Here is a 142,572-nt window from a genome sequence, read left to right as displayed (position 1 = left end):
AGCACAAACTGCGATGTACACATGTGCCCTGTTGTCCATTGTAACCTTGCCCACTTGAGCAAACACATACACTCGGGCAAATGCACACACTGAGTCAGCAGAAACAGCAGCTCAGTGACACCGTTAATGAACCTGTGTGTTATTCTTCAATTTACCTGTGGACCAGACTGAGGAACTCCTCTCAGCCCTGCTCTGGTTACACAAATCCCTCTCCTCCTATAAAAGCCGTCTTTCTCCTTATCTATCACTCACTCTGTGTCTCTGCTTTCTTGCTTCATCATGCCTCACTTCTCTGCACTGTAACGCCCCATTGTTTGGCCTGTCTTTTTTTTCTCTCTCTCTCTCACTTGTACCACTAAACGCACGACAAGGTATGAATTGCAGAAGGCAAGCCCTATATGGCAGACACATAGCTGCCACCGTATTTAATCACTTATCAGCTCTGTATTGTCTATCAATCTGTCAGTGAGCACAGGAGGTAGACTAAACTCTGTCCTGCAGTAGGCTGTTGGTCCATTAGAGGGCATCACCACTATACTATATACTGTATGTCCAATACAGATATGAGATTATGTAGAAACAGCAATTAAAGGAGAATTTGGACAGCTGCTTTTTAAAAGAATTGCTTGAAAATGCTAATCAGGAGCTATTTGAGGCTATGTAAGTTCTAAAAGCTATTCAATTGCCTTTTACTTATTCTTACTATTACAGCCAAATATTAACAATATTATTTTAGGCTCCTATTAAACAGCAAAAATGGGAAAACCCTTTCAATTCTGCCAGCAGTAGAAATTGTAGGTACATTTTTCGTACTTTTCAGCTAACTATAAACCAATACCAAAATGTATGTAATCGAATACTTTAGGGTTTGGTTTAACTTTTACCTCAGTCAGCGATGTGAGTACTCTGTCCATCACTGACATCAGCCACCCAAAGATGGTTAGAGGAGGTTGTGTGTTAATTTGTTACTCATCTTTTCATTGTTGTCATTATGGACAGAATCAGAGTGGTGATGAAGGAGCTGAGCAGTGGGACTTCTTTCTCATCCCAGACAGACACCCTTCTCCCCCTGCGTCCAATTTCTTCTCCTTCCTTGCTTTCTTTCGCCCTGTCCGTGATGTCTCAGCTGGTCCTCGGGAGGACAAAGAGCCCGCGGTCAGCGCCGACCGACCAGGTGGCCTCTCTTGACGTCACACAGAAAATCCATTCTGCGAGGAACTGACACAGGCAGGAAGTCACGACGCGCTTTCCACGAATGTGTGCGTGAGATGCGCCAACAGGGAAAAAAAAAGAGAAAAGGAAAAAAAAAACTCCTGACTTAACAGGCGCGTGGCGGATCACTCGTAGACAGCAACGTTGCATGGCGCACGCACGCCGTCGCCGAAGCTACGTGTCCGGGCACACAAGCTCCCCGACTTCTGCAAGTTGGGAATCCTCTCGGACACGGGGGGCGCAACACGGGATATAGCCACAAGACTGGAAAATATTTGCCTCGCATCGGGTGGAAGAGGAAATGAGAAGGTGTGGCGCTCATTAACCCGGCCTGAGCATTTGACCTTTTCTTTGAAAGATAGCCTATTTGCAACACTCGCGAAGACATCGAATTTATTTGGGGGGGCGACTCATCAGTAATTGATCCCCCACAGCCAAAAAAGATAGGTTATTTGTTGCGGAAATTAAATCCACAGCACTAATAAACCCAACCACTTTTCTCGCATATTAATAAATTGTGCCGTTTCCTTCATATGGCTTTTAAAGCAGCATCCTGCACATGATGTAACTGATGGGAGTGATTGAAAATGCAGGGAAGCAGTAGGTGAGATCTCAGCCTGGGAGAACAGCATAAAACATCCCAATCACGACATCAGAATGCCTTAATCTCACAAACGTAATAACAAAATCCAAATAAACCTGCACGTCTGAACTCAGCTGCTCTTTTCTTTCCTGAATTAGCCAGCGAAATGGTCACGAGTGAACGTTTAATGAGTAAAACTTTGTCTGGAAAAAAAAAAAAAGGACTTTTAGATGAGTGTGCCGTGCTGTGTGTCATCCCCCGAAGGACACACCTACCCTCTGATCCTCCAATCATCACTGTCCGGGACCTCTCTCGGTAGAGTCAGCACCACATAGTCGCAGTATGGTGAGACCGAGACAGAGGACAAGTTCTGTCTCCGCGAAGAGAACCGCTTTATGTTCAATGACAGAGGGATAAAACACTTAGAGCAATCAGAAAAAACTTTAGCAGGACGATTATCTGTCAGCGCGCCTTTCTCTCCCCTCCCTCTCCCTCTCCCTCTCAACGCCATCCTGGGGTTAAAGTTACACGTTATAGTTTGAAATGGACAGACACTTGGAGACGGCTGGCTCAACAAGCATGGGATTATTCTTGTAATGTGGATTGCTACTCCTTTTCAAGAAAATAAGGATCTGCTACGGAACTATGTGAGACGTTGTGCGTCTTGGATTCTCGTGTTTTTGGATATCTTGAAAAGCATTGGCAACAGTTGAGAAGGAAGAATTAACCAAAAGGGGAAGAAAAAAAAAAAAGAAAAAAAAGGATTGTACGTTTCAACCTTGGGACCAGCATGGACCTGACATGAAACCCCCTTATTTAAAGAAGTTTTAGCCGGTCCACTTGTTCTGTCGTTGTGCACGTTGTTGTAAACTTCATGTTAAAGAACAAATCGCCTCATCGGCCAGCTTGAGTTTTGAAACGTCGCTTACCTTTTGGACTGGATTTCCAACACCATGAACTTTATTGACAGTTTGACACTATTATTTTTGACGCTGTCAGCTGTCAAGGTGAGTGTGTTCCTGAGTGCGAACGGGACCTAAAAAGGAGAAAAAGATCAATCAATCTCCATTTGGCTAAATGTAGTCACTAGTCATTAATGTGTAGCTTGTCCTTGTCTTTCGTCTGTCTAGGTCACCGCTAGTGTTTAAACAAGCTGAAGTGTGCAGTGGCTTTTGGGAGATTTAAACAGCCATTACGCAAAGCTGACACCGTATGAACCGAACCCACATACTCGTGGGTGGTGCGTGTGTTTTTTTGTGCCACAAATTTGGCATGAGCGATGATTTTAAAACAAACAAACAAAAAAAAACCACAGAGAATAATGTTGTGAAGTTTGACGCTGGGTGATCGCAGGCCTGCTCTAAAACCACCTTGGAGATATTATTACGCTTTAAAGGCGCAGTGGCTCCATTCTGAATCAGGACATGTGAGCAGGTTCACTCCCGGCTCTTTAGACTTCTCACGATTTGACTAAGAAGAGGCTAGTTTTTTGTTTTGTTTTTTAGAACTGAAATTTAACGACAATTTTCAGAACAAACCAGTTACGACTTGATAGACGAATCAATTGGACTAGAGCATTTTAATGGGCTTCCGAGAGCGTGTAGTAATCGTTTTCTATATAATCATTAATCAAGTGCTGTATGGCGTTGAGCAAAGGTTTCAAGGTGAAGGGGGGGGGGGGGGGAAATACAGCAGCACACCACTCAGGAGGAGGCTGCGTATTTTCCTGCGACATGATTGGACTTCAATAAATAATTTCCAACAGTTTGTCACTTTAAATGAAGCCTTTGCCACCTCCGATGTTTTAGGCTACTACTTCCTCATCCGAGCATCCCCCCTCCTCCCACCTAAGAAAGTATGGATCCTCTCCAGAGTCTAGTAACCAGTCCGTTCAAATAATCGGCTGATTTAAAGACAGCCGAGGCCCCTTATCAACGCTAAACGGTATCAGGATGACGCCTCAGCTGTCCATTTATCAGTCGACATATCATCACTGGATTAAAAGGCAGCGTGACACCCACCCATTAATAATACAGTATATAGCTTAGTGTTTTGGGGGGCTGGGGTCTCTCAGACCACAAGGTTGGACCCTCTCACGCCACCAGAAGGGGGTGGAGCTTGTACAAAACCTCTTTTTAAGCCCCCCCCCCCCCCCCCCCCTTCTAACTTTTCATTAAGGAATATAATCGAGTTTCTTCCCTCAGAACATCGACTCGCTGAGCACATGCCGGTGCCACAGGAGCGGGTCTCATGCAATATTGGCGAAGTATTGCGCGAGTTGCGCGCGCTTCTGCGTGAATAGTGGAGAGGGAGACAGAGTGTATGTAAGAGGGAGGTGGGGGAACGAGAGAACCTTGTGCGTAACGAACAAATGGAAAGTTGCCCAAAATGCCGTGGCCCCACTGGTGCGGTGACAGCTACTCCCTGTGAGGAGTGGGCTGACATTCTTAGGGGTTTTAATGGCAACGGTTATTAATCCGGGTTGCCTAGAGGCTGCAGAGCCACACATGAAAGGTTTGGAAACTAAAACAAAACCAACAAAGCAATTACCAAGTTTGTGAAGTTTTGCCACGTCGCTGATGAGGCAGAACTTGAGTCGGCGCGTTTGGCACATTGTACCTTTGCTCAAACACTTGGCCTTATAAGGCCTTCTACACTGTATATAGTATGCTATTATCATACTAGCAAGTTAAGTCCAGAACTGGACTTTACTCGTTTAAAATTTTGGCTGAATTTTTGTTTGATTTGAAAATGCCAGTTCACAGATGGGCTACACTTGAAAAAATATTGCATTATTTCCCAAGTACTTATGTTGGTAGGACTTGGGGCGACATGTGACTGTCGTGGACTCTTATGGAGTGTGCAGGGCAGACTTAGATAAGATACATAGTGTGGTTTTCATATTTTGGCAATGGTCAACAGAAATGTCCAAATGCAAACATAAACTTTTGCTCAACTGGATAAGTAAAGGCATGGGCAGGGTTTTACTGACTTCTTGCACAATCTACTTTAACTAACGGCATACTTTTTTCCCCCCCTCTTGCAGAGTGCCCACATACCGAAGGAAACAGAAAGAGGTCCACATGACGGTAGGTGCCCCACAGGGTACCGTGGGTACCGTGGGAATAGAGTCTGCACTGGGTTCAGTACTTGGCACACAGCCAAACAGAGGGCTGGTTTGAATTTCACCTTGACATTAAAGGGAAATTATCGCCCTCTAGTGGAACGTCTTTGTAGCTTGACCCTGCCGAGATTTATCTGCCCCCCACACCCCCAAACATTTTTTTTTCACTGTAAATAGGAGCAGTTTCACCCTTAAATGTCATCCACTAGATGTGTTCACCCTGAGCAGCATTCTGCTTTATTTGAGGTTAAGCTTGGGAAATGTTATGGTCACCAGACTCCTTTATAGAATGGAATGTCACTGTCTTGGCCCACAATTTCATTTTTTGCACAATCCCAGCATTGCCCAATCTAATTTGGACAATCATAAGCTGAGGTTTTTGATATTGCTCAGGCACAGTCATGTTTGGTTTGGCTTCCCAGAGGCCTGTCAGGCTGGGGTTGTTCCAGGCTCACCCGTGGCCTCAGTGATGTTTCAGAGGTGTTGTCAAGTCTGTGTGCTAATATCTTTCTCAAGAGCAGAACTCCTGCAAAGATGGAGATGTTTGGGGGGGGGGGAGTAGACTTAAGGTGAAAAAGCAGACTACAGGCTGTTTTCTTTGTAACTGCAAACAAAGTGAATGACAAGGCAGAGCTATAAAAATGGGGTGACAGTCAAGTTTTTGTCCAGCAGATGGGGTCAAGATAGATATATAGGTAAATAACTTGCTAATGTCAAAGATAAATGATGTAAGTGTTTGTTAAAGTAGGCCAGTCTTTGTTTTCTTATGTAAACCAAGTGCTTTTGAATGGAACAATAGGAATAAAACTTGTGTATGTATGTGTATGTTTACCCTCTTTTAAGTCTTTTGCATGCCTACCAATATTTGATTCAAATCTCTGTTTAGGTGTGTGTCGAGGTCACAGGATTGCTGTGTTCAAGAGTCATTCATACAAAATGGAGCTCCACTGCCATTTTATAACTCGGTTCTCTGTGACTCTGTCTCCCAGTGATCCCTTTAATGGAGGTGTACAACAAGAGTTTGTGTCAGCCTCGAGAGCTGCTGGTGGAGATTCTGCAGGAGTACCCGGACGAGGTGGAGCACATCTTCATCCCATCCTGTGTGGTGTTGAAGCGCTGTGCCGGCTGTTGCAGCGACGAGATGCTGCAGTGCACACCAACAGCCAGCTATAACATTACAATGGAGGTCAGCAGTGTTATTTACAACAGTAATATTTAATGTTAGACTGATATTTTCTTTCTTGTTTTTTTCTCATTTTAAAAATGACCTACGGGATATGTGTGTTCCTTAACTGAACACATAAATACTTTATTTTTCTTTTCCTAAATGTCACACTAGAAGGGCCAAAGTGTCCCTTATCAGAAGAACTTGGTCTTTCCAAGTGTATGTGGCTAAAGGGTGCTTAGGTGGGAGATTTGGATTTCCAGCAAAGAACCCCCATTTCAAGTTTCAATATTGGCCCTTTTGAAAGTCTGTTTGAATGATTCCTATTACTAATCGGGAAATAATTTGGAATATCTGCCTTTAATGTGATTAAACATGTCAAATGAGGAACAAAGATCCCTTGAAAATTCCAAATTACTTTTCTGTGACATAACAGCATGTTAAACATTTTAAGTTTACTCCATTAAAGCTGAAACATGTCATTCTCACTCAAAACATTTCACTTTTTCCATTTTGATAGAGTTGGTTATTTTCAACCCCCTCTCCCTCCTCCTCTGCTCACACATGATTAGCTAAAGTAGAGGTTCTCGGCTGATCAGGAGTTGGCACCTTCCAGCTCCTGATTGGCCAAATGGCCTTGAACCATCTAATCATCCGAGGATCAGGGCACAAAAAACTTTACAGGAACTCCTACCTCACCTGAAGCCAGCACATACGAAACTGAAACTAAGGCTGCGGCTACACGGAAACGTTTTTCACTGTAAACGATACTTTTTCTTATCGTTTCGCTGTCGCGGCCACACGGAGCCGGCGTTCCCACTACCCCAAAACGATAGTTTTTGAAAACGGGTTCCAGAGTGGGAAAGTTTGAAAACGGCCTCGTTTCGTTTCCATTGTTACAGCGAAAACGTTTTTGCGTCAGTCACACGTTGACGCTGTGAGCCAATTTTAACACCTCTCTATTGTCTCACAGCGTGGCGTGACACAGTGGCGTGTGTACTGCATCGTTTCATCGTTCTCGTCTGGACAGCAGCGCGTTTCCGTGTGGTCGCAAGAATTTTCGTACCCGTTTTCAAAAAAAACCTCGTTTCGTTTTCGTGTAGCCGTAGCCTAAGTCCTTAAATCGTAAATTTGCAAAAAGCTGGATTTGAAATGCATATAAATATGATACTACTTGAAAGTTGTGACTTTTCTTCCTTGTGAAAATGTCTCTCTTTTTTTTTCTTTTTTTTTTTACAGATTAAAAGACTAAAACCCACAAGGCAACAAAATGATATTTTCATGAGTTTTACAGAACACAGCGCATGTGAGTGTAGGTAAGAAACCTCTAACACACATTCTTGTACGCACACACACACAAACACACCACTGAAAAGCAAATCACTGCACCATTGTGTAGCAGAGCAGAGATTGGACAAACATGCCATGTAAAGTTATTGTTTTCAGCTTGTCCCTGACACATTCAACAGATGCAATCACATAGATTCATATCTTATCTTGGTTTCTTTCACTGGGTTGATTTTTTTCTTTCTTTGTTTTTAAAAAAGTCCGAAGCAGGTTTAAACATATCGCGGTAGACGTTCTCCGTGTTTTGAATTCATCCTCATTCCATAGCATAGCACAGGCATTACGGTATGCACAGGTCCTTCCTGTAACTGCATACCACAGGTGTGATTGCCCTTGTTATCAATTTCCCAGAAGTCATTTGACTTCTATTTATTGCCCTCTGTCAGTCAGGTGACTTCCTGCATTAAAAGATATGTTCAGAGGAAACAGACTTGTCCACATTCAGAATCAAGTGCTGTCAAGTAAAAGTGGCTCAATTTAGTGCACTATTGTTAAAAAAAAAAAAATTCATATTCTTTAGTGAAGTGAAAAACTCTTTGCATGTCTTATTCGAGTTGCTAATCAGGGAAAGTTTACGCTCTCTGGGAGTTAAATCCTCTGAGTTTTGTCTGAAAGGCGATACCATCATCTCTCCACCACCCAGTACGTATGGATGGTGTAGGGTATCAGGAGTTTGATTCCCTGTCAGGGCAAGCTGTCCCTCTTTAACTGCTGCAATTGGATTCAAAGGGGCTGATAGTATTTCATTTGATATCATGAGCATTGTTAACTTAAGCACATAAGTAAGCTTTAACTGCTTCGTCTGAAGTCGATAAACCTACTGTAAGGTGACCTTTTAACTAAAGTTCATGTAGTTAACTAAATGTAGTTTCAAAACAAAAATATTTGCTCAAATGTTTTAATCATTTTATTGGCTCAGTAAAACTTGAATGTGTCCCAAAGTGAAGGAAGCAGCATCATCTTGAAATAATCATGACCCTACCCAAGCTAATCATTAACAGACCTGTCACCTGCTCTTGAGCTTGAGTAGTATTCCCTATTGGGCTGCTGCTGAAATCTGTAGTTTTTTGTCATATTGAGATCATTATGGTGGTGAAGATCTCTGCTGTAACGCAGCAGTTCAGAGGTTACGCGCGTCATTCTCCCTCGTTACTGGAAGATGAAAAAAGAAAACAAACATTTCCGGGACGACAGTGCTGACAGGGGGCCAAGTTTAGGTTGCTCAGTTGTCCCCCCCCCCCTCCTTTTTGCGCAGTTTGTTAAAATTTCAAACTTCCTTTGCAGTGAGACCTCTGACTTTAAAAGGAATGTTCCTCTAATTTAATGCTGTTACTGCCCTCAGCAACACAACTATACCTAATAATACAGTATAATAATAGTTGATACAACAGCAGCAGAGTGAACAATATCAAGTGAGACTGTTATCCATGATATTCTTTTGTACTAATGCATTTCATGGATTGACAATGGCGACTCCAAATAAAAGCATGGCTTATATTTAGAAAAAACGTACCAAATGATTCATTTTTAAAGCTGCTAAAGGGCATTAACAGTTGCGTTTCCATTGCCGTTTTTTGATAAGCGTTTAGAAAATCTAAGAAAAAGTGAATGGAAGAGGCACAAATTTGAAAAAATTTCGTGAATATGCAAAAAAAAAAAATAAATGAACTATTTGCTTGAAGTGATTTTAGCCTATAAATAAACCAGCCAAGGTTAAAATGGCATTTCTGGTCAAGCCAGCAAACAAAAAAACTGACATGACTGAACAGCAATGTCCAGATAGGATATAATATTTCGGACATTTCCAGAGATGAAAGTCATTCCTGAAGAAGAGCTCTCATTGCTTTCCACATGTGGATGTCCACCACAGCTGTTGTTTTTCTTTTTTCTCCCCAAGGTTTGTTTCTTCTTAGAACATCTTCTTACTCTACTGAATTACAACCACTATCAGCACAGTCTGTACCACCACCCTCAGTCTACACGACGGCCTAGTTTAATCACTTCAAACTAGTTATTAATGTCTTGCATTTCAGATTTGCTTTGCTAGAGAACTCAAACCCGGCTCGTAGCAATTATCCAGTGAAACTTTAAAGCAGCCACTTTGCCTGTATAGTAAATATTTTAGTACATTCTGTATTTACAAGTACTTCATTTTAACTATTATATAATGCGGCTTTTTAGCCTGCAACTGAGAATTTATTACCTGAACATGCTATATATGATAATGGCCTATGAGAAGTCTTCAGATGCAAAAGTGTGTTTGGAACAGGAGATATCAGTCACTTTTAGCTTTATGCTTTATTCAACATGCTGACGGTCAGAAGGAATGTTTCACCAGCCAGTCAAATAGAAACTTGGCCATGAGTCCAAGTTCATCATGAGAGAAATATTGTTTCCCAACACTATTGGCAATCTGTCGCCTGCAGAGTGTGCCAGCAGATTTATTGCTCCACACTCACTTATTGGCAAGAGTTGTCACATTGACAAGAAGTGAAACGAATCTGACAGCTTCCTATTGTAGACGTGTTTGTATGCCTGCATCCATCAATGAACACACCCCTCTGTGTCCCTGTGTATTGAGTGTGTTCACTGCATTATTTCCCAACCACTCCGTTTTCATTTACTAAGCCAGGCATTTAGAAGTGAGAGAGAGTTTCTGGTAAAGGACAATGACATAACATGATTTGAGAATATTAATGTCAGCCTGTAGTCTCTGATGGTCTTGATACATAATCTGTTTACCAAGAAACAGCTGGAATGCTGTGATCTAATGTCATGTTGTTTTGTTCCTGCCTTTCAGATTAAGGACAGAGATGAAAGAACAGAAAGAAAAGTGAGTACAGCAGCTCTTTCTGCATGGAGATTTGGGATATTATGGGGGGACAATGGGGACTTGAGATTTGATATTGCTGTGCAAATAAACTCACTCTCAGTCGTCTACATCTCTCAGCCTTCTGGTCCACACTCTAATTGATCCACCTGTTATTTTCTCACTCATTGTTCTTCAGTCTCAGATCATCCTTTCACATGGTCGCTCACAAATTCACTCCCAACACTGCGTAATATTTCATTAAAACCTCAGTGGACAAGCTATATTTGATCATCTCATATATATAGCATGGATTAGCATGCTGTGTTCAATTGATAGACATGGGGAATACCAACCAAATCATCAGGTGAAAGAGTGACATTTGATGAGTTCATTGCCCTCTCTTTTCTATCTCTTCTTTACATTCCTCTCCTTTTGTCTCACCTGTTGACGTCCCACTGAACTTTGGTTACTCCTGTTTCTTATTGCTCAGATATAGATAAGTGTTTTTAAAGTGCTGTTAAACTTTGCTGTTCGTGTTCCTTGCTTGAGTGATCCTCCCTTCCCACACAACAAGATCCAGTGTTATAAGGGTTGTTAAAGGTCTTTAATCCCCCAAATGTGAGTAGTCGTTAATATTTTTCCATGGTGGGGTTGTTGTTGTCGGTTGTATTTTGGTTTTATGTCAGGTCGTCTGTCATATAGATAAGGCTCAGCTTTGAGACCTTCTCTTTAACCTTGTCTCAACTGTTTATGAGTCTGGCTTTGGTGGCGTGCTTCTACAAAGTGATGGTCCTGAGGTCATTCAACTTCTGTTTCTGAAGCTTTCGTATGTCCATGTTAGTGTTATCACCGACTGCTAACCTCTCAAGAGGTCTCCGAGGCTGTCAGTGTGAGTCATCCTGCTGCGGTTGTGAAACTTGTTAACTGTCAATGTCCTCAGAGAAACTGGCCTGATCTCTGAACATTAAGAGGAAGTCTTTACATTTACACACATCCTGCTCCGTGGATCAGTTGGTGTTTGGTGTCTGACTTAAATCCATTTGGGACTTCCACATTCTGTATGTTTTTCTGTGATACGGATACAGAGCTTTCTCCTTGAAATGTCAAAACATACCACTTTTTAGCCGTGCTAGCACACTGACTGTTGGGGCAGCAGTGCAGTTCTGTCATTAGTTTGTCAGTCAGTCCACCACTTTGTCCAGACTGAAAAGCTACTGGATTTAATTCCCTTCGACACTCGTGGTACTCAGAGGACTTCTCCTCTAATGTTGGAGTGAGGTTCACATTTGTGGCTCATGGTGAAAAATCTGAACAAATGGTTGGGGTTTACACTCGCCAAGACATTTGGATACACAATCACATCCTGCAGAGGATGAATTATAGTAACTTGATCTCCTGACCTCTCATTAAAAAAGCCATCATCAGCTAAAAAATGCTTTGATTTGTGATTAAATAACAATATTCCCACCAGCCTTAGTATTACCAGTTAGCAATTTTCTAGCATGCTAACACACTAAACCAAAATGCTGAACATTAAATATGATTGCTGCTGGACATCATCATGCTAATAGAAGCGCATAATTCAAAGCGCTGCTGTACTTAAGCATCAACTTAACTGAGCCACCGGCATGGCTGCAGAAAAACCATGACACTGTTTTGATACTGAAATCTGCCTTGCCCATCTGTGTGGTAATTTAATGGACAGGTGGAAGGAGCAATTAAATGAGGTTCATTCAAATGAGGCGCCGATTTGCAAACTTCCGAAAGACTGCACCATCGAGTTCTGCAGCCTGTGCAGCAAAACTTGAATAGGAATTTATTTTTCTTGAGGAAATCTCTCAGAGAGCAGACTTTCAAAAGAGCAAGGACATTCATACTTTTGTTTTTGAAATCGAACCTGCTGCCGCGTAATACATTTTGGAAAAAAAGCTGAATTTCATAATGGAGTAACGTAAGATCACACGGACTGTGGACAGCTCTGAGTTCATGGGACTTGGTCTGACCCTTTGATGTGCTGCCCAAATGTTGATCACACTATTTCCATTTCTGCTCCAAAGCTTGGACCAGAAACTGGCTTATTATGGTGGTAAATTGTAATATTTAAAGGTAGAAAAACTATCTTCTTCTTGTAAAAGTCTAAATTAATGTATTGTACATGCACTAGACATACAAAATATAGACTCATGAATGTTTTTGCTATTGTGTTTGATTGAAACGTTAGTAATACCTTAAGGGGCCAAAGTTTTGTGGTAACTCCACCCTGCAAATGTGAAACACCAGGGGCCAGATGCATAACACTGTGTATAGATTCTTAACTTAAACTGCACAATGGCAGAATTGTGCAAAATATTTGTAATATTTGTAACCATGTGTGCTCTTTTATATATGTAAATCGAAATCACTGTAAAACTTGACGCACCAGCAAGTGAATATAGCATGCACTCCTTGAATTAATCATTTGCACTTAAAAAATTATGTTAGTACCAAAAATCTTTAATTTTTTTGAGGACTCAAACGTGTAAAGTGTGCACATTGCCACTGGACATTCTTCTTTTCCAAATAATTGCTTACGTGCAGGAAAAGGAGTACGCATGCTTGTTGCGCGCACACATCGTTTATGCATCGAACCCCTTGTGTACGCTTCATGAGCACACTTCTGTTTGTTCTCATTGTACTCCTCTCCGAAACAAATTCAATCAGCTCTAAAGAGTTGACCCAGATATGTTGAAAGATGCAGTTTTGGTGAAGTCCAAGTCTTTTGTCCTTGATTCATCTGGGAAATTTCCACCCATGACGAGCCTCACACTTCTAATTGGTTTCACTCTCTGCAGAGTCATTGTACTGACTCATGAAACAATCTTTTTGAAAAAAGTCCTTTGAACCCAACTCGGGCAATGAAGTGATTTTTGATCATGCGATTTTCATCATATTCAAAAAAAAGTAGGATAACTCTGGGTGTTGTCTCTTGCTTGTTTCATTGTTTCTTTTTTTTTTTGTTAATTTAAACTATTGTTATTTATATTTTCCGCTGTATTCTTTAAATACATATCACTGAAAGCCTGTGGATATCAGCCACACGTGCATATATTTGACATGAAGTTATGATACCACAGGAGTCAGTTACAAAAAAGTTTAAAAATCTAATAAATAAACCTTTTTTGAATGACTAAGTGCTTTGATTGATGGAAAAAAAAAAGATACCCAATGTTGGCTAAAGCTGTCACCAGTTTACGATGTTAACGTATCAGTCCATTTCTCTCGTCAGTCTCTGAGGCATCTCTCTGCGTTGTTGTCCTCTTTCTCTTGCAGAAAATCCCGGAAAGGCAAGGGTAAAGGCCTAAAGAGAAAGCGAAAGAAAAACCGTGACAAAACAATTCATGATGCGTATGTCAGCTCCGCCTTCTCCACCTACCTGCACCTGAGTGTTGCACTTCTCATAATTAAGCTAATTTGGGAGGAGCTCTTTTGCCCCTTTTAATTTGTACCATTTAATTTACTCGTCAACCATATCAATTAGCATGTCGCTTCCGTGTATTGTCCTAACTTTGTGTCGTCAGCCATGCTCTACACATTGAGAAGAATTAGTGTCTAAGCTGGCCCATCTGACGGGGACTGTTGCATATGTATCCTCTGCAAAATTTTATATAACAATAACCTAGAAAGGTTTGCAAAGTTTGCCATATTCCACCTTGCAAGAAATGAACCATAACCCATCTCAGCCTCTCAAATTCACCAACTAATCTCAGCACAATGTTTGTAAGAATGTAACCCCCTTATGGATGAGACTGGACCAATGATTGGGATGAGATACAACAGCAGAAACTTGGGGTTCAAATTGTATCTTGCCTGATAGCTAGCTGTATGATTTGATAATGGACATGTTTAAAGTAGCTGGGATAAACAGATCTCAGATCAGCTGTTAGCTGTAACCCGAACCTTCTACGGAAACAGATCACAGATTCACAAGCATGGCTTTGCAGGCCAGCTCATACTGTTTGGTATCTGTGCTGGGATCACCAGGATTGTAATCATGGTCCTGTCTTCAGTGTTGAGTCTGTGCTGCTTTGCTGTGTCTTGTACCCGTCTCCTTGCCTCCCTTTGTTCTTTTCATCTTTAAAAACTGGTTTTCGCTCTCCTGTGCCTAATGCTGGTACTTTTTATGTAATGTGAAGATATGAGTGATGGCTATCTATTCCCCTTTTTCTTTTTTTTCTTTTCTTTCTTTGGCAAGTACTGATTTTGTTTCCTTGTTTGCCTACTTTTGTGTCTGAAACCATAAGAATAAGGCGTATTTTATTCTAAACTAATATGAAGATGACCTCATGTTTCTTCAGTGCTCATTCTGTGAACATATACTTGTCTGTATGGTCATTTGTAATTTGTACTTTGAGATGTCAGTGGAATATGTGAGCTTTTATCCTTGTTAAGAAATGTAATATAGATCACTTTGAGCCTCTGTTTTGAATCTCATGTTCTCTCTGTGGGAAACAGTCTTCAGTTTTCATTCAATAAAAATGAAAATATTCTTAACGGTGCATCAAACAGACCCTTGAGTCTTCTTTATCAGGAGTTGAGCCTTTGTAAGAGTGCCATAAGCCGTCATTAACCTGCAGCTCAAAGCTACTTTTTTCATTTTGTGTTGCATGAACTGGTGCAGAACTTTGCTCACTGCATGTCTAACCCAAGTTGTTTGTAAGTGGTCCAATCAATGTGGAAGGGATAGGGGTGGGTTGTCATTTTAATGGTTGAATTTTTTTGCCTGCTCTGTGGGAACCTGTGTGCAATGCTGCCCAAGTGTCACGTGCAGAGCAACATTGCAGTGACTTGGAGAAGCAAACTGCAGCATATGAAAGGGTTGACCTAAGAGCGACCTATCTTCGGTGGTAATAGTACACTGTTATAATCTGCCTCTCCCTCTTCCTCCCCATCTCTGTCTGTCTCTCTGTCTGTCCAGTGTCTGTGAGCCATGTTGTGATCACTGCAAAGAGAAGAGAAAGAGTTTGTTTGTGCAGGATCCTGCAACCTGCCGGTGTACCTGCAAACACACAGACGAATACTGTAAAAAACGCCAGCTAGAGCTCAACGAGAGGACCTGCAAGTAAGCATTACTGCTAGAGCTAAACTCAAACTAGACCTTCCAAGTTTCACTGGGAAATCTAGATTACATTAACACAACTAACTTAAGAATTCCGCTGTGTTGCAACTATTGTAGCAGCTACCATAGTTCGCTTGTTGCCCCTTGTTTCCACTGGACGTTGTCACGCCACGTCCCGGCTGCCAAAGCGGTTTTCTTTGGTCTTTCACGCGGCTTCATTTTACATTTGGAGCATTTTCCAAAGCTGGGCATAACCTTCAACTCCCAAAACTCCTGCAGTTAATTTTCACACCTTGGCCTCTCTGCTGTTGTCACCCCCCACCCAAAAAAAAAGCAATTCAGTAATCTGTGGTTGTCATATAACATCTTTTGTTTCTCAGCTGCTGAACCTCTCATTCATGGTTTAAAATCCTCTGGCTTGTTGATCTTTGGCCTTATTTTGCCAGTAACATCCATGTAGTGATGGCTGATTCTGCTCTGGGCGTTTTATATAAAAAAAATATCAGATTATCTTTGGTGTCCCCAAGTCTAACTTCTTGTACAGCTCATTTAGCCTGTGCTGGTTGACATGGCTTCTTTCAGAAAAAGATGGGTCGTGCATTTTTGATGTCCCAGGACCTGTGAACACACCATGGTGTGTCTGGTGGAAATGCAAGCATCACCTAGCTGGGTGTCAGTCTTGCTTCTTATTCAGTTTAAATGTGCTGACATTTTGCTTTGCCGAATTGAATTCTTGGTCCGTTGCTTCACTTTGCTCGCCGAGCAAACACATTACCACATAGCATTCATGTGAATTCTGCCTTAGAGTGGCAGCCACCAACACCGGTGATGAAGCTTGAATGTGTCGTGACCTGATCCGGTGGAAACAAGGGGTTAGATTTAAGCAGTGCACCTGTGTTGCATGTCATCTCCCTCTCTATGCTTATTTCCTGTAATATCTTTACATGTCCACTGTCATAAAGTGACAAAAACTGTTAAAAGTACTACCACTGCTTCAAGCTATTGTATCTAAGTCCTGTCTTCTGGCAAGATCTGAAAATGGAAAAGTATAGACACATTTTGGGACAGCCCAGTTTACAACTAAAGAAGTTAAAAGATGACATTAATAAGAGGGGATGATTTCACAGGAGCAGCAATTATGATGATGTACAATATTCAGAATACTATGCTGGAAAAACACCTGCAGTGTTTTTTTTGCACTTTGATGCTTCAGTTGCTTACAAATGTAGCTAAATCCAGGAAGAGTTCATATTGTGATTAATGCATTTGTAAATTTACCACATTCGTGTATTCAAAAACAGATCAAATGACAGTAAGCTCAAAACGAGAATCCACAAAAGCCATCTTTTAAATGTCCTACTATGTCTCCGTGTCAACTCTGGGTACAACAGGCTCCATTTCCAAAAGAATCAACTTCTCTCGTGAAATACTAAAAAAATACATTTTTCTCTCGAGTCATTTTGGTGTCATTAGCTAAGGTTTTATCTGTTGATTAAAAGGTTGCTGGTGGGTTGTTGTTTTTTCTCAAATTATTCCATTATATGCTGTGGTATGTCTGACTAATTAGTTTGAATCTTTGGACAAGAGGGCTCTTGTCCAAATATGGTCATATTTTGCTTATGAAAAAAAACAAAGGCCACAGCCAGTGTCAGAATCCAGGCTTCCAAACAGAAATCCAAAAACCAGTGGGTGTCATCATGGTAGCTGTATCCAATATACTATCAATGGTTGCTCCAAATAGCTTACTGCAGGTGTGAGACACGCTAAATAGCAGCGAGTCCTGAAAGCTGGTTCATTTGTGTACACGTGCAAGACACAAGAACTAGAAAACATGACTGCGGACATCTTGCTTTGCCTTTTTCCTGCCGATGTTTCTTTTTTCTCACGATTCTTTTTGTTTCTTCTGTCTTTTCCTCTCGTTTAGATGTGACAAGCCGAGAAGATGAGAGAGGTGGCAGCACCAGATGTACAAGATGAAGGAATATTCTAGAGATATTTCACAGCACAGCACTTTGACCTTTGAACCGTGAGCTCTTCTTTTTTGGAAAGCATTCCCCTTGGACTGAGAGAGAACAAAGAGAAAGACTGAACTGAAGTTTCCTCCCTCTGTATATCTGTGTGTATATAGTCCATGATAAAAGAAAAAAAAAGAGTACAGAATTATTATGCTGCTACAGAAACAACTAACTAAACCCATCATTTGACTAAAAGCGCAGTAGTCGCCATGTGGTTTTGCATTTCTAACAGGCTTGCAACGCAGGTGTAGTCTTATTGTCAAAATTCATTGTATGCAATTACTTCACTGGATATGAGTCTACTGTGGTTGTGTATCTCATAACATGCAAAACCTCCAGATATATTTAACTTCTAAAACAGCATGTGAGACTGAAGAGGACATGGGTTTGCTCTGCTTTCTGAACTGATGGATGGACTTTGGTTGGCCGACGTCTGCTTAAGCTTTTGGAGTAAAACAGCAGGAATAAACGGGACAATAGATGGAGGACTGCCTCTGCTTGATATCGCTTCCTTCCCTCTGAGGACTTTACGGGACTGACGTGGACTTACAAACCGTCACGGACGCCTTTAAAGGGGACTCTTGAATGGTGGTGCCATATATTTTTTAAAGGGATACTGATCATCGGTATAGCATTAAGTGTTTCGCTATGTCCTACAAGAAAACCACTGAAATATCCTATACTGTAGTTTGATTCCATTTGAAAACTGTGCCTCAAATAATGTACTGAGAAATCTTTGGAGTGCTTTATAAATTATTTTTTTTGTTTCCTTTTTCAGGAGAGGGGATTGTCAGAGTAGTTTTCTTTGCTGTTTAACTCAATACAAAATCCATTGATCATACATCTTCTCTAAACTTGTAAATACTTAATATCCCTTTATGCCATAGCTCATTCTAGATAATTTATAATGTTATAGAGTATTTTACAGTATTCACGTTTCACCACATATTTAATTTGTCCTATTTATGTATGCTGTGTTATGTACCTGTAGCTGTCTTTTCTCCCTCATGTATAAGGTCACTGATGGCTGCTTTCAGCATGGAGGCTTCCTGTGCTTTTCTACAAAACAAAAAAAAGAGAAAAAAAACATTTGTTAACATTCCCTAAATGGTTCATTTTTACCGATGACAACTCCTTCTCAACCCCTGTCATCTGAGGGTGTGGGTGCCATGTAGAGTTTTAACGTTTGAGCTCTCTCTCGCGCGCGCGTGTGTGTGTGTGTGTGCGTGCGTGCGTGTGTGAGAATGAATGTGTGTTCACCGGCATTTGCTATATGCACATCTGTATGTAGGTGTTAGTAAATTGTATTTAAGTATTTAAGTAAGTAACAGACCTGTGTTTTGTCTGTTGTGCAAAATGCAAATAGAAATAAACTACTGCTAGCAGCTCAGCATACACTACCACACCACCACCACCATTTTCAATTTGGATAACAATCTCCATCCTGTCTGCCATCAGTCTTAGAGCCTTCATTATTAGTTCTCTTTGTCTTTTCTCCACTATTATGTTTTCTCTGTCTATGTAAAACCATAAAGCATATTTATTTTCAAATCATATTGTTTTTATATAAAATAAGGAAAAGGTTGCCGTGTTGTGAATGCTGTGTTTCCATGAGATTTTAAGCAGGCAAGCAGCTTCATGTTTTTTTGCAGCAAGCTATTTTTCACACATTTAACTGGAATTTCTGTGCAATGTAATGTGGAAAAAAAAAAGAAAAATTAGAGCAAAGAAATAAGAAAAGTTCCTGCACGCTTTTCATAACCAACAGACATTCAGCCAAATGAATAAACAGGCACTTTGACGAAGTGAGCTGTAAGTTCATCTGTTTAATCTAATTATAGACCCGATTCAGGACTGCAGGGAAAACAAGAGTGTTCTGAAAACTATTCTTGTCACTAATAAGGAAAAAATAACATTTAGTGTTCTCAAAGAATTTTGCAACAGTAGAAAAATAACTAAAAGAGATGGAAGAAGGGGGTGCAACTAGCATAATGAAAACAAAGCTTGTGATTCAAACCAAATGTTTCTTCTGAAAACTGTGGACTGAAAACCTCTGGCTTTTAAAAAGCTTGTTTTGGGAAAAGAAAGAGTGACAATTATATGATTAATATTCAGAGAAATAGCTGGGCTCAAATAATTACTCGGTATGGTTAAATTATGGCAAGAGGCTGAGTTGGACCATATCTGCACATAATTACACTAGAACACATAATTTCATCTATATCGCATGCTCATTAACCTTTGGTTAGCATTTTCAGCGCATTATATAATGTACAATACGCTCTTTTGACATTTGCGCTTTCGGAAAAAGTACAGCCAACTCATTAATTTCAGCAAAATCGCCCTCTTGTTTCAGGGGCGGTGCTGATGCAATAGGTTACAATCGTTGTATAATGATCATAGCCATGGGAACCTCTCCTGACACCGGTGTGAAACACTTCCTCATAGTTCTTTATTGTACTCTGTAGTATTCTGCCCTCTGATAAGCCTTCAGAATCGTGAATCTAGGATGTAAACCAGCCTTCCAGGATCGCATTTCATTGACTCAGTGGCATCTGCAGCAATGCCACATCCCCTCTGCTCTGCTCACTGAGTTTGTTCAGCATCAAACAGGCTCTGAATGACAAAAATCCCTCTAAAAAAACCTTTCTGATCATCATCCAGCATGTCTCATAACTGGTGGATTATTTTGCAGTTGATCCTTCCCCCTCAGGCTACAAACACCTGTTTAATTCTACTGAAGGAGATGAAAATTCTGGTTTGACTGCCCATTTGAATCACAAGGGGTTTTCCAGGAAGGAACTTTAGTAGGAATTAAAAACTATTAGCTGGAACTGAGATCCCACGAAATGTTTCCAATTTTGGTTCCGCACTTCCTGTAACCTTACAAAACCTTTTCTTCCCCTCGGTCTCTTTTAGCTTGGCACTTTAGGCATACTGCTTTCATTGGGCACTTTTTACACAGCAAACTTGATCACTGAAACCTTATGAAACCGGGCTACCTCACTGCTCTGCTTTACCAGATTACCATGTCACCTGGCAGCCTTCAATCCAAAAATTAGAGGACAAAGAGCAGTTTTACAGAGTGACTTGTTGTAGTGACAGGCAGTAGCTGATCTCTAGGGGCCTGAACCAAATCTAACCCCAATGAATGTAGATTAAGTGGAGGTTTTGAGATCTTTGGCCATGTTTGTTTTGAAACTTGCCCCCTCTTAGCCCCATTACTTGCTGCCAGATTAGCTCCTACATGGTGCTAATACGGCTATGTGAAAGCTCTGCTCTCCCTTACTCATGCTCTTAATGTGCATACCTTAATATAAAGCACACCATATAATCCCTGTAAATAATTGCGGGGGCCCCTTCACTGGGTAAAACACCCCAAAGAATTTCATAAACCGTCTAATCTGTGATTTACGAGGAGACCAGTATGTAGCATGGCCTGTCCAATTTGCTCACTAAACTGTGTCAATTTAACATCGGTTTATTTTATAAAAGTTAGATGTCAGTTGCTGTCAAAAATGGAGCCGATGCAGAAGTCCCAAGCAGTGCAAAAAGACAAAAATGATACATTGAAAGCTGTATTAATGATATGATGAAGATCTTTGGTCTCTTGAAGTCTTCTTTGCTAAAATGTTTTTAACCTGGTTAACCTGGTTTTAACCTGGAAGATGTTTTTTTATGTCTTGCAAGACTACTTTTATCTACGATAAAGCTGGGGATTTCTCCTTTGGACATGATGAGCATCGCCTTCAGTCTCAAGCCAGCTTTACACAGGGAACATGGCGTGTGCGCTGCATATACTTTGGTGAACTGTTGCATCGTTGCATGTGTGTATCCACACCACAGACCACTCAGCTGCGGCAGCGCTGCAACACAGTAGCTACCTACAGCTGTTTTAAAGCACAATATGCCTCTAGTAATGACCATAAATACACAGTTTGTGTAATCTATGGTCGATATGACTAGGAATGTGAAGATAGTATACTATCATCATCACTCATCATCATAAGAGGAACGCTATATTTCTGCTTTCTGTGACATGTTGCCTGCACATTGAAATTACGATTAAATTTGTATTTTTGTGGCTATTAGGTGGACTTGATGACCAACAAATATTTTTGCTGTTTATTTTGATGAGAAACGCTTCCATGAAACTTATCACGCTCATGAAAACACAGGCAACACACCAAACCTCTAGATGCTAGGCCGGTCAAGCCCTAGTTAAAACACAAGTCTCACACAGTCAGTGTGGATGCTCTCATCTGTTAACATGGGAGCCAAAATTAAACTTATTACACAAGCCAAGCACACATAACACTCCCCGTGTGTAAAGCTGGCATCAGAATGACAAGATAAGACAGTGTTCTGCATAAAATCTTGGAAGAACCAATCCTGACAACTCGTCTGATGAGGCTTTACAACTAATTTGCACACACTGTGAGAAACTGATAGTGAGAAGCCTGCATGAGCAACAGGACAAGTTTGTGCAAGTTAGGCAAAGAAAGCAGAAGCAAAGAGGTGACACTGCTTCGTTTGTTATGATAATGACAGACCTGACATGCTCCGTTTATGGCTGCGATAGCACAAGTCAGATTCTACAGTATAAGCTTTCATCTCTTGCCCAAATATGTTAAACTACATAAAACTGAAGAGGATTCAGTTTATTCAAAGACACTGTAGTGTCCCCATTAAAAATACCAGAGAGTACAGGATTTTCGGACCATTCATTCTAATCATTTAAGCAGGTGACACCTTTAGGTCAAGCTCCCATGTTAACTGATATTTTCAACGTGTTTTAGGCCTGCCCCACTCTCATTCACAATTACTGCACTCACATGGTGAGTCTCTCAAAAGGCCTGCGGCTGGCCAAGCAGCTGCTTTTTCATATACACAATAAAAAGAGAAGAGAATACATGAACATTCTGATACTTTCACTGGATATGGCTTTGTATAATCAATCTTAATCTTTTTGAAAATTGATTCGAACATTTATGAATAAATTAACCAAATGTTAAATTGGCCGTTGTATAACGTAGACAAGGCAGGTAATGTATTTTGCTGCAGGACAGAGATTTGGGTGTGGCTAGAATAGCATATTAATAGATTCACAGAATGATGAAAAAGGTGTACAGTAATACCAAAATATTTTTGATGACAAAAACTTCAAAATTTACAGTGGGAGTGGAACTTAAATCAGGTGTGATCACTGTATTGTGAACCTTGTGTGGTCGATTGAGAATATATTGGGATGTGCACCGTATGATTTTATTGGTAGAAGCAAGTTGGCTTAAAAGTGAATGTCAAAACATTTATTTATTCAGCTAGTTTGTAGGTTAAATTTGCATCATATTTGTGTATTTTCCTTGATTTTCCGGGATATCTGTGTTGCCAGATCGGACATCTTGGGTAACATAGACAGGTTTTGAACAAAGTTATCTTTTTCCTTATTTGTATGTCAACAAAATGTCCAATTAGTGTCATGTTTAGAATGTGGCATTGAATAGAATAGGAATTTCGGTGAATGTGCAGTGAGAAAATCAGGCAGAATTTGTGCTTGTTATCTTCTCCCCTTAAAGTGAATAGACGCAGAAACTCCCACTGGTATCGCAAAGGGGCAGATCAGTGCCAAAACATATGACGTATAGTGAAAGAAATTACTCTTGATAGGACTGCCGTGTCTCTGAACATTTTCTGGCAATTCCACTCAAGGCCACTCAGGGTTTTTCTAAATATCTCTCCAGCTACACCTTTACTTCGAGCTCAGAATAGCCCAAAACTTCAACAGGTCCCCTGCAATTAAAAAGTGTAACTGAAACAGAGGCTGATGTAACACAGTGGTGAACATACTAACATCAAGATTAAGTTCATTTCAGTTGTTGGTCAGTGTGCACACTGAAAATCATTTCCTATGTACTTATTTTTGTTAAAAAAAAAAGGTTCAAACTATGTTTCTGACAGTTTACTTGGCAATATAAGGCCATGTTACTGTTGAATTCTTTTTAACATAATTGTGTATTGGACCACATTTGAAGACCATCTACACCACTGGCATGTGTTACATAAGTGGAAAAGCTTTTTCTGGATATTTTTGGTGTGTTAAAAAATGTAATTCTGTGTAAAACAGAGACCAAACATCCTGATTTATCATTCAAAAGTAATTGTCCTTGGGCCTTTTCCAGAGTGAAACTGTGACACAGCGGCAACATTAACTGCAGCGCCAAAGCTTTTTTGTCAGTCCTGTGGTTTCTGGGCGCTGCCCCTTATTCAGGGCCCTTTAAGTGTAGAGCTCAGACAAGCAAATTGTTGGTCTTTATGACTAGTGTTTTAAAGCGTTTCTTTTTTCTTTTTTTAAGGTTTTTTCTTCGCATCTTTGCTCCAGAATGCAAACTTCAGAGAGTTTAAAATTCTCAGTTTGTGTGCTTTTAGCAGACAGAAGTGTGCTCACATGGAAATCGTCAACATCAAAAACCAATCTCAGTACATTTTTCTGCGGTTGCTTCTCTCTGAAAGAAGAAAAACTGTGACTCAGGCAGATCTGAAACATGTTATATAACGCCTAAATCTTTATAATATCATTTATAGCTCTGGATGTAACTGGATTTTACAGAATCAATTAGTACACAGAGACATCCTGTTTGTAGCCCACAGTTGGCTATCAGAGATTACCTTTACATGTTTATTTGCTTATAAGAAGAGTTAGTGAGATTCTATCACGAGCTGTCACTGAAGATGCTTTAAGAGACACATTTTAATGCCACATATCTTGTTACATAATGGGTACAACAAAGAGAATAGGGTGGGAAACTGTGATAGAGAAGATATCAGATCCTTCATTCTTATCTGGAAGAAGTTTAACTGTAAAGATTTTATCATATGTGCAGTTAAATGATGATGCAATATTTGAAAGGATATTGCAGAAGTGACTAACACCACTTCTAAACCCCAAGACAGCTTTTCTACAAGCCTTATTGCATCACTGTTATTTTGCCATTTTCTGTAGAATTTTAACATACCAGCATAATACTTTGCAACATAATCAACCGTGTGCGAGTATAACATGATACAAAACACTCTCACCAAAGAATGCTGAAGGGTGTGTTGAACCAACGGTGCACCCAAATAAATGACAGATTTTTCTTTTATTAGGTTTAAATGCTCAAAAAAAAATGGAAATAATAATAATTTACCAAAACTTCATCAAGTCCTTAATCATTAAATGTATCAATAGATGTAAAACTTTGACCTCTGAGGATGCTACTAACCTTTTCAGCAGAAATGTAATGTTGTAGGCGGATTGACTATTGGTCTGTCCATCTTCTACTTGCAGTTTTGTTAGATGCACTGCCCCCTTCAGCCCTCACACAACATTTTTTGTGGAATTAAAATTGGGTCTTTGACCACTTCTTAAACCCTCCTCTTCCTCCTTTTAGCCGTTCCAAGCTGAACTTGTTAATGTTAATCCTTACTCTGTTGAAAGGTCCACAGATGGCCTCACATTACCTTCATGCACTCTTTGACTTCAGAAAGTGAAACAATCACTAACCGTTATATTAATGATATTGATATTCTCCACTGCGAACACAGTTCAACGCCTTTATACAATAAAATGTCTGCTTTGGATATCTAATTGGGTTTTACCAATTAAATGACCAGTGTGCATCTAGTGGCAGCAATTTCAAATTACAAACAAATGAATACCTCTACTTAACCCTAATGGAAGATGACAAACTCAAAAGGTCAGTGTTTGGCAATGTGTCTTCCTGTGGTGTTTTTGGATGAAAAGTGTTTCCTATAAGTTACTGAAAACAGCTATTCTTATTTGTGTATTCATAATTATCAACATCATAATGGGTTTCTGGAAATAGATCACCCCTAAGTGTTACACATCGGAGCTTTAACAACATTATTGTGATGCACGCTGCTCAAACCTAGAATCAAATAAAATGGCAAAAATCTTTAAACCTATATTTACTGAATTATTGGCAACTCAGCAAAAGTCCAGATGGATAATCTCTTTCTCATATCAGACTATTTACACACACAGCAAATGTAGATCATTAATTTGCAGTTGTGTTTGTGTCCATCCAGCAAATATTTGTTTAATATGAACTCTTAACCTTATTTTTCTCTCCCCAACACTTACTCTCAGATATCTGTTATGGTCCTCTTTAACTTAGCAGGCCTGGCTTCAGGACATTTGCTCCTATTAAATGCAATAAACTGCCAGCTGTCCTCTTTTATATCCCTTGTAGACTTTTAAGATTCATTATCAGAGTAATTTTATGACTCTTGTCATTGCTCCTGAGAATGTGTCTTTTTCCTCACAACTCTTCTCGGTGTTTTTGTTCATTCATGTGGCCTTGGTTGTGTTGTGTCTCTATGCTAACTTTTGTGAATATGTGACACAAGTCACAATGCACGATTCAAGGGTATTATTCCTTGCGCAGTATTCGAATCCAGACACACACTAAACTGATGCTCTATCTCTCTATTTAAGCGATGTAATTAAAAACTTGAGGTCAAAATTGGCACTGGGTGAAACCAGGTGTAGCAGAGTGGAAATAATGGACACAGGTGGGATTAAAGTCCTGCCAGCTAAGGCGACGTGCTCCCAGGCAGGTAAACCACCAAGACTGCTGATCTAAACCAAGACAAATCACGACTTGGCTAAAACCCCTCCCTGAGGTGTGTCCGTGGTGTATTATGTGCTCGCTCACACGTACTACGTCTTTAAGGCTTCCGATCTATATTTAACCACGTTGTATGACGGATTGTGACGCTGAAAAATACCCTCCATGAGTCATGAGGCAGGGAACGGGAGAGGGAGGGAAAGGGAATAAGACCAAAATCAGTTTAAAGAGGGATCAGTGGAACAGAGTGCAAAAGAGACACATTGAGGTGAAGGGGGAGAAGAAAAGAGGATAAATACGGCATGAAGGGAAGCATGACTGAAAGGGAAAGGACTGATTGTGTTACTCCTTATTAATCTGCATGTGTGTTTGCATGTAAAAGACAGATGTGAGGACACGTGACATGCTTTCTTTCCAAAACTCCCCATACAGAAACAAGGATTGAACTGTCGCTATCTTTTAAACATCTCACATTTTGCATCATTGTTGTACATTTTGTGATGAATAGACTCGACAGGCCAGATTGGTCACTTGTGGTTTCGCCAGTCTGGCTTTACTGCACCCACTCAACCTTCACAGGGGTGTAGTCCAGCTTAACCTCATTACCTCAGCATTGCCATTCACCAGGCATGACTGTGCTTGTGTTTGTCTACATGTGCTCGCATTTACTTAAGTGTGTGTAGATGCAAATGGTTTATTGATTAGTTGGAGGTCAGCTCGTCTTTTCGATTCCATTATGTCTCTTCTCTTTCTTTGTCTCTCTTTGTGTCTTATATGCAAGTGCTCCTCTAAACTCATCTCCACAATATATACTGAAATCATTTGTTGAAATCATCGTATGCATACATGATTATTCACATATACATTTATTTATATACATTTTTGTATCAAGTCTTTTGTTTTCAATAAGATTACAAGTGTTTCTTTAGAGGTGTATCTTTTAACAAACTGTTACATTTTGTGAAACATTTTGTGAAAAACACCTAAAAGTCTTGATTTCTTATCAAGTGGTAGTGGAGAAAACAATAATACCACCCATATCTCTTAAAGTATAAAGCTAGAAAGGCTCATTTAGTTGAGCATTAACACTGGAATTCAGCAGAAACAGCTCTTTCCAAAGACTTAGATGCTAACTTTAAAGGATCACTTATTTCTCCTACAAAGTAAAAATATCTATCTATAAAATTCTCTTTGAAAAACAGAGCAGATTCCAATTGATTTGTCCAATCTCCTTATAAAAGTGTTCTTTTCACTTTAACCCTTCTCATAGCAGATTGAGTGCAGGATCAGGAACAACGAAGAGAGATTCTGTGTCTTCCTTAAAAGTGCCTCAATAAGGCAGAGGGCTTCTGTGCATCATTTATGCAATACCAGTTTCATCTGAGCTATTTAGTATCGCTCTACAAATTGTGTTTGCAGCATACGTGCTGGATCTCCAAGAGAGGAAGTGATGTGAGCTGGGGGAATTACTGCAGATCAGGCGGAAAAGAGCTGGATTTGCGTTGTGTTCTCATATTAGACAGGCATGGCCTTGTTAGAGAATCCACAAGGGCTCAGTGTTAAAAACTGGCAGAACTATCCAACTCTTGATCAACCACAAATCACTCAGAAAACAGGCAAGGAAGCTGACTTGAAAAACCATGAAATTTTGGGATTAAGATAAAGAATAACACTAATTTACTCTTTCATTCACGCAAAAGAAAATCAGTGATTAAAGGGTCAGTGATGCTGGCAAATGAGGGGTTTTTGTTGAAGGTGGATAAAAGAATGTTCTCACAGTGAAACTTGATTCTTGTAATCCCAAAGTCCAAAGGGAGTTTTGAATGGATCCCTGTGCCTGCAAGTTATTGTTTGACTTCTTATCTGTCTTCCTCTGTGTTTGTTTGTTATATTGTAAGGGGCCTTTAAAGACCATTTGTCAGAACCCAATTATATGAAATCCCACATCCATCCTCTGGTCATGTGACTCCAGTCAATCAAAATGTGTCATCACTGAGCTTTTTTATTGCACAAATTAAAAATATGACATTGTGTCTTTAATATTTTAATTAATTGTAAAAAAGTACTTTTTCTTTTTTTTTCTTTAGTTAAAGCTTTCCATTAAATGGGATATCTTGGTCAATCCACTACAAAGGACAGTTTATTAGATCTTGTTTGGGTAAGAAAATGCATGTAACAGCACTGTATAAATACTCCCCCAGTTCTATACTGTAGACTCCTGCACAATATAAACATTTTCATCTTTCTCCCACACATCCTGTAAATCTCACATCCTCTCCCTCCACATAACATTTGACCTGTATGTCAACTCCCTTACAAGGTGCCTTAAGGAGACATGGAGGTTCGCTGTGTTTTTCTATGCATCTTCCAGGTACCTTTAAAGCATGTTAAATTTTCCAGATATATTCTTCTGTGTTTGACAGCACTGTCTTAATACTGCCACGTCAAAAGATCAGCAGTCGCTTAGTCAAAGTTGAGCATTCATCTTTGTCAACCTTACCCTATTTTTATGCTTTTTTCTCCTCTGTGACTCATTCATCTCACTCCCTCGGGGCAGACACTGGACAACTTTCCTCCTCTGACTGACCACAACAAACTTTGACCAGAACATTTCACTGGCATCAGCTGCCCAACACTGTAAACAGGCCGGGCAGAGGCTCCCTGACTTTTCCCATAATAAACAACTATCCTATGCTCTCATACTACTCAATGGATGACATTTCACCATGATTTAAAACCAAGTATCAATTTACAAGAGGGCTTCTGGAAAGATTATGGAGATGGGGAAACTCAGCCAATCGGATTAAAATGTGCTGTACACATGAGAAAAGAAGTGTTGGTGGTTGAATTGACCAAAAGTACATAATGAACAATATAAAAATATAGCTGACAATGTGCACTTTCATATAAGTTATAGTCAAATAACAACCCTGTCTAACATGGAAATGTGTAATTGCTATACTGGCTTGCAGAGTGCCGCATCATTGTTTTACTATAAAGGCTGCAGAATTGTGAGATGTCTATGATTTCTTTTGGGGTGTATTCTTGAAGTGTCATCTGGCAACCTAACAATGTGAAAATTGGTCTCTCTACTATGTATTTAACATTGTTAAAGGCTGTATTTGAACCCAAACCATAATCTTTCTGCAAACCGAACTAAGCAGTTTTGTTGCCTAATCATACATCAACTGAAACAGAAAGTGCACAGTAATGGTAAGGTCTAGAAATGTTACAGCATAATACTGTCACCACACAGCAACCAAAAACAAAGCAAATGAAGGTACAAAAAAAAAAAAGATAATACAAACAACATCATGTTGCCAGATGGTACGCAAACCTAGGTTTCTAGGTTTGCATAAAGGACACTCAATGATTCAGTATGCAACTGTGAGATGATACAAGGGCATTTTTTCTCACTCTATCCCAACTTGGGTATCAGAAACATTTTTCTCAAAAATACCATCTGGTTTTGCCAATTTCATGTTTCATATTATCTTTTATCCATATCATAAATTGTTATTGTAATTAAAGTCATATAATAACACAAAATCCTGAACTGATAGCGAAGCATGTATCAAGTTACAATGACGATGCTCTCGAATATTTCCCATCCATCCCTTCACCTATTGATATATATTGTGCCGCAAACCTATGAAGTTGTTAGACTGGACTCCAGCAAATAATATCCACTTTAAACAATGCACATAATGAATAGAGATGGGTTATTGGGGCCATCTGATGAATTTAAAACATTAACTCAGCAGCCAACAATAAAATTAACACACATTTACAGAGAAAAAGGCATTTGCAACGTGAGATGCAATGCATTTGCAATAAAAAAAGTTATTGGCTTCTGAGAAGTAATCTGCCTGTACAGTAGTTATCCATGATTAATGGCTGCTTTTAAAAATGTGAGACACCACACTGTGTCTAACATTTAGAAGCCCCGCAACTGAGCTATGCCTCATTGCTTTATTGTACACACTGGCTGGTGGAGCGGTTAATTAGCCATGGCTAACTGTTGATAAGATGTAGCCCAGGAACACAGCATCCTGGAGCAGCAGATATTTCAGCAAGATTAGCAGTTTGAGGGGCCACTAAAAGGTGAGCTTAAGACATTCCCAGCATGTTCCGTTGAAATCGGCCTATTTCTGACCACTTAAATCATTAACATGTGATTATATTCGCTTCGCTGAGGCCTACCGGTCTATCAAATTGCTTGTGAAGAAGAAAGGAAATGGTGACGTGTCTAGTAGATAGATATAACATTGTCTGAGACTAAACAGTATTCGCATTAATGTTCAAGTATATCTGGTCCAGGTCTCTATTTTTAACGTGACCCCAATAGTCAGTAATCTGAAGCCTGTGTGTGATGTGTGTGTGTGCGTGTGTGTGTGAGTGTGTGAGTGTATAAGAAACTTTCCTGGTGGCTGTTTGCTGTTAACTTGTAGTGCATGCACAAATGTTGAAATGGAAGTGTGAAGTTTTGGCAAATTATTTTTTGCAACTATAAAATGCATCTGTCCTTAGTTACAACATCCTCACCTATATTGCGCATTTCCATTGCCTCAATTAAACCTACAACCCCACAGCTCTTACCTCATATTTTTGTTTGGCGCATGAGTACACGTTACAAACACTATAGAAAATCTTTGAAAGTGTCACATTTTCAAGAACAATCTGAGACAAAATCTCCTAATGTTTAGTTTAACTCACATAATGTGTGACCGTATCGCATTATCTTTCCTGTTGTGATCATATAGTAAATTCCCTATACATTACTCAAGCTTAATATCTAAAACCCCTAAGTGGATTAGGTGTAATCTGCTTACTGTACCATATTGAAGGATTTTCACGTATGCGAATTGACATCTGCAGCCAAATCTGATGAGGAAATCTATCACACCAGTACAGTGCTAGCATGTGAAGTTCAATGTTCCCACCGAAGGCCCTCTACTGCAGCACAATGTTAACTGCTGCTTCACAAAACACACACCTACAGCACGTCTTAGGAATGGTAGTATGACAGACAGGACCCAATGAGGAAACCGTGTATCACAAGGCAGCTGTATCGCATGTCCAACTGTTGGCAGTACTATCACAGAGCAAATTGTTGCATCACACTAACGGACTCAAGTTCATGAGTTCATCTGTTTAAGCTATTCACTTCAAAGGCTGTGTTCAAAACCACAACCCTACTTCATACATTTGCTATAGTGGTAAACTGACATTTCTGACACTGTTGCCTCCCCTTGAAAGTTGTGCTGAACAATTCTCAGAGAGCAACATGCAACTCATAGAGGTTGCCGTTTCCATGCAAATCTAGAATTTCTGAAGACCTTGTACAGCGGATATACTCAGACATTTTGTTGAACATCTTGGTCACTTTTTCTTTGACATTTGAGCATTCATTCAAACATGGGGAAAAGTTTAAACATAATTACCCTGTTTGGATTTTTTTTCTTAACTTACAGTCCTTAAAGGATAACTGCGGTATTTTCAACATTAAGCCTCTTTTCTGAGTTATCTGCAATGTTTTAGAACCCCCCTCACCGCTTTTTTGATGTTTACTGCTGTCTCCGGTATTTGCCTAATTTTGATTCATCTCAACCTGCTTCAGTATGGCAAGTCATGTGCATGTCCAAAAAGGTCCGTAAAAGCACCATAAACGTCCGTTTTCAAAATCATCAACTCACCAGAGTGGTTACTGGTGTGCACTGGTAATCCGTATCAAATTTCGTTGCGAAAAGTTGCTTCTGTCGTGTTTTATTTGACATTCTGTAAATCCCATTGAGTTCTATTGAAGACTGGATGTTCGTTGATATTACTCCTTCACCGAAACGAAAAGTCAGATTCAACTGCTGAGCGGAAGTTTATCCACGGCTGTGAGGTGGCTAAGAAAATAGTTTGAGCATGAACAAGCTGCCAAATGAAACACGACAGAAGCAACTTTTCGCAACGAAATTTGATATGGATTACCAGTGCACACCAGTAACCACTCCGGTGAGTTGATGATTTTGAAAACGGACGTTTATGGTGCTTTTACGGACCTTTTTGGACATGCACATGACTTGCAATTCTGAAGCAGGTTGAGATGAATCAAAATTAGGCAAATACCGGAGACAGCAGTAAACATCAAAAAAGCAGTGAGGGGGGTTCTAAAACATTGCAGACGACTCAGAAAAGAGGCTTAATGTTGAAAATACCGCAGTTATCCTTTAAGTCCTTTAGACTTGTTTGTATAGACGCGTTCAGATTTTTAGACGTAATTTGCTTTGTGATCCAGAGGAGGGCAATCTAGTTTTAACTTTACCTAAGTCACGCCCTGGTTACCTTTTAATAAAATAAGCTAAATTTATGTTTGCCAAGTTGTCCCAAAAATGGAGGAAACTACCAAGCAAAGTCATACAAAGAGGTAAATCACAATGAAATATAGCCTGAAAAGTAGTGTACGGAAGTATTTTGGTTTCTACACCATAACTAATATGGTAACAACCAAATACTGGACCATTTCTCGGCTTTTTACAAAACAACTGCCTTATTCTAAGACAACAAATCTGCTGACTCACTAGCTATATATTCACTCAAGAGAAGCAGAAGAAGCACAACATACAGGCAAGTCAATGTTGGGTGTTTAACTTTATCTGACTACCTGCTATTCAACACAGTCAGCAACAGCAGGTCCCTCTCAAGGGGCTTAATGGCATCGCTAACAACAAAATCAAATCAAATCAAATCAAATTTATTTGTATAAACAATTCAATTCAAAACAGTTCAAAGTGATTTACATAAAATAAAAGCATTGCAGCAGGGAGTGGAAGAAGCATTAAAAATACATAAAAGAATAAAAAGAGATTTGTTTGCAAAGATATCTGGTCAGTCAGTATTGTTTCAGAAAATATGTGCTATAAAATTTCACGAACATTGCGCAAATTCATTTGAAATTATTAGAGTTTGATAAACTTGAATTAAACTGTTTATTAGAGCTATAGCAGCCCAAAATAAATCAGCATTTTCTACAACTTTTGTAAATTACACTTATACTGTATGTTTGGTTTTGTGATTCTAACATCAAATAATGATATGATCATATTAAGACTACGTAATTCAATTAAGTTTAGGGCTTGTCAAAAGCCCTTTGTTTTTGTTTGTTTGTGTACATGTACTTTTATCATGCGTGTGTGTGTGTTACCTGAAAGAAAGACAAGGCTCTTTCTCTGTCATACAACATCATATGTAAAACCAATACAGTCTCACAGCACTTCAAGATTCTGTCACGAAATGTTACCCATTGATCGGTGGCGATGACTTTCTCCTTTTTCCATTAACATGGACACAAAATAATTACCATTATCAAAGTACAGTCTTGAGGCATTTTGTGAAACTGTAACCAAATGGTTTATGTCCATAGTTAGATGCATTAGTGTTTTCAGTAAGACCCAAGTTTGTCCCGTCCAATCTGGTATTTTGCACTTGATTTTATATAAACTTTACTTTTCTTATCACTCACTTGTGGTCAGACATCTAAACCTCTTGGGTTCAAACATTAAATACTACATAATATGGTTAGGAAAAAATAATGGCTTGTCTTAATATGGACCTCCTTAATCGACCACGTTAGAAATCTCCTGTTTCTGACTTACCAGTTCACATACTCCACCCTATCTTCAAAAATCATAAATCTGGTGATCTGGAGTGAAAGTTACCTCCAACTGAAAATAAATGTATTTTGAAAGCTTCACTTGGTGTCACACAAAAAAATACAAAAAAAAACACACACATTCTCTCCATCTGCACAAATAAACTCTTTGTTGTTTTTTTTAAGCCACGTTCTCCTTTTAACATGGTAATGGTCTGGTAAGACACGTTCTATAAAAGGCTCTAACTATATGTATGACACAAATAAGCAACTATTGTCCTCCCCAGAAAAACGTTTAAGGAAAGCAGCCATAATAATTAAGACTGCTGTCTAGAACAATGGTGGAAGAAGGCCGGCATTGTTGTAGAGCCACAAAGTCCATGTTGGGGGGTGGTAGGCTATTTCTATTGGACTGATTGACAAAATGTCCTACTTTGAAACAGGGGACCTCTGTTCCTTCCCCATTTGTTAATGACAGTGAAGACCAGTTTTTTTAGTCCCAACCATGGTAATATGGTAATTCTTTACACTGTAAAGAATTTGACGATAAAGAGCTGTCAATTTACAGTGTATTTATGTTTGTGTCTGAGTGTTTTTTACAAAAGTGTTTTAACGTGTATTGGATCACAGTACATGACATAATGTAAATTGCAGGTTTACGAAATTTTGTAATAGATTGTGGCAAAACTTTTGGCAGATTTTCAAAGTTTAATAACTTTGATAACATTTAATAATTTCATGGACTATTATTATCAGTTAAGATAATTACCCTTAAATTAATTAAAGTAAACTAAAACTTTATGCTATCATACACCTTTTCATTGAAACTTGACACAAATCTTTTAATTGAAAATATGTGAGACAACTCCATGAATGTTGAAGATTCTCTAGGAGAGGAGAAGCAGTGATGGGGGTTTGTATATTTTTCCAATGTCATAGATAAATAAATGTATCTGGTATAATATTTGCCATTTTTCATACCACAGCAAAAATGTATCAGTACTACTTCATATCAAATAAGTGCAGTTTTGTTAACCAGGTCAATTCAAAATCATAATTTCTCCAGGAATAAAATGCCCATCAGAGTTAACATTAACACTGTGAGCTATACAATGCACCCATGGTGTCAGGCCTTCACTGATCAAACATGGTCACAGCTGGTATAACAGCTTAGTATAACATGCATTATATCCATAACCTTTGTTACTACAGCGTAACTTCCCAGGAAAAGCTCCAAATGCAAACTACGGCAGACAAACAGGTGCTGGCTAAGCCAGGTTCTCACCACGAGATTTTAAGCTTATCTTCCTCGATCCAAAATTCTGAACAAGTTCAGAGACAAATCTGTCATAAACTGCTAGGCGTCAATGCATTAAAATATAATGATTTGTGAGGCTCACTGACACATTGCAGACATAGAGACTCCAGGGTCTCGGAGATGGGGTCGCAGACTCTGTAGCACAAGAATTGGGGTGCATGACACAAGAGGCGGAACCCCACAGGAGTGGAGGAGGAATACAACAAACAAACATGAAACCCAGCTGAACGCAGGGTTAAGAAACAACAATCTTTTCAGACTCAGGAGGCTGAACAGAATTTGGCTGAAAATTGAATGTCACCCATGCCTCTTTGAACTCAGGACTCCTCACCGGCGCAGGCTCAGTCCTGCAGAACGCTCTGTCAGGATGTGCTCCAGCCTTGCGCATACCATCCATGGACTCTTTATCTGCGCCAAAACTTTGTCAGTAAATCACATCGTCTCATGTTCATGTGATGAAGAGTCTTCTGAATGACCTTAGTAAAACCTGTTAGAGCTGGGACAACCTTGTCTTCCCCAGTAACCCATTAAACCCTTGTCATACAGTCACTGTGGCCCCTAACAGATTTGGCTAGATTTTGTTAGATTTGGGTGGTTAGCACAGTGAAATATTTCCACCCAGCACTGTAATTTCATCTAGACCCAAGTGAGAGAAATATCCAAGAAATATCACAGATTTAAGCATGACTGTGTCTGTGCTGTCTGTTTACTGGCTAACTCAGGTTTGTCTGGCAGGCTCAAGCTCAAGGACAGACTGATAAGAGTATACACACAGATACACCCACACATTTTGAAGACAAAATTAAATATTTATCAAATTCAGGGAAAAGTTTAAAAGGAATTAAACATGGCCTCTGGCAGAAGAGTGCAAAAGTGTCAGAAGAGAATGTCCTTTCCATTTCAACCAAAGGCAACACATGCTGTATAGTATATGATACCTATAGGACCTTCAGAAGGCATTTTCAGTGCTAATAAGCCCCCCCATGTCAGGTGCTGTGTCTGTAACCAATCAATCAGCAGGAAGGTGAGCTCCTAAGGGATATCACCTCATGCAGTATATGGACACCCAAGATAAATAATGCTCAGTCTGGGGGGCATGAAGGTCAGTAGCCTAATTTGAACTCTTTGAAGATAGTAAAGCAATGAAATCCTGCAGGAGGAGGAAAAGAAGGAGGGATAAACCTGAGCTCATTGAGTTCATCTCTACACCACATTACATTTCCGTCTTTCTCCAACCTACTATCTGTCCTTTCCCTTCTCACTCTCAGACCTCCCGTTCCCCCCCTCCACCCACTAAGTGTATCTCATTTTAGCATTGACTTTCTGTAAGCCAAGAGCCACTGTCACCAGATCCTCTGGTCCTGTAGAGTTCTGAGGAATGGCATGTGTTCCCAACTGGCAGTTTAACACACACCCGACCACACAACTACAAACAAGGCGCTTTCTGGAGGGGTGTGGTGGGCTGGGCTATAGGTCGCAGCTCACCGGTTATAAATCGCATCACACTGAAATCTTGGATGTACGGCAAGGCACTTTATTGGGGTATGTAAGAGGTTGAATTTGCACACCGGTTCATCTGTGATGCTTAACATTTGTAACTTTTTTTTTTTCTTTTGCAACTACATATTACACAGTTCCAATGCTTCTACACAAAGATACTGTGAATGTCACATCTCATGTTTCAGAAGAAAATGGCACTCAGTGAGGCAGACGTTTCTTGGCAGTGATGTTAGCTTCAACCCACACCAACCACCAACAGCTTCTGTGGGATCTACATACATGGTTGTGACTTTGTGCATGTCTATAATATAAGTCTTTCATGAGCCTGTCTACAGTATACCCAGAGTGCAGAGGGCCCCTATGAGTGAGGGGCAAAGTATGTGAGTGAGAGTGGCAGCAGTATCAGGAAATACACATCAAAAGGTTAAGGTAAACATGGATACAAGAGCAGGAACTTTAAAAATGATTTGACACCATAACTCTGGTTTTTCATATCCTTTTTCCTCCTTTTTTGTCTTTGTGATTCACTAAAAATATTTTTTGGCTGAGTCACCTCCTCTTTTATCATCTGAAACACTTCCTGCCAGTTAGGTGTTCTCTTTTTAGCAGTTTCCTTTTGTTCTGTCATTGATTTTTTTTTTGTTCCGTTTAGCCGTAACTTAATTTATCCATCCATCCCTCCCTCCCCTGCTTTCGTTCTAAACTCTCTTTTCCTCTGTGTCCACTGCTCTTCTGTCTACCACTTTCCATTTAGTCAGCACCTTATTTATGAAGTCGAAATTGTCAGTTATCGTTATCACAAAATTTACTTGATGGACTGGTACAAAGTTGTCTACAGACTTTAATCGTTCCCAGAAAACCCAGTTTCACACCATAATGTGAAACTGAATAGTTTTCAAATTAAAATTTCAATGAAAACAAAAATAGTAAAACTGTAAAATCCCACTTTTAGCATTCGATTTGTTTTCTGTGTTGTTTTGTGGTTAAATAATGGCTGCTGAGATTTGCAAATCATTGCATTCTATTTTTACTGACATTTTACAAACATTCCAAAAAACTATGCCATGTTTTTAAATACCCACTTTGCATCATCATGTTAGCATAGTCAGCCTTTGCATATAGTCTTGCTGACAGTTGTACATTTATCTCACATCTGGGTTTAAATGCTTCGCGCAGAGCTCCCTGCATGATTGTAAGACTCATATCTTTCATCATCTTCCCTTGGTGAGGCAGAGGGAAAGGGGCAGTTAAAAAAGAAAGGCAGAGCAGAGCAACACAGGCCAAATATAACTCTTGAATTGTGGCAGTGAAAATGGAGTGAGAACAAGGGAAACAGTTCTTAGAAAGACAGTGAATACACAAAAACAAAACTAGATGTTTCTCATCTCTCTTGCATAATTCCCTCACCTTATACTCATGCATAATTTCCTCACCTTATACTGACTTTATGTCGCACTCAAAAATCACTATATATATACATAGTGATTGATATATATATATATCTATATATATATATAGATATATATATATCTATATATATATATATATTGCTCTTGTATAATTTTAAGAACAGCTGGTTAGAATAGATCTTAAAGCTTGAGGAGAACATTGCAGTAATGAATTCTAGGGATTCCTTCTACCCTCCAACCACATCCCCAAAAACCCTCCCTCTTATGCAGACACTGGTACTGCCAGGCAGCAACAAAGATATGCAAACTCACATACATACACAGAGGTAACCCAGTAATTAGAGGTACAGTAATTGTGGCTTAGCATTGTAAACTGGCAGTGCAGTGTTGCCAGGGAAGGTTTGTTGACTGTAGGATTATGACAGGGAACCTAAATGGTATGTGTTTATCTACATTCTGCAGCGGTGAGAGCTGCCGTCTAAAATATCCACCAGGTTCTCGGTAATGGAGTTGACTCAAGCTGTAAAGTTTCAACAATCATCTTCATCACTGGCATAATCTCTGATCCATTACTAAGGCAGGACAGAAATATTGGGTATAAAGTGAAATCAGATTTTGCTGATGAAACATTCTTGAGAAAGACAAATGTCGACAGCATTACATGGTGTCACCACCTATTTCAAGAAAAGGGTCCACATTAAATTTAGGGATTAATACTTGGTTTTACAATAGGAAAGGATACAGTATGTGGAAGTTCATTTGAAGAAACTAATGGCCAAGATTAAAGCCAGCACTAGATATTTCACATGAAGGACAAGTGGTGAAACTACAGCCTGTCTGAACAAGTACTCTTTCATGTTTTTTTGTTTTTTTAAATTACAGACCATTATGCAGAGATTCAGAAAGTACAACTTAAATAGTTTAAATGCGGTGGCTTGTGTCAGCCATTACAGCTTCACAGACGAGGGGAAAACTGTTCTGTGGTCTGACAAATCGAAATTTGAAATTCTTTTGGAAACCATGGACACTGCATAATCTGGACTAATGAGGAGATTAACTATCCAGCTTGTTATCTGTAATCAATTCAAAACCCTGCATCCCTGATGGTATGTGGGTGCATTAGTGCCAATGGAACTGGCAACTGCCATTTCTGGAGAGGCAACTGATGCTCAAAAGTATATACATGTCTTAAAGCTACACATGCTCCCATCCAGATGAAATCTTTTTCACGGAGGGCCACACATATTTCAGCAAGATGATGCCAAACCACATACAGCATCTATTACAACAGCAAGGCTTTGTCATATACAGTGTTGTGCATGAACATGTTGAAAAGTTTGAACTGAACAAGATTGTTTGTCAAGTTTAAAACATGAAGTAAGCGCAGCTCTTTTTTGCACACCGCTCCGTGCAGTTTTACGAATTTAATTATAATTGCGTAGAAACAAGCCCACAACATCTTTCCAACAGCAGAGAGTTAAACAGAGTGACGCCTGCTTGATGAATTTTAAGGATTTAATAGATAACTTTAAATAAAGTCAGAGGAGAACACCTGTAATGTTAGTTTGTCATTTTTGTTTTGACCTTGGTGCAGACAGCTGTCTTTATCTGTGTCCTGCACTGCCTCTAAGCATTATTTTATCTGCTGTTATGCTCCAACATTCGATTTTGTCACACAGCTGCTGTCCTCATTTTTCTAGTTTCTTTTAGGTGTATGGTAAGTCAGTGTTGATGGATGTTTTGAGGTTTTTTTACTCGCAGCTCAAGTTATCGAATTTAAGTATGCTACTAATTGTGAGTCTGAATTGTTTTGCCACTGGCCCTTTGCTGGCCAAAATTAAATCATTTTTACAGATTTATTTTGAATATGGCTGCACGGTGGGGCGGTGGTTAGCACAGCGAGAGGGTTCCAGGTTCAACTCCCAGCTGGGGCCTTTCTGTGTGGAGTTTGCATGTTCTCCTGTGTATCCGTGGGTTTTCTCCAGCCCCCCCCCCGCGACCTGACCGACGGATTAAGAGGGTACAGAAAATGGATGGATGGATGCAATTTTGAATATCTCGATGGTCATTAAAAGAAAAAGATTAATACAGAGATGTGCATGCATATGCTCGGATGCTCACACATGGTGCCCATGTTCTACTACTGTACATCACAACACTCCATATTCACCATATAAGGAGGAGAATTCAGAGGCAGTCATAAAAAACAAAAAAACAAGTGAGAAATAAACAAGTATGAGTTTATTCTGGGACCGTGAGCTTAGTTCAGAATTTCAAATGCTGAACTGTGAACATGGACTAATTCACCTTTCATCTGTGTAAACTGAACTTTGAACTAGTTCTTGTAAAGTGTGCATAACATTGTTTCTATATCAGAATGAGGCAACATTCTTCTCCCAAAGGTCCAGCACATGGTTTCCTCAGTTCATGGCATCTATGAACTGTTGTTAAAACAAGAGGACATACTACACAGTGCTGGGCCTTTGTTTGTGTGTCTGTTTTGGACAGGTTGCTGCCATCAATTTCACAATGAGCTAATATTTTCATGAAATAATAGAAAGTCTCACTTTTAACATTTGATATGTTTTCAATGTTTTATTATGGATAAAATACAGATTTACGAGATCTGCAAATCATAGTTTCCTCAACATCGCAAGTTGTTTGGGGTTGTAGACGATTTCTCTTTGTATGATGTAACCATTCACTGAAGGTAACTGGCAAAAACAATTGATTGAAATAAGTTTCGAGAATTTGGACGAATCAAAAATTCTTTAAGGCATTCATTCTACTGCATATTATCTATTTGACGATAATACAAATAAGTACAAACAGAATTAGTTGATTAATGTCGTATTTGTTATTTAGATATACAATTTCAGAAAAACAACTTGAACTTGAAAAACAACAACAACGAAAAAAACAATTGTGTTTATGTAAATCAACTAAGTTTCATTTTGAGATCCGCAAGGTAAATTTTCCATCTGTAAATTGGAGCTCTGAAAGTACCTTTAAAGGCAATTTGTTTTACAAAGCGGCTGGTGCATTCATAGCCAAATTTAACATTTCATGTATATGGTTTAAGATGCTTTATTCATTACTTACATAACACGCTGAGATATGTTTTTTAATGTCGTTTGACAATTATGTCTCTTTTACGAGGTGATAAGAAAAGATATCAAGAAATTTTATCGTAAAACCCTTTGAACTTAATATGTCAGCGGGTTGTCACAAGATTTTTTGACCCGGTCTTGATCCGGTGATCATGTTTCCGTTCTGAACATTTCTGAACATTTCTGTATGAATGTAAGTAATAACGTAACCAAATAATAATAAGTGATTCATTGCAACACTGATAAAAGTTTGACCTTTTTCAACTCTAGTGGTTTCTCTAAATGAGGAATCATTAACCCTTTTTGCCTAAAGGGACAGACACGACAAAAGCTGCTTTTTTTATTTGATTTTATCCTATACAGAGTGGATATCTTCATAGGCTTGTCTAACACAACCTGTATGAACCATGACATCTTTCCTTTCTTGGGTGAGCTTCTTGTTCTTATGACTCTGTTTAGCTATCGAATACTATAAGTGATCATGTCACTGAAGGTATCTCTCTGTCTTGACATTACTTGATCGTCGCTGTCGAGGATCTTATGATTCTTTACTTGATGAAGTAAAAACTTTTTCTTTAAAAACAATTCTAAAACCAAACATACAAAGTTTCCACATGATTTATGGTGAGGGGTGGGTGGTGTTACTATATTTATGTGGCTTGAAAACAGGGGGACCACAATACTTGTGAGGTCTGACAACTATGTGGAGTAAAATACCTGACCCCTTGAATTTAGATGTTTGAGGGAAGAACTTAGTTTTAGGGTTAAAATTAGGTTGAGGTTGGAGTTAGGCATTCATTTGTAATGGATATGTTAAAGGAGTGCATTAAGGCAATGCCTAGTCCCCAAAAAGATAGGAAAACAAGGATAAGTGTGTGTGTGTTAAGAGTTGTTAGGCACAGGTGGTTGTAATGACAAAGTCAAATATTTGACACAGTGTAATTGCAAAGTTAGTCTTGTGACTTTACACAGTCATGTTTTCCATAGGTGTTGAACACAAGGCTTTTGTTCCATCCAGCTAAATGGTCCTAAACTAGGCACACGAAAATAAATAAACCATATGCACATGTGCATGTGTGTGTGTGTTCAAACTGTGCCAGTGGCATCAGATAAAAGCAGAACCTATCATATTTTCCCTCTTTTTCTCTCAGCACCCTGTTTTTAGGATTCCCACGCACAACCACAATAAATCCTTCCACAACAATATTTCCATTCTTGCCCCCACAAATCACAGTCATCAAAGTCGCACATTTCCAAAAGCCATTATTCTTTTTTTTTTATGCATTCAAAACTCAAATTCCCATGTCCCATTTTCCATTCCATTCACTAAATGGCAGATCAGGAGATTTCTTTTCTTTTTCTTTTTTTTTCTTTGGGTCCCACTCTAAAATAAACAATGGCTGCTTTTCACGACTTAAAAGTGTCCTAGGGGGTGAGAATGGGTTGTTCGGTGGCACAAAATATCAAGGTGAGAGATTAGGGCTTATCAGAGATTTCCATTCAGAAAAAATGTTTCTCCCGGCAGCTGCTGCTGGACTGAACAGGGACCAGTGGACTTGGAATGGGTGTCCATGTGTTGCAACATGGTCAGAGAGTCAACCACAGCTGATTTATCTACTCTTAGAATGAATACTATGGTCTGCACATGTTATCCTCTGGTTCTCTAAATCACTGCCTTTCATTTCTGCCCTCTGCCACTCTTCCCTTTTGTGTTTGTGTGTTTGACCTAATGTACCCTCTGACCAGAGAGCCAAATTACAGGAGCGTGCTAACTTTCCAGGAAAAATAAGTTCACATACCAGCATTCTCTTTTTAATCGCCCATGTTTTTGGCTGTGGACAAAGAAAATTGAAGGAAAAGTATCTCAAAAGAGTGGCGAACTTTAGCAGGAAGGATTGTGTTTGCAATGTGATTCATGAGTGCAGCTAGGGCATTGGAGACAAGGTCACAGCTATAACTGATGTCACTCCAAATGCCAGTCATTCATGAAGGCGGGGGTCATTCAGTCACAGGACATGTGGCTTGGTGAGTTCTGGGGGGAACCAGCTGAGTTAGTTGAGTGTAGATCCCCCCGATGATTGCTAGGTTAATACCCTACCGCCCCCTAGTGGCCATGGGGAAAATGCAAATTACCTCTGAAGTCGCTTTAATATACTGACCCAATTAATTGGACTTTGTCAATTTGGATCAAATATAAGCATTTTGAAGAGTTTTGATGGAAATTAGCCTTCCAAATCCTATTATTGAAATCTGACGGTAGTCCTCACACCGCTGCCCTCATTTTGTTGTCCTGAAATGAGGTTGAGGTGAGGAAATAATTGAACAAAGTGCCAGCGTGCAACAGATAACACGTCACAATCTTACAAATTATTCATCACCGTGCTTTCACCTTCCAAAGTGCTAGAGGCGAGGAAAGATCGTCTGGAGATAAAGTTAGTTTGACTGTGTATCTGGTTGACATGGTGCCACCATGAGTCATTTACAATGCTGTACGTGACAAGTTTCACACATAGCTGTGACTTGACCCAAAATTTCTCTGACATTGTGACACGGAGAGGGGGATTTTTGCATCACCGCTTTGACAAGTAGTTCTTTTCTTCACGACACACAAAGCCTCAACTGTGCTCATAATGGAGTGAAAGAACAGCTGCTCTCACGTCTGCTCCAAGTCTGTGAGCCACGCTGACTGCTGCAGAAGGGCCAGCGCTGCAGGTGGCAGCAAGCCCCCCCACCCCCACCCCGGTGTGGACGTTGGCACTGCGGCACAGGTGCCGCAGTGCAGGTGCATATCAACCCTGTAGAGCCAGAAGGACTCTGGCCCTGCCGTGCCACTACAGCAGGTGCTTTCTCCACCCTGTACTCAGTAGCGTTGCAAGTAAGTGATTAGGACAAAGATTAAGGCTGCATCTTTTCTTTGCCTTAGTCTCTCCGCCATGTAGGATGTTAATTAATAACACCTGCAGATGACACTTTCTTCTAGTGACATGCAGAGTACAAATATTTGACATCTCTCCTATTAGTCTGCATATAGCCTGGCACAACAGGTGAGTAAGACCGTATCCTCACAAAGAGACAAAAGTACACACACCACACACACGTTCATGTCAGCTCCATTAGACTAAACTGTGCTGAGTCTCCAGAGTTAATGTTTAGACGCATTATGCCTGCTGAGATACACGCAGCAGGCGGCGGGGGTGCTGGGCTGAAGGTCAGCCCCACATGTCCTGTGTGATCTTTTCAAGTCAACAGTGAGCCAGTTGACACGGATTTGAAGACTAGGGGTGGGACGGGTGGCTCGTCAGGGCAGTACAGCCTTAACAGCTGGCTAATAGCCCACATGTGCTGTTGTGTGATCTTTTCAAACCAACGGCAATCCAAATGACATTAAAGTCCAGATGACTGAGTCAATAACAGAGAGAGGCTGATTTAGACTGCCAGTATAGGCTGGGATTCATCCAAGGTATTTTTGAACAGTTGCCACGCAGAGTAAAGAAGTCATATTGATATAGAAACAAAGTATCAACAATTTAATCCAACTCATGCTGGCTTGAATGTTTCCAGCTTTTACAGTACGTTGTTGTCTCAGCTCCAGGAACAGAGCAAAGGGGTGACCAGGGTCATGTTGGACTTAAGCTTGGCCTCCCCAAACAGCCAATAGTGAAGTCCATCACGGGGATGAACCCCCACCCTACATCCCCAGTTTTCCGAGTGTTACGGTGAGAGACATGTGAGTGGTGTAAACATGGCTTGCCTTTTGTTTTTTCACACCAACAGGTTAATGAATAAAATGTTTTGGAATTTTTTAAGAAGTAAAGATTTTAATTAAGATTTTAAGAAGTAAATGAAGAATCTACTCATTTTTGTTTATTAGCAAAGTCTGTATGATTAAGCCATAGACTTAATAATGCTCCTGTGCAGACCAAAAGCCTGCAAGAATAAATGCTGAATAAATTATTTAATAGCTTTGGAAATAAATGCTACTTGCTGCTGAGCAAGTCAAGTATGTGTTTATCTATTTACTTTAAATGTAAAACAGCTCTCTACTTTTACCAAAGAAAGACACCGCTTCTGATCCCATTTGATCAATCCAGGCAGCCGTGCCTGCCTATGGAATTTAAAAGAAAATAACACCCTTTGGCGATCACACATAAAAAAATAATGATGAGCCCAAATATGTTTTGTGTCACCTCAGTAAGGACAATAGTCTCAGCCTATAAACAATGTTCTGGCGACGCCACTGCTTAATTAGAAAATTCAGTGAAGATTTTATTTATTCATCACAAGTGTTCAGGAAACAGTGGCTTGACTAATAAAATCTACTTTAGTCAAATACATTGATTGTTTTTATTTACTTTTCTTAAGTCACAGCATTAGGCTTATGTCTTAATTTTTATGACAAAAGAAATGCTAAAAGGGAGCTCTGTGAGGATAAAGCTACACGTTTACTTCAAGTTTTAGTGTAAACCTATTTCCATTTTTTTTTTTACCAAGAACTGGACTATTTTACAAGCTTTAACATTATTTTGTTGGATAACTCACAGCACTTATCTTTGTTTTAACATGAGGCTATTTTTCACATGTGTACTGCAAAAAATTAAATGGGAACATTTCTATTCAGCTTTGATTGGTTTTACACATTACCCGAAGAAGATGTCTGTCATTGCAAACGTCGGAGTTAAGCCGACCTGACTTTGAGCCGACACTACAACTTCCCTAATAAAGTTTGAACAATCTCCGAATGAGACCTGGTGTGAAAAGAAATATTGTAAAGTTTTTGAACTGCTCCACCAGAGAAAATAAAAATTTTAAAAAGGATTTATTCTATGCAAATGAAGGAGAAGCATACGGTGGTGCTGCTGTCTGTCCTCCGTAAGGAAAATCAGACCACAGTCTGGTTCTCCTCCCGTTCAACTATACACCAAATGTTCAATGGCAACCTGTGACCATATGAACTTTAAAGAAGTAGTCTCAGGAGGCTGAATATACTCTTCAGAGGTGCTTTGAGGCCACAGACTAGAATGCACTCTGTGAGCCACATGAAGATGACATCGATGCCATGACTGAACATGTGACAGGCCACACCTCTGTAACTTCTGTGTGGAGAGTGTCATCCGCTCAAACGCAGCAAGATGCTTCCCCAGTGACAAGGCCTGGATCCAGTTATTCATAAAGTATCTTTTCATTTCAGTTATTTCATTCTACACATAGGACAAAACATTCAGGGTGATGAAAATGTCATCAGTTTTGCAGGTACATGCTGTTAGAATTTTAATCTTTGGTGGTAAAAGTGTCAGGAGACCGCAGTCACTTATATATATTGTGTAGGGTCATGTCATATACGTATCAAGTTTCAGATTGTCAAGATATTTAGCTAAAAACAAAACCCTCAACCTCATGGCGGCGCAACAGAAGTAGGATTTGGCTCCTGGGAACAGTTTCCGCACTAATCTTTCAGTTGTTTAAATGTATCACTTAAATGCACAAGCATCAACTTTGTGGGTGACTAAGGAAAAGTCATGGCATCAACAAAATTCTAAGGATTTGACTGAGGGGACTTCTCTCGTGTTAGTATGGATAATAATATAGCGAAACAGCCATTGTGGTTAAGCGTCTCACATTGCAAAAAGGGGCAGATGTCAAGTTATCTGGATTTCACTGGTGTAAATTGAATTATCGCTGCAAACCTATGACCTTCTTATGGATTGCTTGGGATACCTTTACATGGACAGGCACACTTAATCACAGTGCTACTGTACGAGCAAGTGACAGACTGACTGTGCAGCAGGAGGAGATGGCCTTTCCAACAGACCACCTGAGAAGAAAAGAGATGACAATCATGAAGGCCAATGAGCCAAAGAATCCAGCTGGAGAAAAAAGAGAAAGACCAAATGATGACAGACACAAACAAAAATAGGACCGAAAATCGTGCACATATATATTCACAGGCCAGACTAAAGGTTATGGGAGGCATTGTTGACCGATCATGCCTCTATTTTCATTGGCAGCCTCTTCACAGGTTTCCTTTTTGCAAACTAATCTCATCAAGTTTCTACAGCATCATGCTGCGTTTTTTTTATAGGGCTCTACCCTCAAATAGACCCTTTATCAGAGGCGGCTCAAACGGCTTCGTGTTACCTAACAAATTGCTGCTGTGCAAATGCTTATCAAATATCTACTGGAGAGCTGACAAGCCTCTTATAAACTAACCCTCGTCACATACACACATGCACACCCACGAAACATATGCCAGAGAATTTCACCTGCTCTTTACAGTTCTCCCCAACTCTTTTTCCGTGAAACCAGCTTGGGACAAATCCTGCTGCTGTATTGGTTGTGCTCTGCTCCAGCCAGAGAAACCAAAGATGGGGTTTTGTTCTGCTGCCCAGAGAGGCATCAGTATCCAACAAGGAAACCTCAGACAGGGAATACAGTGAAGGGGAATGGGGTGACCACACACACACTTCAACTTTTACTGTATTTCTGCAGGAGAGTCGATGTATTCAGAGTTGCCTGTGTGGTCCAGGGCATGGATGACTTGTCTATGTCAGGATCTATGGCGATATGCACAGAAGGGAAAGAATATGAGATGTTCAGTGTGAGACTGTGTGCAAAGTCAAAAGGGAAGATATAGAGTTAAAGGGAAAGAATGAGATCATGACACAGTGCGAGTCTGTGCGAGTGTGTAAGAGAGAGAGAGCAGCATTGGCTGTGGTGTCTGACTTTGACCCACACAGGCTGCCAGTAGGAAGGCAGCTGACATATTGGCCAGTCTCCAAGCGAACTCAACGCCTCGGCAACGTGCTGCTTGCCTCGTACACAGCAGCGTTGTGGAAAAGATTAGCAGGCGCGACTGTTTTACTGAGTCAACAGCAGCCACTGGTGGACAACTCCATACATTCATTCATAAAAATATGTCCACAGATCTGGTGCACATAACGTTTAGGAGTTACAAAGCATGGAAATCTGCAAGTGTAAAACTCCAATGAGACATGGATGAATCTGCAACTGTCTCCTCGTTCGAGAATGCACATAACAGGTTGTGTACATGCTCAGTGCCTTCACCCTCTGGCTGTACATGTCCTGCAAATACACTAACAAATGTATGCACGCATTCTCACTCCAGCTGAAATAACAGTGTCTCCAAACAGCCAGCAGGACATCCTCTGCTATAGCAGTGATTAAATGCAGAACAGGACAGAACAACCTCCACCAGGCAGCTGGAGTCTGAGCCCATATCAATTAAATGCCCCAGTTCTTTTGGATTAAAGGAGGGGTTAGATCAAACAGTGAGTCTGCAGCAAGCACACTGTCCTGTGCTTCAAGGGTCATAGAGTCCAAAAGAGGAGAAGTGTGTGTAATGTAACCAATGTGGCCGGAGGAGGTGGTGTCTGGTCATTGCCGGACGAATGAGCAAGTAAAAGCAGGAGGGAAAAGACGTCAAAGCTGCACTAAAAGACGCAGGAGTTTGGCTGTCACAGAGAAGTTCCTGTTAAGTAATACCTCCAAGATTTTCCATGTTTGCTTAAAATAAAAAAATGTGGTGTCTCGTCTACCCTGGAAGGAATCTCCACAGACGGAAAAATGACAAATCAATGATTCATGTAGGCGAACCATTACCTAACTTCGACTGTAAAAGGTAATGTGCAAGTGAAGAAAGCATGATGGCCTGTGCTTTTGGCTTCACCAACATTAATGGAACAGCTGGTTAAAGCAATAAAATAGCATACCATTCACATGGTGTTGTTGTCAGTTGCGCTTTGCCCACTTAATTTAATTCAGCAGAGTGTAAAAGTAGCAGCTTTTTGTATTTTGTGGTCGTTGAACTTCCGCATCACAAATTCAAATAGCAGGAATCCAGGCAGCTCTGCTTTTTTTTTTTTCATCATTATTATTACTTTACATTTATTTCAGGTTTCAGGCAACAATAATCAACCTGATTAACTATTTGAAACTTTGTGATGTGGTCCCAAACTACCCCCACAACTCAACCCAAAACTTTCAATATAGTATATAAAAAGCTTCATCCTGATTTAAAATTAAAACATTATCCTAATCTTTGATGCAAGTTTTTCTTTATCTTGACTAATCTTTTTCACTTTTGTCTTAAAATGTAACAAGTTTCATATTCCCTAGTGTCCATTTAGCGTATTGCATTTCATCTCTATGGGGCACCACAAATGTGACACACGTTTCTGACAACTGGCTAATACTTATTACACAAGCTTTAAGAGTCTGGGGGGGGGGCGGTTTCGGTGTGGATTTTTGTTCCGCATAACAGCTGATGGGTGACAAAAGTTTGCTTCATTGCAATCTATCGCCAATTCTGAAGAGTTTCACTTCATGTTTTTAACTATAAGCGACATTCATCATCATTTTCTCCACAAGTTGGATGTTTGGAGTATTTATTCAGATTCCGCTTTTTAATCACTAAAATTTTAGAACATAGAGAACCTCGTAAGCCTGAATAAAAGATACCCATATTTTACTCATGTGACGTCGGTGCCTCAGCTTGTGAGAAGGTGCGTGGAGAACAATGTCCCTCCAGAGGTAGAGGTAACTTGAATAACAAAACTGGGAAAAGACAACCAGACTTTAATAAGAATCTGACCACACTCATGCGAGCCGTGATGTGGGTGTGTTGTAGTGAAATTACAGCTGTTCCAGAAACATTTCACAAAAAAACAATTCATGTACTTATGGTTTTGTGTCATTGAGCCTAAATGATATATATATTAGCATGATAAGATATTAAATGAAATAGTGCAAGGTTGTTAATTAAAAAAGAGAAGGGAAAATCCACAAAATTGAGCATATGTTGTTATCATAAAGTGCTCCGACTCCCCCTCCTGCCCTCATTTATCTACATGAATCCCAATTAGCGAGATAGATAATGTGGCCACAGTGAATTGTGGGATTGAATTATTTCTTGTCCTTTTATTACGAATGGTCCAATGGTCCCGTGCTAATGGAGATAAAAAAAAGAAAAAGAAAAAAGGAAACACTGAAGCTCCTTTCCTTAGAATTTAGAGAATTCAACCAGTTCTTATCATAGCTGCTACTTAGATACATCGGGGTCACTTCACTCAGCTAGAAGCTTTCTTTAGCAAAAAAAAAAAAAAAAAAAAAAGACGATTCGGCCGCACCCAGGGTCTGGTTTGAGATCCAAGTTGTTCTTGCCAGGATCATAAAAGATTTATGCATGTCATATGTTTTCACAAGCTCATTGAGGTCAACAAATCCTTCCAGCCTGCTTGGTCTCCAAGCTACGTTTATATTCTTCACAAAGTAAAAAAAGAAATAAAATAGCTCATTTGTAAATGAATAAGGAAGCTAATGAAAATTCAAGAATATATTGTGTTATTATATTGTTCTCCCTGTAATTATATCTCTTAAGTTTGATGTCAAGACTGACAGTAATCAGTAGGACCTAATCAAACAGACAGCAGGCTCTAGTGTGACAGCCTCTCTAGATTTCAGCATCACAGTGATAATTCTCCATTGCCTCATGTATTCTTTGTGTGCCTGCAGGAGAATCATACGAGCCTATTTTATTGTAATTGCAGACGGATGAGATTACAGTGGAAAACACCTTTCTGTATTGGATCAGATTATGGGGCGGTGATGTCATGAGTCCGTTGCCAGCCGAGCAGACTGGCAGCATCAGAGGGGGTGATGATGTCACCGGCATGAAGCAGGTGCATGGAGACAATGTCTGTGTTTCTGCATGCAAAAGAAATGTGCTTACAGACAGTGTTTTTCTATAGGTTGTAGTTTCTGTGCAAAACCACAAAATGTAAATGTTTGACACTTGGGCGCGGTTCACTCACTTTTTACGGTAGCTGCACCTCAGGCGTTTTATGTATGGGGCCTCCTTCGAGACCATGCATATATTCTGACCTATATGCAAAGTCCCGTCTGCATCTCAATCGCCCCCGTGCAGCCATTAGTCATCAAAAACCCCTTTATGCGTGTTGGATTTCAGAGGCGCGAGGCAGGGAGTGTGACTAGCAGCGTGACAAAACCGAGTGCGATGGCTGAAGGAGGCGGGGAGGAAATCAAGAGAACTGAATCAGGGGTGTTGGTGCAGCACAAAGACGAGTGGCAACTGCGCCTCTCTGCAGCTGTGGGCCTACGTGAGCATCGGCAGGAACGCTTTCCTCATCTCACCACCCCTCCCTTACCCGCTCGCTTGCTCTCTCTCATCTCTCCCATTCCTCCCCCCCCCCTTTTCGCTCATTTGCACCTTCAAATAGACTTTTGAGGTCCCCCCCAAACCCTCCCTCCTTTGCCCAAATCCTTCTTGCACTGTTCTCTCATTATCTCGGTCATAACTCCCTCACATCTTGTTGCCAAACGACGTGGACTTGGACAGGGAGAGATGTGTTGTGTTGGCCCAGCCAACGGATATCTGAGCGCACAGAATGTGGAAGAAAAGAAGGCAACGATCTTGTTTCCCACATGCACGCACAGAAAACCTGGCCTGAAATGACCCACAAGGGATATGCAAGTGTGGACGTCACTAACACCGAGTTAACTCATCTTTACCCACGTGCGTTTGCATGCATGCCCCTGAATTTACTCACGTGACTACTCCAGAATCTTAAGAGTGGAGGCAAACACTGGGCTTTAAGGCCAAGGTCAGAGGTGATACGCACAAGACTGAGCAAAATGAGAAGAGTGGGAGGAAGAAAACGAGAGAAGGGAGGAGAGATGATGAGAGGACGGGATGAATACAATGAATATTTAGGAGATGAATCAAGGACAGAATAAAGCATTAAAAGAGTTTACACATTGTAGTACATGTGTAAAATAAGGAGATGTGATGTCAGAGGAGAGAAAGTCACAATAGAGAGATAAAGGACCAAGCTGAATAGGCTGATTGTCTTTGTGCTTTTGAGCAGGTGCATTTTTTGGCAGTGGATGGGACTCAAAGGCCCTTCGTGTCATCCAAACAGACTAAAGAGCGGTGCTGACCTCTACTGGCTCAATATGAATGTGTGAAAAGTAAACAAAAAGCATGCATATTCAAGTTCCGAGTGCTGGACACGAATATATACCGAGGCTTTGGCAAACAAGTCTGAACACCAAGAAAAAGCATTGTCAAGGGAATTTATTGAATTGCTACCTCACAGCGATGGTTCAAGCATGAATGGCCTTCTTTGAACAAAGAAACAGCCACAGACTCCCACTACAAGTGCATACTAAATAGAATCTTCACTGTGTTTTTGTTGGCTGAACGCCTCTTACAAACAAACATTTCTAATCATGGCATGTATAAAATCATTATGGATTTTGCCTTTAAAAAAAATAAATCATTGTCAACACAGTGCAAGAGGCATCAAGTCACTAATCTATTAATCTGATCATAAGTAATCACAGTCATTTTTTTCTATTTGAATGTAAAGAGAAAATGCTTTTATTCCATAAAAGCTAAGAAATACTGCAACAGTTTGATTGTAAAGACTAAATAAAAAAGATACACAAGTCGCTTGAGAGAGAACACTTAAGGTTACTTATCAGGGGTTCCCAAACTTTTCCATGGCAAGGCCCCCCAAACAGTATTAGCTTCTGGCCGGGGACCCCCTTTGCAAACCACACGTATTTCGGGCAATCATGGCCATTTTTCTGTATGGCTGTAAAGCCAAACTTAATGTATGCTGCCTCATACTTTCTGATTTTAGTCGGCCAGTTCTTTCAGTCTCTTCCAAGTCAAAAATCTGTCCATTTTGGCTAAGCTACCTACACGCTGGCTTGAGGAGCAGAGCAGCTTGAGAACAGGCGCAAACAGCCAGGTCTACGATGTTTTGACTGGCAGCCAATCATAAAGACAAGCATGGCAAATAACATTTCGATATGATATATTATCATAAATTGTATTTTACAATACTGATTAAAAAAAAAATTTATAATGATTTTAAAAAAAAATTTATTCTATTTTTTTATTTTTGCATTTTTTTCTTAACTTCACTCCAATTTTCTGAGGCCCCCCAAGCGCCCCCTGGCAGCCCCCACTTTGAAAACCACTGGCTTAGATAACTCAAAATAACCATCTTTCTTTTTTTTTTAAAATCCTGTTGAAACCAATGATTTTAAACCATTTAGGTCACTTCCTAATAAACTAACATCATGCCAAAAAGCAGCACTTTGCTGCAGTGCACTACGTTCATGTTGGTAAGAGCACATTTGCCTCAACGGTCCTGAGATGAGCTTCCGTTGGCAGGTTTGTGGGATAAGGCCACTCAAGTAAAGAATGCATTAGTAGTACTGCTAATGTATCTAATCACTATGACAGGAAATGTTCTGAAAACTTCACAGTTATCATAATTTAAAAAAAAAGACTTCAAAACACAGACGGACCGATAGCAACACCTTAAAGTAAAGTAATCCCTTTCTCACCAACAGAAACTTAAAATAAGACATTTGATAAAAGGCACATTGATTTTTTTTTTTTTTTGCCTAATCGTAAAACATAATATGTAGTTCTTCAAGTTTCATGGTAATGCATTTAAATTTCTATTTCGAAATTAATGCTGCACTTGGATTAAGATTCAAATCCATTTTACAGAGAATAAACGGTACAGCGTGCAGCTGAATGAGGAATCTCAATGTTTTTATTAAACTCTCCAGGTTTGTTACCAATCTTAATCAATCAATCAAGTTTTAAAGACAAAATTATATTAAATTCACCAATTAAATAGAATTCTATCTGCCACGACTTAAATTGTTCCTTCACGTTGAGCTTTATGTTATAAAACTGAATGGATAACTGACATGTAATGTCCTTAAGTAAAACTTTATTCAAGACATAATTATCTTGTAGTGCGAGTGTTAACTGAAAATGAAGAAAAATTCATTCAGAAGATTAATTTCTTAGAAAATATTTCTTCATTGCAAACTACCTTTAAACAAACAAAAAAAATTAAGTAATATAGAAAATCTTTCCTGAGCAATGTCCACATCTTTGACGAAGTGAGACAATTCTATTACTTTGAATTTTAAATTATTCAGAGAAGAAAACAACAGCAGCAGCAGTGGCATTCAGCATTCATCCTTTTTCACAACCTAGCATGTGATTAAATTTCCTTAAAAGAAATATTGGGGCTGCTTTCAAAGTGCAAATCACAGCCAAAATATTAAAATCATCATCTCATTAACTCTTGTGCCCTGATCACATTCAGTCAAATAAACTATTTCAAAGAAGGAATAAATTATTCCAAATAGCTGTGACTTGGTTTAAGGTCATTTCTTAATTTTGAGGATGCTAAAAAAAATAAAAAATAGAGGAATAGAAACAATCAAGTGATTGAAATAAGATAAAGTTCAGAAGAATACATGAGGAATGGCATTTTCCGTAGTATCATTCGCAGATCCGATGAGTTTGCCACCTCTATAGACCTGGCGGAAGCCTAGTTTGCCCCCTGGTGCAGAGACATACCACATGACCACGCCGGTGGGGTTCACCGACACAACAAAATCAGTGGAGTCTGTCAGTGTGGCAGTTTTCTCAGTGAAGACATCAAAGACCTACACAAAAAAAAGCAGAAATAAAACAAAAGATATTCTCTGCAGCAAACTGAAAGATCAAGACTGATTTTATTAGTCATAGGTGCCCGGTGTATTGATGGTTCAAAAGCAATAATGTTGTTTGGCACATAAGTCATTTATATAGTTTAAATAAAAAAAAATAATAATTTTAAAACATTTAAAAAAAAAAAAATTCTAGTTTATTGGGTTGTCTTGATCAAACTTTTTCAAGTGAGACAAGAAAAATACAGAACCACACAACTGGCATACAAAAATAATGGCTAATAATTAGGGCTGGGCGAGTTAACTCGTTAATTATTTAACGCCGATAAATATTTTATCGCGCAATAACGCAGGTTTTTTTTTATTTTATTTTTTTTAATTAAAACTTTTTTTTTCTTTTAAACATTTTTTCAGGCTTTTATTTTGTAAAAGTCTGTTGCCGTCTGCTGCGGAACCGGAAAAGAAAGTAATCGGCGGATCCACCAAACATGGAGAAGGGTACGGAACTTTTACTCGGCCATTTTCGTTTTAAAGTTTCGACAGAACCAAAGTCATCTTTAAACACTGCCAAGTTGAATTGTCTTATCACCGTAGTAGTTCCAGTCTAAAATATCACTCAAAGGCAAAACACACAACTGATAGCAGCAAGTCATTCAAGGAAACAGACAGTGGAGCGAGGCTTCTACATAAAAATGCTGATGTTAAAAGTGTGTTTGCACAACAAATTTTATGGCACTTTCATTCATATGGCAGCACATTTAAAATAAAACTAAATGCTAAAGGCTATACACTACTTTTGAATTAATTTTGGGATTTTGCGTACAAATGCGATTAATCAGGGAAATAATGTGATTAATTAGATTCAAAATTTTAATCGTTGCCCAGCCCTACTAATAATAAGGCTGACAACTGACAAAGAACAACTATTATAGTGTACATAAAACAAGATAGGGATGTTCATAAGTAGGCTTATGACTAGGACACCCTCTGTTGCAGGTCGATGACTGATTTTGCCATTGTATCATCAGCTCTCCAACCATATTTCTTGGACACTTGGGTGAAGAGCAGAGCCGAGCTGTCAGCAAGCTATCGCCTGGTGATGAGCTGCAACAGGTGGCAGGGAAGGAAGCTGGACAGGGTCTGCGCACCCAAGCATCTAATGAGAGTGTGCTGAGAATGTTTGGCAGAGATCCAAGTTAAGCATATCCTGAACTCCCATCTCTGGCAGAGCTTCTCCAATATCCCAAAGGAGGCCGGGGACGCTTAGTCCAAATGGATTTCTACTACAGAGACGACTGTGTAGTCGTGCAGCTGTAAGAGTCTTGTCATGATAGCAATCCCTGAACCTGGTGTTGGGCACCTGAGGTGAAAAGGCCCACAAGCTGAAGAACTACTTGGACCGCTTTTTCAGCTAAGACAGAGGAAGGTGTGGTTCGCCTAATCTGTTTATAGTGGGGATGGAACACTGTTAATCTCGACTGGGGAATTAGTTTGCCAGTGGATGACTAGCTCAGTCGCGAAAGAGGGAGTCAGAGTAGAGTCCCTTCTCTTCCCAAAAAGTGCGAAAAGCATATGTGGCAAAAATCTGTGTCTCAGAATCAGCGAAAGAGGAGTGAATCAGAGAGGAAACTTTCCTTCCCGAGTGTAGAAAACTGTTTAAATGCCTGTAAATACATACCTTGTAGCTGCCTGTTGTGTAATTAAGTTGGTGGAGAGAAGTCTTGTAGCGGTAGGGCATGTCGTTACGACGGCTGAAGAATACTAGTGCACTGGCATTTTTTGACAAGGGGCGCCAGAAAACCTCAATACCGCTCTTCTCCTGGCAGAAAGAAAACAATCCGAACATGAGAAAAATGACACAAAAGCGAGAAAAAAAAACACTTTCCAGTACGAATTCCAACATTTTCATTTTCAATGTGTGGCAAGACGCAGCTAGTGGTGCATCACCTTTACGATGCGTCTTCCCTGGATGCCCAGGACATCTTGATTGATGCCGATGGCCATTTTGTTCTGCAGGATGAACCGAGCACCGCTGCTGATAGTGCGCAGATCATTGGACATGAAAAGAGGAGCAGCCATGATCGCCCACAAGGCCATCTGAGTGCGAGACTGGTCCATGCTGAGGCCAAAGTCACCGATAACCAGCTGGGGAGGGCAAAATTACTGGGTGAAACCAAATGGTCAAATTTCATACCCCAAGATAAGTTTTAAATAGATTTTAAGTTGTGAATTCCCCGTTTCAAAATGGGTTCCAGAATTCCCAAGAATTAAGCCTCCTGGAATTGACAATGAATTGGACAGCGAATATGTGGAAATTTGGACAATTCTAAACTCAAGGAACAAACCATATCCGGGTCGTTCCACTTTCCAGGTCCTGCTACAGATGCCAGGATGTCCTGGTTTTCAAAAAACCAGTCAACAATGTGGAGCACACTGTCCCAAGAATCCTGGATGTCACCGTAGTTACGCCACAGGTTGCAGATCTCCCCCAGCTGAGTGTAATTTACCTGAAAAAAAAAAAAAAAAAACAATCATGAACAACGTGAAAACACTGAACCAGTAAAACAAAAAATGGACCTCCAATATTAAAACATAGTATCATCCACACTAGTATTAATTCTTTTAGTAACACAAAATAGGAGTCAAATCTTCAGGTGAATAATGAATTTACAGAGTATACCTTTGGTGGCAGACCACCCTGGTAGGCAGGCCAGCTGCAGGAGTAGCCCATGGGGCGGCCCGTGGCATTTAAAGCCTTCGACATGAGAGGGTAACCTGAAAGCGCAGTGAGAGGTCAGATCAGCAACCCTTCAGAAACCACAACAGAAAACTAACCTCCAGTGCTCTTACCTTGCTCTTGCTCTGTGGCATTAGAGTAACAGCCATCAAATTTAACCATATCCACCTCCCATTCAGCAAACGTCTGAGCGTCTATTTGAATCTTGTCCAGCGGGGTGCCGGGGTAGCCACCACAGGTGTGTGTGCCCATGTCTCCATAGATGCCCAGTTTGAGACCCCTGTCATGCAGGTAGCGTGCCAGCTTATGGATTCCTCCTGGAAATCTGAGACGGTTCACCATCATAAACATTTTATTGCTTTGTTGTTATCTTTTGCTACTGGATGCTTGAATTTCTATACTCAAGTCTGAGCAACAGTTTTAGAATTTGAGGTTTTTCTATATTACAAATGTTTTTTGAAAAAAATGTTTGTAAGCATTTGTTAATAAACTATTTCTATGCAGTTTGTCTTGGTAATAATTACTATAAAGCTTATTTTTCCTTATTTTTTTTACTGTGTGAGCAGTTTGCTTCATCCACTCATGGTCACTTTTAAGGGAATCCAAATGTTATTTTTCTTCATTTTTTATTTTTGGTGAAAATAAGACACCTACAACGAAGCTGCTGACTAATGTGTTTTGTTAGTCATATGACTGTAACTGTTTTATAGAGGAGTTCCGGACTAGCGTTTCCACTGAGGAACCAAAACTTCCACAGTACGTGCACAGCCAAAGCGGTACCTCTTGGGGTCAGGCTGCAGCCGTCCCTGCTTGTCTCTCTCCATGGAGGACCAGCAGTCATCTATGTTCACGTAGACGTAGCCAAGTTCCTTCCAGCCATCTTCAAAGAGTCTGTCTGCCATGTCGGTGAACAGATTCTCACTGGGAGAAGGACAGCAGGGGTTCACAATTATCAGAACAACATCCATATTGTAATGTTGAGAATATAATGAGCTTATGTTGCATCATGTAAAGAGATTTGTTGGGTGCGTTGTTTATTTTGAGGTTGCCGCTTGTGTGGTGCACAGTATTTTAATTTTTTAAGGAAAAATTGCTATGATCGTGAGTAATAAAGAATCAATATGATCTCTAAGAAACCCATTCTAGATTGTTATATAGGGTACAAGCTAAAGGTCTGCACATGTATCCATTCATTTTCAAAGACACAGTTGTGCTCCAAGTTTGAATTGTTTCTGTACCCTCAACTTCTTTTTACGTGTGATCACGGTGTATGATGTGCATGTGATGGTGACATGCCTGATGCAGTTCTTGGGGTCATGGTCACAGTCAATGTTACAGCGGTATCGCTCCCACGCCAACCACCCCATGGGAGGGGTCCTCATCAGTCCATTGTCGAGGGCAAAAGTGGTCACAGAGAGCAGAGAGGAAAAGACTAGCACAGCTAAATGCATCCCTGCGGAGGAAATAAGAGATATTAACAGTGTGTGTTGGACAACATCAAAGATCACAGCCATTGTACAAAATTAAAAAGTTACTGAAGCTGACGTCCTGCACCACATGTAGCCACAACATCCCTTTGTTAGTGCTTTTCATTCAGGCACCTCTAACCTGCATAATGTCTTGTGACTGGGTGTGACTGAACTGCAGGCAGAAGCAACCTGGCAGGTGACACCTCCCTGTGTGTTTTAAACAGTCACCTGATTCACTCGGAACTCTGTGCTTCATGTATACGAGACCAAGCGTTAACAACATAACTGATATCATAGCTGAGGAAATACGTATCTTCATAGCATCTTCTTTTGAATTATCAATGCCATTCCCTGTCATCGAACTGAAGCTTTTTCGGAACATTCACAGAAACTAATTTAGAAAAGTTTAAAAAAAAAAATAAAAAAGGATGCCGTAATGCAATGCAATGTTGGACACAGTGAAACGATGAACTTACTGAACTGTAGAGACGGCTCAAAAATCACCGACTGGAAGGAGTCTCCTGAGTCCGTTCAGCAAAGCAGCGACTGAATTGAATGCTGTTTACTTTCGTCGAGGAGCTCCTTTCGGGAACGATATCTAACAGAGTGGCTCCTGTGATTAAGGAAGTAACAGTCACGTGACGCAGCGGGAGTGTCAGCTGACTAAAAGCAGGAAATAGGAGAGGGGCTATGTCAAGGGCTGTGGCTATGTGCTTATTTCATATCAGTGGCTATTCTGCAGTCTGTACCCACCTTGCTTTTGAAAATAAATTCCCACCTCAGAACATCTTTATCGGATATAGAACAAAATAAAACTTAAAAAGTAAATAAACAGACTGTAATTGTTGTCCTAAAGAAATAAGAACTGTTGGTTCGGTGTTCTTTTTTGTTCTTACAAATATAGCTTCGTTGCAATAATATACAAACGATTATACTGTTTCCACCAGGCTCCCAGAAGATGGAGTAAGATTCTGAAGAAGTGGATTCAGTTCCTGTGGGGTTAATAATTAATCTTAGTACAATTAAAAGTAGTTTGAAAAGTGCTTGTTTTAACTGTGTGTTTGTTATTGGTATTTTGGGAATGCAGCAGGGGGCGTAATATTTCAGCAAAAAGTCGACATACTTGCATTTCTTTTAACCATTGCAAATTTCTTTAACCCAACCAGTTTGTAGATTAATTTGACCGAGCTTTCGGTATGATCAATTGAGAAAATACAAACTCAAATCATAATATGTTTGCTGTGTTTATGAAGATGAGCTGCCACCTTTTTAAGTTGCTACAAACCTTGCATAGATAACAATATTTACAATTTACAATTTATATGAACAATATACTTCTCACTTATATTTTGGTGACTGGTGAAAATGAGGAAATTAATCTCTTTATCATTGGTTTATTTCAAAACATATTATCAAGGGTGTATTACCTGCGAATGAGACTGAGTCATAGTTTATGATTTTATATGTATATAAAAACTTAAGGAAGAGGGGAATGGCAGGCCACTGCACCAATACACACACTGGAGTTATAATGTTTTTTACACACTCAGCTCACCATGAGTTAAATGTGACATCAAACCAGGAAAAGGAGGAGCTTATGAGTCTGGTGCGCACTGTACAGGGAAACATGGCAGACACCAACCAAGGTAAGATAATAACATGATCTTGATCTGCACAGAACAATTACAGGCACAGTGAAAGCCAAATACAAGGTCTTTAAACAGCATATTGAATATTGATGCATCTACTTTCATGTCATGAGCATAAGCTGTTTAGTTGAATGGAAGTCATGTCATAGAGCTGCTGCTAACATTAACTGGAGTACACTTTACAGAGAAAAAGTCATTTTTGCAGAGCATCAGCTGCCCTGCCTTCAGTTTAATGATCCTGAAATGGTCTGTTGAACTGCTTGTTGATCTTTCCTACTTTCAACAGACTTCCTGGTTTTAAGTTTCAGCATGGATCCATTTAGACAGCTACACCTTCTTCTTAAAGTGACAGCAGGAGTCTGCAGCGTGCGTGAAACAGAAAGTGAATTTAAGTAAAGCATGCAGTACCACAATTTAAAAGAGTCTCAGTTCAAGTTGAGACACTCAAAATTTAAAAGAAGTACTCTATAGACATTATGAATTCTGTTGGATTATTATCCATGCATAATTTCAGTGAAGCTAGAGGAGGCAGTTTATTTTCATTACTTTACATACAGGTTGATAGTCTGATGAATTCCAAAGCATCAAATTTTATAATCCTAACCAGACTAATTTGATAAATACCGGTATCTACGTACAAAGGAGGAACCACAGCTATCAAACGAATATAGTAAAGTAATATGTAAACAATAAAGAAATAGAAAAAAGATATCCACGGTTCCTGGTTCTCTGATAATAGAATGATCGTTCAAAGGGTAAAAGTCATCAAATTATGTAAGTCCAAACAGAAATAAGTCTCTCTCCAGTCGCTTTGCATTTTCTTATTAAACTCGCAAATAAAGGCATAAAAATCATGTTACCAAGTAAACTGTAATTACATTCAGGCTGATTCAGTTTCTAAAGTCCAAAGTGTTGCTGTCTACTGAGTAGAATTGACACCTGTTTAAGCACATCAATTACTAATTTTCAAGCAGTGTTTAACAGCGCAGAGCTTGACTTTGTGTCTTTAGGTGCTTTCTACTTGGCGAAGACGCTCCTCGGAAGCGCAGCCGCTGGCTTTGTGTTCGGAGAAGCTGCACTGTTTGCAGTTGAGCCCACGCTGACCGAAGATGCCGTCCTGCTGAATGCTGCAACTCTCGCTGCTGGACGTGCGGGTTCCACGGGAGTCTCGGTAGTGACAGCATGCCTCGTGTTCACCTCAGCGCTCCTGTCTCTTGGATGCGGCTTCCTCCTCGCTGCCATGGTGATGAAGCTGTTGACAAAAGCAGGAGTGAGGTTGCCATGGTTAGCAGAAGCCACAACTGGGGCATCTGTTGTTGTGGGCGCTGTCACCATTGGGGTACTTGTGGGCATCCTTCCACCTTGGGTCTACATTGCAGCTCAAGGTGCTCTGGTCCTTTATGTGTACTCATACTCCAATATCAACGACATGACCACAGCTCTGTTAATCATCTTCACCACTCTATATCTCAGTGTTGTATATGGACGGATGGGTGCCATGGTTGGACTCTTTTGTATTGGAATGACCATCGCTGTGCTCATAGCCCTTCGAAAGACCCTGACAGAGAGGTTGACACCAAGACCTAAATCTAAAACTGGGTGCAGACTGTTGGAGAGAATATTTTTCTATTCTGTCTTTGTGGGGATTCTGGGGTTTTGTGTTGGACTTGGGTCAGGTGAGGCAGGAGATGGGTCAGAAGCAGAGGTGGTTCTGATGCTGCAGTCAGTCCTCTGGGTGGCATTCCTGTCTGCAGGGCTCTTAGGAGCTGGCCTGGGAACAGTGTCCATGGTTGGGCTGGGGCCAGAGGTGGCCGGGAAGATCTCTGTGGGAGCTGCAATAATAACATCAGTAGCTTTGAGAGCCGTTCTGCAGTGGAGCTCGTCTCTAGGGGCCAGAAGCTGCACAGGGGCAGCATTGGGGGCAGCTACAGCAGCAGGCGTGTCACTTGGTGCGGCAAGTGTTGCAGCAAAACAAACATTTGGGTCAAGGAATTCAAATTTTGCAGTTTTAGGATCTGTTGCTGTTGGTGTATGTGTGGCTCTGAAAGGTATTGCGCTGAGAGCAGCTCTGCTCACTACATCAGAAGTTATAACAGTCACACTTGTTGCAGTCTTGGCATTTGTTCTGGGTGCACCAAGAAGCCCATTCCACACTCAGGTGAACCTGCAAGGGGGCCTTCTCACGGGGACAGAGCTAATTAAAGGAATCGGCATGGAAACGGTCACCGCAGCAGCAGCACCTATCGGAGCCGGGGCACTTGGGGCTGCAGCGTTAGGCACCGCAGCTCTGGGGACTCTGGGGACTGTAGGAGTTCTGGTGGCCATAGCGTTGGCTCTGGGAAGTGCTCTGAGTGGTATGATAGGAAAATCACCACCAACAACAAATGCACACAGAGACTGATGGCCGATTTTACATCTGTCTCCTGCAGAGTTTGAACACTCGGATTTCATAACTGCAAGTTCACCCTGACAAAGTTTGTTTTATGAAATTCTTTTCATTGTGTATAAAAATAAATTTGTTTCTGATTAATATAGTCATATACATGTATTGTTTTGGCTACCGTGTTGAATAAAAACAAAATAAGAAACTGGCTGTCACTTTTCATTCAGAGACATCTGATTTGAAGTTTTTCGAGGGCTTCAATGAGCCTTCCTCTTTTCCTTTTTTTCTTTTTTCTTTTAGCTCATCAGTCCACCACATCTCCCAAGACATGACTGCTGCTTTATTTACTTTGGTTTCATCTTAACAACAGTAACAGAGGATCTACTGTTGACAAAAGGGAGGGGTGGCATTGGGAGGAGACAGAAGAAGAGGTTAATATCAGAACAAAGATGAGCATCTTACATGTGATTCTGCTTTGGTGCTCAAACTGGTATTAAAAATAATGCAGATTTTCACAGTAAAATATGTGTGCCTCTGCTTATATGTAGTCATATCACTTTCAAATGGATATCTACACGAGGCTCCAGTCCAGCATGGCAGCAAACGGGACTTCATTTGCAAAAGAAAGTCTTTTTGGCACAGTGCATTATAAGCCTGGGGAAAAAGGTGCAATTTTTAAGGTGTTTTAAGGAAATACATCACCTGAAATGATACCTGATGAGTGAAAAGGTAAGGGACTTTACAAGATTAATATATGGAATATCTATTAGGAACCGTGGAATTGAACATTTTTTTCTTATTAAATGTTTTGCCTCGTTTGGATTTTTTTTTTCACAATTGTTTGATTATGTGAGTATCTCCGGAAGTACCACTGTGATGGGCTACATCGCATGGATTTTTGGCATTCTGTGTGTTTGGGGGGGATATTATTACATTAACCAAGCGGATTACCTTCACTAATTAGGATGTCTCTGAACCGGATCCCTACAACTGACACGGAGCAGTCTACAGGGTGCTCTGTGGAATATTCAGTGCAGGTCACCAGTGACTCGGGTCACGACCCGGGTCGGAGCCGTGATGTGGCCGTACTCCAGTCCGGCTCCAGGCGCTGGCTGCCGCGCGCAGTGCGCCTCACTTTTACGCCCGACTCGCTGGAGAGACTTTACCAGAACTACTTTCGACGGCAAAGAGAGGAGAACTTGCTTGTGCTACTGGTGTTTGCCGCCATTTTCAACAGTTTTATCATCATCATGTGTGCGGTTGTGTACACTGACGACAAACTGGCGATGGTGGTGGTCGCAGCTGTGGGGCTGGCTGCGGATATCGTGCTGCACCTGCTGTGCTGGTTCCAGAAACTCCCTGCGTCACCTGTCGCACGAGGAGCGGTACCGTACGTACTGTGGCTGATGGTTACCATCCATGTTTTATGTTACATGGGGCTCAATTATCGGAGGTTCTCTGATGCGAGTGACTCTGTGGGCTGGCAGGCTTTCTTCAGTTTCTCCAGTTTTCTGACTTTGCCGCTGAACCTGGTGCCCCTCATCCTGCTCACGGCCCTCTCCTGTGGGATACACACCTTGGTTTTGGGAGTAACTGTGGCTCAAAGGTTTGATGATAATCTGCAGGGGCCCATGTTGGTGAGACAGGTAAAAATAAATCCATACATGTTTCGATGAATAAGAAAAACAGAAATAGAGTAAAAGGTGAAAAGGGGTTAACCTACCTGAATAAAATGGTCACCTGGAGGGATGGAGGAAGTAGGGATTCATGTGACTACCCAAGGGGTACAGTCGAACATATTTTGTTCCATGATATAAAATGTGAAAACAAATTAAAAAATACCATCAAAACAAAAATATAATCTCCTAAAACATCAACAAAACAGATGACATAACATTTGACAGTAAAATTCAGCCACTGTTGTCAAAGTAAAACAAAACCCAAGAGACAACATTCGCAGAGCACTCAGAATTTACCAAAACACAGCATCCAAACAGAAAACACATTGACATTTAACATACAAATAAATAAGTGAACACAATTAATGACATTTCCTAAAACTTTCACTTCTGTGCAGCTGACAACGAGAACCGATCCATTGCCTAATTGAGCATTACAGACAAAGATTCGAAAGTTTCGCCCCACAGAAAAAACACCCAACATTTTCTCCTTTCTTCAGCTCCTAGCCAACGTGATGCTGTACTTGTGTGCAGCTATGGTGGGTGTGATGTCGTTCTACATGGCGGACAGGAAATACAGGACAGCATTTCTGGAAGCTCGTCAGTCACTGCAGGTCAAACTGACTCTAGAAGAGCAGAGCACCCAGCAGGTATGTGGGCCACATACACACACTCACTCTTTGAGGACGATGACTTTCATTATTTTCCAGCAGTAGTCCAGCTAAGTATACCCTTAACTTCAATCACTACTTACTGCCTAACTCTAGGCTTAACTTATCCTGACCTTAGCATGTCCATATGAGGAGACCAAACAGATTTCTACCTGGACCACATATCTTTACTTAATAAGATCATATTGTGGGCAAATACACACATGCTCACCGGCACAAACACACAAACGGATCTGAGAGGTAGAACACCCCGTGCTGCCTAATTACATTGTGTTTTGCTCCACTGTTGAGTAATAGGTTGATTAGAGAGACAGTTGTTTTTACCAGCACAGTCGCCAACTGGGACCTGAAAAAAATAAGATCACCTCCGCTCATGGAAAACCAAGAGAAGCATTTGGATTTTCTGGTTTATGGTTTTTCCATGGCAATTAAGGAATTAGTTGTTTTTTTCCCCCTCTTTGTAGTACTTCTAATTGGCTACTTTATGGGGGGGGGGGGGGTTGTTTTCATGTTTAACATTTAAAAGCATTTACAGTAAGTCAGAAATTTACCAAAAGAGATATGCATAGAAAGGGTTGATGAGAGGACACGGAGCATCTAAAGCAATCCCAAAGAGCATTTTCAGCAAGGGGCTCGACAAAACAGTGCAAGAACCAGCCAACTTGAACACATCTCACCACTTGACAGGATCTCTTGAGAGTCACTTGTACATCTGGTTTGACACGGGATACAGAGACACAAAAAGATGTGTCATGAACATGATTTTTTTTTCTGTTTGTCAAATCTGAACAAATCTGACGAAACTCACACTTTCCTCTGACTGCCTCTCCATACAGGAGGAATTGTTGCTGTCCATCTTGCCCAAACATATCGCGGATGAAATGCTGCAAGGCATGAAGAACCAGGCCAATCAGAACGACGTCCAGCAGCAACAGCAGTTTAACACCATGTACATGTACCGCCATGAAAACGTCAGGTCAGGATCACAAAATCATCTCATTTTTAGAGCCTTTGAACCCCCACCCAAGAGCTGCTACAGTCATGAATAAAGAGTTTTTTAACAGCTTGTTATACGTGTTTTTGTTGCAGTATCCTCTTTGCTGACATCGTGGGCTTCACCCAGTTATCCTCAGCTTGTAGCGCCCATGAGCTCGTAAAGCTGCTTAACGAACTGTTCGCCCGCTTCGATAAACTGGCAGCAGTAAGTATGAGCTGAGGGATTTCCTCTGTTAGTCTGTCTGCTTTGTTTTACATGTAATATTATTTATTGATTGATATTGATTTATTTTTTGTTGAAGTCACATTTTGCTCCAATAGAGGAGGTGGAGCTAATATACACTCATTTATATGTGTGTGAATATGAATGGTTTAAAATTTGACACTTTATTGTTTTTTGTAATATGGTCTTTCAGAATTTGGTGCTAGCAACATGTCTCAGAAAGCAGATGGGACGAGAAAAGACTGAGTGGGTTCAAGGGACATTCATTTTTTTTGTTTTTGTTGTTATTGCAGTTGTTGTCCTTAAGTGGGGTATGAAGCAAATATTAGTCAGCGTCTTGTCTGCGGTAGGCAACAGTCAGAGGACTCATTTTGAAGAATCAGGGAGGAATTCTGATGCGGGAGCTCAGCTAACAGCTTCTCAGAAGGGAGTCACAGGAGAGCACATCTTTGCCATCTAAAAAAATTCAATAATTTCATAGCGGCTTGAGAAAACATTAATTATAATGAATTTTGTGTCACTGTGGTAGTTTTGCATCAAATAGTTCCCTTTGTCACTATTTTCTTAGCTGAAGAACATATGTGTTCTTCAAATGTTCTGCCGATCAGCTAATTCCATCAGAAGCTGTGTCAGACTTGTTGAATTTGTTGAAGACTGAATTTCTCAGGACAGCAACATGACGCAATCTAAAAAAGAGCACCCCAAACAGGCAGATTCTTTTAGATTTAAAGACGGGGGAACAAGGCTGAAAGCCTACATGAAATGGTTGAGATCTTCAGGCTATATGGGAGCACTTTAAACCACAACAAAAACAGACATTTTTCTGTTGAAGAAGTAAACACATGAGCTCAATAATGCCCGTGAACACCATTGTCAGTGAGCACGGCTCATCACTGCTTTAAAAAACACAGGGCTCAAGATATTTTATGATAGTTTAAGTTTAAGGTGAAGCTGAACACTTTCCTGAGGTCTGTTGGATGAAAATTAAAATATATTGTGGATATCGTGCAGTGTCCTCAGGGCTAAAGAGGAGAAGAATAATCTGTCTTAAACAGCCAGTGTCTGTGTACGATATGGGGTTGAATTAGTTCACATATCATAGTTAACTTACCCATCTGGAAAGGCACCATTATAGTTTAGAAATAGATAAATGCTGCCAAGCCAAAAATGTCTTTTTCAGGGAAGGAAGAGATTGCCAAAACATAGTTTATACATATTACAGAGCCTGCCTCCGTAGTAAAAAGCCTTTTTTGCTCTACTTGTTCAAGGAGAAACAAGGAGAGTGGGGCTCAAAGTTGATCTGTATATGAGCCAGTAATGGGGGTACAGTAGTCACTGAACAAGAATTGATCTGTGTGTTAGGGACAGCTGGCTCGATGCAACACACCCGCCCTGCTAACAATACTGTTGCTCATCAACTGATTCAGAGACATCAGCTCGCTATTTATGAGCACACACTGATATGCAACTGAAATGCATCAGAAATAGAAAAGCAGCGGGTTAACATGACGGGACGTCCAGGGACGTCTGGGTTTCTCTGCTCAAGCTGCTGCCCCCGCGACCCGATCCCCGGACAAGCGGAAGATGGTGGATGGATGGATGGACTAACATGAAAGTCTATTTTGCAACTGCTGTGTGAAAAGGGCTTTATAGTGTTGTTTAAAGCTGATTCCAGGTGATTATTTTTCATGTTTTGCTAGCATGGAATTGAAAAGGAGCCTACTATTTTTTACAGCTTTTTTTATTTTATGGTATTTTCAATTAAACATCAGTCTCAGTGGTTTAAATGATTTTTTGCAAATCTCTGCGTTCTATCTTTACATTAAGCACAACCTCCCAACCCTTTTGGAGCCATGGTTTTTCATAAAATTCAAACATTTTCCCTTGTTTTACAGCAACATCACCAACTGAGAATTAAGATTCTTGGAGACTGTTACTATTGCATCTGTGGTCTTCCTGACTTCAGAGAGGATCATGCCGTGTGTTCGATAATGATGGGACTCGCAATGGTTGAAGCTATCTCGTAAGTAGTGGCTTTCCGAATTCATAAAACTCTTGACGCAAAAATAAATATTTGACACACTCAACAAAGCAAACAGAGTTAAGGTAAAATGTGTAGAAACGATAAACTGACAATGTAGATGGCAAAGTCGATTTGTAAAGGAAATCAGATTCACACAAAAAAAGCGATGAATAAAGTAATGCAAGACAAGCGTGAAGAAGTACGGTTATTTACAGAGGAAAAGACTCACAATTAAATCACAATATGAGAACAGTTGTGAAAGAAAAGATTGCTATGTTTGGCTCGTTGATGTTAAGTGCATGAAAGATGAATCTCTCTCTGAATTTCTCTTTTGGCTCAGATATGTGCGGGAAAAAACAAAAACTGAGGTGGACATGCGCGTTGGTGTTCACACAGGCACCGTGCTCGGAGGAGTGCTCGGGCAGAAGCGCTGGCAGTTTGATGTTTGGTCCACAGATGTCACTGTGGCCAATAAAATGGAATCTGGAGGAATTCCAGGGTAGGAAAACAATCCCCTTGCTTAACAATCTGTCACAGCGATCAAATTCTTGTATGCATTTTGTTTCAAAATATTTCTGTGCTGCACAGGCGAGTGCATATTTCCCAGAGCACCAAGGACAGTCTGCGTGGGGAATTTGAACTGGAGCTGGGAAATGGTGGAGATAGGTGTGAGTACCTGCTGGAGAAAGGCTTTGACACTTACTTGGTTCTAGTGCCTAAAGCGGTAGCCAATGGGCTAAATGGAAGTGTGAGTGGATTTTGCCTTGTCAAATTTTTAGGGCAATTCTCATTTAATTATTTACCAATAAAAATAAAAAAATCGGTCTGTATAAGACATGATCCTTTTGTTCCCCCTCAGACACCAGCTACACTGACCAACAGAAATTCAAACCAGTTGATTAAAACAACATTAACCAAGGGCAACTCCGTCTCACACCTGTCCATGCCAACTAACTCTAAACATGAGGTAAGTTATAATAAACGTTCTGCCATAAACTTGGTTCGACATTGGAGCACAACTTGCAAGTTGTATTATTCTCAAATTATTTACGCAGTATTTTCTGGAATTGTGTTTTTAGGACGTTTTTGTATTGATTTCATCAGATATTAAGCCTATAAAAGCATTTTTCCTTAAGCCACGATGCTGCTACTTCACTGATCTGTATAGAATGGGTGAGCTTTTGCAGTTGTGATAAATTGGGAAGTTAGTCCGCCTACTTTTACAATTTACATCTTTTTATTCTTTTTATAACTTTAAATGTTGTGCTTGTGCAGCCCATAATCCCACCTTTCAAGACAATGTGACCCCAATTTTTTTCTGACCTAACAGAGCTAACATTCTTGACAGAGGACTTCTTTTTTTTTTTTAAAGTGAGAAGAAAAAAATGAATTGCCCGTCTGTAAAGAAAAACACCTCCTGTAGCACTCAATGTAGGCAGGACCCATGTACCGATTGATTTGATGGAGTTTCAAATGGGTTTTTGAAGGGACTGAGATTGATAGCGGCTCCCTCTGAGCTGCTGCATCAGTGCCTCCACCGACAACATCCTTTGGTGTTTGCACTGGTCAAGTGCTCTGACACCAATGTACAGCACTATGTGAGCACTATTTTTTCTTAATATTTTATCAGGTCACTTAGTAATCTTATCCATATCTGATCTCTTTTATTGCTGACAACTTCAGAGGAATAAGAAGACTGAGGAACAGGTGATCAACAGACGACTGCAGCAGGAGCTGCTGGACAGAGAGTCTCAGCAAATGTAAGATAAGACATATAAGCGCTTAGAGGGCCACAGGCAGATCACTTTTAAGGTTGAATTTAAGCAATGGATGACCATTGTGAGTCTTAATTGAGTTATTTATCTTTGGAAATGAAAAGTGATTGACCTAAGCATGAAATAAATATTTTACAGATGAACATGCTCTCTTGATGGATATTAGTCCTTGGGTTATTTGTCCTGTTTTTGGACATTCATCTTCTTTCCTCACCACATTGACATGCTGTTTTTTTTAAACAGAATGAAGGATCATAAAATCAATCCCATTTCTCTGCGTTTTGTGGATGGAAAGTTGGAGGAGCACTTCTCCTCAGAGAAGGAGAGGCGAAGCGGAGCCGCCTTCTGTTGCTGCATCATAGTGCTCTTTTTCGTCACATTTATGGAGGTGTTCATAGACCCGATGTGAGTTAATGCTTCTCATTTGATCCTAGAGCATGATTCTAATACCCTGCTAATATAAAAATCAACCAGGTTTATAAATTTCCTCTGCCACCAGTGAGTTCATTTATTTACCTAATTTTGCTGTCAGAGTAGGAATATTTGTTACAAGTTGTGCTCTTGTTCCAGGTTGGTTGTGAACTATGTGACTCTTGCAGTAGGACAGGCATTGTTGCTAATCCTCACAGTTTGTTCCCTGGCTGCCATCTTTCCCAGGGTGAGAAGGAAAAACAGTAAACCCTGACTAATTTCATCCTATGATTTCTTTGTTAATTTTTTTTCCAGCCTTTTTTGGCTTAACATGCAGCAGTGCAGTTCAGATTTGCATGCTACAAAATGAGTAAATGTTAAGTCCCGTGTTTAATTAGTACCGTAGAAAACAAAAAATTTTTGTTCATTTCCCCTTTTCCCCACCACAGATGTTCTCCAAGAGGTTGGTTTCTTTCTCAATGTGGATTGATCGCACCCGGTGGGCAAGAAACACGTGGGCAATGGCGGCCATCTTCGTTTTAACCATGGCTGTGATTGCTGACATGGTACGGCTGCAAGGCATTCTGACAGCAAACTTTTTTTATATGTCATGTAATTTTCTGTCTCAAATGGAAGGTGCGTAGAGTTAGTACCTTGGAAATTCAATTGGGATTTATGTATGTCATCCTTTCATCCAACCTTACTGTGTGTGCATCTTTCCATTAGTGTGTTTCCACTTTCTGCTCATCAAACTATCACCGTATTTTGTGTATCTGACTACATGCTCCCAGTGGGATCCATTAGTTATCTGTCTTGCTGCCTGCTGGCTCATTTGTCATGGCCCCACGGGGGCAACCTGCTACACATGCTGCTGCCTTTGAGGTCTGATGCGAATAGAGAATGCTAAAATTAACATTAATTTCACTGTCTTGACTGTCACCTAGAGGTGGCAGTCAGGACAAAAAATGCTTTCAAATGATGAAACATGTTTGTTCATTGCCACGGTGGCTCTGAATTACTACTCTAAACTGACATCTCTCACCAGATGATGTCTTTGTATTCTACTATCTTTAAATCTACAAATGACCCTTTGGAAGCCATAAATTTACCATTGGACTAATGCACCAGTGGATTTTTTTCAGAAAATGTTCAGAAATGATTTGGCCCCCTGAAGAGTCTCTTTCTTTATTCTTGAACTGTAGTTTTTACTATTATTTAGGAAACCAGTAGCAGGTTGTGAGTCCATTACTTTCAATGCGAGATGTGAGCGTCACTTTGGATTTTGATCCCTTTGTTCTCAGTCTCTGAGGGAAATAATAGGCCTAATTGAATCACATGCTCTACACTAAATTGACATTTTCCAGACCATTGAATCAGGAAAAAGATAGATTTAATTTGAGGCCAGTCTGTGTGTAAGCAGCACACTCACATTGATATTTCTTACTAATGTAAAAGCTAAATATATGACCCAAATTCAAACTAAATACATTTGGATTTTGATATTTTTTTCATTATCCCATTTACATCTGTGGACAATATTGTATAACACACTTCCAAATTTACTTTTCTGCATCCACATCCCCATGCAAAAATCCCATTTCAATTTACTAGCCCACTTATGAAACTGATAACATTTTGTGCTGCTAACATAGCTTGAAATACAACATCTTTTCTGGATAGAGAATTTATGTTTTTGTTTTGTTTTGTGAGAAACCATTATTATGGTGAACTGAAAATCAACTAAAACAAGCAAACCCAGCTAAATTGGCTGTGGAAAATATATGACCTATTCTTCCACCTACAAATTATGACAAGATAGAGCATTGCATTTGAACTGGACAGTCTGGTTTTCAACTGAGACTTCAACAACCCTCTATAATAACTTCCCTATGCCCGGAAGGGATGAAAGCTGGTGTAATTTATTGTTTGTTGGAACTTCTGTCTGTTTTGTCTCTCATAACTGTTCAGTCTCTGTCTGTCAACGTACATGTTTGTTCCCAGTATACTGGTGTAATGCTGTGATTTCTGATATTATCCAGCGTAGTTAGTCAGCAAACGCCACTGGTTTTACAGATTGTTGTACTCAACCACGTGGCGTCTTTCCCAGAATCAGCATCCAGGGTAAACCGAAGACACTGTAACATCTCAGGATTATCACAATTAGCATGCGCTGCAAGTTCACCGGTGAATGATCCTCTGGGCCTGTCTCGACCAATGAGCTTGTCAATCATACCCACAGATTCCCAGGCATGTCAATTAAACCAGTCCCCAAACACCAATCTTTCCTGCCTAAAATCTAAGTGGTGATTCATTATCAGAAAGATCTGCAGCTCACTGATCTGAAAAAGTGACTGCTAATGACTTCATAATGACCTACAGAAAAGTTTGATTTGGTATTTCATGAGAGAAGTTGATACATTTGGAATTGGAGTCAATTTGAGACAGATTTTGTGGAGCCAGCACCCAGCAGTACTCAGTGGTATTGCACCACAAGTCACTTGCACAAAGAGATGGCTACATCCATCTTTTTCTTCCAGTCTATGATTTTAAAATCCCTGTGGTTGAAGTTTAAACAAGTTTTATCAAAACAAACTGTTTAGAACATATTTAGCTCATTGATATACAAGAGGGCTCCTGGTTCAAATCCCAGGTGGGGTCTTCATGTGTGGAGTTTGGATGTTCTGCCTGTGCATGTGTGGGTTCTCTCCAAGTACTCTGACCTCCTCCGACCATCCTAAAGCATGCATGTCAGGTTAATTGGTGATTCTAAATTGACCCTTGCAGTGAGTGTGTATGGTGGATTGTCTTGTGATGGACTTGAGACCCATCCATGATGCACCCTGCCTCTTGCACAGTGGCAGCTAGGACAAGCACCAGCACCCCCATGACCCTGAATTGTATTAAGCAGGTAGAGAAAATGGATGGATGGATGGATAATAAACATGTCACAACTTTGAAACAAAATGTAAAGCTATTAGTGAATACATTCTTAGCCATTTGCCCTCTCATGGCCCTTTTGATTTTGCAGTTGAGTTGTGTACCTCCATCACTTCGCGTCTTCAACAGTACCTTCGGCCCCGCGCTGGAGTCACTTGGTGACCGAGGCTGTGCAGAGAATCCAAAATATTACAGCTTCATGGCTGTGATGTCACTCATAGCAGCTGCCATGTTGGTGCAGGTCAGCCATCTGATCAAACTAGGCCTCATGGTGCTGGTCGTCACAGCAACTGGAGCCGTTAACATCTACAGCTGGCGGGACATATATGATCTGTATGACTTCATACAGTTTGCCTCTTACAGGTGAGAGATGGGTATAGTTGAATATTTACTTATACGTATGTTATCTCTGACGCTGCTTCTCGCCTTGTGTCCCCAGAACATCCATGGTGCCATCCAAGTACCTCATGACCATGATGATTATTGTCATGATGATTAGCTTTTACATCTTTGCTCGCCATGTAAGTAACTGTGCTGTCAAACAGGGTCACATTTATCTGACCTACAGCCAGCTACAATCATGAAAGCTAACATCTAGACAAGACAGTGTTTCTTATGTTCCTGCCAAAACATTTTACTACTATTTTATTACTTAAATTATATCAAACGTGCATGTGTGTAGTTGGAGCATCAGTCCAGGAAGCTGTTTCTGTGGAAGATTGGTGTCCACGACCAGAAGGAGAGGGTGTTCGAGATGAGACGCTGGAACGAAGCACTGGTCACCAACATGCTGCCAGAGCATGTGGCCAAACACTTCCTGGGCACTAAAAAGAGAGACGAGGTACGCGTTATTTCAATTCAATTCAATTCAAATTCAATTCAAAAATACTTTATTTATCCCAGAGGGAAATTAAATGTTGATGTAGCTCAATTAAATCAAGGAGTTATTATAGATGCTGATGGCTGTGGGCAGGAAAGATTTCCTGTAGCGGTCCGTTTTGCATCCAAACTGAAGAAGCCTTTGACTGAAGAGACTCTGTTTTCTGATAACAGTCTCATGGAGAGGATGTTCAGGGTTGTCCATAATTCTCTTGATTTTATGCAAAATCCTTCTTTGCATTATTGTCTCCAGAGGTTCCACAGTCGTCCCCAGAACAGAACCAGCCTTCTTTATCAGGTTGTTGAGTCTTTTTAGGTCCCTGGTTCTGATGCTGCTGCCCCAACAGATGATGCAAGAGGAAATGACGCTCTCAACAACAGACTTGTAGAATATCTGCAACATCTTGTTGCAAACCTTGAAGGACCTTAGCTTCCTCAAGAAGTACAGTCTGCTCTGTCCTTTCTTGTAGATTGCTTCACTGTTGTGTCTCCAGTCCAGTCTGTTGTCCACATGAACACCAAGGTATTTATATTCCTCAACCACCTCCACTTCTTCTCCCATGATGGAAACAGGGTTTGATCTGACCCTGTTTCTCCTGAAATCTACAATCATCTCCTTTGTTTTGTTAACATTCAAGATGAGATGATTGTTCCCACACCATGCCACAAAGCGGTCCACCAGCTCTCTGTACTCAGCTTCTTGTCCATCTCTGATACACCCGACAACTGCAGAGTCATCTGAATATTTCTGTAGATGACAGGAGTCTGACTTGTACTGGAAGTCTAAAGTGTACAGAGTGAAAAGGAATGGTGAGAGTACAGTCCCCTGTGGTGCTCCTGTGCTGCTGATCACCTGGTTAGACACACAATTCTTTAGTCTGACAAACTGTGGTCTGTTTGTCAGGTAGTCATTAATCCAGGTGATTGTTGAGGCCTCCACCTGAGTCTTCTGGAGTTTCAGACGAAGCAGATCAGGCTGGATTGTGTTAAATGCACTGGAGAAATCAAAGAACATGATCCTCACAGTGCTGCCTGCTTTGTCCAGATGACAGTGGGTTTGTTGAAGCAGGTGTATGATAGCGTCTTCAACTCCAACTCCATGGTGATAAGCAAACTGCAGGGGGTCCTGATATGTGCTGGTTTGCTTACACAGGTGGGTCAACAGGAGTCTCTCCAGGACCTTCATGATGTGGGATGTCAGGGCAACAGGTCTGTAGTCATTGATGTCTGAAGGGTGAGTTTTCTTTGGTACCGGAACCAGACAGGATGTCTTCCACAACAGTGGTACCTTCTCTTGGGTCAAGCTAAGGTTGAAAAGGTGTTGCAGAATCCCACAGAGCTGCTCTGCACAGGCCTTCAGGACTCGGGGGCTGACACCATCTGGACCTGCAGCCTTGTTCCGGTTCAGTCTCTCCAACTGCCTCTTCACCTGACTTCTAGAAACAGAAAAGTGGGAGGGGGAGGCAAAGGGGACAGCAGCATCTCCTGATTGGGTTGAAGACAAACTAGTGGAAGCAGAAGAATCCATGACTGAGGTGGAGGTGGAGAGGTTACAGGAAAGCTGTGGGTCAGAGGAGGGTGGGATGTCTCTTTGGCTGGGAACAGGAGGGGAGGATGGTGAGCTTGTTCCTGAACTGAACCTGTTGAAGAATGTGTTCAGCTCATTTGCTCTGTCCAGACTTCCATCCATCCGATCCTCCCTCTGCTTGAGGCCTGTGATCTTCTTCATTCCTGACCACACATCTCTGATATTGTTCCTCTGCAGTTTACTCTCAAGCTTCTTTCTATACACCTCCTTGCTCTCTCTGATCTTGACTTTGAGCTGCTTCTGTATACTCCTCAGTAACTCCCTGTCTCGCTCCCTAAAGGCTCTTTTTTTCTTGTTCAATAGTTCCTTTAGCTCACTGGTGATCCAGGGTTTGTTATTAGGGAAGCATCTCACTGTTCTGATGGGGATGGTGTTGTCCACACAGAAGTTTATATAGTCAGTCACACACTCAGTCATGGCATTAATGTCCTCTCCATGTGGCTTACAAAGAGAAATCCAATCGGTTGCATCAAAACAACCCTGTAAGGCTTCTTCAGCTTCATGTGACCACTTTCTAACAGTCCTTTTTGTGACAGGTAGTCTCTGGACAAGGGGTTTATATGCTGAACAGAGAAAAACAAGGTTGTGATCTGATTTACCCAGGGGAGGTCTTGATTTCGAAATGTATGAATCCTTGACATTTGTGTAAAACAAATCCAATGTCTTGTTTTCTCTGGTAGAGCAGCTGACAAACTGTTGAAAAGTTGGCAGTGTAGCAGAGAGTGAGGCATGATTAAAATCACCAGATATTGCCACAAAAGAATTGGGGTGTTGTGTCTGTATCTTAGCAACAACGGAACTGATGACATCACATGCAGTGTCGGCAACAGCTGAGGGTGGAATGTAAACAGCCACCAAAACAACACTGGTGAACTCTCTTGGCAAATAATATGGACGAAAACTTACTGCCAATAGTTCAATGTCAGGACTGCAGAGACGACTCTTCACAGTAACATGTCCTGGGTGACACCATCTGTTGTTGACAAGCACTGCCAATCCACCCCCTTTCCTTTTCCTGCTACTCTTTAAATCTCGATCTGCTCGTACAGTCAGGAAGCCCGGCAGAGAGACGCTGGAGTCGGGGATATGATCCTGTAGCCCTGTCTCAGTAAAACACATAATCCTACATTCCAGATATTCTTGCTGAGTCCTTGTCAAGGCTAGAAGTTCATCCAACTTGTTAGCTAATGATCTTACATTGCCCATGATGACGGATGGCAGAGATGGTTTGAACTTCTTCTTTCTTTCTCTCCTCTTTGCTCCTGCTCTGCATCCACGACGCTAATCAGCTGTTAATCAGCTGCTCCCTGTTGTAAACCACCTTGTTGCTATGGTTATGCATCATAACAAAAGAGTAAAATATACAAAAGTATTGGGAAAAATTAATCCAGCTGCACAGCATCCAAGGCAGGAAGGAACAGTTGTCCAAAAAATGCAAATTCTTCCAAGAAATAACAGGAACGAAATTTAGAAAAAAGAAAAATCTCAATGTGAGGTACAGAGCTACTCCAACGTGCTGCCACCCTCAGCAGCGCATTCTAGAACATTTTTTAGCATTTTAGCATTTTTTAGCATTTAGCAGCAGGTTCAGTTTAATTTGGATATGCAAGCACTTGGAGGCACTGAGCCTTGAACAAGAAAAAACAAGAATGAGGAATGTCAAGAGGGAGAAGAAATCTCCTGCAGCATTATTCAAGTCAAAGCCAATGTCAGCTTTCACCCTCTTTGTGGACAACAGTGTCATCTTGTGGTCTTTTGCATAATTACTTATTGGTGAACAACTGAATAATCTGCTATACAAAATCACCACAAGTTATAGTCATGTCATTTGTCATTTGCAGGAGCTGTATAGCCAGTCTTATAATGAAGTAGGTGTGATGTTTGCTTCCATCCCCAACTTCTCTGATTTCTACACTGAAGACGGCATCAACAATGGAGGAATTGAGTGTCTCAGGATTCTCAATGAGATCATCTCAGACTTTGACAGCGTGGGTCTAAACCCTAACCCATTTGACAACAGAATATACAGTATATATGAATATATATAACTCCTAGAAGCAAGTTTATACATTTATGTGCATTTTCTCCTCCAGTTATTAGACAGAGACGAGTTCCGATACATCACGAAGATCAAGACAATAGGAAGCACCTATATGGCTGCCTCAGGACTCACGCCAGAAAGTAACACTAACGAATACAGCAACCGCAAGGTGGGATCTTGTAACAGCTTCCGTAACTCTGCTTTTTCATATAAACAACTAAACTGGTAAAAGTTACTTCCTGTTATTCCACAGCCAGAGGACCAGTCAGTGACTGAGCGTTGGCAGCACCTCGCTGACCTGGCAGATTTTGCCTTGGCCATTAAAGTGACTCTCGACAACCTCAACAAACAGTCCTTCAACAACTTCATGCTACGCATCGGTGAGTATGTGCCTGCATGTGCGTACCTCTCAGTCTGTGCATTTCCATGTGTGTTCATGTCCACTCATGGATCTCTTCAGGTATGAATAAAGGAGCAGTTCTTGCTGGAGTGATCGGGGCTCGTAAACCTCACTATGACATCTGGGGCAACACAGTCAATGTGGCCAGCAGAATGGAGTCGACTGGAGTGATGGGAAACGTCCAGGTAGCACAAAGACACACACAAATCCATAGATAAAAACCATATTTGTGCATTTTATTTAGATTTTTTCTTATTTCCTGCTAATTTCTCTGAAATTCTCAAAAAAAAAGCCTTCTCCTTTAAATGTTATGTCCTCCTTTGCCCTCAGGTGGTGGAGGATTGCTATGACATCCTGAAGGAGTATGGCTTCCGCTTCATTCGAAGAGGGCCGATATTTGTCAAAGGAAAAGGGGAGCTACTTACCTTTTTCATGAAAGGGAAAGAAAAGCCTAATTGCAATGTCGCTGCTGTAACCACTGCTCTTCCACACCAAGTTGACGACCTTTCCTGACTGTTTTCATGAGAATTTCTTTTTATTCCATTTCATTTTTCAAACTGTAGACTCTGTTGCTTACACAAAGCTTATGAAAGTAGACCAAGATACCAAAATACAACTATTAACAGTCAGCGCTGAAGTAATGTCTAAGAACAAAATCCTTTTTTGTAAAGTTGTATATAATTCAGGAAATATCTCACAAAGCTCCTCTGTTAAAGGTTTTATCACGTTGGACTTAATAGATTTCACAGGCAAGATCTACAGGTACCTCCAAACGAAAACATCTCTTATTTGAATGAGCAAAGCTTCTTTGAAACTGTTCCAACAGATGAAGATGATACTGTCTAATAGAAGCTACAACCTTTTTAAAGTAATTTTCATCATTTAAATTATTTGAAACACAGATTATTTACATAGAAAATGTGAGCAAAGTGCCACATTTATCACATATTCAAATCAATGAAATTGGAATCATGGTTTCCAGATTAAAATGAAGGCGACCCCATCCTGCTTGTGGAGTGACAACGGAGCCCATCTTCATAAAACCCAAGACATCAAGGACCCGGTGTTGTGTTTGCTACTTGAAGTGTGTGGTGTCATAATACCAAGATTTGAAGGGCTCCAGATTATTCAGAAAAAATAAATGAAATGAGGTCGGAGATCTAGAGACTTAGAAATCTTTCAATTGGGGAAATTCCATTTGTGGTAAATTTTCAAATGTCTGTATATGTACACTTCAAGCTTGTAACAAACATGTAAAGTACCTTACTGTGTTGTTATACCTTGAGCTCAGGTTTGTAAAATAATGTAGACTAATCAGATTGCATTTATAACGTGTTAATAAAACATGTCTCCATCGTATTTTTTAGATTTTTTTGCCTTGTTTCAAAAGTTTTCGATGCAGTGTTAGTTGATTTGACCAATTGTCGAGTACAATACTCATATTAAATCCTAGATCTATGCATGTTAGCAAACTGACGTCAATACATGTCACCACTACAAAGGTGAATTGAGTGATTCAATCTGACGGGGAATTTGCTCTGATCTGTGGTCAATAATTAATTTATTCACACAATGGAAATTTAACTGACCCTTTGTTTTGTGTTTATCTAATCAAAGATTGATTAATTCTTTGTGGCATGTGGCAGTCTCTGTTAGTCAGTCTCAGTCTCCAAAGATTCCTATAGGGTTTACTCAGAACTGGACTCAGACTAATAGGCACAAAATGGCCCTAATACCTTCAAAAAAAAAACACACACAACACAGAAATATGATTCTTAATCTGCAGGCTAAAGGGAACTGATAATGTTAGTTACATCAAGTGTGCTCTTCATATTACATGAAATAATGCTACATGTTAAAAGTTTAATTCAATTGAACTAAATCTAATAAATCATAATGGATTATCCTTACAAAAAATGACTGTGACAATACAGATTTGTGTAATTCTAGTAAGAAACTGGAAGAAATTCATATATTAATGGCAATTATAACAATGAACTGACAGATAAGTAACATATTTTTCTGGAGTTTTATAGGTAATGCATCTTTTATAGAAATAGTTCACTGCAGCATATTCATGGAATGTAATGATTCCCCTTAGCCTTCCTACATATTTAAATGTAAAAGAAAATGTTTAAACTGTTTGGCCCACTGTTTTCTTTTTATTTCAATATATTAATTCTATTTTATTTTACACAAACATGTGACTCATACGCTTTGATTGTTCTAGTGAAGTCAAAAGCTTCCACATGTTGCAGCTTGTTCCGAGACATTATCCATTTGGGGTCACACACTTTTTCTGAGAATGTTAGGTTGCTGTGAGCAAAGGTCCATACTCATCACCACTGCATTGCATCAACTCAACTTTGAACAAAGATTTTTTTCAGCACTTAAGAACCAAGAAGACCATTTCTTATAGATTTGAAAGTAAACAATTGTCCCACACTTGCTTGATATTTGACTTCCATCACTGAGCATTTTAGGGTCTCTGGCATAGGATATATTTTGTTGCATGACGTGTCAAAGGTTTTCAGTAGGCTTGACTGCAGGAACTGGACTGGCACCTGGCCTTCTCTTGCAATGCACACTTATGACCCTCATACAATCCTGGATCTTGGCTTTTGTACTGTGAGCTGATAATAAGCAGGATAGTTCTTCACTCTGGATGATGCAAAGACCATGGTTTTGATAAAGAATTCCAAATGTCTTAGTCCTTAGTCCTTAGTCCCTCAATTCTTACTTTCTGTACTGTTTTCTCTCTTTTTGGGGGGTTTTACTTTGAGAAATATTCTACTAAACATGTAGATCTATTTTCCCTTGCAATCATTTAGAAAGTATCACATTCATCCGCATCTTTACTTGAGAAGGAGTAAAATACTATGGGATGCTCTTATACCCAATCATGTAAACTAGCACCTAATGATTCTTAGAAATTTAGGGGGGATTCTTTTTTGATTCACTTGTTACAGCTTTTTTAAATATGATGCTGTTTTTTTTCCCACCAAAATGAGAACAGATTTGACATAAAACAATACAGTTTTCAGTTCGTTTATTTTTATATGCTACCTTGCAATAACATATAGCGATCAAATCATTTGATTACTCTTTTTAATGTAAATTTTATACAACTTTTAGTTGTGAAAGGGTTGTCATTGATCAATTTACTGTCTAAAAGCTGTCTGTGTCAGTCCTGCGGGTGGACGATTCATCATGCTACTTTTAAATTACATATAGAGTATGTTACAATTCATGATTTTGGGGATATTACATTTTATTTTGATGCGAGGTGTTACAGTTGTTTGTTAGTAATTATGCAAACTAAATTCCCATGCGCCACCCATGGATTATAATTCTACCCGGAAGCTTGGTAGTGTAGGAATTTCCGGTTACGTCAGGGCGTCAGGACTCCATTAGAGTTGCAGCTGTTTTGAGAGAAACATCAACAAAACGGGCTAACTGACAGTACGCTCTGAGCCCGACAACGAGGCCTCAAATCTGGAAGCTTTACCTTCATTTCCCACCCGGAGCTCCGCCGGCTTCTAACCACGGCCGCTCTCGGTGAGGAAACTCTGGCCTCCGCTTCCTCCTCCTCCGACTCGGACACCGGCGGAGCGTCGCCGCCCCCGCGGAAGAAGCACCGAGCCTCGGCGGCGGAGGGAGCAGGAGAGCCCGGGGCTTCAGCAGTTGTAACAGGCCTCTCTGGAGTTGTCTTAGGACTTGCAACACACTCTCAAACCACATCGGCCATCCACTTTAACCGAAGTGTTGTCAACAATCTCAGCAGCAGCATGCAGTCAAACGGGGCAGGACAGGGACAAGAATCTTCAGATCTTTCCTGCCTAAACAGCGCACAAAACGGGGAGTCATCCTCGGCTGGTGGAACCCACTCCAACGGGCTACTATCCAGCACAGACAACGGTAACAGTGTCGGTACCAGTAATGGGTCCTCAGTCGGGCCCTGTTCGGGGACTTCGGCTACCTCTACGGCTTCGAGCTCGGAGGTTGGCTCGCTGAAAAAGAAGAAACGACTATCGCAAGCGGAGGAAGATGTCATACGATTAATAGGGCAACATCTCCACGGACTGGGTCTGAAGTAAGTTATACAATGTGTCAGTTGAGAAAAAACTTCCATAAACATTTTATATTGGCGTTGGACAAATTAAGTGTCATCTATATCACTGGTGTTTCGTGTGAAACCGCTAAATTGCAGCGAGTAAAGGCGCTGTTAGAGCGCCTGATAGACACAAACATGGGGGGATGGGGTAGTAAGTTAGCCTGTGTAGCTAGGCAGTAGGGTAAAAAGAAGGGGTCCATCTTGCACAATAACAGTTAGCTTAATAGCTAACAGCACTAGCCTGCGCTGTGGTGTTGTCCTGACATTAAACCTCTATGCAAACAGAAAATACAGTCCAACGTTTAGTTGTCTAAGAAATTCACTCCGAAATGAAGCACTTGTTATGACATCAACTCTTTAATGCGCTAACAAAAGAGATGGATTTCGAACAGGATAAAAGGCATTACATCATCCAACGTTACTAACGTTTATTCACACAAAATAAGATTCATTAACTTGTTATGATTTGCAATGATATTTAGTCAATACCACGAGAACGAAGAGCCTTGCTGGCGTTTCATAACGAAGTACCTAAGCAGGATTATCGAGTTTGTGGTGTACGTTTTTTTGCGTTTCAAGGGCTGTTGCGCAAAAAAACATTGCGGAGAAAATGTAAGGTTTAATGTATGGGGTTGTCAACGTCCGTTTGTCGGTCAGGCGACTGTTGGCATTCTTCTTTTTGTTTTTAGTTAGCCTGCAGTATAAACATACCCCCCCCCCCCCCCCTCCAAAAAAAAAAGCTGTTTCCGAGAAACCTTGATAAGTCTGGATTGCTTAAAAACACTGCAATAATAGGGGGAGGGGGTTGCTTATAAAAAAAAAACTGTCCCGATTATGTTGTTATACGGAGTGTCATTTTAAGCAGCTGTGCAATTAATCAGATTAGTCGCAATGTCTTGCTGTCGAGTGAAAAGTATTACCCCTCTCTTAGATTATTGTGTTCATTTTTGTGTCACCGTGTCAGAGCAATGTGTCAATGCCCAGTCTCAGCCCGCATCCAGACGACCATGTATGTATCCTGAAATGAGCAGAATCGGTCGGTTTCATGGCGGCTGAGGAATGCGCTCTCTACCAGCTGTTTTAGGTGGAAACGCTGTGCTTGAATCTAATTATAGCACGGTGGGGGCTTTCAAGATATGTATGTGTACTCATCTTCTTCAGCGTGGCCGTGGTAGTCGCTGTTGTATAGCTGTGCATCCGTTGATCCGTGGTGTCCAGCTGGTGAGGTAAAGCAGCCATTACAAGGCATTATAAAAGAGAGCCGAACATCGTTTACAGTGGCAGTGGGGGTGGGGGGTGTCTTAGGGGGATACATGACATTGCCTGGTATGAAACAGGGCCCCCGTATTTCAGCTGGAGAAAGGCAAGAGAAATTGGTGTAGCATTTAGGTGGATGAAAGGCTCAACACAAGAGCTGCTGCGCCACTTCATTGATACCTGAGAATGATGTCATCATGCTGAAGGTGTCAGCCATCTACTCTCCCACCCACCCCCCCAAAAAAAAATCATTTTCATTATCTCGCACACACATCTCAGCGGGCACATTTATGTTAAGCAGAGGAGATGGTGTTTGGACAGATGGTTATGGTTCGTGGTTGACAGGCTGTGGGGGTGATGTCAACTGCAGCGAAAGCTTGCAACATGTTAATGAACCTCTCGCCGTCTCCGGTTTCTCTGGGTTTTGACACACCTGCCCTGGGTCGGTGCCCTCCAGATACGGTCGGCCATGAAAGTGCAGCTTCCCGCTGTCGGCCATCAACATTGATATTGTCCTCAAAATGACTTTTACAGATCACCCAGTCAACCTTTTTGTAACCCAAAAAGTGCAACCCTGTTACGAGGAGAAGTGTCTGAAATGGTTTGTAAGATGTATAGACGTCATAGAATCGCGCGCAGTGACTTTTCAGCATCCTGCTGACTGAGCTCGCCGTTCTGATTACCGACTAAATGCTGACAGCCAAAATGCCACCGTTTCATGCTTGATTTCAAAGTCATTCTCTCTTTTCTTTCTTGTGTCTTGTGTGTCTGTACATCAGCATAACTTTGTCTGCCCCTCTTCCACCCCCTGTCTGTGTGTCTGCAGTCAGACGGTGGACCTGCTGATGCAGGAATCGGGCTGCAGACTGGAACACCCCTCAGCTACCAAGTTCCGCAACCATGTCATGGAGGGGGAGTGGGACAAGGTTGGTTTGGCAATCAGGAGCACACAAAGTAGTCTGCATTTAGATTACGGTTACATAAGTTCATGCTTTTGTGGTCTACATGCTGTAAAAGACCCATAAGCATTCATGACTAGTACCAATGGGTTGCTATTTGTTTTGTTTTTTTTCCTCCTGCTGTTGAAGTTTGAGTTCATCATTTCAGTGCACATAGCTCCACAGATAGTCTTCCATGCTCATTCACAGACTTTACGTGTTCATATTCATCAAAACTGTATGTTTATGATTATTGAGAGTGTGCGTGTGGGGGGGCTTTGATGGGCCAGAAGGATGGAAATATTTTTCAAGTAGTTATCTATGCTGAAAGTAAGGCTTCTCAATTTTTAATGTGCCTTCTGAAATGTTAAGTAAACATTTAATTTTGGCCATTATTTTGCAATGAAATGGCCATGGCCTGCAGCCCATTATGGGGCTATTATCATGATAAATGTCAGAAATTATTTTATTATGTTTTTCATTGAAGCACCCATGGTATTACACGTTGTTATAGCAGCATTTTGTTAAGGCCACAGTAGATTCAATAATATAGGATTTGAGACCTGTACAGTTTATATTGGCACATTTGAATGCTTTTGTGTACCTTTTTTTTGTTGTTGTTGTTTTTTTCAATGTAATTGGCTTTTAAATCACCAGCCCTTTGTTGTGTTACCCCTGTGTTCCAAGTACAAAATAGCTCTCAGTCCAACATTTTCGAGCTGAAGCTCATAAAGCTGCAGAACTTATTAAGATGAATCATCTGGAATGATGAACCTAAGTCAGAACTGGAAGGCTGGAAAATTAACTGCGGCCTTGAGCCAAATGCTAGTAAATTTCTGGATGTGGGTGGAAGGTCCGGTCTCTCTGCAAATCGGGAGTAAACCAGCCACTTGTTCAGCTTTCGTTTTGGTTCTGAACATTTTGTTCACCTGCGAAATAGCAAAAGGAGGCTGTAATTTTTGAGCCGAAGCTTCGATTGTTCCTTTTGATCAGAGAATACAACAATAAGCTACATTGCAATAGCCTCATTTACACTGAGCATAAGATCTTTGTAACTGTTCATATTAGTGTTTTGTTTTTTTTTTCTCCTCTGCATGCATGGAAACTGCTGAGCTAATGATTTCTCTCTCTTTCTCTCTGTCCCTCCCCTCCATCACACTCCCTTTGTTTTGATCCAGGCTGAGAATGATCTCAATGAGCTGAGAGCACTGATGCATTCTCCTAACGCCATTGTGGTAAGCTCCCTTCGCCCAAACCCGAACTGGGCAGAAACAGTCAGTTAGCAGACACATCTGGATATTCCAGAACGGTACCGTTGTGGAGCAAGGGCCCTGTTGTTCGACACTGAAAGCTGAAAAACGTTCTGGATGAAACCTCAGAAAGTGCAGCGTCAGAAATTGACATTGAATCAGATTTAGAGAATAGATATGCAATTGTTTTTCTAATCATGGCATTGTTGTACAGAATATTTAGCTTGTTTTAGTTCTTTCATTCTTTATTTCTATTATGTAAATATATGTATATTTGTTCATGGTTACAAACGATTATAGTGCTCATTGTGTTCTCTTGACAGTAAATTCTTTAAAATGCTAGATTAGAAATGGAACCGAGCTGGGCCTAATAGGCCTTAGCTATTACACTAATTAGCAGAAAGGATGAGCTCCACAAACGCTCCCTGATATTTGAGTCAAGTGCCTGCCGCTCTGTTGTCATTATCACAGGTCAGTTAATGTGAAAATGCATGTACCTGAATATTTTAAGCCGTCACTGCAACTGTGGTATTCATTTCGCGCCGAGAGTGGAAGTTGGTTTTATCGCCTTTAAGATAGCTTGACCGCAGTTCTGGTTGGTCGTAGATATAGTCATAATCACAGTTTACTCAGGTCATATAAAGTTTAAGAATTTAGAGAGGTCTCTGCAGGCATACGTGGGCGAGCGTTCTCTCAAATCTGTGTGTGGTAGTTCTAACTGCGTTTGCATCAATCGTCAGAGCTGTGCTGCATAGCTGAGATAAGACAAAGACGCTTCATGCTACAAATGTCACTGCTGACGGGCAGCGATTAGTAAAACACTTGCATTTAGCCACCAGCTTCAAAGAAGACTGGTGATGTTGACATTACTATGCGCTTTGTGAACATCTCTAATAATCTTTGAGGACAGGCAGCTTTACAAGATGACGGCACCATATTTTTTTTTTTTATTTAAAGTGGATATCAAACAATGTCACAAATATTGTTTAGTTACTTCATTTTTTATGAGATTAAATATAAACTCACAGGGGTACGGATGAAAACATGTAGTGCAGTACAGCTGTGCAGGTTATCCATTGTTGGATCAGTAATAGAGATCTTATGTATGATCAGGCTCATTCAGGAATCTGTTCCTTCGTTCTCTGATGCTCTTTTCATTTTGATAAGCTATTTTCTCTCTGCCTGTGTCTTGCTTCTTCCACTCAGCGTATGAAGTTCCTGCTGCTGCAGCAGAAGTACCTGGAGTATCTGGAGGATGGCAAAGTCCTGGAGGCTTTGCAGGTGCTCCGGGGAGAGCTGACGCCACTCAAATACAACACAGATCGTATCCACATACTCAGCGGGTACTTTTTGATATTGCAACTGTTTCATGGCTCTCATCAGATCATTCACGCCCACCCACACAGATGCACGCCTTCAAACTACTTATGATCTGACATAGCTCCGTGATCACAAATGACACAAATGTCACCACCTGCGCTGTTCCAGCTATAGAAAGTTGATGTGAAACTGAAATCAAGTACAGGGATTATACAGTAAATAGGTTGTTTGCTGTTTAACAGACTGAGGCTGGTTATTTAGGCTTGGACATAACAATGTTGCAATTAGTTGTAAATGGTCAAATCTACAGTGGAAATGAAATTGCAGATGGTATCAGTTTATCTTACCCATCAGATTGCAGCATTGGACCCGTCTTTCTGCATTTATTTCGAAAAGGAGATGCAGCCAGTGTTGCACATAAGTAGTCATTAGAGAAGTGAATTGTGGCATTTATTATCACACCACTTAAAAAGTAGGTTCAGTGTTCATTCTTGCCTTTCGCTTTTGGTACGGATGACTTTGATCAAATATTTTGTGCTGCCTGTTTTGTTTTTCCCTTTTCACATGGTATATTCTTACTTCCCTCTTTGGATGTACAGTATTGCCCTTGATAAACAGCACTACAGGCCTATGATGTTGTTTCAGTGACAGCGTTTCCTTTTTTCTGCTCATTTGTCTCCGATAAAAATGTTTTCACTCATTTTTTTATTTTTTTTTCCTGTGTCATGAGTAAGCGTTGCTCCTCCCTCTGACTTCCTGTCCAGCTCAGTTTACTATGTGAACTTAAAGGGGTTTGTGTCAAAAATAGACCAGGCTCATATTTTTCGTGGTACACATTGAAGAGCTTCTGGAGGGACATTTTTTTTTAGACGGGCTGTGGCGTTTTTTTTGGCAGATTCACAACAATTTCTTGAAATGTTGTGGTCGTCTCGAGCAGCCATAGTACTGACGCAATTGTAACCCCTGGCTAAGGGTTTCCTAAATACATTTTCTATAGTTTAAGCAAATTAAAGTATGTAGTGGTAATTGATCACTCAGTTGTGATAATCTTGCTATGTTTGCTACGATTCCCTCAGTGCGTGTTGTTTGGCTTAAACCAATCTCCTTGCGTTTCCTTGCAGGTATCTAATGTGTAGTCATGCTGAGGATCTTAAAGCCAAGGCAGAGTGGGAGGGCAAGGGCACAGCCTCACGCTCCCGGCTGCTGGATAAATTACAGAGTGAGTAAACCATTTCATAAAATGCCCCTGCAGAGCGAGCGCACATTGCCTGACACTTCAGCGCGGCCACACGCACATTTCATGCGCAGAGGTGAACTTGTGTACCGCTTCCTTTCCCACGTTGCAGCCTACCTGCCGCCCTCTGTGATGCTGCCCCCTCGGCGACTGCACACCCTGCTGCGGCAAGCGGTGGAGCTGCAGAGGGACCGCTGCCTTTATCATAACACCAAGCTGGATAATAACCTGGACTCGGTCTCCCTTCTCCTCGATCATGTCTGCAGCAGGTTGGTGCTGCACAATACTGCACAGCTGCTGAGACTCTGCGCTAAATTGTCACACTGCAACAACTCATTGAGGGATATGTGAATCAAATGTAAATGATACGTCTTCTTTGAAGGTTCTAACTTTTTCTTTTTATCCTCTCTTTACGTCTCACCCTTTGCGCTTTAACATGCTAACACATCTCCACTTCTCCTTTCTTGTTGTACGAGTGTGCTCTTTTTCCTCAGATATAGACAAAATACTGTAAAAAGATTTACATTAATGATCAATATCGGAAACTTGTGTCTATTTTCTTGTCACAGGAAACAGTTTCCCTGTTACACCCAGCAGATTCTGACGGAGCATTGTAATGAAGTGTGGTTCTGCAAGTTCTCAAATGACGGCACCAAACTAGCCACTGGCTCCAAAGACACTACTGTCATAATTTGGCAAGTGGACCCGGTGAGTGTGGAAAATCTACTATTCCCTGATGTTGTTAGGCATCCAATAAAAGTAATAAAATAGAGTTGATGCACAAATTGTACAGCAGTTGAAAAACAATCTACGCTTCGATAGGTCTTATGCATCCTCAACAATTAAGTTTGGATCGTTCTGTTACTTTAAGTAGGGATCACTTGTGGTGTCGGTTATGTAATCCACAGAAATGCATCTTATTCAGGTTCACATCGATAGTGACTCATACATTTCTTTCTTTAAAGCTTTTTCTTTTTTTACGCGGCCCCTCTCAGACATGGAAACATTATTTGTCACACAGTCTCCACTTAAGTATACCTTTACAGTTGTCTGGAATGTCCTTGAATTTTTCTTTTAATGTTATGTAACCTCTTGCCACACAAAAAGGACTTGCTCCTCAGGGTGCCTTGTTTTTGTTTTGGTGATGGTTTTCTTTAATCTGATCATATCTTTGTGTAGGAGAGCCACCAGCTGAAGCTGCTGCGAACCCTGGAGGGCCACGCATACGGCGTCTCCTACCTGGCTTGGAGTCCCGACGACACCTACCTGATTGCATGTGGACCTGACGACTGCTCTGAGCTCTGGCTCTGGAATGTTCAGGTAACATTATTGCAAAGAGGCCTCTAAATTCCCAGCTGTTGAGTTAAAGTTTCCTTTCAACTTTAGACAGCAGTGATTCAATGCTTTAATTAAACATGATGACATCATGAAATTGGATGTGTAGTTTAAATTCAATGAAGAAGTGGATGAATATGAATATGTCTGTGTCCTCTGTGAAGCCCAACTTGGACATCTGCTCTTTTCCATAATCTTTACTGTAGTCTTTATTTTTGTGCACGAATGAGCAAGCAGAATTGTGTAGTTCAACTTCAACACAACCATGGAGCATTTGGTAAGGCCAATAGAAGCTGTCGTGGCAACATGACTTCTTGTTGTAAGAAGACTTGTGCGCTGTATCGCAGAAAGTGTCATGTGTGTCATGTCGATGACACTGACCAATACACTGAGTGCTCTCCATAACTGTGATGGTTTGGTTTGAATGAAGCTGTTAGGAGTATTTATGTGAAACTGACCGTGAATGACAGTGCCATCACTTCAGCAAACTGAAGCCAACCATGCTGGGTATCCTGAGTCTAATAAAGGTTTAAGGATACTTTGTAGTGTACTGTGTGTACTCAGTGACCTCTTCTCTTCACCCACTCCCTCTCCTCTCTTGTCCTATTACTCATCCCTCCCCCACCCTCACTTAATGTGTCTTCTTGCTCTCTCCCTTCCCCCATTTTCATATCCTCCTCTTCTTCTGCTGCCTCTGTCAATGTCTCTCTTTGCCAGACGGGGGAGCTGCGGACCAAAATGTCCCAGTCCCATGAAGATAGCCTGACCAGTGTGGCCTGGAACCCTGATGGCAAACGCTTTGTCACTGGAGGACAGAGGGGGCAGTTTTATCAGTGTGTAAGTGGATCACAAAATGTATTCATTTATTTTTATCAATCTTTTTCCAGTTTTGTTTTTTAAATGTTGTTTCCCTCTTTTCTTCCTGGTGTGTTTGAAGGTTGAGGGGGTAAAAAAATTACTTTAAACGGGCAGCGATAATAGAATTGACTCTTAACATTTTTTTTTTTTTTTGGAATGAGCAGGTCAGATGTGTATATTATAACGTATGGGTAGGTTTTGGTGTTACTTGTTAATGACTATTTCAAAGAGGATTTGGTTTCCTTATTGGTTGCAATACTATGCTTTGTCTGTGTTCTCATTTTCCTGTCAAGAATAAGGGATGAGGGCTCTGCTGTCTGTGTTGTCAGGACCTGGACGGTAACTTGTTAGACTCCTGGGAGGGCGTGAGGGTGCAATGCCTGTGGTGCCTGGGCGATGGCAGGACAGTGCTGGCCTCGGACACTCATCAGCGTATTCGGGGGTACAACTTTGAGGACCTCACAGACAGAAACATGTACGTGTCGAGACTCCTAGCCACTGCGCTGTTAAACAGAGAGATTAATGATGATGATGTGCGCCGTTTTTCTCATGAATGTGTATATGAGTTTGTTTGTACTCAAGTCGCTAGGCAGTTTCATGTTGACACAATGTTTCCCGCAAAAATTGCACAGCAGGGTGTGAACGTCGCACAGATACGGGATGTTGTTGTAATCGTATATTAGTATCTGATGGGTTGCGTCTTCTTTACATGTCCTTTGCAGAGTTCAGGAGGACCATCCTGTCATGTCTTTTACTGTTTCAAAGAACGGTAGATTAGCTTTGTTAAATGTAGCAACTCAGGTAAGCCTTTGATCTTCACCAATATCAGCAATATCTGTGTATTTGCTGAAGAAGCAAATACATTATTTTGAGAAACTGTATTCAGGACAGTCTGTTCCTCTGTAACTGTTTGTAGGGAGTGCACCTGTGGGATCTTCAAGACCGGGTGCTGGTGAGGAAGTACCAAGGTGTGACCCAGGGCTTCTACACCATCCACTCCTGCTTTGGAGGACACAACGAAGATTTCATTGCCAGTGGCAGCGAAGGTGAAGTCAAATTTATTGATTTATTCGGTAACAGATAGTTAATAGTAAATAAATATTAGGTGAGAAGGGAGAGGGGTTGCAGTTTACTGATGAGCAGTGTCATTTTCCTCACTGCATAGTGTGCAGGTTCACTGCTGATCACCACAGGGATGCTGATTGACAGAAGCCTATTTTCATTGGCTTAAAATAAAGACTTTTCTGTGGCTCAGCAACATGGCCAAAATGTGCAACATCGTCTGAGAAATGAACCTTTATATATACGTTTGATTGCATTTAAAACGGTTCAGAATTTTGGCTCACACGTGCAGCTCACAGCCAGGCTGCTGCTCTGCTGGCCTGACGGAGGCGAAGAAGAAAAGTGGGGCTTTTTTGCTCGAGGGGAAGCTTTATTGCATTGATTTTAGCTGCATGTCTCCATGTGTAAAGTTGCTTGCCTTTTTGAAAGTTGCTAAGTTGGAGTCCATGTGAAAAGATTTTAAGCAGGTCTACTGCTCACCTTGTTGCTGACAAACGCAGAGGTGCAACTTAATGACAGAGCAGCTATGGTTCTTACCACATGGGATAAAAGGCCCATCCGTCCATCCATCCATCCATTATCTTCCGCTTTTCCGGGGATCGGGTCGCGAGGGCAGCAGCCTAAGCAGAGAAGCCCAGACGTCCCCGGCCACTTCCTCCAGCTCTTCTGGGGGGACCCCGAGGCGTTCCCAGGCCAGCCGAGAAACATAGTCTCTCCAACGTGTCCTGGGTCTTCCCCGGGGCCTCTTCCCAGTGGGACGGGCCCGGAACACCTCACCAGGGAGGCGTCCAGGAGCCACCTCATCTGACTCCTCGATGCGGAGGAGCAGCGGTTCTACTCCGAGCCCCTCCCGGATGACCGAGCTTCTCACCCTATCTCTAAGGGAGAGCCCAGACACCCTGCGGAGGAAACTCATTTCGGCCGCTTGTATTCGCGATCTCGTTCTTTTGGTCACTACCCACAGCTCGTGGCCATAGGTGAGGGTAGGAACGTAGATTGACCGGTAAATCGAGAGCTTCGCCTTCTGGCTCAGCTCCTTCTTCACCACGACGGGCCGGTGCAGAGCCCGCATCGGTCATACAGAGACCGAACAGCCCATATCAAGGAGTCCGGCACTCCATACTCCCGGAGCACCCCCCACAAGAGTCCCCGAGGGACACGGTCGAACGCCTTCTCCAAGTCCACAAAACACATGTAGACCGGTTGGGCGAACTCCCATGCACCCTCCAGGATCCTGCTGAGGGTATAGAGCTGGTCCACTGTTCCACGGCCAGGACGAAAACCACACTGCACCTCCTGGATCCGAGATTCGACTATCCGGCGGATCCTCCTCTCCAGTACCCCCGAATAGACCTTGCCAGGGAGGCTGAGGAGTGTGATCCCCCTATAGTTGGAACACACCCTCCGGTCCCCCTTTTTAAAGAGGGGGACCACCACCCCAATCTGCCAGTCCAGAGGCACTGCCCCCGATGTCCACGCGATGCTGCAGAGGCGTGTCAACCAAGACAGCCCTACAACATCCAGAGCCTTGAGGAACTCAGGACGGACCTCATCCACCCCCGGGGCCTTGCCACCGAGGAGTTTTTTAACCACCTCGGCAACCTCAGCCCCAGAAATGGGAGGCCCCGCGTCCGAGCTCCCCAACTCTGCTTCCTCATCGGAAGGCGTGTCGGTAGGATTGAGGAGGCCCTCGAAGTATTCCCCCCACCGACTCACGACGTCCCTAGTTGAGGTCAGCAGAGCCCCGCCGTCACCATACACGGTGTTGACGGTGCACCGCTTCCCCCCCCCCCTGAGCCGCCGGATGGTGGACCAGAATCTCTTCGAGGCCGTCCGGAAGTCGTTCTCCATGGCCTCCCCGAACTCCTCCCAAGCCCGAGTTTTTGCCTCAGCAACCGCCGAGGCCGCGTTCCGCTTGGCCTGTCGGGACCCATCAGCTGCTTCCAGAGTCCCACTGGCCAAAAAGGCCCGATAGGACTCCTTCTTCAGCTTGACGGCTTCCCTCACCACTGGGGTCCACCAGCGGGTTCGGGGGTTGCCGCCACGACAGGCACCGACCACCTTACGGCCACAGCTCCGGTCGGCCGCCTCAACAATGGAGGCACGGAACATGGCCCATTCAGGCTCAATGTCCCCCACCTCCCCCGGGACATGGCTGAAGCTCTGCCGGAGGTGGGAGTTGAAGCTCCTTCTTACAGGGGATTCCGCCAGCTGTTCCCAACAGACCCTCACAATACGTTTGGGCCTGCCAGGTCTGACCGGCTTCCTCCCCCACCAGCGGAGCCAACTCACCACCAGGTGGTGATCAGTTGACAGCTCCGCCCCTCTCTTCACCCGAGTGTCCAGGACATACGGCCGCAAGTCCGACGATACGACCACAAAGTCGATTATCGAGCTGCGGCCTAGGGTGTCCTGGTGCCAAGTGCACATATGGACACCCTTATGCCTGAACATGGTGTTCGTTATGGACAGTCCGTGACGAGCACAGAAGTCCAATAACAAAACACCACTCTGATTCAGATCGGGGGGGCCGTTCCTCCCAATCACGCCCCTCAAGGTCTCACTGTCATTGCCCACGTGAGCATTGAAGCTCATGGGGGAGCATCTCCCCCATGAGCTGTCACCTTATCGTGGTGGGGGGGTTTGCGTGCCCCAATGAGTCTGGGAGCTATGTTGTCTGGGGCTTTAAGCCCCTGGGAGGGTCACCCATGGCAAACAGATCCTAGATGAGGGACCAGACAAAGAACAGCTCACAAGAACCCTCTATGATGATAAACAATAATGGACACCGTGTACCCTTGCCCGGACGTGGGTTACCGGGGCCTCCCCCTGGAGCCAGGCCCACGGGTGGGGCCGCTGGCGAACGCCTGGTGGCCGGGTCTGTGCCTGTGGGGCTCGGTCGGGCACAGCCCGAAGAAACTACACGGGTCCCCCTTCTGACGTGCTCACCACCCGTGGGAGGGGCCAAGGGGGTCGGGTGCTTTGTGAGCTGGGCGGCAGCCGAAGACGGAGACCTTGGCGGTCTGATCCTCGGCTACTGAAGCTGGCTCTTGGGACGTGGAACGTCACTTCTCTGCTGGGGAAGGAGCCTGAGCTGGTGCGCGAGGCTGAGCGGTTCCGGCTAGATATAGTCGGACTCACCTCGACGCATGGCTTGGGCTCCGGAACCAGCCTCCTCGAGAGGGGTTGGACTCTCTTCCACTCTGGAGTTGCCCACGGTGAGAGGCGTAGAGCAGGTGTGGGCATACTTATTGCCCCCCGGCTGTGCGGCTGTACATTGGGGTTTACCCCGGTAAACGAGAGGGTAGCCTCCCTCCACCTTAGGGTGGGGGGACGGGTCCTGACTGTTGTTTGTGCTTATGCACCGAACAGCAGTTCAGAGTACCCACCCTTTTTGGAGTCCCTGGAGGAGGCACTGGAGAGTGCTCCTCCGGGAGACTCCCTCGTCCTGCTGGGGGATAAAAGGCCATTAGTATTAAAAGAAAAAAAAAATGGTGACTGAACCACAGCATGATGCAGGAGAATGTCAAAGAAACTGCTGTGTCCTTGTTTGCAAATGTCATTCGTTATCACACTTTTGGTGGAATCGGTCTTTAACCATGTGGCTTTTTTTTTTTTTTAGTACTTCCTTGCTAATTTTTGCTTCATCTATTCCCTCAGACCACAAAGTGTACATCTGGCATAGACGTGGGGAACTTCCTATTGCTGAGCTCACGGGCCACACGCGCACCGTCAACTGTGTGAGCTGGAACCCGGCCATCCCAGGCCTCATGGCATCTGCCTCAGACGATGGCACAGTGCGTGTTTGGGGTCCTGCACCCTTTCTCGACTCACAAGAGGCAGATGGACTCAACGGTAATTGCTCATGTCACAGCAGTATCTAGTTTTCTGCTACTATATACTCAAATTTATTCTAGTTTTAACTGTTTTAAAAACGGTACACTTGAACTTTGGCTGAAAAATTTTCCTCAGTTCATTGCCCTCAGTGACCATAATTCTACTGATTTATTTTTGTCCCTCCTCAGAAAACTGCAGTAACATGGACAGTTGATGGTCACTTATGGAGCAGATGACTTCTCTCTTTGACAACAATCCACGAACCCCACAGTAAAACAAAATGTAAATGTGCAAACAAAATTGAATACCATCAGAGAGCAAGTGAAGAATAAAAAAAACAAATGACACCGACATAAAAGAGAAAACACAAGAGAAAAAAAATTTGTCTCCTGACTGGCTTAGACAAATGTTGGACACGATGATGGACACCCTGGAAATTTAAGTCCTCATCCAAAAATCTGATCCCAAGACGGAGGCCTGGAAGCCCAGCGGGGTCATCCACTGGTGAGCTGTAATGGCTGTTCTCCTCTTTCAACCAACCTTTCCTCCTCCATTTCGCTGCATGGTCACCAGCGACGTTAGGTCCTCGCAAGTTTGCGCGGAAACTGGCTTCCACCTTGAGCCTGGAGCACATGAAGTCCCCCGTGATGTCTCCAGACAGATAGCCGTCTCATTGGACTACATCTGCCCGGCTGTTTGTCTCTCACGTTACCGGTCCAATGTCTCCATGGACGTGGGTGGGGTGTTGATGGGGGAGGATAGTGCATAGGGGGATATAGCAACTCTTCTGTGTGTATGTTTTCTTCTGCTCCTCTTTCTTGCTATATTCCTCATCAGATCATTTGGACAAAGGCTGAAAATCCTCCGTGACATTAGCCAACCAGCTGACAAAGAACAGAAAAAAAGGCTATGCTAAATGTTTGAATTTTTTTTTAATTTTTTTTTTTAATGATAGTCATAGCGTTTATTGTCATTTAAGAAGTGAATCTTAGCTCAACTAGTGCCCATGGAAAGCTTTAGCGTGAAGATTCCACTTTCTGTTTTTCAACATTAGGAGAAAAAAAAACAACCTTTTTATTCCTTAATTTAACTTCTAACAAGGACAGTTGCTGTAATATTTCCAACTGACAGCCTCTCCCCACGCTCAGCAACCTTCATCGAGCTAGCCGCCGCACAATGCCATCACATCTGCCCCATAGGGGAGGACAGAGGGACTCACAGGTCGCATATCAACTGTGAGGGGAGAGGAGGGGGGGGTCACTTATTGTCAGTGAGTTGTGGTTTCCACCATCAAGACATATACATGACCTTTCTCACAAGAGACGCTTTCAGATGCGAAAAAAAAAAGTTCAAGTGCAACCTCAACTGCACACCGAAGACTGCCGCCCCCTCCTCTGTGTGCGAGCGCGGTTGTGAGTGACTGAGCACAATTATGCATGCACACAATAGTGAGAGAGTTGACATTATTGGGTGCAGATTTAATTGGCGTGTGTTTTTTTTTTTTTTTTTTTTTTTTTTTTTTTTTTTTTGTAACGTGTGTGTTCAATTTGCACCAGCAGAAGATTCCCGCCCTCTCCTTATTCTCATATTCCCATAATAAAATTGTAAAGAGGATTTTAAACCAATTCTGAGTTATCCAAAGCCCCATAGGGACCTCTGTCTGTGGAACAAAGAAATACTTGAGAGCCATTTTGTAAAAGATGACATTTTTTTTAATCTGGGGGGCTTTAATTTTTACCTTAGAATGTTTTGGGTCCTTTACCATGTGGCATTCAAACAGCACTGAGTTATTGACATCAGATTTCTTGGGGAAAACAGAAGGAAATGTAAGAAAAAGGCTATTTGAGTGAGGCATGTTTAAAAAAAGAAAAAAAAATGAAGAAAAAAGATAATATGTATGGTGTTGTGTTACTAGAAAAGGGTCATTTCATAAGAGAAGTCAATGATTGTAATTATTGGACAGGTTGTTGTTATGGCCCTACAGAGAAGAGGCACCAATAACCAGAACCACGCTCTTGAGCGCACAGTTGGGGAGTGTGTGTTGAAATCTTTAAAAAAGAAAACACACACAAACTGCCTTCCTTTTCATACACTTGCACACAAACCCTCAGTATGTATGATACCCTCACTGCACTTTGAGTGGTCTCTCTGCTCTCTTGCACATACAGCAGTGGCACCCATCCACGAAGTCCATAACCTTACGGTCGCCACATTTGCCACCATTCTTATGGCTGACAAGGTCGCATTGGCAAAGACTTAAAACCTAACCGGAGAATGCTAAAGGAATCGAGCCTCTATGCACCCACGGGAAGTGACTGACCTTAGACAATACGAAAACTCACCCGCGCAATTTTAAGGCATAGCAGCCTCATCATGAGAGTACCACTCTTGGAGCTTAGAGAGGATTCAGAGTTAACAACCCCCCCCCCCCCCCCCCCACACCCTTTGCTCTCCAGCCAAGTTATTCAGTGGTCTTTGCACCATTCAAAGCTTTCTTCCTCCCTTTTTCAGGGTATGTAATGACAATTTGCTACAGACTGATACACAGTAAAATGTTTAAAAACTGGTTTTCTGTCTGTTTTTATTGAGCTTTTTTGTTACTTAAATTTTTGTTCACATTATATCATTTTTTGGTTGATCTCTATCCCTGTATGATCATATTAAAATATAACCAGACTTTTGGAGTCCTCTTTTTTTGTAAGCATTTAATAACCCCTCTTATTTTTTCTTTTAAATATATATATATATTATCTTTTGTTTGTATTCTGTTATATTTTATTCTACCACCATTATCACAATGAATATGCACAGTAACACCCATGCCAGTAGGAGTGGGAAGAGTTTTAGAAAGTGTGTTACCTACAATCGAATCAGGTTCTAACTGTCCACCCCTCGCCTTTAAAAAGTTCCCTTCATGTCTGTGTAATTAACCGATATCTCCTGCTTGGTGTGCTGTTGTAGGTTGGCAGTTTGCTACTCCTCTGGCCCGTATCAAAGCCGAATCACTTGAGGCACACAGTGGTGTTTTCTGTAGGTTGTGCATGTCATGGTCCTATATTCACACTTTGGAAACCTTTCTCAACTCCTGAACCACGGAATGGACTCCCCTTTCATGCCATTCACCATTTCAGAAGAGCCGAGGCAAATCGTGCAGACAGTGTAAAAAAAAAAAAGCAGAAAAGCATTTCAGTAAAAAAACATCACTCCACTGCTGGTGGCAAATGCTATGTCTGTATGCAACCTGGTGTCTTCTCTATTCTTCTGTCTGAGTTTACCAAGGGAGTTGTTTCTGATTTAACTATGTCTTATTTCTCTGAGGTGGTGGTAGGGACTGGGTGGGGAATACGAAGGGCTTACTGTAGCATCTCTAAGTTCCTTGGGCTCGGGCGGGCAGGGATGATGTGTGGTTTTGCGTTCAATGTCTTATTTACAAAAGTGATTGTACTGTTTTGTATTGTTGTGTAGGAAAAGTGTTATGTATGCATATTTTCAATAAAGCATTCAGGGTTTTGAAAAAAAAAAAAAAACACAAATGGCCCATGGGAGTTTGATGGGACAGGAGACTGTGCAGGCCCAAGTTTTGGACACCCGTCAGGTACCCTGAAAACCAACCTCATTTATGTCTGAGAGGGGGCTTGTTTTGATGCCAGCTGCCAATAAAGTCCAGCTATTTGAATAAGTCATATTGTTGGCCATTTTGATACAAGGGTTGCCATTTTGGATAGAAAAGTGACAAATGTGAGAGTGTTTCTGTGCGGTCATGTACTTTTCAATATTAAAAAAGCCCGGAAGCCGGCAGATCGTATGCTTTGCTTAATACTATCGAAATGGTTGTTTGCAAACCGTATAACAGGGGCTTCCTCTTTTTGTTTTACCTTGTTCATCTTTTATGACAGATAAAGGTTGTGTGGTGGAAAGTGCCAGTTGGAAATAAAAAGACTAAAAAGGTCATGTCATGAAATCAAAGCAACAGCTTGTGAGATAACATGCGTGGGTATTGTTAGTTGCTTTATGTTAATTATCATGGTATATGTTTTTAGTCATGAACTTAGTTTCTGAAGATATATTGCAATCAACACCTTTAGTCTTAAAAAAGGTATGTCTAATCTATAAATGTTGGCACAAAACTTCCCCAGTTTAGTACTTAAATGAAAACAATTATTTATTTTTCTTTGATTGCAGATGTTTTGATAGGTCATGTCTAGATATGCAAATAAGTCCTTTTTAATTGGGTATGCGCAAATATCTAATGAGCAAAACTGAGTAAAAGAACGCTTTTTAAACCATGATTTTTACTTTCTTTTTAAATACTACCATTTTTATATCGATCCACCATCTCCACACTTTTTAAAGGATGAAAACAAGCTAAATTTCCAATTTCCTTTCGGGTAAGTCAAAGGGTCCATATTTTATGGGACAATTTCTGCCAGATTGAACTCTTTGGAGCCACAAAATATCGCAGTAAAACAGGGAAACAAACATTAGCTGGATCATTTAACACTTTTAACACTCCGGAGATATAATTTGTCAAATTAACGAAAGCATGGTGCATGTACCCAGAGGATTAAAAACAAAAACGTAAAAGTGGATGTGGATGTGTCTTGCTTTATAATTTCACCATTAGTCTAATGGTTTGGGCTTCTCCATCTATCATCCACAACAACAATAAAACTCGAGCAGATACAACTAATGCAGTCACTTGAATGGTTGACTGTTTTTTAATCAAAAACTCAAACTACTTCAACAAAAATGGTTTAAAAATAGTTTCTTGTTGGTTTTTGTTAGCCACACAGTAACGTTACTTGTTTATTTAGCTTCATCGGAAAGGGGAGGGGCATTCAAACATACGTCACGTTGCCCCGCCCCCATTCAGCTTCAGTCTGACTCAAACGACCCGCTGTGTCTCGTCGTCTCTCAAAGCCGAAAAACAGAGCCCCGTTGAGGAAGCTTACCCGACCGCCAACCGAGTTCCCACGGCAGTCATGGCGGCGCCGTTGGCCCACTTCGATGAGGACTGGCAGGACTTTAACGAATTCAAGCCGTCCTCTGAGGCGGCTGACCAGCTGAACTCAAATGTGGGCGACGCGTCGGGCCTAAACGAGTTGTCCGACCTGGACAACAGTTTCTCCGGTGAGATCTGCAGCTTCAAGTCGATGGAGGACCTCGTCCACGACTTCGATGAGAAGCTGACAGTGTGCTTCCAAAACTACAACACCGCGACGGAAAACATAGCGCCCGTCAAGCCTATCACGGAGGATAACTTCCTGAAAGATGACGAGTAAGTGTGAATTTTCTGCCAGTTTTAATTGTGCTCACTTTTAATCTCTTTGCTCGTTAGCCACTGTTAGCCTCGCAGGCTAACCTGGCATTGACATTATCCGCTGCGGGACTCCTCTGAGAGTAGCTAGCTTCAATCAGTGCCGTGCAAACTTTGGCTGGCTGCATATTTCCAGCACTCCGCTACATCTTCTGTTTTGTGACAACAAATTGTGTTCCCTACCGTTTCATTTTGTGGTGAATCAGGAATAATTACCATGGTATTAGTATGAAATGTAACAACTTATTTAAGCTGTCTGGTTGGATGGAAGGAAAGAGTCGTTTTCTTTAGTGTGTGTGTTTCAGACGGAGGAGGAGTTATGCCACGTTACAAGATCTTGGTTGATAGATTGATTGAAGCTATTAGATCACCAATCACGTATATTTTTTTTCACGAGTTTTTTTTGTTTGTTTTTAATGGCCTTAATCGTATGAAACCAAATAAGGTTATCACGCTGTTTTCCGCTTACTGCTAACACAGTATATCATCTTTCATTTATGAACTTGTGATTTAAAGGGTGCACTGTTGGCATCTTTTTGTCTCTGCATTAACAGCCCTTGTTATCTCAGTTGGAGGCCCTTCCCAGTTGTATCTCAAGGGCTTTCAAACGTGACAGCTACTTATTCGCATGACAACGTGCCATTACTGCACAGCAGCTCTTCACTTCACTCCCACAGCGAGCATACGTGACACTTTGACCACAGAGGGGGCAGCGTGATTCGCCCTCCTCTTGCCCTTTGCGTCTAACTTTGGTAGGCCGGTTTGTTTGATCTGATCACATGGTGTGTGCAAGGTGCTGCTGCATATCCACACACACACTGACCACCTCACTTCAGTCTTGGACTGAAACAATCACATAAACTTGCATACTAAACAAGGGCGTGCATGATTTTTGTCCAGCGTCGTATCATTTGTAGGTTCTGTTTGCCAGCGTGCATAATAATAGTGTAACATCTGCATTTGTCTGCAGTGCACATATTACTGCAAGCAGACACGTGGCAGCCAAATAAAGGTCCACAGTTGTCGTAGAAATTATTCACAGATGCGTGACAAGCTTGTCTGGACTGCGGATCCATCTGTGTTTAGATTTTCTTTTACATCACAGACCCGTGTGAACATGGCTGTGGTGGAAATGAGCTGACATAGATATTATAGATCCATAAACCATGATTTATAACTAGCATGAGTTCCCAGCTAATGCAGCCCTTTTAGTTTGAAGTGTCCAGTGTGCGATTTATGAAGCGTAATAGCAGAGAAGCGTTATGTCATTATTCTCTTTTAGGCCAGTTATTTTCCAAAAATAACTCCTTCGTTTGATCATTAAGGTGTCCAAAGCGACAAAGAGGAATGTCGGAGACATTTCCAGAAGTGTCCATTCCCAGAAGAACTTGGGATTGGCCTGTTTTGTGTTTTGGATGGAACGTTTAGTTTCAGGGTTTTCCATCGTTTGGATTCTCGGCAAGTAATTAATTGTCAAACTCAACCACTGTTTGTGTGTGTGTGTCTCTCATAAAAGTTGAGGCTATTATTAGAGGAATATCGAGGAAGGTTATGTCACAAGGGTCAGCTGGTTTGTTGGACATTGGCGTTGAAGAAATGTGAGCAGACCTAATAAGATCCTTGTAGCGTGGACACAGAATCTCTTCATAGATGTGCACATTAAAAAGAAGGGTTTGTTTCAAGGGAGGTGTGGAAAGGTGCGGTGGGGAATGTATTTCTCAGTTAATAGTAGGGAAAATCTACAGTGAGATGGTTGGTCAAACAGAGGGGAAAAGTGAAAGTTATTGAGAGAACCGGAGGAAAAAGGGAGTGAAACAATTGGACTTCAGCCTGGCAAAGCCAAAATGGGGACACCGGGCTCAGTGAGAGTCTTTTCTGGATGACTGCACTTTTGCACGACGTGCCCAGCCTCTTAACAAGTTATCGAGCAAGACCATGTCTGAGACGAACTACAAGACGACATGGGTGGAAAACTATTGTGCGCTTCAGTTGGAGCGAGCGGAAAAGCAACTGAAATGTCAAGTGTTATTGCACACGTCTGCATGGATGTTAAACCGAGTAAACCGGACAAGTGGGTACAGTGCTGGAGCAGAAACGTATAAATGCACTCACTGAGACATGTCCGTTTTTTTTTTTTTTTTAACGCACCTATTGAAACCGAAGCTAATGGCATATTTTGGCTTGCGCACACGTGCCTGAGACACGGTCAATGTTTTTGGGCACAAACAATGCTCCCTGCCAGCTTTTGCCCTATTTAGAACGGCCCAACAGCTCACCAAGCAGTGCGTGAAGACTTCAGGGAGAAACATGCATGTTATATAAACGTTTGTGCGCGCGTGTGCGTGTGTGTTGGAGGAAGAGATGGTATGACAGTTCAGAGCCACTGTGACACATGGGTTCACAGCATCCAGCCTGTCGCTGCTAGCACACCAAGAGCCAAGAGAACAAGAAGTGACCCGCCTGCAGTTCACTCGAATCAGACCCTCAGTCATCGTGTTTAAAAGTGCTAAAAACCTACTTAACACCTTTCACGACCACACAAAATGAGTTCGTAACTCGATTTCAGCGAATTTGCGCACCGCCCCAAATGAAGTCTCCAGCTAATTTTTAATAGAGATGATTGGGTTCTTACAAATGGACATCAACTTTGAGCTGCAGCAAGGGTTACGTCTCCCTAGAGAGGAAACAGCGTGGGGAGAGAGTGACGTTTGAACCTTTCTGCTAAGAAACTAAATGTAAATGATTGCACAGGACCCTTAAAATCTTGTAACAAATATGTTTTTCAAGATCGAGATGGATTTCACAGCAACAGACTCTGCACCGCCATCTGTTCAGCTTCCACGTTTCCTCTGCCAGTGTCCGTGCGGCAGAATGTTGTAAACATTCAACAATTTGCCGGTATAATGGCAACACTGTTTCTACACCAGAACTATTCTGCCAGCAAACTTGACACGTAGTATGTGCGATTAAGAAGTTGCAGGAACATCGCGGACTGGTGAGGACGGGGGGTCAGAGAACAGGACATAAAACTGCCTGCTAATGCTGCGTCATGGTAAAAAGAGAAGCAGGGTTTGTCTTATCTATAACTGCAGGCTGCTGCTCATCTGTCTCATTTCACAGTCTTTCATTTTTTCTGTCTTCTTCTTGCGTTCTTCCAGGGTGTGGAATTCTTTGACAAATAACTATGGCCACGTGATGCCTGTGGACTGGAAGACTTCCTACACCCGGTCACTACACCTGCCATCCCTCAACCTCACTGAGCACGAGGTACCACACACCCACAGCCTGTTATGTAGGGAGACATTTCACGCAGGAAATGAACAGATCACAGTCCTGCATATCTCAAAGATAGTAAATGAAGGGAGTAAATGCATATCCTTATAAACCTAATTGGGAAAGTTACCGGGACACAGAGTGAGCACTGCAGAGACCTTCTGGATCCACAGTCCTCTTTTGCTCGTGGCAAAGTGCTGCCCTTTGGAATTAAAAACTTAAAAACTTTCAACCATCTTTTAAGACGGTCGGTCTCGGCTCTGCCAAACAAACAGGTCGGTTGCTGTTTTAATGCCTATACCTCTGTGAAGACGTTGCACAGAAACCCAGAGCGGCGGCTGGGTGCGGAGTCTTGCACTCCCAGCCCACAGTTCAGTGGTTAAAGACACTCATTCATCCTAAGTGTCAAATTCTTATTAAGTGATGAATCGATTTATTGCCCAACACCATGATCGTTATGGCAATGCACCACTGTGTTTAAAACGGGCCTCTGCAGAAAGAGACTGTGTTACACAGGAAGTAATTCAGCTTTGAAAAGTTGCTACCAGATTCAGTTTGTAACTGTGATCCAACAAGCTTTCCTCCTGTGAAATATTATGCATTCATTCGGTGTGTGTGTGTGTGTGTGTGTGTGTGTGTGTGTGTGTGTGTGTGCGAGTGCGTCTGTGTGCGTGCATGTGTGTATTGAGAGGGAAGGAGCAGCTGTAAAGAGAGAGTATGTTGAAATGTTCTCAACACTTCAAAAATGAACAAAACTTCAGATACTTGATCTCAGTCTGTTTCAAAATGTTTTGTGTGTGTGTATATGTTGTTTTTTTTAACATTTTTTTTTCTTTGAACCTCTGCTCTCTGTCTGCTTCACCTCCTGTTTTTCTCTGAATCTCTGCCCTTTCCTCCCTCGCTGCGGGACACAAGTTGGATAACCAGTCCTTGGATCTTTCGGACGACGACGACGAGCTGAGGGAACAGTTGGACATGCACTCGATCATCGTTCCGTGCATCAACGAGGAGCCGCTTTTCACAGCGGAGCAGGTGATCCACTCACACACGTGCTCGAACTCGGCGGCGTAGCGTCTTGGCAGCTGCTGTTGGAACCTCTCAAGCACTTTAAACGTAATACGAGTGTAAAGTGTTAGTTGATCAGAATTAGCACCTCACCACACATACATGCATACATTAACCCTGGCATGTACCTCGCCAGCAGTCAGTGGATTATTTCAGGACGTAAATGTCTGCAGTATGACGCTGCAAACATGTTTTTCTGCATGCTTATTTACTGCGGTGTTGCTCAGGTGATAGAGGAGATAGAAGAGATGATGCAGGAGTCTCCAGACCCGGACGATGACCAGAGTCCCTCCCAGTCCGACCTGTCTATGCTCTCTCAGGACCTACATGCTTTGAAACGCTCCGGCTCCAACACCAGCTACGAGGAACGTGAGTACTACTCCTAATCCTCCCATGCGATGCGAGTCGCTATTTTTCACAACCCTGGAATGAATTGTAACGGGGCACGCTGTCCACGACACAATGGAACCGCACACTCGCGCATGATAACATACTTATGTAACATGTAACAAATAGGGACAGACAGTGTGTGTGTTACACTAAATGTTATGTAATCAACAAAATACATTTGGCTTGAAAACTGAGGGCTGTAGAATTCAGATTGTTAACCAGCAGCCCATGAATGTTTACTTGACTTGTTGACATATTGTCTGCAGGACTGCGTCAGCTGTCTGTGTCGGAGCTGACTGAGACTCTGGAGGAAGTGGAGGCAGCCATTCGCCGCTACAGTGAAGAGCTGATCCAGGTCCTGGCACTGCGAGATGAACTGGACTATGAAAAGGAGGTACTTTGACTTGGTCACATTTGGGTTTAAAATCCTATCGGTTAGAAAAATCAGCTGTATCTCGACGGGTAAATGTTCAGAAAGCTTTAAAAAAAAAAAAAAAAAAAAAAAACGGCTCGTGATGTGGCGAGAACAGACAGCAGCGCTCACAGCGTTCTGAAAGGCGGTGAGAGGTCAGCGAATTGCCAGCAGCTTTATGTTCACATTTTCATTTGCCTCAGTGTCACGACTCCACCAGAGTAGTTTTGACAGAATCTAAAAATGGATTCCTCTTCGAGGGTTTCGTGCACAAGGAACACAATGAAAGAGCTACAGAGACCAACCCGAAGCTCCGTGTGTGTGTGCAGGTTAAGAACAGCTTCATCTCGCTGCTGATCGACGTGCAGAACAGACAGAAGGAGCACCGCGACCTGCTGCGGAAGAAGAAGAAAATCAGAAGCACGACTACGACGGGGCCCAACGGCCAGAGGACAGCCAGCACGCACATCCCGGGCACGGTGAGTCACGTGACGACACGCGGAGGAGGACGCGAACAGAAACAGACACATAAGCCGTTTGCATGATCACGTTGAAGATCAGCTTAAATGGACACAAGTACACGTCGCCACACACATTCTCATCTTATGGAAAGAGATGCATGACCTGACAGATGATAGTTGGTGATGATGGTCGGAATCATTTTCTTTGCTAGCACCAAAGCTTTTCTTAAAACCTTCTTCCCACTTTCTCTTGACATAGAAACCTCCTCATCTCTTTTTTCCCCCTCCTTCCTGTCGCTCCTTGTAGCTCCTCACTCTGGAGGGACTCTCCAGTGTCATTCAAAATGGCCTCCGTCAGACTTTTGGCAACACAGGAGGGGACAAACAGGTGCCCCTGCTCTTTCTTTCCACTGCAGACACATTTCCGTGCACCCGTTCTTTTTTTTATTTTTTATTTTATTATTTTTATTTATTTCCTACTTGTCACTGGCATGTTTGTTTCCTTCAGCACTGCTACCACCACTCTCTGTTGGTGTCATTTGTTCAGTTTGACTTGCTGTTATTGTGGCATCACTTTTTCTCCTTTTTTTTTCTCCTCGTCTTCAGTAACTCTTTTCTTTCTTTCTTTCTTATTTATTTTGCAGCTTGTACTGTTTCATCATCTTAATCTTCCGTTTATTTCAAGCACAATTGCTGCTGTCTAACTTTGCCAGGAGGCGTTTACACTGAGCAGCGGTTTCAGACCTCCTCTCAATGACGATAGCATTTTTAGACCTTTGCCATTATTCCGACACTATTTTTATTTTCTTCCAAGACCTTTTAAATGCAAAGTTAAATGAGTAATAGTGCATAGTTTTCAGTCGAATTGTATGTCTTTTCTTTTCAGTATCTCACCACGGTAATCCCTTATGAAAAGAAAGCAGGCTCCCCTCCTGTTGAAGACCTCCAGATCCTCACAAAAAGTGAGTTTATTACTTTCTTTCTTTCAGTTTTTTTTTTTTTTTTTTTTTTTTTTTTTTTGCCAGCAACACCACAAGAGCACACAAACAAGCTTTCACCGAGACATACTGACAGAATCAGACATGATAATCTGCTCAGCTGGTTAGTTGTCAGTATTTGCACTATATTCGCAAAATGTAACGAGCTTCTCTCTCCCCCGGCAGTCATGCACGCCATGAGGGACGACAGTGAGAAGGTGCCCGCCCTCCTAACCGACTACATCCTCAAAGGTAAACGCTCCGCTTTTCAGTCAACGTCTGAGCTACGTTTCTTCAATCCTGTTTACGATCCGAGGCTTTGCCGATTTCTCTTTTCTCACTGAAGTTGTTGAAATTTCCAGCTGAGCGCCTACAAAACTCTTGTTGCTGAATGTCATACAGTGGTCTAGGCATTAAAGCTCCTGCAAAGTACGAAGAAAGTTGTATTTGGTCCAAAAAATTTTTACTTGTATTTTCTCATATTTGGAATGAATAGAGATGCTTTCCTATTGGGACTATAACAAATATAACAAATATATCAGGGATTCAATCACTTTGACAGTGGGGAAAAGGAACTCTCATTTAACAGGAAGAGACCACCAGTAGAACCAGACTCTGGGGACGGCAGCCAGTTGGGAAGCACAGAGACACAAACGAGGATTTCTATAAACAGATCAGCCATAAAACTACAAGCATTGACCAGGAAATTGAGTTCCACTTCTCATCTTATTACAATGCAATGTAAACCCGGGTTTACACGGGTACCCCCAGCAGGTCAACAGTGGACCCTGCAAAAACTGCTTGGGAGGAGCTCAACGAACTCGAGGAACGATGTGAAGTTTCCAGACTCAGCAAAGCGCTCTTTGGGCGGCATGCCGAGGACATACTCAATGTTGGGTGATCGGTCATTATGTTATGGCCGATTGGCTAGACCCTAATTCATACAAGACGGAGCCAAACATTTATTTCCAAGAAAATGAATGAGTTACTAGATAGGATTCTTTGTTTTGGTGAAAAAAAAATCATTGATTTGATGAAATATTTCGTGTCACTGTTGACATCTCCCTTCCTTGTCTTTCACCCGTGCTGCGCTGTCCTTTTTGGTAGCTCTGGTATGAGAGCGGTGGAACCCGAGGTTTGTGAGGCTAACGCAGGTCATTCACCTTCAGCTCTTGAGTCAAATGCCCTTCCTCTTCCTCTCTGTCTGCATCACATCATCTTTAACCAGAACGAGCGGCCCCTCCTTCACTCGCTCTTGCTGTAGTGGCTTCCTGTGCTGTGTAGTGCTTGTTGCTGCGCTGCACCCCTCCCGAAACAACCCAAACGCACTCCTGCGTGTGATCTGCCTGTACTGCCAGCTTGTAGTAACCGCCGCTCACGTGTTCGCTTCTCGCCTGTGACCGGCGTTTCCTCCTCTCTCACCGCTCTTTTATCCCTGTGGTAGTCGCTCTCCCATAATTCCCAGCTCCCCTTCCCCATGAGCACCGAGGCGACATTTATCTCCAGCTGCTGTGTCCTTGTCTTTGCAGTCCTCTGTCCCACGTAAAGTCGAAAGGCGAGACTGGCGTTTCCGGAGCCATCCGACGGACCAGCAGAGGAGGGTTCTGGAAATTTGGAGAAGAAAAACCCAGACATGGGGAATCGAAATCCAAACCTTCCTTCTTTTTCTCCTCAATTTGTGACATCAGAGACCCCCCCCCCCTCTCTCTCATGCTATTTTGTACTCCTCCACTTTTGTTCTTAAGTTTTTAACTCTAGACATGACTTGGTCTGTGTAGTGTATTTGGAATCTTATTTTTTTTTTAATTCTTGAGTGCATCCCTGTTTATTCTGACTGCATGATGACTTGTCTGTGGATGCTAGAAATCAGTGTTAGTCCGGACACCTGAACAGTGAAGCGTCAGGGCAACAAGAAGGTGGGTCCCCCCCCCCCCCCAATCATCATCAGCTGGTCTCAGTGAGGGACATGCAGTCCACTTTGTCTCTTTTGTTTCTGTGTCGTCGACAGGGAAAACAAAAGCCTGGCAGAATCTGTGAGTCTCAAAGTGCCGGGCGACTCCTTGGTATCGTCGTAAGTGGCGAACCTTATTCGATTGCACATGACATTTTAAGTTTGCAAACTTTTGCTTGCTAAGGATCAAAGAGGAAACCCGTTCATTGAAACCTCCAAAGTCGTCGGCTTCTATCGCTGCATGTTGGCTTTGGGTAACCGCTGTGAGCTGAATGTTATAAGAGGACATATTTTGTATACGACTGAGAGAAATTGCACAACTTTTTACTATTTTACAAGAAGGGACAAAAGCGATATGACTTCAGAAAAGTGATGGCTGGAAGGACAAACGTGTAAAGTATATTTTTGAATTGGGGGGGTTAAAGAAATTAGGGACTTTGTAATCATTTTGTAAATGCTGTCCATTGACCTCTGAGCCCTGGAATAGTGACCCCGCCCTCTGAAAACTTCATGACTTCCACATTAAGAGTCTGCAGATACCTCACGTTTCCTTTAGGCATTAATAGAAATTCATTTGATTGTATTGTTGGCTAGACAGTGTCGTTAAGTTTCCGTCTGGTTTGTTTATTATGTACTTGACCTTCAGTTGTGGGCGTTAGCTTACAGTAGCCTTTTCCTCTCGTCTCGCATAGTAGAGGCTCATGTGGAAGGTGTGCCATACAATACATCGTAGTACTCGTACATGCCCGATGTCAGCGTGAAGAGTTGACGCGTTTCCCACATCGGTTACAAGGCCCGCGACACTTTAAACCACCTTAAGGGGCATTTCATTGATTTTTAAGGGACAACTAATCAGCCAATAGAACTTTGGTTCAGAAGGACTTTTGTCTCAGTTGATGAATTGACCATAAGGATGTTGATGTGATGCCATTTCTTCCCTCTGGACTTAAGAAATGTAGAAGGAAAAGCCTGCATTGGTTTATGGTAAATACAGGATCCAAACTAGAAAGGGAGTTGGGGATATATCAGCGTGTTTTCATAGTGGGAGGCAGGCCTCCCCACAGAGGGGTCCATATGATTTACTTAAAAATATACACCAGCAATAAAGAAATTATGGATTAAATAGGTTTTTTTTCCGAAACTGTACCAATTTGGACAGAAATTTTGTGTCCATCCGCTGAGGTTAGAATTGTATTATTTTAGTACATGGTAAATCACTGGAGTGCCCCTTTACAGCGTGCTCATCAGCAGGTCGCTACACTAACACCCGGTCAGGTCTCTCATCGGCGTTGGCACTCAAAGATCTTGTCGTGATCGTTGCCAACATATTCAACTCTTTGTTTTGTCTCCAACAAAGCTACGGATGGCCTCGCTGCACTTTTTAACCTTTCATTTTATTTTTATTTTTTTGTCAAGCATGGTAGCCACTTGATTAACGGAGGCATTTTAAGTACAGATTATACGACGCGGTGGTGATTGTGGTGTCAGGGAACGAGGAGGGAAAGGGCTGCCATGAATGTCGGGGCAAGATTGCACTTAGCGTTGCTGAGATGTAAGAGGGCTTTCAAGGGAAAACAAGCTCCTAGTTCCATATCATATCATATCATCATCGACAGCTTTGAAAACATTTACAACCCGGCATGTGCTGCATGCACTATACCGCTGCAAACGCATCTCTAATGATTACTGATTTAGTTTTCATTTCTACATGTTAATATTACACTAAAGGGACACAAGTGCACGGAAGCGGATTTAAGATTTTACCTGTTAAAAGGTATCAGAAAGCCTCAGTTTATGATAAAAAGAAACACCATCGGCTCTGATGGTTATAGAATGAAATGGCAGATCTCGCTCAGCAAACATATCTGTGTGTCTCCGGGTTAGAGAATTATATTTATAAGCGCACAACAACAACAACAACGAAAAAAAGAGGCTGCCTTTGTAAATGCCTGAAAATATTTGTACATTTTAATAAACTCATTTTGTTCTTAATGCAATAGAATTCCCCAGTGTGGGGGTTTCATGTTTACTGTCTCATGTGGTCTCATGTGGTACTGCGGTTTTATTAAATTATTCTGTAAATGTTTGTTTTTGTTACAATATTCCTGACTGTACTGGTACAAGTGTTCTTGTGGCCACATTGCATTGCAACTCATTTCAAATAAAAATAATGAGAAAAAAAAAGATATGTAAAGATGCGTGTTGTTTTTATAGTTTTATCAGATCTTTGCTTTCATCAGTTAGAAAGAAGCAGAGTTTTAGCTTCGTTTGAGGTTCCTTTTCAAACGATTTAGTTACATTGTGGCTTAGTTTGACCGACCAATCAGAATGACATCAATTGGCTCTTTCTCAACCTATGATAATCCTTATCCCGTAACAAATGTAATCTTTTCTATTCAGTATGACAAAAAAAAAAGGGGGGGTGGGGTTTCTCGGCTACCGCAGATGAACCTAATGGCACTTGCAAGCTGCGTTTGCCACGCTGACGTACGCCTTCGTGTGTTCACCAGACAAGTGCAAGCTCACACGAGTTTCTGATTTCCATCGCCAAAGATCATCCAAACACATTTAAATAATGATGGGATACATTTTCCAGAGAAGATTGGTTAGAAAAAAGTAGAAGAGACTCTAAAATACCGGACGGGAAAGGTTTGATGTTTGACTCAGCCGTGCCCGTTTAGACACTTAAAGAAAGGAAAAAAAGCAGCTGCATCCGCCTGCTCATCAAGCTTTGTTTAAATGTCAGATACGTCACATTTTTCTCTTCCCTCTCGTTGTCCCAGTTATTCGTGAATCGTGCTGGGCTCCTCCATGTTTCCTCTCCCCCTCAGCCGCGGCAGGCCAGAACTTTCAGAGTGTCAAACATCCAGGGTGTCCCGCAGGGTCACAGGTTGGTGTCCGTGAACATTGTGTGCTCCTTCCTCACGGTGCTGAAGCCTTTGACGGTGTCGACAAATTCCTCGTCATCCATGAACTAGAGGGAGGGGAAACGGCTTGTGAAACGCAGACTACAGCCTGGATACGTTTTTGCTTGTTGAGTGGACAATATACTGTCATGTTGGGGCATAAAGAGGTAACGAGAAAAGGTTGTGAAACCTTTTCTCAGCATATAGTTCATCATCAGTGTGACTGTGCTTGCAGTTTGAACAAGTTCAGCATACGTTTTTTGGGGGTCTCTTACCATCCCGCTGTCATGGCCTGAAATGTTTGGGTCCCACACATCGTCATCCCCCGTGAGCGACTTGCCATCCATCATCTGGCTGACGCTACGTCTCAAAGAATTCATGCGGAGGACGCCCAGTTCGCCCTGCGGAGGAACTTCATCAGCGGGCTCACATTTGGCTTCCAGCACTTCCTGCAGAGACCAAAAAAAAAAACAACGTTTTACTTACAAATCAAGCAAAAAGGTTGTTTGCATGTGTTGATGAGAAAATTTACCTCTAGCTTCATGGTGAAACCCTTGAGGGTCACACTGTTGGAGAAGCTCGTGGTGTCGGGTACCGTATCAAACTGCAAGACAAGAGCGGGCGAGACTGCCGTATTTGGGCCACAAGCGCATAAAAGTATATGAGGAAACTTTCTACAACATGCCAAATTAGTGGAAACTGTCAAAAGGTTGACCCGAAAATAACTGAGGGAAGGTCAGTGAGATGAAGATGCGCTCTCAGGGGAAACGGGTCAAGACATGATGTATTGCAAAAGCTTCTTAAAAACTCTAATGAAAATGAAAAAAAACACCAAAAACAAATCAAATGTCAGCTGGAGCCGGTATTATTAATGCTGGCCCTTTCGTGGCTTTCTGGGACATATAAGTGGAACAGATCTATTGAAGTTTCTGCAACTAAAAGGAAAATATCTGCTGCGACGATGACCTAGTTTGTACATTTCTGTTGCCAATCTGAAAAATTAGGCACCAAAGCTAAAGCACCCCTCACCAAGACAGAGTTGCTGGCTGGGTAGACAGCCATGGGGCTCCTCTTCTGCATGGGGAGGGCCACCAGAGGAGGTCTCTCCCTGGTGACGTGGGGTGTGTTCAGGGCCTGGTGCAACACGAACAGAAGAATCGGTTCAACCTTACCTTACCTGAGAACTGCCGCACGGTTTTCTCACCAGGTAAGTTTTTCACCCTGACATGCGGCAGCACAAACGGAGCGCCGTCTCTTACCTTATGAAGCGTGACGCCTAACACGACGGCGAGCAGCAGCAGGGCGATGCCTGCCATCACCACAATGAACCACAGTTCCTGTACGACTTGCTGGTTTTTCAGGCCTCCCTCTGCCCGATCACCACCACCCCCTCCACCCCCTGCTCCTCCTCCAGGAGGAGAGGGGCTCGGTGAATCTGGAATCCCAAACTTTGTATTTAAATGCTGCATTAAATACAAATTGTTTAGGGTTTGATTAGTCACGGAAGGATGACGGAGCAGACCGATAAGGCTCAAGTCTAAATTCAGACCATCACAATGTGATGGAAAAAAAAGTTCTGAACAACCACAAAGTGGGACAGAGATGTCTTTAAACAGATAGAAAATTATGCAAATCGCTAAGTTTCCTAAAACGAGTTCAAGACTGAGTAGACGGAAGATGAAAGGCCAGCAAAGTGAATTCAACATGAACACAAACCTACAACCCCCGAACAAGATGACACAGGAACAGAAAAATGGATGAATGAACGGTGGATTAACACAAGCAGGCCCAACATGACTGAAATGAGACCGAAACAATCATAGAACCAGAGGAAAGAATCCACTAATGACAACACAAAGAGGCTCAAAACCTATTTATATTAATTTGTCCTGCTTCTGTGTAAGAGGGGTTTGAGGGCTTTTACAAGTCTAACACACAGGCTACATCTTATTGATTTTATTCATATACATTTTTTTTTAAAAGAATAATGATTAACCGGCATTTTGTCACATATTACATGTAAAAACACAATTATCAGCCCATATGTCCAGGATTTACCACCTTACAGCAGAATGAATTCGTGTCCTCTTGTGAATGTACCTCAGATGGTCCAAATGGAGTGAATCGATGATCAGTCTCACACACACACAGCCCTCCTATCACTAAACAGTTACATGAAAATGTGTTCTTCAGTTAAAACAGCTCGCACCCTGGAGGATTTATATTTGACAGATGTCACGAATTAATACAGTGAGAACGAAAGACGATCACGTGCGCGCTGTGGAACTGATAACATAGTAACGGGAGACATAGTGGCCCGTGTGGCCTAGTTTTAGGCATCAGAAATGGCGCAAGCCTCCACACTAAGTCACTTTTGTGTATATCCACAGAGTTGATTCCAAAGTTCTTATTGTAAATGAGTGGAGGGGGGACAGAGGGGACTCACCAGTGCTGGGGTCCGTGGTTCGGCCTGCGGCTGCGGTGCTGGCAGCCCCGCGCCGAGTGACGCATCGATCAAAAGGCCAAAGACCTGCCAAGTGTTTAGGATCACACCTGTCGCCCCATCAATATTTCACACCTGATACTTTTACTTGCTGACCGGCTTCCTTCGACGTTACACTCTGAAGAGACGAGATGTGGGGGAAAAAAAAAAAAAAAAAGTTAGATTATCCAGTCTCGCAGCTGACATTTCCCAGGGAGAACAAAGAAGAAAATACGCATCTCGCGTCAGAACTTAAGAAACTGCGTGGCTGTTCCTCGGTGCCTCTAAAAACTCCCACCAACCTTTGCTTTTCCTAAGCAGTGCCATGGTAACAGTCGGGTGTCTGGTTTCCCTTTACCTGAAGAGCTGTTTGTCCTTTCATGTCAGGATAGCCTACTGAACTCTCCAAAGTGTCTCCGATCCAATGCGCCCGAGGCTGTTCAGTTTGGGCTTTTCATTTCATTGTGTTCCAAAAAGTAGCCCAGTGCTGAACGGGTTTCTAATATAAAGTGAAAAAAAACATAAAGAAAATATCTCAAACTATTTACCACAGTGTGCGTATGCTTTACGACGTTGGCTTAACGAGCCTACATAGACAGTAGGAAAATAGTTTGCAGTTGTTATATTGGTGGAAGTGCACAGGTGGATTCGTGTGTTTAAAAGCAAGAGGGTGGAAGGGAAAAGAGAAACATCCCCACCGAATATGAGCTTGAAATATATCTGAAAACAACATGACCTAAATGTTCGGCGTGGTGCCCTGGCAATATGCTCCATAACCACACGATGGCGCCAAGCGTCTTGTGGAAGTGGCGCCGCACGGAAATGTCCGGTTGAATGAGTCAAAGACAGCAGAGAGGAAAGTCGTTATGCAAGCCAAGCTGCAGTACCCCTTATCCTCAGTCCGCAGCTAAAAGCCTCACTGCAGCACTGAAACCAGTTGCACGATGTCCGCTTCCTCCGTCTCATCCTCAACTTCCCACCAACGTGCGTCTGCCCATCTGCAGCGGGACAAATTACAGACATGAGCTTGCCCTGGGTGAAACTTTGGGACTTGCATCTGGACCTTTAAATATGTTTTACTGCTCTGCCGTCTTGTTTCGTTCTTCTACCTTAAGTTGACTAATTTAAGCCACACACACACACACACACACACTCTGGGCAGAACAATGGGGCCCCCGAACAAACTCTCAATGTGGCCTATTTTCCAACTTACTTGTCAAAGGCAACTTGACCTTCATATCACAGAGTGATGCATACAAAAAGCTCTGCCCTGATCCAGCACGCTGAATCACAATCCCCCCTTTTAATGGCACGTGACTTCTCGGAGTTTAAGCTCGGTCAATATGAAACGTTAATGTGAATCGTGATGGAATCCGGTCGTATTTAAAAACTATGTGGGATTTTTTAGGTTTGTTACGCACGAGTCTTAACAGTTCTAGAGTGAAGGTTAAAAAAAATAAAACGCCACATAGACATGTTTGCAAGATCCAAATTTACATTTTCACATGAGGCGATCCGCGTGTACCACATCTGTGAATATGTCTTCATAGGGACAAACATCATGCAAAACAATCTGGCAGCCGCGTGACAATTTCGGGAGCCTTTTGAAGGAGAAACTTTAAGGTTAGTTGAGTGCAATGTCACTGCCTGTAACACATCAAAGACAACCTTGAAAATTAAAGGGATTATTTAGCTGCCTTGTAATCTGTAACCGCTGGTCCTCAGTCTCTGTCATCACTGCTCTGTATCATAGCCCCCCCCCCCCCCAATATCAACTCTCAGCTCATTTGATTTATTTTTACAGAGGAGCTATCCTCCATCTAATACCCTAATCAGCATGCATACCTTGCTGTGGTGATTCGGGACAATGCTTTTTTTTTTTTTTTTTTTTTTTTATTGAGGAAGTGATCTCACCCTTGAGTGCCAGAATCAGCCTTTTTTTTTTTTTTCTTTTTCTTTTTACAGCCCATCTCCTCTGGGCCCCATCCATCACCAGGGTGTCTGGGCAACACGGCCACCAGACACATACTAACTCATTTAAGGAGAGGAACATACGGGGATGTATCACTCAGGATCGCTAACTCACTTACTGACGGCTGATGTGGTGAAAATTTCTCCAGCTTGCTCCAAATCCCTCGGTGCGCTCCAGGAGTTTTGAGCACAGATAAAGAAGGAGATTATTTGGCTTCTGCTGACAGATGGGGAGGGATACGGCACAAATGTGTTCACTTGGATTCTGATTTGCCTTCCTATCGATTCAGCCACCCTCACTGTGTCAGGTTAAGCTTCTCCTTTAATCTTCTTGCAAAAGCAGAGAGTTGCTCATTTGTGGGGTTTCCATTCAGAATGGTGAATTATACAGAAATGAATGAAAAAAGCATCAACACGTGACATATCCCACCAGGTGGTTATTTATCCATCACAAACTAAAGGCACAACGCAGAAGCAGCGTTTTGGCATGACGTCATCAGTGCCCCGCTTCAGTCCATTGAGGTTTTGCAGCTCTTTTGAGGCCCCACCGCGGTACATCAGACAGCTTTAGGGCTGGACCACCGCAACACCTCGGTTCTTTACTTTTCTTCCCGTCTCTCTGTTGCAGATATTGCCGCTGTGCTCGGGCTCACCGGCCCGCGGCTTGACTCGGGTTTCAAAGAAGCTTTATAGCTGTCAGACAGACGGGCCTCACAGCTGACGTTTTTCTGGTAAACACATGAGTTGCTCGTCAACTCGATGACCTCACGGTGCACAGGTTCCGTGGCTGCCAGACGGGCCAAAGTAACCAGCCCCTCCACCACCCCAACTGTCAGACTCAGCTGGTATGAGCCGTTTGTGTGTTATTTTCACCACATAATGGCCATAGTGATGTGCAGTATGATCATCGCATCGATCCAGAATTCCACCCTTGCAATCCCACACTGTGCTGCCACGTGCTTTCTCCTGGCCATTCTTCCGAACAAGCCATACTTGTTCAGTCTTTTTCAAACTTACCTGCATTTAACATGCTGCCTGAGGCCTGTGGAATCTGAGATATTACTCATGTTTTCCCCTTATACCTAAATACCTTCAAACTGGAGTGGGTTGTACTTGTTAAATGTTATTGGAGCTGATGAAATTCTATTATATATGTTTCTTTTAAAAATCAATTCTTCCTCTCAATTTAGAATACATAACAGCTCGTTTTTGAGGCATTTGATGAAAGCAGATTCTAGTAGATGCTTAATAATGCATTTGTTGGCATCAGCTACTTATCCCAAGAAGTATCTATTACTAAGTAACTGAGAAAGCGTGGCTCGGTGCACAAATCATATGAAATGTTAATCATATGAAATGTGTCCACGTTATCGGCTTGAACAAAAGGCTACAAGGTGCGGCCTTGTTGCCTCTGAGTCTAAAGTGGGCGCTGATTGAAGAAGTTTAAAACACTATCGTTCATGAGCAGATCCCAAAGCCATTACAGATGCTTCGCATGAAGAACGGTTGACAAATTAATTGATGAACACTCACAAAATGCCCACCGCTACATTATCAAATGCTGCTTTTCTCTACAACTTGTAAATGAAAGGGATTGCATTAAAGCATTACTGAAATACGGCAATGAACAGTAAATTAGAGAAGGAGTTTGTTTGCCTCTGCTTCCATTAGCCTCAACAGGCAACTGATGACCAGCTCTCTCTGAGGCCACTGTTAGACTTCATTACATTATGGCTGTTAATTATAAATCTCCATCCAACTGGGCTCGGATGGCTTTGATGGGCCATAATGGGCCATACTTGGAAATAACAGTCCATTGTCAGACTGTGCAGAATAGACTGCACCCACTTACCAGCTCTTAATGAATTTGCTCCAGACCCCCCTCTTCGCTTTAGTGAAGAAGATGACACTGGGAGATTATGAGCTTTTGCATTGAGGGGATCGTTTTTATTGCCAAAAAATCCACCTGAGAATGAAACAGCAACGGCACAGCTCATCCAGACAAAGCTTATTTGCATTTTTAAAACACATCCGTTGGCATAAGACAAGATGTATATACAGCAAAATCTCACCGGACAAATATTTAAACATCCGCATCGCTGCCACGTCTGATCATCTTTCACAAAAATAAGCCCGCCTCACGGTGCCTCGAGTCAGACAAGCAGCGTCACAGCCGAGACTCCTCCCACGTTTAATCCCTTCGTTCAACACGGGCGGCAAAAGACACATTTCAGAGACTCTTCACACAACACACGCTAACAGATTAACAGAGCCAGGTTCCCCCAAAACGTTATGGCTAAAAGGAAAAGTAGTGCACAAATTTTATCCTACACACAGACTTCTACCATAGAAAAGACATCAAGCGTCTCCCTAAATCCAGGATATACAGTATGGCAGCCTTTTTTTTTTTTACATAAAGTCATATGAGTCTTCTACACAATTCTACAACATTATGATCCTCAGTACAGATTCCACAAGCACAGATTCCACTTATAATCAGGTTGTCTCTAATGTCATGATATGATGTAGGTTTCAGTGCTGTAGCAGAGAAGCTAGTAAAAAGAAAACGTCTCACAACGATATCAGATAAAAATCTTTAAAAAGAAGAAGAAAAAAAACACATCGTCCACTGCAGTTGCTCGTTTATAAGCAAAAGAAACCAAAAAGAACAGTCACTTTTTAATAAATATTACTTTTCTGTCATTCAGTTGCATCATGACATTAAGTACTCATTCCCTGAAATTGTTTGCTTGAACCAGGAGGCCGCTTATTGTGGTGTCACCTCCTCGCTTCCCTTTAATCCCATGTGCACGAATGCAGTGAGGAGACGGATATAGTTGTTCGATGCACAACCGGGCAAGGAAGCAGGTTTTTTTTTTTTTGTGAACGTCTCACAGGCCACGTCACTTTACTGTGGACATTTGCTGGTATTATTCAATCGCACGAGCCGTTACTCTTTGGCAAGACTAAACCGGACGCCTCTTAGGACACGCTGACCTTTCCCTATACAAAAAGGATAACTTACACCAAATCAGAAAAAAAGTTCTCTAAACGCACAAGAATGCAGATTTTACAGGCTTTCGAGATGAACAAAATAATCCACGAGGATCTTCAAGTATCAGGTGGTCTTTTCAGAAAAGAAACTATGTTTGGCATGTAACTGGAAATATCTGTAGAAGGCGACTCTTCTGCTTTTACACCGTCCGTCCATCTTTCTTCATCCTTCAAAGCGGGTCAGCATGCTTACGCAGGTTTGACTAACCAGTCCAACCCCCCCCACCCCCCACCCCCCCGTTACCCGTTACCCGTTGTCCTTCGTTCCCTGTCGTCCTAACCTCTTGGATCGGGACAAAAGATCACGTCTGTCCGTGTTCTGATCAGACCTTGGCCTCCAGCAGTTCGAGGAATAATTTGTGCATGGGCACACGGCCGTCCTGTTTGATGCTGCAGAAGTGCTGGACGGCGCGAGCGGCCGTCTGACGGAGAAGGGGGAGGGTCATGATCATCTTGCCTGCACGCCGAGGATCCTCTGGGTGGTGCACGGCCTCGTAGTCCTGCAGGGCCCCGTGAAGGACGTCCTGGAGTCTCTGAACCGCCTCCGAGTCCTCAATTTGCATGGAGTCTGAAAGAAAAAAAAAATGAAATCGTGAATCTAAGGTCAATTCTTCCAACAAAGCCTAATGTGCAGCGACAAAGCCAAGTCTCTGTAATAACCAGCTCAGCACCTGAATTGGCGAGTGCGATGGCTTTCAGGACCACAAACTCCTCCTTCTCCAGTCCCATGCTTTTGTATTTTTTCACCAGCTGCAGGATGGCGTTGTTGAGGTCGAGCAGACCAGCCAGTTTCGACTGCTCCTCGTCCATGATGTAGTCTTCTGCGTAAACCAGCTTGTCCTCCAAGGCCAGCGAGCGGAACACCACGCGGAGGATCAAGATCTCCATCCAGCCGCTTTGCAACAGACTCATCTGGTCTGCGAGAGACAGCGAGGGGAAGCCTGGAGAGGGAAGCGGATAAGAAGGCATGAAGGGAAGGTGGTCGCTAGCTTGAGTAACATAGAAACAAAAGAAGGTTTTTCAAAATAACGGTTACAATGGATGGATGGATGGATTACTGCAAGCTTAGGGGCTGAACGTTGACTTTGAAAGCATTTGTTAGAGAGGGAGTAATCACAGATCCCATTAGCTCATATCATGAGGGTTAAAGAATTTGAAATCGGACATTTTGCCTGGCAGTCTGGCAGAGATTTGGGGTGGACTTTATATTAATAGCTGTAATGGAGAATGTGCCGGTAGAAGAAGGATTTTACTTTTACGAAACGGCCACACAGCAAAGGGCATAATAAAGGACAGGAGGAGTGAATTGGTGGTAAAATGAATTGCTCTCTGTAGGACACACCTACTTTGATTGACAATTACACCCCACTGGAGTATGATTAAACCCACTAACTGCCCCCGCATAAACCTGCACACACACTCTCACACACACGTTTACTGTAATTAAACGGGTGATTTTACAGAGCTGGGGGAGGAGGAGGAGGAGGTGTTTGTATTTTTGACAGTATTGGCGATTGTTATCAGGAGCCACCGCTCTTTACAATCACCGCGGCGACGCCACTGGCACCCATTTCTCCGCTATCCCCCCTTGATTGATTGGAAGTGCTGTCAGTGCACAATTTAATTGCTCAATAGGGATCAGTATTCTAGTGCAGAGCCATCGACCAGGAAGAAAGACCTGTGTGAGTCAGTGTTTGATGAAACCTCGAGCAATTTACTGATAGATTTCAGGGACCAATATTCGTTAAACCAACATAAAACAGAAATGAATACAACAGGGAGGACAGTTTCCAGAAGCTCTATCATCGTTTTCGTTTTTTAAATTTTTTTTAATTACGTGTATTTTGAAGTATTACATGAGAAAAGAGAGATGGAAACAGCAAAAATAAAATTAGACAAAAGGAAAAAAAATATGTTTTTTGGCTTTTTTGAAGAAAAAATAAATTATGGCCATGAAGGGAGATGGAAACACATTTGAAAAGTGAGTTCTAACATACTAAACAAAACCACCTTTAAACAATCAACTATTTCTGCCTTTGGAAACCAATCGTGGCCAGTTGTAGCTGACATTAACGGACATGTTCAGACCAGACAGTTTGAGTCTTTTAGAACTTTTAGAGGTATTTTAGGGTTTCCTCAATGCCCGAAGACTGTGTGATGTGAATTTCCTCATGAGCAAAAGTCCCCAAGGGTCCAGCAGGTCCCTCTGCGTGCAGCCTAAAAAAAAAATATCTATAAGTCAGCTACAACTGCGCATGCACCTCGATCAGTCACAGTTCAGAAAAACGACATATTTGACAAAGACGAGGAGGAGCAAAAGGACATGGACTTTGAATTGCTCTAATCCACTCCTCTACAATGTAAAGTAGGCTGATTATGTGCTCTTGCTCGGGAAGCTCCGGAGCAGTTCGTCTAAAGGTAGGATGAGCAGGATAATTAATTGGTAGCCTCAACTGGTTAGAATACAAGGATCGGGAAGCTTTGTACTGAGCCCTATGGAGATTGGGGAGAAGAGTGATAATGAGCTTCACTGTCACTTGGTTTCTCTATGCGTTTTCTTTGGGTTTTGAGAGGCCAACGTCAAGCTCTTTCGTCATTGCCATTTCTACCTGTTAATGCAGAGCTTCATCACAGATTGTTTCCCGTATGCGAGGACAGTTCTATGGGGAACAATTGGCTGTGGTTCAAACACAAAAAAATGAGTCTGCCACAGCTCTACATATTCCCTTTTCTTTGAAAACTTTGGTCCTCCTCTCTGTCTATTGGCGTTAATTCTAGAAACAGATAACCCGGCCTATTATGCCAACGGGATTCTCCACATTCATAGCCGAGTTTCCTCAGCTACACTTCATATCATGTCAACTTGGCAGTAACACCACAGTCGACTAAAACGCACTCGTATTCGACAGCCAACTTGCATCATGGACTCAAAAAAAAAAAAAAAAAAGGCCAAAACAAAGAGGGCAGTTGGTCTTTAGCCAGCTCATCTGCCAGTCTGGCCTTCAGACTTCAGACCACATCACTGTCAATCTGCCTGATAAGAGCAGACGCAGAGAAGGGGGAGCAGGCAGGACACTTGCCCCGTCACACTCACCTCCCCCAAGGCAAAGAACTCAGATGGCCTGGGACACTTTGCCCAGGACCCCGGTTCTCCCAGCGATGGGGACTGCGTGTCCTGCCACTCACGCAGAGCTGATGTGACACGGCCATTACGCTGCTAGGAAGGGACAGTCTTTTTTTCTTTTTTAAATAGCCATTTTAATTGGAGAACGCATCTCTTCGCTACCATTTTTTTTTCTTTGTCTCCTGTTACAGTCTCTCCCACCATGTCAACCTATAGCTTTAGCAATGCCACAGTCCAGAATTTACTTTTTGTCTTCAGTCTTGCGATGACCGTCATCTCATTTAGGGGATTCCGATTATAATTAACAATATTTCCTTTTTCTCTGCACATGTCCTCTTCTTCTTATTTCTTTTAATAATAAAAAAGAAGAAGGTTGATCTGCAAAAATTCCAAAACTTCTCAGTAACTGAAAGGATCCTTTTTGGAATAAAGCAACAGGTAGGGAGGTAAAACATGCAGGACTCTGGATCTGATTTTTTAATGGGAATTTTTCTACTGCATCTGAGAATCTTTGCTTAAATTTGATTAGACAAATATTTTTGAGCCTACGTGTTTCTTTTCATCAACTGATTTTACTGCCAACTGTCTCATGGTTGCGAACTTTAAGAACAAGACCCCATATTTGACAAATATATTTATTTCTTTTGTGGTACATGCTACAGAAGCTAAGTCAGCTAGCAAAAAGATGGGAGACAGTTAGCCTAGCTCTATCTCTGTACAATTACTTCACTTTTTATTTTTTTCAATTAATTTTAGAATAATAATTACATTTTTTAAAAGATGGGGTAATAATTAGAGTTGGTAGCTAATGGGTTTTGTTAAAACTGGGCTTGGCTAACTCTTTTCCAGTGTTTCCAGTCTTTATGCTGAGCAAAGCAAACCTCTCCAGCCTCAGCGGGTGAAACTGGTTTGGGTCTACCATTTCAAATCTCTAGGAAACAAAGTGATTGAGCCGGTTTCCAAGACAGAAAACTTTCTTAATAAGGAAGCAAAACAGAGACACAATTACATAAGCACAGAGACATCTCACATAGGCTGGGGAATGAAGGAGAAGAGTGATATGAGTCGCAATGTTCCTGTTGGATTGTTCTGAGCCGCCCTAAATTTGCGCAGATGAAGCAATTGATTCATTGGTGGTTTTGTTTCATCCCCTCACTGGAGAAGTCATTTTCTTGGCCACAATTAACGCCGTTGTAATAAAAGGTTTAATAATTAATATTGTTATTGTGGACACCCACTGTACGAGTGCTACAGTTGGAGATTACGGGAAGCTGAGGTTGAGCATCCAGGACAGTTGCTCCGCAACCCTAGACCAAAAGAGCAACACTGATATTCACAGCCAGAGGGTATAAAACTGCAAACTGACCACTGGGTATTCAGACCAGATGTCCAGTTGTCTATAAGACTTCAGAAAGTCTTATCCCGATGAGAGATTAGTTTCTATATCTGTAATGGTGATTTTTTATTTTTTTGTTGAAAACGTCCGAGTAGTTAAGGTGGATTGGTGTTTTGGAAGCTATGCAGCCTCCTCCATCTGTATATATGGGTCATGACAGGGATGAGAAAGGTTGATGCACATCTCTGCGTTATTGAAGAGTTGCTTGAGAAATACTGGTTTGGAGTGGCTGGTGTCACAAGTTATTCCAGTTCAGCCCTCAGCAGCCTAAAGTTAGTTTAATTTCATTGAGAGCTTTTCTGACAGCTGTCTGATCATTAACTGCCGTATAATTCCTAAGTAAAAGCACTGAGCCTTATCCGACACCGATGAGGAACAACAGGGCGGCCAATTTGAACGCTTTCCACGATGTTAATTTTTCCAGTCAAGAATACCTTTTGTTCGCCGCAACGTGTTTTGTTACATTTTATGTATTTTTGGTGACATTTCGGGAGTTTGAGTCAAATGTTTTTGACGTCTGCATAAAAAAAAAAAAAAAAAAGTCCCTTTCTTTCCTCCTCTCCCATTTCCCTCAGGTGGGTATCTGCTGTGTGTGCGGGCGCCTCTCACCGCCGCTCTGCTCCCCGAACAAAACCCTCCACTGGCAAAGGGCTAGAAATATACACCCATCACGGACTCCATCTGTCTCGAGCGCTGACAGTAAAGAGTCAAAAATGAGGGGGGAAAGAGAAAGACAGTAGCAGCCCGGGGGTGGGGTGGGAGGATGGGGAGGTGGTTTTCTTACAAAGCAGAACTATGGAAATGCTGATGAGGGACAGCAGGGCACACAAATGTGTTGCCTCCTGTCCACTTTGTTGGTAGAAATACAGAGATGAGATACAAGCCCACGCACACCTGCTTTGTTTGTTTTGTAAGCGTTTCAGAGACAAGACATCAACAAAAAGACCCAGGTGTGTCCCTGCTGATGTTTTGGGTGCGGATAACACGGCTGATAAAGCAGTCGCAGGAAAAGAGATATGAAGAACGGACGGAGGGGAATTTAGCGGAGGCAGTAAAAATAACCCTTTGTTCCAGATGCCTCTCGTAAGGTTGCGCCAACTACTGTGAATTATTCAAAGTTTTTCTTCAGGAAGCCAACCTGAGATATGTGGCTCTCCGCTTCACATCAAAATAAAGTCTTCTACCATTTTTTGGGAGTAAGTCTGGCCAACAACCTCCGCAGGGATGTTACTAAATCAATAGAAATTGGACTGGCAGGCATTAGAAGATAAAATCAGAATCCCTTTTTTTTTTTCTTTTAAGTAAAAATGCTTCCAGAGTGAAGATTTGCCATGAATGTGACTGTGAATATATGTTTGGGTTTTGGCCTGATGGTTGGACTAACAGGCACCCGTACCTCCTTTTCCAAAACAATAAAAATTTCCATCCTGGATCATTTACACGCCGAGAAAAGAAACTGCTGGTATTAATCGGCCCTTTCTTTAGCAGTTTCAGAGAATTCAGAACATTTTGTCTTGTTATTTTGGAATGCTTTAAACAAAAAAACAAACAAAGGTCCCGAACACGCTCCCAAAGAGCCTGGAGCTCATCTGTGTCCTTTCTGAGTTTGGCGACTAAGTTTATTCACACCGAAAACCTCTCTTGCACGTGATGGCAACTGCGTACAACATTTTAAACTTTGCCGTCAAAAGTGCACTTCCCTGCCATTTTTCATTCAAACCTTATGGACAACCCTAGAGTTATCTTTGTCAGAGGACAAGCTCAATGTGTTCCAAGGGCCAGGAGGATTTCTGTAACTCTGACAGCTGGAAATAAATTAAAACTTCATGTAGCCACTGGTCATCTTGTTGGAGTGGAAACGCACTTTGTTCAGCGAGGGCATGTATGCAATTTAGAGCATATATATATATATTTATATATATATAAATACACACACACACTCACACACACACACACAGACAGACATATATAGAGGATGACTGACAGAAAACACACAGCCAAGCCAACACTCCCTCCCTCCTCTGGGCTGCCAGTGAGTGTCTTGGCATCCACAAGTCAGAACAATCCCTCCTCTTATCTGATTAAAGACTTAGTGGGCCTAATGTGTGTGGTGGCTTGTGTGAGTGAACAACTGAGTGATTTAGACAGGGGGGCTCAGCCTGAATCATACCGGGGATGTGTTTGGCCCAGCCGATGTTAACCACCAACTCTCTGTCAGCCAGGTCGCACAGCGTGGTCAGAGCCTTGATGTCGCTCTCGGGCACTGTGGGGTCCGGCATGGCGAAGATGCCCTCCGGCTCGGCAACGAGCAGCAGAGATACCACCTTGTTCTCAACAGCACCACCTAGAGAGACTAAGAGAGAGATTATCATTACTGCAGTTTACTCCGGTATTATTACAGCCGTTTAACCAATCAGCTAATCTCGGCGAGATTACGGACTCCTTTGAAAAAGTCACAAGAGGCGGAAAGAAAAGACAAAGCAAAGACACACATCAAACACAACCAATAACTAAAATAAGAAACAGTCACAGACATCATTAATTATGACAAAGGCTCTCCTCAACTGTGACACACTACAAAAAAGCTGCAGCAAAGAGCTGAAGGCACTGAACTGGATTCAAAACTCTGCAGACGTCAACCTGACCAACATCCGTAAGATGTACTGAAACCAGCTCGATCTACAGAGGCCTCCCTCTGCGAGCCACAGAGCCCAATGAATCCATTGCATGAGACCCCAGGACACCTGCAGAAAGATTATGTCTGAGCAGTGAGAGGTCAGAGGTGTTTTCACCACGGTAGACCCGCTGACATCAGTGGTTATAGGAGAGTTAGGCTCAGCTGAGTCACAACAGTTTGTCTAAATGAGGTGGGTTTGACACCTGATTGTACAGAGAAGCACCATTTAGGCACTTCAGTAAAAGTAACTAAGATGGCTGCCATTGATTTAGAATGGTCATTACGATATGAACTGCTTCTTCAACCTCCCAGCACTACATTCCATGTTTTGCTGCTCTGATCGGTTAAAGCCAGTGTTGCCAGCTACTTAAAGCCACTTGGAACCGAACACTGAAAAATGTCTTGATAGCATGGGCTAAAATGGGCTTGATAGCATATTTGTGAAATTGTGTTACCTGGTGTTAGCTCTTTACATCTGTCTAGCTTACATCTGCTCTTACTCTCATCCTATTGATTTTCCATGTCTATGTGTCACTTTGAGCCATTTCAAAGCTGTTTTTCTCCACTGCTAAAGTTATGATTCATTTTTCTCCCCTCAACATTTTTCATCATTTGACAAAATTGCCATGCACTTAAGTTCGAGACAGCACTTGTCCTGTGATATTGGCTCGTTTTGAATGGAAAAGAGTAACTTGTAAACTCTCAGACTACAACCCGCTCACACTCAAAATAAAGAAATCCATCGAGAACGAGTACCTCTCTGTGATTTGTACGTACATGTTTTTTTCTGTGGCAAGGTGTTCTGCGGGTGCAGATACGGGCTGTTCTCTGCGTCTATTCTCCTCTTGTACTTTTGTCTGCCACCTCGAACCCGGTCCAGACGCACACCTGCGTACACCAAATCACAGGATTAAGTATTAACGAAGGCGTCATATATCACAGCGACTTGAATGAACAGAAGCAAGCAAAAACAGCCTTGCCTGATGTAATGATTTTAGGAAAGGGTTTTTTAGATTGTGAGATTATAAAGTAAGAATTAAATCAAAGTTATTCTAATTAAAGGTTAAAGAACATTGGATTTTGGAAATGAAATAACAGACCTCAAACAACTTTACATATATATATATATATATATATATATATATATATATATATATATATATATATATATATATATAGACATCCGTTCTGGAGTCAGTTTATTACAATGATGTTTCTTATAAGTAATTGACATTGACTAGACTTTCAAACAAGTCCGCCATCAGAAAAAGCACCGTGTTAAACCCAGTAAACTATCGGCACGCCGGCCAGTCCTCAGCACATATGTACTGTCGACCCCAAGGAGACTGGACAGGGAAAGTCCAATGCTGGCTGGGCAGCACGCATTCTGAAACACGACACCCAACGACTTTAGAGCAGCCAGTGACAAATGCTCAACTTAACAAGCAACGGTGCAACCTTGTCACCATGACAATGGGGATATAGGGGTGTGTGTGTGTGTGTGTGTGTGTGTGTGTGTGTGTGTGTGCGTGCGTGCGTGTGTGTGTGCAAAGTGGACCGTTAGATGAGGAGGGGCTGATAGCAGTCACGGAGGAGAAACATATCATGAATGTCAACCACCATCTGCACAGAAAATGCTTTATTCAGGTGGTGAGTATGTGACTCAGGAAGCCTGCAGTAGTGGTGTTGGGTTACTTGGCCAGTATAGTGTAAATAGCCATAGTGGCCCAGAATAGCTCTATAATGGCATCTGCGGTAAACACGCGGAGGGTATTATTTCTCCTCTTGACACCTCCTACTAAAACTCCATCCCTTTGAACCTGCAGCCTGCTGTTCTAATTCTGACTTGTGGCCATATTTATGGAAAGCACGCACCAATATTAAGAACAATAAATGGCACAGGGTCTTCTTAATCAGGCGTGGAAAATGTGTGGAGAGGTTTTATCGGTTCCGTGCCATTGGTTTGTAAAGCTATTTTGTCTCATTTTATAGGTATGCAATTACCATAACATATAATTCAATATAATCTTATAGAATCTTTGCTTTTTAACATAATGTCCCATGAACGGAGATAGATTAAATGGAAGAGATGATGGATTGATCGAACTAAATGACAAAGTGTCACTGTCATGCATGTTAGTTGATCTTTTTTTTCCTCTTTCTTGAACTGCTTTCCATTTCTGCAGGTCTGTGTCTCCTTCCGTTTATCTATGGTTAAATCCCCATCTTCATACCTGCAGACTCGCTGACTTTGAAGCGCGCTCCCACCAACTGTGTGAGGGCTAAGGGGCAGTCGCACTGTGAAATCAACAGATGCAAAAATGCTCTGATGTGGACTTTATGACGGCCACACGTTAGCTGACTTCACTGTGAAACCGGGGACACAAATGTGGTTGTGCAGCCTCCACAAAATGTGCAAAAAAAACAGGATCTTGATATTAGATTTCCACTACACAATTAGTGGGGCGAGAAGCATGGACAATTACAATATCATTGCAATATATTCAAAACGTGGGGAATAACAATCAAATAAATGTCACACTAATTCACCTTTCTTTTTCAGGGGTCAAAAACAATATATGGAAAATCCAAACTGAAAAGTGTACCAGATGAAAGAGGAAATCTGTTTTCAGAATATTAAAAATCACCAAAGCTGCGAAAACATAAAGAGTGTAGTACAAAAGAAGAGGGTGGTTCTTTGTCTAATATCAGTCCTTTGCCCAGAGTTTATGTCTTTAGGGGCGAGCGTGGATAAGACTGGCAACGATTTCCTGTTTCTTAGATATAATTTTGCATTGACAGATAGGTTTGAGGTTTGTTTGCAAAGCACATTTGTTTGTATTAAAATGGGACAGACCTCTACATCCGGACTCAGGGTAACATTTCACAGCGGAATGTGCTGACAACCGAAAGGCCAAAAATAGCTTTGGTGGATAACAAAACAGATACAAACACCTCCTCTTGTTCTTCTGAACAGCCCACGGACTACTCAGAGGACAATTCTTGTTTTGCCGCTTTCACCGTATCGCCATATTTCGCCATCTTTGTAGGGTGTTTGGACTTTCACGCGAGAAGCTTTCCACAGCATCCCGGCGCGGATATACGCAGAATCTAGTTCAACCAGTTCTGAGGCCACGATGAGTTTACCATAAACAATCCCAGAATTCTCGGATGTTGCGATAAAAGTACTTATGGCTGCCTCCACCAACATCACTGTTGCAGCATTACACTCCCAGGAAACGGTTTGTTGTCGACAAATACCGATCATCATCAGCCGTACACAGTACCTGGTGGTGATGCTTACAGTATATGAGAGCACAGTTTAAGACATCATAGGGAGGTGCTTGAAAATAGTATTGGTACATCACTGCCCACATTTCTTCGGAAATTAAACCATACAAATGCCAAAGCACATTTTTATCTGCTTCACAAACTGTATTTTTAAAAAAATCATGCTCACACTTTGTGAACATGCATGTCTTCGCTGCCCTAAGAGGCAACATACAACTTTGGAAAAAGCCACTAAACAGGGCTTAATCAAATCCTGGCCGGGGTCTATATGTCTTTTAGCTCTGTATTTAATGTGGCTCTGACTCTCCCCATTAAACCTCACAGCTCCCTATGCCTCAGTTTACTGCGGCCTCTCCAGGGAAGAGGGGCGTTACGAGACACGATGAAGCGCGTTACGAGGGCGCTTACGACAGGAGTTACGAGGGGCAGTTCGCATTTCACGGAGGTCCAGGAATCCCACAAGGCATCTGGAGGAATTTACGAGGAAGGAGGGAAAGCAAAGGGGGTCGAGAGAGGAGGGCGGCTGAGAGGCAGACTGGGATGCTGTTGATGCCCCTGCCCTATTAAACGCAGCTAATTTAGAAAAAGGACACACACTCGGGAAAACACGCAGAGGTGTGAGCACCAATGCGACTGCTGACTGACATGTTTAAACGCACTCTTTTACGCAAACGCATGTAAACATGTTATAATTCTGTGTCTCCATAACTTACTGTATGCGGTGACAAAATGCTGCCGTGCATTTAGAGATGAGTAGGTGGCATTAAAACATCATTCAACTTTACTACAACCCGGGATCGTATTTTCATAGTTTTGGCCGCCATTTCCATGAGATCGAATCCATTGGATTGGTACGGGCTGAGAGATTTGACCCCACAAAATGTGAGAGGGTGACAATCAAGTCAAACAATCAAAGAAAGTGTAAACGCGTTATCTGGAGGCGAAAAGAAAAATTCCTGAAAAGATGATAGTCCCTCAAAGTAAAGACAACAGTATGTGTTCAGTGTTGGTCCATATTACTTTTTTACAACTGACACTCTGACAGTTTTAGCTGAACACTCTGGTTGACACGAGTCAGTTTTAAAAGCCGAGTCACGCCTGATTTGAAATTGAAAAGGTTTTGTGGCAAAATGAGTAAAGCCACGAACATCTGGGCTTCCATAATTCATATGAAATGTCACTACGCATGTGACAAAAAAATACAAGCTTATGCACTTGTGTTGCAGTGCATACTAAAAAGTGACTTTTTTTTTCAAATTTATTGCAATCATATCTTATTTAATGAATAATTTCCACATCCTGTAATCCCTCAACATGTGGAAGCTAGAGACGGCGAGTTCACGAACAAGTGAAGGGGTCGTGGTCAGCTTAGAGCAACCTCCTTCTCTAATTAACACATGTACCAATGGTCAGGATCACTTTTAAAGCACAGGGCACCTCTTTAGCATAGGGTTTTAAAATCAGAGCAAATGGTCCAATAGAGGTCATAGGAGGGCCCTCAATGTTCAAATTTGAGGTCATGAGACCTTAGCCAAACATTCTCAGCTGATGACTTAAGTGTCATAGGATATATTACTATGGTAACCAAGAAAATGGAATATAAGCTTCCTGTGGAAGAATAAAGTATGCCACCTAACATTGTAAAAATATGCATTTAAAAACCTAATCAAACAGGCAAGAGTTAAATAAAGGTGTAACAACAGATTTTATCTATGCCGTTACAAAGTCTTGTGACTTCTTCTTCCTCCACCAGCCCTCCTGCCTCCATACTTGGAAGCCGTTAGTCATTAAAATCCCTCAACTGGAAAGTTGCAAATGGAGACCTGTGACCGCTGGAAACGGTCACTGGAGCACTAACAGCTCCTGATCAAGCACCACAACGTGAACAGTAGAACAGGTATCAGCCTTATGATGCTGTGAAAGGACAGGTTCTGCTTCTTTCTGAGACCCATTAAAATGACAACTTTCTTTTTGGCTGGACTGCAACAACAGAGTCAGCCCTATAAACAGAAATGTTTATCCCTGACAGACTGAATGAGTAATGGCCCTTTTCAGTTGGCACATTGCCGTTTTCATAACTTACTTTCTGTCTGGTTTACTGCTTTACTGTCTGCTTTGTAGACATTGATGTGACAGCCACTGAATTATTGTCGACTACTTGAATAAACTAAACTGGCCATAAGCCTCTCTTCATTAACTCTTTCTTAGTAAAATGGGATTTAATTCTGAAAACAAATGAATGCATAACCTTTGCTTTCACTATCACACACTCCCACGTTTTATCTGCTTCCCACTGTATTATCTTTTCTAGGCCGCACACAAAAGGCAACAAGTGGCCTGTACAGTAGGAGGCCGCTAATGTTTTCCTTTCTGAGTCACTTCTAAATCTGGACAATAATATGTCACCAGGCAGCAGTCACACAGTCAGACTGAAGGAGCACCTGACCGCTGTCACACACTATCAGCGGCGTGTGCAAGATGTAATTTAAAATATTTGACAACGTAGGATGAAGTTTTCATTGCAGAAAGTAGGTATGCGCGCTAAACTGATCACTGATATGATTTGTTGCACTCCGTTTTTCATTTGACCTTAGTTTAACCGAGGAAATTCTGTAAATGAGTTCTACGAACTGTGAAGGCAACTTAACTTGCTGGACAAGAATCATTCACAAAAGTCTCCTCAGTTTTACTTCAGCTGACAGCTGCCTCTGTTAACTCACAAGCTGCTGCAGTGTTCCTAACACGCCTCCGCAAACTGGCACACGTCCAGAAACTAAATGGAAGGGACAAGAATGAAGCAAAGACTGACACAGCTGAATAGTTAGTACCCCCGCTACGAATTGTTCGGTCCCGTGGTTACCTCACACACACGGAGCTATACAGACACATCACAGCGGCACGAGTGGCTTCATTTTTTACTGTCAGAAGTGTTAGATTTCACTGGACTTTATACTACTACAGCTTGAGCCGCCACAGGTTTATTAGATGAAACAATAGCCCTTTTCACACAGTCTTTAGGCTGGGAGTGATGCATCTTTGTTGCACATCACTGTCCTGTGTGTAAGTACAGAAGAAGCAGTGGGGGTCAATGATGGTGAACAACTAATGTGCCTCTGAGCGCGCTATCGAGGTAGCCAAAGACCAGAACCGGCCGAAAGTCTGAGGGCAAGCTGGCACAATGGAACACAATCTCTTTCCAACAATGCTGTTGTCACTCAGGTGATTCTACAGTGCCAGCTCGCTCTGTGTAAACCCACAATGATTGGGCGCTGATCCCCTTCTCTGCGGTATGTCTTTTTTTTCTCTGTGTCAATTGCCCAACGGGGCCAGCAGGGGCTAAATGAGGGTATCTTTTTTGCACTGATGAGGCACGACCACTGTGTGAAAAGGCCTATTAAGAGAAGTGTTGATCGTAATTATGCTACCGATTCCTGGAATGAACAACAGAGAAAAAGCAGCCGGGCCTGTGTTGCCCTTCACTCTCTGTGTCAACAGTCCAAAGGATGGGATTCTAACTTCTGCCAGGTTTACCATCTGATCAATCCCAAAAAGAGCAACGCAAACAGGGTTTGGACCAAAGTCTAAGAGGGATTTTCAGTGTACAGCTGACCTTCTCTCAACATGCCCACTGCCAGACATTTCACAAATCGACAGGCCTGGCAAGATTTCCTCCTCCTCTTGGTGATCTCACATTCACTGGACGCTGGGCAGCTGTATTCAATGTTACCTGGAGGGGAAGAGGAAAGAAGAGAAAACAATTCTATGTAATTCCATGGGAAACAATAAAGCAACAATGGATGGTTATTGTCTACAATTGTGATAAGATTCTCAACTAACTAAGCAATCCTGACTTTTTGGCTCATATCAGCACTAAAATAGACCTAATATCTAATGGTCTTTTTTTTCCTGTCACAAATCTTCAGAAACAATCTAAATATGACTTGAACAGTAACAATTGGACAAGTGGATATTAAATGGGAGACATATACTGAAAGAGGTTCTCATAATTCATGCAAAGCGAGGAAAAAAAAAATTCCTCCAGTTTGCCAGATCTCATTTGCCAAAGTTGCCGGTTAAGCCCGATGACATTCAGCCTGCTGCAGGCACTCTCAGCTGCTGCCACCCTCAATTAGAAACAGGAAGTATCTCATGAACTGAGACGTCAGTTCTCCCGATGTGAAAGCCGCTCAAACCTGCCCTTTGAACCTACTTACAGCAGCCAACTTCTCCAGATCCTAACAAGACGAAGCCCACCAGGTACTTGACCTGGGCCAAAGTGGAGTACAATCCCTTTAAAAGACACCCACTGCATGCTTTTGATGCTCAGCTTTAAAGGCAAAAAGTCATACAGAACACATTCAGCAAAAACCATTATAGCTATCCGTCGCTTTAAAGCCTGAACTCCGACGTGTTGACTGTATACACAATGCGCTTTAAACCAGCTGTTTGCAAACAGATCTTTATTTAAAGCCCTTCTGCAGTTTTGAAGGCAGGATGCCAAGGCTGTGAGATAGATGATCAGGGCTTGTTTATACCTAAACAAACGCTTGGGGTACAACTCCATCTGCACCATGCTGCTTGTAAAACAGGTTTATATGATGCAGGAATTCATTATCAGTCATGCACAATAAACTATCAAACTGAGCGTCTTCCTGTGTGTGACCTTTTTGTGTGTTTTTCCTCTCTCTCTTACCCTGGATGGTCCTCTTGAAGAAGGCTTTGCAGGCCTCACAGGAGGCCACACCGTAGTGGTAGCCTGAGGCCACATCACCGCACACCAGACACACCCGTTTGGCCACGGAGCCCAACATGAATTCACACTTCACCTGGCTTTCTTCCTCCTCAAACCTCCTGGATAGAAGCGGAGAGAAGAGGAAGAATGGGCTCGTATATCACTGGCAACATTCACCATTTGAAATAAGATCAAACAAAGAAATTCAGTGTGATTAATATCAACCTGTTTGTTCCCCCATTGTTGGCCAGCCCTGCAGTGTGGCCATGAAGGCCTATCGAGTCCAGCCCATTGCTATGATGAAGGCCCTTGGCGAGGGGACCAAAGCTGGAGTTTGTGTCCGAGGAGGAGCTTCCCGGACTGGGCTGGGCTGGGCTGACGTCACCCTGAGAGCTGGGGCTGGGGCTGGAGGGCTCACGCTTTATAGAGGGGGGACAGGTGGGGTCCAAACCCCTCACTGACATCCTGTCCAGATGCCTGCAGAAAAGGGAGGCCAGAGGGAAGATGAGAATAGTTTATATTTAAGAAGGGTTTGCAAGCACATTAGTTACGCCACATTTTCTCTATTTTAGTGCAGACGCATAATTTCACCTGCAAACACAACAACAAAGACTCACTAATGAATTAATAATCTTTAAGGCGACCAAAAAGGGTTAAAAAAAAAAAAAACTCCCCCAACAAGTCTCCACATCCTTTCATTCCTCAGTCCAACCATCCATCCCAGTGTTGTCAAGACCAGCCGTTTGAAATCTCCCACAAATGCAAAGCCGCTCTCCATTACACTACTTTGTTTTCAAGGGAGGTGACTGCTTAAGCAAACTTAGGAAAATATCCAGGCCAGCAATAATAAACATGATTGGCTTGTTTTTCCTTTCTCTTGTTTTTTTTTTTTTTTTGTTGCCTTTGTCTTCTCTCCCCGTGTCTCTCAGGCCGTCGCTCCTCACTGGCCAAACACTCCTAGCAGCCTACAGCAGTTAAGAGCTACTTACAAGTTAGCCAGGTGATAAATTAGGCTTGAAAGTGTGGAGATACAAAGAAAAAAATTGGTGTTACTTCACAAATAAACGGCGTCTTTCGTAATCTTATGTAAATCCTCTCGGATCAAAGGCTGCCCGTTTCAAACCAGTTTGTTGGGCGGATGTCCAAAACAACATGCAAAATGTGAGAAGGCAGGCTTTGTATATGAAATGAAAAGCCAAGAATTTGTTCTAAAAACAGTTGGGAAAGGAGAGTCTGATTTGTTTCTGTATCTTCCCAGTCAGGATACTGACATGTTGCCATCCAACCAAAATTCTTCTAAGATGTTCGCCATAAAAAATGGGTTTCGAACAACTTTCCCCAATCTTTCGTGACCCTCGTCAGAAAGTTGGTACACCTTTTTTTCCTCAAAAGCAATAGAAGTTCTTGATCAAGCCATCAGATATCATGCTACTATTTCTAATAAACATTGGAATGTTGATTTAAATTATCTGAAAACATTCAAATGCTCTTCTTTTGGAAATAGCACCGTGTTCGTTCCTTTATCTATTCCTCTTTGCCCGTTTTCCTTTTTTTTTTTTTTAATTCTTTTGCAGGTTAATTTGTTACTTAAGGCACTAAAAAAGCAACAAGTGGTTTCAAGCACTACATACTTTGCTCATTATGTTAATATGCTACGAACAAAAACACAGATATAGAGCTACCATTTCTATTCCTTCTGTAATAAATGTTGTATATCTATAGATACACGTATGAAATAATAAATTAAATATGGGCCTGCGTGGTAAAGATTGTGTCATGGCTCTATTATTAGAGAAAGAAGTGACCACAGCAGACTCTCTGTCACCATGCTGAGGAGAAAAAAAAAACCATCTGAAACCAGCTGAAGTCCACAGTAGGCTCTTAGGCATGTGATCTGCACTTATACACACACACACACACACACACACGGTAACACATCCTGAAAACGCACACATACTCCCATTGTGGCGTCAGTCTTTGATGCGTGGATGTAAAAATAAGAAGCTTGGACAGTCTCCCACTTCCCGACACACAGAACACTTCAGATTCCTGTGATCAGGAGCACGCTACAGCTCCCTGCGCACACGCTTACAGACACATTTTACAGCATGTGTCTTCATAAACACCCCAACACGTACTTGCGAGCAACTGTGTGTCGCCAGGCCGACTTCTAAGATAAAAATTTTTTTAAAAAAACGTCTATCAGTTTCCCCATTCTGTCACACTCTTCTCTTCCGCACGCACAGACACTCGCACACACGATATCCACCCAGCTGTGCGTCTCTCCCGCTCCACTCGTGGCTCAGTGAGGTGGATGTTCAAATTGCCCTGATTTCCTGCCATGTAAATCAGTCTTTCCCATCATAAGTTATTTGGTAGGCAAAAACACTGGCTGCTTTTAACCACCCACTGAGTAAACCATGGCCACGCGCTGCTGACCCCTCTACGAAGCCACAAACACAGAGAGGCACAGTAAGGAACAGGCCTGTGAAGGTACGAGGGGGAGGCATCAGGAAGACCAAACAACTGCTGGGAGGCAATCACTGCAGCTGCTTTTTTTTTTTTTTAACGGTGGGCATCGAAGAAGGCAGAATATCTAATAAGTTTTTTTTGAGTCGACTAAGTCGGTGCTTGCTCAAACTCTATTGCTGACTTTTCATCCAGCTGAAGGCAAAAGAAACAGAGTTGCGTTTTTACTCACCCAGCAGACAAAGAGCATTACTTAACTCTAGTTTCTGATTCCATTTCTGGTCACCTGGCAAGTATACATGTCATATTCACCTTTTATCTCTTCTTTAAAGCAGATATCTGCATATGAATATTTCAAACCTCTAAGCAAGAGAGATGATCTTTGCTCCTTCGAGGCTTTCGGATTTCTGTAGTCTCAGTAATCAACCGGTAGATTTGTTGTCTGCTTTCGGGTGGCTGCACTAAATAAACAATGTATTTCAATTCAGCTCCGCTTTGGTCTCCACCAACTCCACTAGCACGTTTAACAGCTCTGCGCCACCCAAAGCAACATCGATAAGTATGGCGAGAGTGACTGACAGCCATAAAATCAAACCAGTTGGCTTTAAGGTGCTAAAGGACTTTAAAGACTTTTTTTTTTGTAACTTTAACAAAAGAAATGACATTTTTTCTATTTAAAGACATGTCAAAATACATTTACCTATCCAGTCTTCCAATGGTCTGTCATTAACCTGCGCTCAGACTCTGATCCCATTTTCTCTGTCACTCCCCTGCATCTATAAACTCTTCAATCCACTTTGAAGACTATAAAAACAGCCCTGTGAATAGACTCCGGTTTCCTTTTAAAGTGACACACCAGTAGCCTTATGGGCTATCCATCACATGTGTCCATATTGCTGTGTCAAGTCTCTGACAGGTACAGAGTGAGATATACTTTGCACTCTCACACTGTAATGCATCACAGAGAGGAGGAGGCGGAGGAGGGTCTTAGATGCTGCCGCTTTGCTTTCATAATTAAATGGCGTTAGCGTGCGGTGATCATACGGGAAGTGTCATTCAACAAAAATCACCCATCAAAGGATGGTCAGTGCGGCTTCTGCAGTCTGGAGTAAAATGGCTAAATCATACAGTATGTGTGTGTGTGTTTGAGTGCAGTTCCAAAGTTATTGTACCTTTTGTGTCCCAGTAGCTAAAACAACTCTCACCGCGCCTTGGCAACAAAGGAGAAAATGCAGTGTGAAACGAGGAGAGGACAAAAAGAGAGGAGGGAAAAGGGAGGCAGGAGGGAATCACAAGCGAGGCAGACAGATAGAGGGAGTGTGAAAAAGCTGGGGAGGGACAGAAAGAAAAGGGGCAATCCTGTGGCTCATTAACCCAGGGGGGGCTGAAAGAAAGGAGAGAGGGCAACACTTTCTTTCCAACAAGCAGAGTCATAATGCAGACAATGACCCAAAGGCTGGGAAGGAGGTAGAGAGAAAGGGAAGAAACGCCGGAAATAAGGGGTAAGCGATCAAGTTGCTAAAAACAAGTGGAAAAAGAAGAAGGAAAACAAAATCAAGCAAATCTACCAAATTTCAGGAAGTGAAAATAAAATGCAAGGCGACAGAGATTCTCTTCATCTTGCCACAAATACCTCACAAGGCCTGCTGACCAACCTTTCAGCAACAACCCCAACTTCATTTACGTCATAGGGTGTCTCGGTTTTTGGCCTTTTTGTTTTTCCCCCCACAAATGAGCCAGAGATGATCAGGGATCAGTGACACCCACAGCCAGCTAAGAGCCTTAGACAGGCTTTGTAACCGGAAAATGAGGTGCTTGAGGTTGGAGTTCAGACCAACAGGCTCTGCGGACTTGGATAGCGTGCCACACATGGGGATCATCTGCAGCCTTCGTCGTCCTCTATCCAATTCTTTATCAGTCAGCCCGTGTCACAAGTAATCAGCCAACCTGTGCGTCCACATGTCTGCATGTCTCCCTCTGTCTGTCTCCTAATTGTCGTTATCTTTCGCTGCTGGCGGAAAGTTAATTTCAATCCCCGAAATCCTAAAATGCTCAATGAGATTTGTCGTGTTCTCAATGTAGTCTGATTATGCCGCAGCTGAGAGTGGCACAACAGTGATGATAATGAAGATGATCTCTTTCTTTTCTTTGCGCGATTACAGCAAAAAGCAGGCAATCAAAGAGCCACTCCGGAGGCAATCAAACAGCTGCTTCGCACATCTTTCCCCGGGATTTCAGATAAGCCTTGTTTGGGGAAGATTTTCCCCAGCCAGTCAACCCAAACTGAGACTAGTTAGTCAGTGACCCTCAGCTCACAAAACAAATATAAAATTAGATTAAATACTGATATATAAAATGGTCAGGTCTTTCTATCAACAGACCCCCCCAATGGCAAGGTCATATTCCAAGAAGACAATGCCAGGATTCATAAGACTCAAATTGTCAAAGAGTGACTCAGGGAGCATGAGACACCACTTTCACACATGGACTGGCCCCCACTAAGCTGATGAGAATCTCTAGAATTTGCTGGAGATAACTTCATGCAGTGGTCTGACCCTCCAGTCATCGATGCTAGATCTTGGCGAAAAGGCATCTCTGGGTGGAAATGAAGGTCGTGGCGAAGGTGGTGCAACACCACATTGGAGTGTGACTTTATTCATGTATTGACTTGGCAGCACAGCTAGTTATTTTTGATCATTTTCTATACATTATTCACCTTTTACTCCTCTAAACTGAGAACGTGTTGTTTTGATCCCTATTTTTCCCACACTACTTGAAAGTGGCGCTGTTTTGTGCAGGTAGAAAGAAAGTTTTATTTATCTATTTTTAGTTTTTTTTTTTAAAATACTCTTTTTGCAAAGTTGCTGACATTTAACAGATTTCATGATTACTTACTGTTTAACAAAGCATTTAATTGAGTGGTAACGTACTGAAACAGTGTGCAGCAAGCACCAGAGAAACCTAAAATGAGAAAAACACTGTATAAAAGAGCCGGTTCCCTTATCCTGAAAAGTGATCATGTTAGGGAGGATGCTTCAAAACAGGCAACAAATAATATGGTATCAAATAAATGCACAACAAATGGTTTTAACACCGTTGCACTGATGTGAATGAAACCTCTCTTTGTCATTGAAAATGGTATTTTGTGGTTAACATTAGCCATTCACTTCCCACAGTGTCTTATATCTGTTAGGCAACCTCACTGGTTTATCAATGTTAGCCCCGTGGCTGCTTCACGTGGAACTAAAACAAAGTTTTTAAGGCTTGCTGCGTTTTAGAGGGTACTTACTCTGTGTCAGAGTGGAAGCTGAAACACTCTGGGAGGTAAAGGTCGACTAAATCCATATGGGCTCTGCCACCATGCCCCGTAGAGGAGAAAAGGTTCCGTTCGTTCCCGTCCGCCTCCTTCACTCGATATATTCTGTCCTCCTTCTCAGTAGCTTTTATAAACTGCACCTCTCTCAGAGCTTTCTCCTAATTGTGCCTCCAAACTTTATGTGTCCATCTACTGCCCTCTCCTCTGCTGTATCACACTCTCGGCTCCGCTCATTGTCCCTGTGTGCGCGTGTGCGTCTTCCTGTCACTCACACCTCTCACCAACAGCCCCCGGGTGCCTTTGAAGTCAGCACTGTTGTGACTACAAGCTGCGTGTGACAAGGGTCTCCAAGCGAGACAGCCGGGCTTTAGCGAACACCCAACCGCACTATCTGAATGGCCTCCCACTACCCCCTGCGCGCTACACTGCGCTGCCAGCTGATTGGCTGTCCTCTGAGCCAATCAGAGCCAGAGCCGCTGGGGCAGGTGGAAATGACAAAAGGATGTGGGATATTTAGAGGGGTTGAAGCAGTCAGGAAAAGCTCTATGTGGGAGTGTGGATGCTAACCTTATAAAAAAAAAACAAGATATACTACCTACCCTCTAAATATGTACTGTTAAGGGGGAAGAGTGTGAAAGTAAAAAAAATTAATTAAAATCCAGCTATCGTAAACTTCCAAGAAATCTATTTTAGAATCACTTTGCTGGCGTTTGGACAGTCTCTGCAGAGGAAGATAAAAAAAATATGTCAATTTTTTATTCAGTTTGAAGGGATTTTCTCTCGCATTGTATTGATTAGCTGTAGATCAAACTGAGAAAAAAAAATCATTCCTTGATCGAGTAAGAAAAATTCATGTCCAAATCCTGAGCTGAAAATTGTCGTCCCATATCTACTCTGCAAAATGAAATAAACAGCTTTCCACAGGCACTGTATGAACAAATACATGGACATCCACCCACTGAGACATCAATTCACATTCTACTTAAGGCTTAACTGACTTATCTGCGTGTGCAGTGCTGTTATCTGAGATAATCAGCCTTGGTTGCGTGCCTAATTTGACGTTTTCACTCACAAAGAACACGTGCAAACGAAATGAGGAGCAGGGAATGTAGTGTCCACCTCGGGGGTAAAAAAAAAAAAAGGTGACCAGGTGCAATATGGTGTGATTGACAGAAACAAGACAGTCCAGGAAGAACAGGTTCAATTTAACATAAATCTATATGTGCGGATTCTCAGAATTCAGATTCTCGGAAATATTTTAATGATATAATGCAGTGTAGATGATGGACCATTTAAAGCCTTAGTCATTTTTTTCTTGACCGACAGTAATCCGAATTTGCTCCACATGTTGTCAACATGTTCCGCCTGGTGTTTCTTTCCAGTGCCTCTAACATTTTCAGCCCAGAGTTGCCTGTCTCCCAACATTTTTGAGACTACCATCAAATTCAGGATTAGTGAATATTTTTCATGAAATAGTTTGTCTCACGTTCAGCATTTGCTTTTTTTTATTTATTTATTTTTAATGTTTGATTGTGAACAAACAATTTGGTTATGAAATCTGCAAATCACTGCACTTTGTTTTTACGTACATTTTACACCTTAATTGAACCTTAATTACACAAATCAATCCAAAGATCAATAGTATAATTTCTCCAAAGAGAGAAGCTCAGGTGATTCTTATGCAACCAGTGGCAACTACATCTTAACTCGTGAAAGAAAATAACACACGTGGCTTGTCAGAGTTTCCCTCACTGCA

The 142,572-nt window shown here is 41.9% G+C and overlaps 8 protein-coding genes across 16 annotated transcripts in view; 5 read left to right on the top strand and 3 right to left on the bottom strand.

The window, feature by feature from the left end:
- Nucleotides 1–2,044: 2,044 nt before the first annotated feature.
- Nucleotides 2,045–18,938, top strand: vegfab (vascular endothelial growth factor Ab). 2 transcript variants are annotated; one of them, XM_075459723.1, is made up of 8 exons: nt 2,045–2,802; nt 4,842–4,884; nt 5,909–6,105; nt 7,324–7,400; nt 10,232–10,264; nt 13,553–13,627; nt 15,198–15,341; nt 17,263–18,938. In XM_075459723.1, the coding sequence occupies exons 1-8, from the start codon at nt 2,749–2,751 to the stop codon at nt 17,282–17,284; spliced, it is 645 nt and encodes a 214-aa protein (XP_075315838.1). In that variant the 5' UTR covers nt 2,045–2,748; the 3' UTR covers nt 17,285–18,938. The 2 variants fall into 2 exon arrangements, with proteins under 2 accessions (XP_075315838.1, XP_075315839.1); XM_075459724.1 differs by lacking the exon at nt 13,553–13,627 and having other exon boundaries at nt 2,077–2,802.
- Nucleotides 18,939–52,054: 33,116 nt separating this feature from the next.
- naga (N-acetylgalactosaminidase, alpha) lies at nt 52,055–59,322 on the bottom strand. The gene is made up of 9 exons (XM_075458936.1): nt 59,169–59,322; nt 58,520–58,676; nt 58,004–58,144; nt 57,337–57,548; nt 57,167–57,261; nt 56,832–56,993; nt 56,434–56,631; nt 56,165–56,305; nt 52,055–54,483 (listed from the first exon to the last, which is right to left on the bottom strand). Exons 2-9 carry the CDS (start codon nt 58,672–58,674, stop codon nt 54,280–54,282), a joined length of 1,308 nt encoding a protein of 435 aa, XP_075315051.1. The 5' UTR covers nt 58,675–58,676; nt 59,169–59,322; the 3' UTR covers nt 52,055–54,279.
- A 959-nt stretch (nt 59,323–60,281) lies between these two features.
- On the top strand, nt 60,282–62,929 carry LOC142375110 (uncharacterized). Its single transcript, XM_075459034.1, has 2 exons — nt 60,282–60,338; nt 61,352–62,929. The coding sequence occupies exons 1-2, from the start codon at nt 60,290–60,292 to the stop codon at nt 62,740–62,742; spliced, it is 1,440 nt and encodes a 479-aa protein (XP_075315149.1). The 5' UTR covers nt 60,282–60,289; the 3' UTR covers nt 62,743–62,929.
- Nucleotides 62,930–63,689: 760 nt separating this feature from the next.
- On the top strand, nt 63,690–79,570 carry adcy3b (adenylate cyclase 3b). Its single transcript, XM_075458843.1, has 20 exons — nt 63,690–64,370; nt 64,904–65,053; nt 65,911–66,050; nt 66,164–66,275; nt 68,189–68,316; nt 68,657–68,815; nt 68,905–69,064; nt 69,176–69,283; nt 70,000–70,076; nt 70,335–70,496; nt 70,662–70,749; nt 70,952–71,068; nt 73,531–73,802; nt 73,879–73,960; nt 74,122–74,280; nt 77,748–77,894; nt 78,000–78,116; nt 78,201–78,327; nt 78,408–78,532; nt 78,678–79,570. Exons 1-20 carry the CDS (start codon nt 63,690–63,692, stop codon nt 78,858–78,860), a joined length of 3,294 nt encoding a protein of 1,097 aa, XP_075314958.1. The 3' UTR covers nt 78,861–79,570.
- Nucleotides 79,571–81,836: 2,266 nt separating this feature from the next.
- LOC142374706 (WD repeat-containing protein 26) lies at nt 81,837–98,229 on the top strand. The gene is made up of 14 exons (XM_075458473.1): nt 81,837–82,440; nt 84,545–84,644; nt 85,835–85,891; nt 87,113–87,249; nt 88,348–88,445; nt 88,573–88,729; nt 89,030–89,168; nt 89,640–89,780; nt 90,513–90,632; nt 90,983–91,128; nt 91,376–91,454; nt 91,570–91,699; nt 95,376–95,570; nt 95,741–98,229. Exons 1-14 carry the CDS (start codon nt 82,136–82,138, stop codon nt 95,764–95,766), a joined length of 1,830 nt encoding a protein of 609 aa, XP_075314588.1. The 5' UTR covers nt 81,837–82,135; the 3' UTR covers nt 95,767–98,229.
- Nucleotides 98,230–100,444: 2,215 nt separating this feature from the next.
- On the top strand, nt 100,445–111,573 carry fez2b (fasciculation and elongation protein zeta 2b). 5 transcript variants are annotated; one of them, XM_075458575.1, is made up of 11 exons: nt 100,445–100,830; nt 104,028–104,136; nt 105,058–105,174; nt 105,435–105,576; nt 105,864–105,991; nt 106,339–106,488; nt 106,778–106,858; nt 107,357–107,432; nt 107,634–107,699; nt 108,555–108,582; nt 108,977–111,573. In XM_075458575.1, the coding sequence occupies exons 1-10, from the start codon at nt 100,535–100,537 to the stop codon at nt 108,563–108,565; spliced, it is 1,176 nt and encodes a 391-aa protein (XP_075314690.1). In that variant the 5' UTR covers nt 100,445–100,534; the 3' UTR covers nt 108,566–108,582; nt 108,977–111,573. The 5 variants fall into 5 exon arrangements, 4 of the variants coding, with proteins under 4 accessions (XP_075314690.1, XP_075314688.1, XP_075314687.1 ...); XR_012768801.1 differs by having other exon boundaries at nt 107,634–108,582; XM_075458573.1 differs by lacking the exon at nt 108,555–108,582.
- On the bottom strand, nt 111,353–115,359 carry LOC142374769 (usherin). Of its 3 annotated transcripts, none has more exons than XM_075458577.1 (7): nt 115,145–115,359; nt 114,751–114,925; nt 113,564–113,739; nt 113,334–113,438; nt 112,837–112,908; nt 112,580–112,753; nt 111,353–112,372 (listed from the first exon to the last, which is right to left on the bottom strand). In XM_075458577.1, the coding sequence occupies exons 3-7, from the start codon at nt 113,618–113,620 to the stop codon at nt 112,283–112,285; spliced, it is 498 nt and encodes a 165-aa protein (XP_075314692.1). In that variant the 5' UTR covers nt 113,621–113,739; nt 114,751–114,925; nt 115,145–115,359; the 3' UTR covers nt 111,353–112,282. The 3 variants fall into 3 exon arrangements, with proteins under 3 accessions (XP_075314692.1, XP_075314691.1, XP_075314693.1); XM_075458576.1 differs by having other exon boundaries at nt 115,089–115,169; XM_075458578.1 differs by lacking the exons at nt 113,334–113,438; nt 115,145–115,359 and having other exon boundaries at nt 114,751–115,077.
- Nucleotides 115,360–118,674: 3,315 nt separating this feature from the next.
- The window catches only part of LOC142374771 (estrogen-related receptor gamma-like), a 31,089-nt gene continuing 7,191 nt past the window's right edge, over nt 118,675–142,572 (bottom strand). Inside the window, exons 1-8 of one of the 2 annotated variants that reach the window (XM_075458579.1) lie at nt 140,790–141,225; nt 135,257–135,508; nt 134,993–135,150; nt 133,910–134,026; nt 127,786–127,896; nt 126,502–126,684; nt 120,483–120,752; nt 118,675–120,379 (exon numbers count right to left, since the gene is read on the bottom strand). In XM_075458579.1, coding sequence (XP_075314694.1) covers nt 120,135–120,379; nt 120,483–120,752; nt 126,502–126,684; nt 127,786–127,896; nt 133,910–134,026; nt 134,993–135,150; nt 135,257–135,508; nt 140,790–140,845 — 1,392 coding nt within the window. In that variant the 5' untranslated portion in view covers nt 140,846–141,225 and the 3' untranslated portion in view covers nt 118,675–120,134. Of the gene's footprint in view, nt 120,380–120,482; nt 120,753–126,501; nt 126,685–127,785; nt 127,897–133,909; nt 134,027–134,992; nt 135,151–135,256; nt 135,509–140,789; nt 141,226–142,572 lie in introns of those variants that run through there. The other variant, XM_075458580.1, reaches the window with a different exon arrangement.

This window comes from Odontesthes bonariensis, chromosome 24, assembly GCF_027942865.1.
Source record: "Odontesthes bonariensis isolate fOdoBon6 chromosome 24, fOdoBon6.hap1, whole genome shotgun sequence".
Taxonomy (NCBI): domain Eukaryota; kingdom Metazoa; phylum Chordata; class Actinopteri; order Atheriniformes; family Atherinopsidae; genus Odontesthes; species Odontesthes bonariensis.
Note: the sequence above shows the minus strand (reverse complement) of the source record. Positions and strands in the feature narration are given on the sequence as shown.

Bases quoted from the DNA above. Each gene is read 5' to 3' on its own strand.
- vegfab (XM_075459723.1), top strand. From the start codon at position 2,749: ATGAACTTTATTGACAGTTTGACACTATTATTTTTGACGCTGTCAGCT. The intron at 6,106-7,323 runs GTCAGCAGTGTT...TTTTTTTTACAG, and splicing joins GCTATAACATTACAATGGAG to ATTAAAAGACTAAAACCCAC. The intron at 15,342-17,262 runs GTAAGCATTACT...CCTCTCGTTTAG, and splicing joins CTCAACGAGAGGACCTGCAA to ATGTGACAAGCCGAGAAGAT.
- naga (XM_075458936.1), bottom strand. From the start codon at position 58,674: ATGCATTTAGCTGTGCTAGTCTTTTCCTCTCTGCTCTCTGTGACCACT. The intron at 58,145-58,519 runs GCATGTCACCAT...TCCTTCTCCCAG, and splicing joins GACCCCAAGAACTGCATCAG to TGAGAATCTGTTCACCGACA. The intron at 57,262-57,336 runs GTAAGAGCACTG...CTGCGCTTTCAG, and splicing joins TGCCACAGAGCAAGAGCAAG to GTTACCCTCTCATGTCGAAG.
- LOC142375110 (XM_075459034.1), top strand. From the start codon at position 60,290: ATGAGTCTGGTGCGCACTGTACAGGGAAACATGGCAGACACCAACCAA. The intron at 60,339-61,351 runs GTAAGATAATAA...TTGTGTCTTTAG, and splicing joins CATGGCAGACACCAACCAAG to GTGCTTTCTACTTGGCGAAG.
- adcy3b (XM_075458843.1), top strand. From the start codon at position 63,690: ATGTCTCTGAACCGGATCCCTACAACTGACACGGAGCAGTCTACAGGG. The intron at 69,284-69,999 runs GTAAGTTATAAT...TGACAACTTCAG, and splicing joins CAACTAACTCTAAACATGAG to AGGAATAAGAAGACTGAGGA. The intron at 73,803-73,878 runs GTGAGAGATGGG...TTGTGTCCCCAG, and splicing joins ATACAGTTTGCCTCTTACAG to AACATCCATGGTGCCATCCA.
- LOC142374706 (XM_075458473.1), top strand. From the start codon at position 82,136: ATGCAGTCAAACGGGGCAGGACAGGGACAAGAATCTTCAGATCTTTCC. The intron at 89,781-90,512 runs GTAACATTATTG...TCTCTTTGCCAG, and splicing joins TCTGGCTCTGGAATGTTCAG to ACGGGGGAGCTGCGGACCAA. The intron at 91,455-91,569 runs GTAAGCCTTTGA...AACTGTTTGTAG, and splicing joins TGTTAAATGTAGCAACTCAG to GGAGTGCACCTGTGGGATCT.
- fez2b (XM_075458572.1), top strand. From the start codon at position 100,535: ATGGCGGCGCCGTTGGCCCACTTCGATGAGGACTGGCAGGACTTTAAC. The intron at 105,577-105,863 runs GTGAGTACTACT...TATTGTCTGCAG, and splicing joins CAACACCAGCTACGAGGAAC to GACTGCGTCAGCTGTCTGTG. The intron at 107,433-107,633 runs GTGAGTTTATTA...CTCCCCCGGCAG, and splicing joins CCTCCAGATCCTCACAAAAA to TCATGCACGCCATGAGGGAC.
- LOC142374769 (XM_075458577.1), bottom strand. From the start codon at position 113,620: ATGGCAGGCATCGCCCTGCTGCTGCTCGCCGTCGTGTTAGGCGTCACG. The intron at 112,754-112,836 runs GTAAATTTTCTC...TGGTCTCTGCAG, and splicing joins GTTTCACCATGAAGCTAGAG to GAAGTGCTGGAAGCCAAATG. The intron at 112,373-112,579 runs GTAAGAGACCCC...CCCTCCCTCTAG, and splicing joins CAGGCCATGACAGCGGGATG to TTCATGGATGACGAGGAATT.